Here is a 144,179-nt window from a genome sequence, read left to right on the forward strand (position 1 = left end):
GGACAACCTGACCTAGTTGAAGATGTCCCTGCTCATCGCAGGGGGTTGGAACCAGATGACCTTTGAAGGTCCCTTCCAACCCAAACCATTCTGTGATCCTATGGTTTTACATGCATATATACAGGTACATCACACATTCACTCTTGTTGTATGTGGGCCACAGTGAGCAGAGAAGCTTGTACCAAGAGACAGGAGACTATGCGTGCACAACACTTGCACAGGTCCCATCAGACTCAGATGAGTGCTGAATCTCTCCTGTCCATGCAAGGGGTACAGAGCCGCAGTGGTGCAGAGATGGGGAGAGCCACAGCACAGAGCCATGGGCACATGCCGGCTGTGCCAGTGTACGAGTCCTGTGCCTCCTGAGCCTGTGCCCAGTGTGCACACCGGGTGTGAGCTGCCCCGGGCTTGCTGCGGTGTCCATGCTGCCATGTGTGAGACCAGGCTGGCAGCTGCGGGGCTGGGTGACCGCCTGAGTGCTGCGTGTCCTGCCCTGCTGCAGCCCTCCCTTGAGACCAAAGCTGTTGCTTTGGGCCACACAGAGTGTGGAAACCTGTGCTCTCCACTGCGGGCACAACGGCCCCTTGCAAATGCAAAGGCAAGCACTGCCTGCCACGGGCTTATTACAGTCAAAACGTGCCGGCAGGGAGGCTGTGACTGAAGGGATTTACCCCATCTAAGCATTGAGAGGTAGAGGCATAAGCAACTCAGGAGGGGATGTGTGGGGAGCTGTGTCCGGCTGGAGCTGCTCTCCCTAGAGGCCACCCCTACATGGATTCTGCATGTGTGCTCCTCCAGGTGAGGTACAGAGAGCAGGAGAGAGGAAAACATCTGTAGGTGCACAAAGCAGGACAAAAGGGAAAGAGAAAAAAGCATAAACAGCCCAGATGAAAACAAAAAGAACCCCAAACCCAAACAGCCCCCCAGAATTAAGCCAGTCACTCTGCCATTCCCTTCTCAGAGGTGATCCTTTCCCAGCCTGATGTCAGTTGCTTATGCAGCAGTTAGCCAAATGTCCTGGTTTGTTACATCCCCTACCATGCACCAGCATCTGGGAAAATGGAACAGTTCAATGGGCTGTTGAAGAGCCATCAGTGCTGGCACCTTCCAACATTGGGGTCCACATTTACCGAAAGCCACCTGGTCGGTCAGCGCTAGGGGATCTCCCAGCAGGGCTGGCCCAGCACAGTCAAAGCTTTCATGTAGGAGGGGAGAAAGTTCCTGTGGTGCATGTAAAGAGTCTGCTGTGGAAAACAGCCTGGGTTATTCCTGCCTCGGGCAAGGGCAAACCTGCTCGAGGCTGTACCTGGGGGGGAACGCGGGAGGATGGGGAAGTCCTCCCTGTGTACCTCAAGGGGATTTAATTTGGGATGAGAATAGCCAGTGAATTAAACTGAGTCATGTTACTTGCTGTATCACTTCTATGCTGGCTATAATGCTATATCGGTAAAAGACACAGAGATTAATGAAGAGTGAAACTTTGATGAAATTGGACAAGGGCCGTGGCGATAGAACCACAACCAGTCAGGATGATGGAGCTAGGCTTTTTTCAGTGATATCCAGTGATAGGACAAGGGGCAATGGGTGTAAACTGGAGCATAGGAGGTTCCACGTTAACATCAGGAAGAACTTCTTTACTGTGAGAGTGACAGAGCACTGGAACAGGTTGCCCAGGGGGGCTGTGGAGTCTCCTACATTGAAGATATTCAAGGCCCGCCTGGACAAGTTCCTGTGTGATGTACTCTAGGTTACCCTGCTCTTGCAGGGGGGTTGGACTGTTATGACAGATGGAACCCAAAGTCATGGACTAAACGAACTCAATGGATTTTTGTACGGATAGCATAGACTAAGGGAATGATATTTGTTTGCATATGTGTATGTGTGTGTGTGTGTGTGTGTGTGTGTGTTTAAGGACCAGAAGGGTGATGATGGTTAACTGGGATGTATTGGAAAGTGTTGGACCTGGGCATGATGTAAATGGTATGGAATTAGAGGCGGATACTGTCCTACTTTCAGTTCATTTCCTCCCTAGTAGCTGGTGCAGTGCTGTGTTTCAGCTTTAGTCTGAGAACAGTGCTGGTAACACACCCATGTTTTAGTGTTGCTATGTAGCGACATGACCAGGGACTTCTCAGTCTCATGCTCTGCCAGTGAGGATGGGCACAAGAAGCTAGGAGGAAGCAGAGACAGGACACCTGACCCAAACTAGCCCAGGGGGTATTCCACACCACAGCACGTGTATAGACTGGGAGGACTTGGATATGAGGGGCCAGGCACTGCTCAGGGGGAAGCTCTGCACTGGCCAGTGAGTGGTGAGCAATTCTGCTGTGCATCACTTGTGTCTATTGGGTTTTATTCCTGTCTACTTTACATTATTGCTAATATTAACAATATTAACAGGATATTTTGCTTTATTTCAATTATTAAACTGTTCTTACCTCAGACCATGAATTGTACCTCTTTTCCTTTGCCATTCTCCTCCCTATCCCACCAGAAACGAGTGAGCAGCTCAGTGGTACTTAGTTGGGAGCTGAGGTTAAATCGCAACACTAAGCGTTAGCCTCAGAGTTTCCCTGCAGTTTACCTTACTGCTGGGCTTTCCATGATTCCCTGCAGCAGCTGTGCTCCTCCACGGCAAGGAACACAGATCAGCATCTTCTCAGCTTTATTGTAAGTCCTCTGTCTCTGTACCTGGTAACTCTGCTGCAGGTGAGGAACATGAACCTTGCTCCTGCTTTTCAGGAAGAGTTTTGTGGGCAGGCCACACACAGCTGATAGCTCATGGCTCCTGTCTCTGTCTTACAGTCATCTCAGCTGAGAACGCATGGCAAGATTCACTTCTGTCACTTCGTTTTCCTCATTAGTTTCTATTTATTCAACACAACCAACATTTTTTACCCTATAACGTTTCTTAAAGGGAGAAGCAGCACGAAAGTGACTCATTCGCACAGAGCACATTTCAGCTGGAAATATCCATTTATTTGTTGAGAAAAGGATTAAATTAAAACCGAATGAGGAAGAATCAGAATTAAGGAAACCATTCCCTGGAGACTTCCTCCTCCCTCACAACAAGACGAGTGTCTGTCCTAGCAGTTTGCTGCTCGGCTTTAATGATTCCGGCAGCTTTGTGCTAGTGTAAGGGACCTATTAATTAGCCCCAAAGATTTATTTGCCTCTGGAAGAACCCAGTGCCTGGCCTCATGCCAAAAAGGATGTGACAATTCTCTCTCTGGCACTCAGGAGAAGCCTGAGTTCACCCCACCTACTACCAGGCATCGAATACCCAGCTAGGAGGTATAACCTCCTGAGGCTGGGGAGAGAGGGGACACCTCAAGAAGTGCATTCAGCTCTGCGGGACAAAGCCATCCTTCAGAGGGGTCTCTCTCCTCCCAGGGGCTGTTGGAGGAGCCATGGGCAACCCAGACCTTCCTGGCAGAGCCTCCTTGGAACACTTTAGGTGGCAGTGTTGAGTAGGGGTCCAGGGGTCCCAGAAGGGCTCGGAAAGGGCTTGGTTGAAGGGGCGGGCTGGGGAGGATACGGTCCCTTTAAACAAGAGCTTTGTGCAAGGCGGTTATCACCCCAAACCAGTCGGTCGGGAGGCTGGGAGCGCAGGCACCGCGTTGGCTCAGAGCTCCTGTTGCAGGTCTGTGAGCAAACCCTGGCTATTCCAAAAGGCTGCCTGCCAGCTCGGTGTTATAGCCATGACAAATCCTTGTCCATGAGCTGGTCTCGGTTTGTCCTGTCAGCTGGGCTGGTTTCACTCCACAGGCTGCATGGATTAGGCTGTGAGCTGTGCTCCCACTGGCACAACCCACACTGCTGAGCCAGGCTGCATCAGTCTGCACAGACAGCAGTTTGTCATAGAATTATGGAATCACAGGACAGTTTGGGTTGGAAGGGACCTTAAGGATCATCCAATTCCAACCCACTGCCATGGGCAGGGGCACCTTCCAGTAAACCAGGTTGCTTCAAACCCTGTCCAACCTGACCTTGAACACTGCCCTGTCATTACATGCCCTTCTAAAATGTCCCTCTCCAGATTTTCCTTAAGGTACTGAAAGGCTGCAATAAGGTCTCCCCATAGCCTTCTCCAGGTTTCTCTTCCTCAGCATCATAATCATTTCAAGATGTGATCAGAGAGCTGGACCTGGCAGCACTAGTTGGCTCCTGCCCAGATCACACATCTCCATTTCCCGTATGGGCCAGAGGGACTTCACCATCGTGTCACAAGCTCATTTGTACGCCTCCCAGGGAGCACAAGGACAAGGGACCATGTGTGACATCTTTGTTCCATCATCTCTGGAAGGTGATAAATCACCCGAGCACCAGGGCTGCGGACCAGGGCTGCTGGGCAATCACAGCCACTGCCTCCTCTGAACTCTGCCACGCACCGCACTGGCACCTGCCCTTACAGCTACTGCGGGCACAACACAGAGTAGGTGCTGACAAGGGGAACCGATCTGTGACTGTAGGAGCCTGTGCACGTGCATGCCTTAGGTGTCATGCACTGTTCTGACCAGTTCTTTTAAATGTATGTATATATAGCAGAGATAGAAAATATAAAGGTGAGGGGGATGAACATTGAGGTGTAAAAAAAAGCTTTGTATGATAAAGATTAGACTTTTCTGCTTGGAAATGAGAAACAAAGGGGAGGAATTGTCTACAAAATCCTTAGTGCCCCTAGAAGGTACACACAAAAGTGACTTGCCACTTGTGTTCGTGTAAACCAGAGGAAGTAGGTCCTCACTCAACCAGGTACATGGATTCACCCAGGGTACGGCCATTGCAAATAATGTAAAAAGGACAAACCCTGCTTCAGACATGGTCAGAAGTGGCCCAACTGACATCTTCCATTGTAAGGTGGGAGGAGAACAGTGCCTGAAACTACCTGATCAAGACAGGAGGAATAGACAAAAAGCCCAGAATAAGTGAGTAATGATGATGAAAGAGTTTAATTACTACCAAAAATCCAGCTGCTGTGTGCTGGGTTACAGAGATGTGCCGCAGAGACACAGGCGACACCAGTGTCCCCTGATGAACAGGGACTCCAGCAGGAGAAGGGAATGACAAGAGGCATTGATCGTCAACTCGAGAAGTTCAGAGGCTTCAGCATGTGGCAAGCATGTAGACGAATCAGTGTTTCTGCAGCTCTTTCATCAGCAGTACCCCTGGATCTAACCCTCCCCAGGTTACGTCCCTTAATGTGGAGCTTTCCCTTGGCAATTCCCCAATTACCGGAACGCCCGACATCCCCTATGGATCCGTGCCGGCAGGTAAGGAGGCAGAGAGCAGCTCACCAGCGCCTCAGCAGCCAGCACAGCAGGCTTGTCTGTGGCTGACCAGCTCTGAGGGGAGCCTGTCCCGCAAGCAGTGATCCCGGTTTCTCCTGCCGCCCTCCCCAGCTCCCTCCCTGAAGGATGTGGGTTTATCATTTCCCAGCAAAAATGAACAGGCTGGACAGACAGGCTCCCCTCTGCCTGCAGGGATACTGCAGGGCATGGCTGGGGCTTCCCTGCTTGTTCATGCCTCACCAAATCCAGGTGGGACAAAAGAGACACAACTACAGTAAGGAAACCAACTAGAAGCTGCCCTCTTCTTGCCATTAGTGGAGCCCTTCTACCTCTGAAGGAAAGCAGGAGGCAAATGCCAGCTGGGGCTAATGGCTTTTCACCTTTCCACCCTGTCCAGGGCATCAAGCTTGAAAAGCCAGGGCATCCCTGCCTAAATGAGGCTTGAGAGCCTGGGGACCCTGCAGCCCAGCACCGAGATCTATTTTAAAAGAAAACCATGTGAAAATGATCAACTGGTTATAGATACAGGACACTCGAAGGGCTGCTCATGGTGGCAACCTCTCAAACATGATTTTCACGGTGCACCAGGAGCTGCCCTCGCAATTCCAAAGCTTTGGATAATGACAAGAACATGTGGGACCAGTGATCCTTTGCTTCAGGGGCTCTGAGAGGAGGCAAGGAGGGCTCAGGTGGTGTGCTGTGGGGTCAGGCAGGGTGGGATCCAGCAGCAGGCTGGGCAGGGGGAGAGAGAAACATCAGAGGATGGAGAACCAGGTGGGAAGGTGAGGGCAGCAAGGCTTCTGCCATCAGACATCACAAATACAGTTGGAACCCATCATTCCACGTACCGGAGGAGGCTCCTACTGCTAAATTCAAGGCTTAGCCAGAGGAAAGGCTGGAGATTTCAGCAGCAAACCTGTCCTTGTGCTTTTCTAGTGCCAAGGGTTATGCAGCACAGCAGCAAATCAAATACCCATCATAAAACCTGCTTTCTCTTCAGCTCATACAGTGAAACACAGGGGAGAACAACCCCAACCAGAGCCAGCTGTACCACCAGGTACCAGTGGCCAGGCAGCCAGCCCAAATCCTCCTTCAGGCCCAGCTCCTGAAGGCAGCCAAGTCCAGGAGAGGTTTTCATCCTATGCCATGCTCTTTGGAGGGGTAATTGGCAGATTCCAGCACAAGAGACGTAAAGATTTATCCTAATAGTTAAATGCAGGAAGATGGCTTTGGGGTTTTCCAAAGATGCAGCTGCTGCACCAGGTATACCAAGAAAAAAACCATGCATGGAGAAGGGTGCCGGTTTCATTTGTATTGGCATCACAGGAGCCAGCAGATTAAAATGGTACAATAAATGAGTCAGATATATTTTGATACATTTGCAGTCTGGATCTCTATCAGCCATTAGGAATGTGCCCCTTTGTGCAGTGAAGAAAAGGCCAGAGCGAAATATTCCCAGCAATATATGGTTTTATGTGCTTCAGGCTGAGTGACGAAAGGCCGAGTTTGTACCCTGCTGTTCAGCAACAGCTCATTTCTAGGGCTCTGACTCACTCAGAGCACAGCAGCCGTGCACACTCTGAACTGAACTGCAGCAAAAGTGTTTGCAGCCCTTACGGGTATCTGTTATTTTGCAGTAGAGCAGGCAGCAAATGCCTGCTGCGGTTCATTTATACCTCAAACAAAGCGGAGGTACACAGTGAAACGCAAAGGAACTGTTGCAAACCTGCTAAAAGGACTTGGGTTATTTCCATAAGGGAACAGGAATGTCAACCCGCAAACAAATACCCTTCTCCTATTCACAGCCACCAGAGGTGCAGATGGATCAACTTCACCTTTTCCAGAAGCATGACATTAAAAAAGACTGGGTTGAAGTCATGCACGGAGGCAGGTTTAAACAGCGGGTGTGCTCTAAGAAGCTGGCTGGGGAGAACAAAACGAGGCGGCAATTAGGGAAAGGGCCAGTTCTGAGGATATGCAGTATTTTAAGCCGGTGAGTAGGAGTACTTTTGTTGGATAATTCACATTACCTCTGTTGGGAAGGACAGCAATTCCTGCTCATGCTACTGCGTTATGACAACGCAGCAAAATGAAGGCTTGCAGTATGCATCTCGACAGCTGGAGATGTGCCAGTCATTTAGAGGTTGCTTGGTCCAGTAGCTTACCTGATAATTTCAGGACATTTGAAGCTTGCTGCTCCTCTGCTGGTACTGCAGGAGGGCTGTACAGCGAGCAGTGAAGGTGGTTGCAGCATCTGAGTGCTGTGTGACATGGTAGCGTTTGCCTGGTTTGCCATGTACCCTCCATGGACTATGCTCTTCCACCTTCTCTCAGAGCCACTGTCATCACCTCAACAGCCTGGACCCGCTCTAGCAGCTGCCACACAAATCCACCTTTCTCCACACATAACACACAGGATGCAGTCACCTTGCTTAAGAGCACTGCAACTCCTTCCCACCCCTGCCCACGGCATCAAGCTTAAAATGCCAGGGCATCCCTGCCTAAATGAGGCTCGAGGGACTGGGGACCCTGCAACCCAACACTGAGATAACCATGTAAAAATGATCAACTGCTAGTAAGTACTGGAGACTCAAAGGGCTGCTCCTGGTGACAATGTACCAGCTCTCGAAACGGGCTGGCAGGGATGTGAAACACTGATAATCAAACACAAGCCATGAGCTTTGGGAGGATTTCTACAAGGCTTCTCTGAGTAAACAACAGCCTTCTCACAGAACACAGCTTCAACTACAACTTCTGATACTTCGGGACTTTCATTCCTTGTTTTCCAGCCTTTTAAAATTCAGCTTTCAGCTTATTTCTTAGCTCAATATTTTCACCAGTGTTAACTAAGCCCGAGGAGCATTTGCAGGCTTAGCCGGGATTAAGCCTTCATTCCTCATTGTTTTAAATGCATGAAAGTCACCCGAGTTGCTCTATTTTATGTTCTCCATGCCACAGTGAATTCTGTGCTGGTAGGACTGCAAATGGGGCACGTCGCTCATCAATTACTAATCCCTGTCACTCACATTTTTCTGGGGAACACACACTATATTTAGGCTTCATACTTGGAAGAGACAAAGCTGGAGAACTTTTCTCATTAGGAGGCCTTAGAATATTCCCTAAAAAATGGCAAGATAATTCAGTCACCAAGTATAAGTGCAATTCATTAACCATGGAAAGTAGACCCTTGAATCGAGAGGCTGATTAAGATCATTGGATCTAAAGGAAACTCTGCAGCCATTTCTTAAAATCTCATTTATACTTATGTAAATCTGGACCGACTCCACTGTCGTTTTCTGGATTTATACCCAAGTAACTGAAATCACTGTTGAGCTCTTCTCTCAGTATCAACAGAAGGCATTGAAGTAAAACAAGTAACAGATGGGCTGTGTTTGCCTCTATAACTTATAGATGAACTTAATATCACCGTGGCCTTCTTTCCAAAGGAACGTCACCATTCTGATGGATTACTTACTCAATAAAACCAATTTGATGAATTCAGAGGCTGTCATCAAAGTGAAGAGCTGCCAACTTTTACAACATTAGCAAATGAAGACAGATTAAATGTTCCGGTGTCCTCTACTGCCTCTTCCAGGAGAGCCATTCTTTTTAATCTGTGGCTTTCCTATGGAAGGAACCTTCTTCTCTGCTGTTTCTTGTGATCACCAACAGCACAGAGACCACCATGTAGTAAAAGACACCAAGCAAATACTGTACATGAACCAAGTAGAAAGTGGCAAAGTCAGTGGGGAAAGGGGTTGGGGAAACCTGGTCTAGTTGAAGGTGTCCCTGTCCTTGGCAGGGGGCTGGAACTGGATGATCTTTAAGGTCTCTTCCAACCCAAACCATGCTATGATTCTGACACAACTCTACACAGATATGAACTGTAACAATGCACCTGTATGTGCAATTGCCTGCTATGCAGCCATCAGGAATACAAGCTTTTCTTCCAGCTGGATACTAGAGGAAACTTCTTCACAATGAGAACACTCAACCATTGGAATAATCTCCCCAGGGAAGCAGTGAATTCCTCAGCATTGGACACTTCTTAGATCTGGCTGAGCAGGGTGCTGGGACATCTAGTCCAGGTCATATTTTGCCTAGAAAGGTTGGAGCAGATGATCCTTGAGGTCCCTTCCAACCTGGGATTCTGTGATTCTGCGATGCAGTGTCTGGGAAAGGAAGAAGGGCCTCCAGGGAAAGAGAAAAGAAAGAGGATTCCCTTCATCTGGGGTACAAAAAGAGGCAGAAAGGAGTTAGGTTTGTTTGGTATAAATGTGCCTAAACTGCTTTTGCATAAGGAGCATCCAGGATACCTGAAGCAGATGTGGCGTCTGACGTCAACATCTGTTCTTATTACTAATGCTGTTGTTGGGGTTTTTTAATTTCTCTTCTCTGGAAGGTTTTCTGGAGCTGTGTGCAGCAGTCAGAGAGAATCTGCCAGCCTTGGCAAGGGAGGCTGCTGCATCACAGGAGCACTGGTAGGCTCTCCTCTGGAAGATGGCCAGTTCTGGCTCCTGCAGCTCTGGCTGCTCAGCGGGAACTGGGAGTCATTGCCTTGCAGACAGCAGATAGCCTTGGCTGGCTAAACAGGCACGGTGCTCTCAATGAAACCGGAGACAAAGGCAAATAGATCCCCTCAGCCCAATCCACCTATTCCCATTTCACATCACTTACAGTCTGAATTCAGACCTGGGGAGTCATTGCGACCATTCCAGCAGTTCAGCTCAGGATCAGCCCTTCCCAACCGCCCCTTGCCTCACAAACCTGAACCCTTCAAACCTCCATCCTGCGGGAACCCATGTTCTGTGGAGTACCTGAAACTTAAGAAACAAATGAACAAAACTTACAACCTAAGAGAGGTCTCAATTTCACCAAGTGTGAGGAGAGTTCAAGCTCCAGGGCTCTGTATCTGTTCCATTTGTCCTCTGGAATCTGATTTTGATGTATTAGGACAGATCACTGCAAGTGACTCCTTCCAGCAGGCAGTAAGGCAAGCCAGCTTTCTGGCCACGTACAGCCCAGGGCATGAGGCCAGCCTGTTCCCCCTGGGCACAGCACAGCCAAAGAAAACAAAGCCTCCCACATTCCCAGTTCCATCAAGGCTTTAACATTTCATGTCACTTCCACACTGGTGTGGTTGTGGTTCTCAGTCAGTCTCCTTTGCAGCAGCAGTTGGATTTTAACCAAAATCTGTTGCTTGTTTTATGCATCAATATGCATGAACATCTTTTTTTCTTTTCACAGAAATATGGGGTTTCAGTTGCTAATGCACACGATTCAGTTCTCTCTGACTCTCCCATATAACCTTCAGGATAATTAGTCAGCTTTTTAATACAGTCATACTGCTCTGTCCTTTGCCTTGCTGCAAGGATGCTCTGTCAAGGTACCCGTGGAAATTTAAGTTCAAAGTCAGAGCATCCTAACAGCCTGATTACAACTAATATATCTGAGCCTCCGAACAAACATCTACTACCCCACACATTCAGAGTGCAAGAATTGCTATAAGAACAGCATTCTCCTTATCAGGCATTGCACAGCTGTCTCCCAGGCAAATCACTATTTTCTCCCGTGTACATTAGGACTGATGCATCTATGAATGATGAAAAACTAAGGGTTAGGATCCCAGGTAAGCACCTTATTTTGACCGAGAGGTCTGGATTGGACCCGTAAACACAGTGTAAACACAAAGTTTTGAGTCTTCTGAAGAAAAATGTGGTCTGCGATATCTAAGGGGAAAGAAGCAGAATTCCATGGATAAATGACAAACTTGTAGGTGTTGGACTCATTATTTTAATGGCAGCAGTAAGTCTTCTAAAACACAGACTGTTTCACGAAGGTTGTTCAAGTTTAGCAGTCAAAGGAGAATCACAAGACATTTTGACCTGTGCTGGTGATTAACAGAAGCACATCTTGGAAGTAGATGACATGCATAATCCAGTAAGAGCTCTCCATCGCTATGTGTTTCATGCTAATATAATCATCCAGCATTACCTGGAAGTCCACTGCACACATAGCACTCTCCCCTAGCAAACCAAATGACACACTAGATGACAATTTGGCATGTGTTGTTCCCTTAAAAATTAGTCTTGACTTGGATTAAGGAACTAATACACCAATAATATGGCTGCATGGAAAGAAGAGAGACCTTCCTAAGCAGTGGTTTTCCATACACTTTTCCTCCATTGCTTTCAGGAGACAGAGCTGGTGCCAGGCTGCATGACAAGAATCCTAGTTGGTTGGCTGTGGACAAGGTCATATAACGGAACTGTACACCCTTATATCACACACATTGCATGCTGGAGCTCTGGACAGTCATGTAGGCTGAGGAAGTGCAGTTGCATGGCCACAGAGATGGTGCGTAGCGTCCTTGAGACCAGTCTCCCACCGATTAGCTCTCCAAAAGTAATGTCATTCTTTACCTGACTGTAAGTGCCTGGCATCTTTAGATGGTGGGCATGAAGGTTTAGATAAAAAAGCAACAAGGTGCTGAACCTGCTCCTGACAGTGTTTCTGCAGGTGGTGATGGGTTCCAGCAAGGCTCACACTGCAGGCAAACTGCTGTGCCATGCCATCTGCTGTCAGGGTCTTTTTACAAGGCCATGTAGGGATAGGACAAGGGGCAATGGCTTTAAACTGACAGAGGGGAGATTGAGATGAGCTCTTAGGCAGAAGTTCTTCCCTGTGAGAGTGATGAGACACTGGCACAGGGTGCCCAGACAAGCTGTGGCTGCCCCATCCCTGGCAGTGTTCAAGGCCAGGTTGGACAGGGCTTGGAGCAAGCTGCTCCAGTGGAAGGTGTCTCTGCCCTTGGCAGGGGGGTTGGAACTGGATGAGCTTTAAAAGTCCCTTCCAACCCAAGCTGCTCTGTGATTCTGTGATCTTTGGCTTCGCAGAGATTTAAAGCACAGCCTGAAACCTTTATGAATATGAAGCCCAGTACTATCTCATGATGGAAAATTAATCATACAGGCATTATGCGACTTACTACAGGCTTTGCTCTAAATCAGTCCCAGCGATGATAAAACCCCGGGGTCTTAATCTCTGCCTCTTTCTCTAGCTGATGTCTTTACCCCATGCTATTGAACAGCTATTCCTATGACAAACTAACAACTGTCCAACTATAGAGCTATCCTGGGAATTTCTGTTAAACAAAACCATTTGAGGAGAATCCAGTTATTGACTCTAAGATATTAATGGTGTGCTGTTTGTTACTGTGAGAAGTTTGACAAGTCCTCAGCATTTGCCTTCTTTACACTGAATATTTGTGTCTGCTCTTCTCTATTGAATCATTGTGTGACTCTTCAAATAATCTTTGAGCAGGGTGATTAAAACCTATGTGAGTAGATTAGCAGTAAGCGAATAGATAAGCAGTGAGAGAACAGATAGGCAGGAAGTGAACAGATAAGCAGTAAAGCAAGAGAAATTCTGGCATCTACGATTTTAACAAATTGTGACAAGTCTCAGCCTTGAGGAAAAAATACAGATAAATAATGGCCGGTGTCACATGGCACATCAAAACAGTGCAAGGGAGGAGAATGAGGGAGGGAAAACACTTGTCACACTATGGAACCTGAAGAAAGGCACACACACATATTCTTTCCTGCAGATGTGGGTGTTTTTACAAGCGGAATAAATTTATTCCAAGCTCAAAACTGGAGCATTTAGAAAGCTCACGATGACAAGTGTAATATCATGAGGAGCTGTAGAGGCAGCATTTCAAGGCAGTGGCATTTATTCTACCTTCTGATGTGAACACCCACTCATTCTGACAACAGGAGCCCGGAAGGAATAATGAGAAATTTATTTCTCTGCATTTCAGTACAGATTCAGACTTTGGTATAAACCTGAGCACTGCCCAAATTTAAAGGTAAAAGTGTTACAAAGCTGTACAATTTATGAGATACTAAACACAGTTTGCAGATGTTCCTGGTCCAGGCCCCAATCCTAACCCTGGGCATACATTGCTATAGAACTCCAGAAGACAAAAGTCTTCCTAAAAAGGAACCTAAAAAGGTTATACCCAGTGGCTCATAGTAATAGATTTCCAAGACATTCTGAGATGACCCTTGCAGTTAAAATGTTATAGCCAATGTCAGGCAGTTACTGAATCAACACAGAGCTTTTAAAATCATGTATTACTCATATTTACAAAACCATACAGCTGAATATGTTTGGATTAGAGCTTTGGGGTCTGAAGTAGAAACCTGCTGTTTTCAGTGGGAAAGACCTTTTTCATGGTCATGAGTACTAGCTATTAAACAATACTATCAGTAAGAGATGTATTTAAGTATTAAGAGTGTATTTGAGTAAGAGAAGTATTTGAGATGCTGGAAATCTATGATTTTTAGAGTGTTTTTCTTGAAACTTTTCAGTCTTATTGTAAAGTCACAACTATGCAAGAAAATTAATTTTCCCCTGCAATTCAATAAAGGAGGCTAAAAGCACTGAACCTCTGTTATATTTCACTGTGAAAGGTAACCTTAGAGGTGCTACACAGGCTTTCTGTGCTTTGACACCAGTAAATTTAGATTCATTATCTAAGCCCTAGCAGGTGGCAAATTTATCAATGATGATTTATGACTGTAATAGGAGTTCGTACAATTCTTTTGAAAGCACCAAACCCAGCAGCTTCCCATTACGCTCCAGTGTTTTCCATTGCATGACCTGTAACATGAACTTGGGCCGTACTTCCCTGGTACAAGTAACCAGACAAGCTCAAGCCCCAAACGCCTCACCGCTGAGGCTGTGCAGCAAAACGCAGTTATTATTGATGACTCCAGCCTGTATCTTGGAAGTACCTAAGGATCAAAGCACATTCCAGAGGCTCAGGCCAGCAAGACAAGATGTGCTATCTAAGTAAATGCAATCCACACCCAGTGATTTCTGCATCCACCCCTAGAGCTCTGGGAACAGAAATGTGAATCATTATCTCAGGCTGTCACAAGTTTACAGCCCAGACTGCCTTGGGATACGCAGACAAGCTGTCTCCACAGCTCCCAGTGCCTTTCCAGGTCACTATCTCCTACACCAGCACAGGAGAAAACATTTCATGGATTTTATTTCCTTCATTTGGCCACCCTTCCAAGGCAGGAGCAGAACTTAATGTTTTTCCTCTGCATCTCCAGGGAGGGACGTGTGGAAGCTGGGGCTGCTTCTTCCCATTCATGTATCTGAGTCTTTATATTCTTCCTTCTACACAGCAGCCCTTCTGTGTGCTCTATTCACCATTCAGCTTTCATGTTTCTCCCTTGTTTCTTTTTGAACTGGGTCTTCTTATCTCCCGTCTCCTTTATTCTTGTCCCTCCTTCTTGCCACCTACACAGCCATGGAATTATTAATGTATTACACTGTCTCATGAGCACTGCAGTCAAGCAGAGTAGGAGCAATGAAACAGGAGGAGAAAATTCCCTGCTTTCTGCCTGATTACAGATTGGCTCCTCTTTGTAGATCCAAGCTGTGTATCTTCTTCAACACTGAGAATTATGGCCAAGGCAGAAAGCTGTGGAAATAGATGGCAGTCCTAGAACAAAATGGTGCTGATAATACTTGCTAATAACTACTGAAGCTTAAAAAGTGTCCCAGTGAAAGGTGATAAAGATGTCTCATTATAAGGAAGGCAATTTCCAATACTTGCTGTACTCTATGTAGGTGGAAATGCCACAAAACCCCTCCACTTACCTACATCACACCTTGCAAGGCTTACCAAAAGCTGCCCAAATTCATCCATAAACACTACAGTAAGCTGAACTGTATCATATATATGCTTGGCAGAGTAGGACCCCTCTTATGTGTGACTGGGCAGCTTTTTTTTTCAGTACCTAGAGTATCACCAGAGTGAACCTGGTGAGGAGGTGGCCCAGCAGTTCATTATCTTGGAGACCCAAGACAGGAAGCAGAGGATCTGAAGAAAGGTTTCACAAACACGAATTCCTCAATCACAGAATTAAATAAACTGCCTTTCATTTTGTTCTAGGAATTAAAAATCCACTGTCACACTGAAACAACAGATTTCTTCAAGCTATGGGTACTAGAAAAACTTAACAGCAAGGCAACAGATGCCTGCTAGAGTGCAAGGGCAGAGTAACCCCTGGTACTGAGAGGAACTGCAGAAGCAGTCTTGCAGGAGGGCACAGGTCCTCAAGACTGTACTCCCTAAACTGTACATTAGAAAACCCTCATGCCAATAATCATCTCAAATACAGTCAACACTGATAACATTACATTTTTTTGCAGCACTGTGTAAATGTTCTGTACTTTTAAAAGTACTGCATCAGTAATAAAGAACCTCAGAGTATTCTGGGTTTAGGGAACAGATCCTATGGAGTTCATTTCATACATCTTCATACAATCCTCATACATGATACCAGACATGTATCAAATCTAACATTGAAACGTCAACAGACATAACTCATCTGGAGCTGCCTTTTTTTCCACATACTCAGAAGTCCCTGCCATGCGTTCACTCTCTGCATTCACATTTTAAGGTAATATTTAATCAGATGCTTATCCTGGAAAATGAAAGTAGGTCATGATTTTCATCAAAAGGATAAAACCCCATGCTGGGCTGTTTTACTGTGAATCTCAAAATGAAAACAGGTTAGAGATACTGTTCAGTAAAACAATGGTTTAGAATGCAGCCACACAGGAAGCAATGTTTTTGGTATGGCCTTAATCCTGCATGGAAGCAAAGCCTCAGTGTAACAGTTGTTTGATCTGCTGGCAGTTTAATGAGAAATAAACTGCTTAACCTGCAGGAATGGTATTCCTACAGAAAACTAGGCTGTGTTCTTTATGCCAGGCCAGTTTTTAGAGAGTGCACTGCTCTATCACAGGAATAAATACCTCTCTCAAAGTCTAGTCTTCCATTGAATCATATAATAAAGAAGGAGTTACTGCATATTAAATCTACTACATTTTTGCCATCATTATTGTTAGTTTTGAAATGCTAAAATTAAAATTCTTATTTCTGGAAGCAATTTTAGTTTACTGTTCTCAGAGGGTAGTAATTTGTGTAATCCTAGATCCAAACATCTATTTCTAGTCTCATAAACAGAATACAAATGATGCTTTACACAAAATGGTACTGCAAAATTATATGTGTTAATTATGGCCAACACATTTCCAAAGCTACTGTTTATAAATCAAGACATTACTGTCTTGATTTGTTCAGTCTTAATATCAATAATGCAACAAATAGTAAATAAAGCAAGAGTTTATCTTTGGGTTTCCTGGTGACAATAAAAAGGTTTCTTTGATTTCAAAATAATTAAACTAAAGATGTTATTGCAGCTGAACACTGAAATAGTTTCTCTCTTAACACGAGATTTAAAGGAGCTTTGACAAAAAATACACAAGGGGACAGATTAACCTAAACAAACATAGAAATAAAGTTACTAATCTAAAATGGAAGTCTCTACCTCTAACATCAGATGTGTTACATAACAAAAAGCAAACTAAGTGCAGCCTCAGATGAATGCAATTCTAGTGGAGTCCAGGAGATCTATGCAAGTGAAGAGTTCCATCTTCCTTCATCTCCTGTGGTAATTTTAATTACAAACCTGTGGGCTCTGGAAAAAGACAGTTGTAACAACAGAAACAATATAAAATTACCAGACCTGTGCCACTACCCAGTAATGCTCCTAAACAAAGTAGTGCATTCCCCTACTCCCTCTTGCAAATGTGTTTCAGTAGCGTGTGATTTGTGACACTACAGAATAACATTCTTTGTTGTGATTGATTCCTATTAGCAATACTCTCTGTATAGTTGCCAAAACCACTAACAGTAAGTAATCAACTAAACATGGAGGGAAAAGATAAGGCCATATTCAGGTTGCATAACATTAAAGAACTTCAGCAATACCTATTTGGTAAACAGGGAGCTGGTGTTGCTGGAGACCAAAGAGAAGGACCTGGGAAGGTGCTAGGCAATGGGGTGCTGGGGTCAGGAAATGTGGAAAGGCAGCTGGAGGAGTGCTGGCGAATGAAGGCTGGCTCAGTGCTGTCCTGGCACTTTGTAAGTCTGTTGCGACCTGACCCCCACCAAATCAACAAGTAAAAATAGTGCATATTTGTCATGCAAATAGATTATTCCCATTCTCAAGAGCTGTGTGCAGGATGCACTGTCAATCTAGTCTCGCTGTGTATTACCACACATGCATTTTAAAACCTGTTGAGTTGTTTTAATTAAACAAACGACCCCCCCTGCCCCCCAAACTACTTGCCTGCATATGTGAATTTGCTTCCTGACAAATGGGATCACCTTGCTTAAAATACACCTACACTCCTTGGGTCTGAGCGCCTTCAAAATATTCTGATGCATATCATGCATGGGAGAATATAAGTTTGCTCAGGACTGCAGAAAGGAGAGTAAGACATCAGTACCATTTTTTTAAAACCATTCTTTCAATTTTAGGTTATTAACATCAGCATCCCCATACTTTACATCACATTTCAAGTTTGGACCCAAGTCCATACGTACATATGTATGGGTCTACATCTACCCAACATTCACTTTGCACGAAGGCCAATCCATACTTACAACTATAAAAATAATAGAATAATAGCCCAAAATAGAAACTATCTCTGGGAAACAGCGCAAGAAGAAAAACCTGTAGGCTTTTACAACCTTAGTGCATGCCCAAACACACCGCTCCCTGCGGTTTTGACTGAGTAAACATATCCTCCAAAGCTGCCTCAGGTAACCCTTTGTCCCGGCCACTCTGCCAAGAGATCACTCTTAGCATCGTCCCTACCAAAGGGGACTATCTTCACCTATCAAAGGGCAAGCTACTTTTGCAGTTAGCTGTAAGATCTGGGATAGCTGCAAGATGATGCGGAAGAATCGCACACCAATGAGCGGTAACAGCCTGAGTAGGGTTGGCTGGGTGACCACAGCCTCTGCAACGCAGGGGCCGCTGGTGAAGCAGGGCAGAATCACCAGCAAAGGAGAAACAGCAGGGACAGCAGCCCAGAATGCAGACTGTGCCGCTTCTCAGGGCTATAAACAGCCTTTCTCTTAAGGAGTAGATGGGACAGCAGTGAACCCAAAATATTTTCTAAGATTAGGTAATGTTTACACTTCCAGGCTAATTACTGGAGAAGATTCCCAAAGATAAGAAAAAGCTGAATCCAGAAATAAATCTGCTCTTTTCCCCACAGACTCTTAATGACTGTTTTCTCCCCTTAGTTTGTGCACACTTTTGTAATGTGCTTAGACTCCAGGACTGGAAACCAAAGAGCCATGAACAAGCATCTACCCCAGCAGTTCAGCACAAAGAAGGGACATTCCTCTGCAAGGGAAAGGTGTGCCACATTCTCAGTTTACAAAAAACAGGGAACCAGTACTTCAGAAGGGAAACCTGATCATTCACACAATATAAAAGGACAGAGAAGTCAAAGGTGTATAATCCCTGACTCAATGAACCTTCAGACCTGAGAGGTTTCACAAGAAACAGGTCAGGAAAGTTTTACAGAACTGTCATTTTAAAATTCTCTCTTGTATCTCTGGTATACAAAACCAAAGAGATTTGGGTGTAACAAAATTTTTGGACTCTTTTCTCAATGTCACAATTTAAATCAAACAAATAGGCCATTCACAGGAAGTATTTTTGGGTTAGCCTTTTTCAAGAAGCTGCAGTAAATATGAAAGCGTGTAACGTGCAAATGGTATAGAATAATGTGCAGTGATACATTGCTCTTTTTATTGCACCTGTATTTAGACAGCACCTTGCTTCAGCACACAAAAGCATCTTCTGCAGACAACCCCCACTGCTGCCAGGTTTTATGTGTGCCGCAGCCATTAGCCTACCAGAGCAAATCATTAATCTTTGGCCAGCAGTTTGTAGAGTATGCAGAAACTTGTGCAAGGGCAGAACTGTCTCGGCAGCTCATTAGAACATCAAAATACAGAACCCAAGTGCCTGCTAAGTGCCAGGGCTGGTGGAAACTCACCAGACACCAGCCCTTAAAACTCCAGTTCTTCCACAACAGAGATTCCTCTTCAGTTATACTGGAACTGTCACATTAAGCAGCTACCAAAACCATGGGGTAACAGCAAGAATGTGATTTTCTTATACTCTGTGTTTAATTCTTCTCTATCTCTGTATCCACCAAAAATAATTCTAAAAACTAGGAATTTCTGTCCCTAGTCCTTCACTAAAAACATTACTCTAGTGATATTCACTGTTTCATTATGCAGGTGTCTGTAGGAGTGTATTGGTCAGGAAAAACAGACAGTATTTTATATTACTAAGAATAGAACAGAAAATTGTACTCAAAGCATTTCTGCCAGAATGACTGAAAAAAAATTGGCAGATAGCAGATAGGCTCTTCTGAAGAAACCGAAAAAGGGAAAGCAACAGCATAAATAGGGATTAAAAAACTATCTGATCGCTGTAATCATCTCAGGGATATCATAAATATGATTCATGTCTATGATTTTAAATATTATCACTACATTGTATTTAATAGCAGACTAAAAAACACAGTTATTCTAAGCATTACTCAGTATTGGCAATGGCACAGAGAAGCAAGGCAATACCATTACCAGCTGCAGCTGTTCAGTACCTCAAAAGCCTCCCCCATCAAACTTGCAGTTGTTAAGACACAGCAGAAAGAGAGGTGTGTTGACATCCAGATGATACAGAACTGAAAGAAACTCTTATCAGGGTGGAAATCTTGGGGGGAAAAAAGAAGGAGGAAAACAAACCAAAAAAGCCACAATAAAATCCTGAATGGTCCAAGTCTGAACTGAAAAATCACCTCAGGTTTTTCACACAAAACTGCATTATGCAAACTTTCACACAGCCTTTAATAGTAACACCACAACTCATCTCAGCACAGTTGAAATTAATAGTTGTACTAAGTAATGTCACACAAACTAATTTGCCAGAGCAAATGCCAGCCAGTCATGATATGAAATTATTATCTCTAGTGGTCCGACTGAAGGAAGCTCAATGGATACAAATGCTGCATCTTCTGTCAGATGAGAAAATTCTTTACTGGGATATGCTGCAGTGGCCTACCTCTGCCCGTCCTACACTGAACAGACCAACAACAGCTCTATTATCCCCATTACATTTGAAACCACTATATATACAAAAAATAGTTTTATTAAAAGTAACATTCAATCCAGCCTATTACGAAGGCTAAAAAATCCCCCCTCGCTTATAACTTGCAAATGCACAACCCAGTTTTCCACAGATCTCAGCTGGTGAGCCTTTCTCTTCCTTTTCTTCTTAGAAGAAAGAAGCATGTTAGGTCTCTGGGTCTAAAAAGGTATCTTTCATTCTCTAGCACTGCTTTGAGGTGCAACCTTTTGACAAGATGGCACAGGAAAAACACATCATGAAAAACATTTTTTATTAAGAGATTTCATAAGTCATTTTCTGAGTCATAATCCTCAGCTTTTTGCAGTGGCCGCTTAACACCAATTATTAAATCTATGGAGAGCAGCTCTGTAACACAATGAAGAACTGAGATGACTAAGTGGTATTTGCAATACACTGATTCTAAGCCTTTCCCATTCATAGGCAGTGGCTCATTTTTTCTAAGTGCATTTATGGCTCCAAGATAGAATTTGTTAAAGCTGTTTCGTTCTGTTGTCCCGTACAAGGACTTGGGAATACTTAACAGAGCATCAGCAACTATATTAGACACAACAGCTAGCTCTAACTGCTGAAACTGTTTTGCATAGTGCTGAATATAATAATGTAACAGGACTTCAAAGTAACCTCCTACTGGCAAAACTGATCCTGCTTTTATGAGGGAGCCAGAATAATTCTGTGCAGTACTTACACTACTCTCTTCATGTTTTAATGGGACTATATTGCAACTGGTTTCCTCTAGGTCTTCACCAACATCTAGGCTTTCACATGCAGTGCCTGCATTAGCATTACATGCCAATACAGCAGTGTTCTGGTGCTTTTGACTATCCACAAGTGAATCACTTTCATAGTTCTTGTGTATGGCAAGCAAATGCTCACATTCTGCATGCGGTTTCTGTACACTTTGTGACGAGCCATCTCCTTCAGTGGCACCACTGAATTCCTTGATGTGCAAGATGGGACTTGAGGGTATTCGCAAATCTGTTTGCACACATACTGGATTATCACATACCTGTGAATCTGGATCTACAATATGTGTTTCTACTTCATCCTTATGTGCTTTTGACTGACCTTCAGAAACCTGAGTACTGTTACAAGAATTATTTTCTATTGCAAGTTGCATCTGAGTAGCTGAAAAATGCCAACTACAAACACCTGAGGCTTCACTCTGGCTTTCATCTCCTGCTTTGTATTCCTCCCTCTGTTCAACTGTTTTAAATAGCTGCTGCAGCATTATAAATGCCTCTTGCAAAGCTGCAGCGTGTTGCTCATTAACACTATCGACTGGCCCACAAAGAATGAGGCAATGGGGCTGAAAGGTGCACACACTGGTAAAGCCAATGTGCGCGCATCTCTTTGAGCCGAGCAGCAAGGGCTGGCAAAATGCTGCCACTGCGGTTTCCATGATTTCTCCGTACCTGTTATCACCAAAAGGTGCACAAGGCGATACTCCTGTAATTTCACAAATAAGGGCCATTTCTTCCGACGATAAGCACTCTACCACAGATATACCGTATATTTTCGCATAGTAAATAACTACTTCCTCCTGCTTCACGCTCGACAGTAACAGCTTAATGTTGTTGTTCTGCAGGTGTTTCATTAAGGCTTCTGTCCTCCTTGCGATCCACTGCAGGGAAGCCCGATACTGACCCTCGGAGTCGACAACAAACTCAACGCTGGGGGCCGAGAGGGCGGGTCGGAGGGGCTCGGTGACGAGCACGGCCCGCAGCTCCTCTCCTGCCGGGCAGTAGGTCGCGAAATCCCTGCGGAGGACGAGCCCGGGCAGGACCCTGGAGCTCGCCACGGGCAGGCCGGCCACGGCGGCGTGCAGCTCCGCGAACCGGCGGCCGAGGAGGCGCAGGGCCTGCGGTCGGGCGGCGGCGGCCGGCGCGCAGCGGCAGCAGTACTCTGAGCAGAGCCGCGCCAGGAGCCGCCGCTCGCCCGGCCCCAGCCGCCCGGCCAAGTAGGCCTCCAGCAGCGCCTCCAGGTCGGCCTCGTCCTCCGGCCCGGACAGCGCCGACAGGAGGTGCCGCCGCAGGCCCAGCGCCACGGCCCGCTCCAGCACCTGCGCCTCGAAAGCCTGCAGCGCCCGCCGCAGGCCGCCGCCCGCCGCACACAGGCCTCGCAGCACGCCGGCCAGCAATATAACGAACGTCTTAGCGCCGTCCCCCGTCGCGGCGCGGTAGCTGCACGCACACGCCACCATCATCCTGCGGGTACAGCGGCTGTTAACGGGACCGCCCCACCCGGGCCGCCCCAGCCAGCCCAGGCCCGCCCCATACCTGGCCGTCGGCGGCTCCAGGCTGAGCGCCTGCAGCAGGCGCAGCCCGTCCCGGGTGAGCACCGCCTCCCCGGTGCCCCGCACCAGCAGCGCCCGCCCGCCCCGCGGCCCCAGCGCACCGCGCACCGCGCCCGCCAGCGCCGCCGCCTCCTGCGCCAGGCGCCGCCGCTCCATGGCAACCGCCGCGCAGCGCCGCCCCGCCCCTTCCGCCGCGTCACGCACACCGGGGGGCGGGGCCTCGGCCTGGGGCTGTGGGCCTCGGCGGCAGAGCCGTGCATGGAGCCGGGCGGAGCGGAGGTGCCACAAGACTTTATTGAGTGCGGCGGAGACCTGCCTTAACAGTGCAAACGCCTTCGACAAACCGCGAGCCCCGGCCCCGTACAGCGCGGTAACGGCGGCAGGAAACACATGGAGAGGGTGGGCTCCGTGTGGCGGAGACTGACGTTCCCGCTTGGCGGAGGGAAAGGCCGGGGGGCAGTGCAACCGCAGCGGGCACGTTAACAGTAAACAAGCCGAAATTGTCCTCGGGGGGTGTGGTTTGTTCTGGCTGTTTCTGTAATTCCAGCGACTTCACTGTATCAAACGCCCCTCATCCTGTACACCTGCTCACCGAAGAATAATTTAATGTGTTTTAATAGTTCCGTTCTCCCCCCGACTCCGACTAAACAGGAAAGTCAGTTTTCCGACACAAAAGCCCTCACAGAACGTCGGATACTACATATGGCACAAACTTGACATACCTTCTTTACATGTCTCAGAACAGCAAGAAACCCATCCAGAAGGCACTGTTTACAATACTGGAATACCTGCTAAGTTGTCTGTGATTTGAGGATTCCCTTGAAATAACAGCATTTAAAACTTCCAGATAAATAGAATCCTCGTTATGTTATTTACACAAAGTGGTAAAGTGATAGCCTTTAAGAAACAATACAAAACATAGGATGCAAACTGTTTCATACACACCAGTCTGGTAAAATAAAACATAATTTGCCAAAGGCACAGGAGGGCAGTAAATAACAAAGAAAAAAAGGAAGAAGAAATCACCATCGTTACAGTTTATGGGACAACCTTTCAAATGATTTAGCTGGGGGTGTGCCACGGGGGTACACTTCCAGGCTATACCTTCATTTATGTATTGTCAATTTAAAAGGAACCCACATGTGAAGTGCAGAACATCATCTGCTGCTGAAACTGATCCTTGCTGCATTTCACATGGCATATTTGCTTTTTCTTACCTTAGGTAATCTCTACCAAACTACAGAACCTGTACCTAAATGGCAAATTAAAGGCTTAGAGTGCATTTGAAAAAAACCCAACAAACAAACCAAACTGAACAAAAGCACATGGCAACAAGTTCTGAAAGTATTTCCTGTACAAGAAAAACCCCAAACAAGTGTGGAAACAAGGGCTGGTTTAGACTTTAAAAACTAGGAGGAGGTCACAGCCCTCACACATCTGCAAACTGTACAATCCATTTTTATAACTGTGTGCAGAGCTCAGTCTCAAGTACATAATAGTAAAGATTGGCCACACATCGTGGTTAACCAGGAGAATGGTGATGTGCTGAGGAAAAGGCTTCATACATGCCTGTGACAAAGCTGTACAGTAAAAATCAGGCAAGAGATTTCTTTGTTCTATTCACAGGGGGGAACATCATACAAAACCCAGCAAAACAGGAATTCCTACCATTTTTATGCACTTTCCAGAATATTAGTTATCTAATATAGCTGAGCAGAGATCTGCAATATCACTTTTCCAGAAGTTTCATCGTACATCCTTTGCCTTTGTGGATCATCACTAAAACAGCTTTTACAACAGAATAAAAAAATAAGTACAGGTGTTTTCTCTGACTGTTCAAATCCCTTATCTTGAACTGAATATGAACTTCAGATATAGAGTATCTAATTTAGTCTGGCGTTGTCCAGCACCATGCTGCCAGCCAGCTGGCTGAATCAAATCCAGAGTTACTACCATGCAGTCTGTGTAAAAATACATGCAGACTGTCTTATTAACTGGCCTTGAACAGAAGTGATTAAAAAATCGTCATGAAAGGGCAGAAGGATATTTCTATTTACAAGGGAGATAAAAGCTTGTAACTATTAGTCAAGAGTTTCAGCACCACAAATTTAGCAGTGTTATTTTAGGGGACTGAAGTTACTGCCCAAATTCTCACTTGTTTCTTCTTTTATTACTCTCATACAGAGTATGATTAAAGGCTTGTTGTAATGAATCTTAAGACAGGTAAAGCTTTGACATCTGAATATGATAATGAATGGCCAAATTCTAGGCTGAGAACATTAATTCTGTAATATTCTGCTTTCTTTATGCCATTTTATACATGGCTAATGACTTCAGTTTCTCTTTAGAGACTTGGGGACTTTGTACATTCACAAATTTTACCTCATCAGCTGTAGATACAATGGAGATAGAAGTCCAATCAAGTCTGGTCTTACCCACCTATACAAAATCACTCTCATTAAGGTACCACATGCCAGAAAATTACTCAAGACCAAATTATGCTAATATGCAGCTGTTAGAAATAGGTGAAGGTGACTGCTTAAGCAGGAAACTTAGGTTTCTTGCTTAAAACAAAAGGAAAGGTAAAAGAGAGGGAAGGTGTGTGAAGGTATCAGCCACAGCGATGTATGAGCTAGACAAATAAACAACAATTTTTACTAAATACTAGTGAGACTGATGCAGGACAGAGTTAGGGAGGCTACCCAAGAGAAGAGGGGTAACCAGGCCATAGCAAAAAGCCAAATGTGGCCCCTGAACTGTTCCACTGCCTGGGATGGATTTGATTCCTGAGCAGATCCTCTAAAAACAAACTTGGCTGCCCTTTGCATTGTGCCACCTGTCTTCCTGTTGCCTCATCTGGGTTACTGAGAGTACCTCTACAATTATTACAGCCCCTTTTTGACTTGGTATGCTTGACTGGCCTAAGGAATTCACCAGATAAACACTGGCACTAAACTTTTTTGCTTGAATTGTACAAGTTCTATACATGCATATATTTCTTCAAACAAAAATGTTAGAAACCTTGGTTTTAAATTGAAACTTGAGCTTCACATTAATAAGTATAGCTACAGCATAATGAATAGGTGCATCTGTGTGTTCTGCTAGGTAGTATATACTGCAGTAAGAAGGCATTTAACAAAGACTTAGGGTTTCACTCTCATTTGCTTTGATATGTGTGTTGTCAGCCATCCTACATCTTCTGAAGACTTTCCCCTCATAAACATGCACATTTTCATTTGCAAGTGAACTCATGATGGTGCCTGAATTCTGTTCTACGTCATCTGCCTTTTGGAAGGTTCAAGTCAAGCGACACACCAAGCACACCTCTTCACCTTCACATTTTGTTTCAAATAGAAGAAGTCCTGCAATCAGCAGTCTGTCTGCTTATTGTGACAAGGCCATACACAAATGTAAATTCAAAGCTGTAGATCTATCAAGACTTCCAAACATACCATAAATCCTTGACATTTACAACGTGAGAGAGTGGACTAAGACAGTACCTTCCCAGGTGCTGCACTGTTAAAAAGGTGCTCTGTACAGTAAATGCAGGAATGTCTTTATGAAGAATCTGAAATTTTAAAACTATAAAAATAAAACAGCTGGCTTACCAGCCACTGTAGTAATAATTCGGGATAAAAACTCATACTTCCAAAACAAATCAAGGACATTACACCGCAGAATTTCCAAAGACTTCAGCTTTTTGCTAGTTCCTAACATTTGTTATCTTTGTATAAGAATGTATTTGTTTGACCTTACACAAAAGTTTACTTCCAAACACTCAATGCCATTTACAAAAACTGTTGGCTACTTCAAAAGTTCCTTCTTTACAAAAATGGGAAGTTTAAATGTAACAAATTGTTTATCATTCTGCCATAACAAGAATTGCATCCTACCTACAGGGTCTGACCTCTGAATTCTCAACTTCATCTAGTCTGTGGTGAAGATTCATCAGTACAGCATATGACGTAATAGAAAACACAAGGCTGATGTCGTATGTCTGTTAGACAGAGGCACACACCAGGAGCAAGAGTGTACTGGCACACAATTCTTACTTCAGCTGGGTAGATGGGAGTATGATTCTGAACCATGGATGCTGAGGCAAAGTTCTGTAAGCTGTTGCTACAGGGCTCTTTTAGATAATATTGCATCATTTAAAGTCTGACTTAAAATATGGTCCCCAGTAACAGTTTGGTAATTCCAGTTCAGAAAGGCCCTTGTTCACACTTCCTATTTGAACAAGAAGTTAATGGCAAGCTGTAGCAGAACCACGACTGAAATGAAGACGTAGTGCTTAAACTGCAAGAAATGGTAGTCCACAGGTGGTGCATTAGAAGTGACTCTGTTTCGCAGAGCCATAATGTCCCTGTAAAATAGAAAATAATATCCTGTAAATGTCATTCTAGACAATTTGGCATTTTCTAGTGTGTTAGGGCTCCATACAGAAGATGGTTTTTGAGGAAAACTCTGAAACATCAATGAGCAATCAAAATTTGGGAAGGAGGATAGTTTAAAGACATCAAGGTTCTAAAGAAGAAAGATGCATCCCAGCCTCCAAGGAAAAAAAGCTAGAAAAATAGTATATTCTAAGCCATTTTAAAGTGTTTAATTTAGTACTACCTTTTAATTTCTTCTTGTGTTTCCTTTATAGATTCAATGGCACTCTGCAGTTCACCAAGGTCTGCCCCTTTTTTCCTTACTCTTGTGTTATGCTTCAGAAGTTGTGCTAGAAAGATACAAAAGCCAGATGTAATTCAGAGGTGTAAGTCAAAAAAGGAACAAAGTATCAATGACAAACTAAACCAGTTGCAAAAATGAGAATAAACTTTTCCAACTAAGCTTCTACTGAAAACTAAAGCTTTATTTCAGTCACCTATAGCACAGAAGGACAGCAAGTTAAGCACTTGAAGTATCTTAAACCACTGTTTTGAGCACAGTGCATTCCAACTCTCATAAAAATCTACCTTCTAGCAACACAATGATCTACAAATTAAAACGATTCATCTTGTTTCGAGAAAGACACAAGTTTACAGACACATTTGCCCACTCCAGCACACTTACGTGCAGCACTTAAGCCCACCTATGCTACATACTGATGTTGAAAAGGACAGGAAAGCTTGCAGTTAACACCATGAGCTGAGCCCTTCTGCTCCTTCTGTTTTTCCAGAATGTGCTTGGATATAACTATGATCCAAAGTGTACATTATTTCATAACACAAACATCAAGATAAGAAGTGTATGTGTGACTACAGAATTCTGTCAAATACATTAATTACTTTTGTATGCAAATACATCTTTTGTCCTACCTTCACTCCCAGAGGAATCCTGGTTATCAGGCTCTGGAGATGAGAAACCACACTCTCCTTTCTTCTGGCCAGCTGGCTTTCGTTTGATTTTTGGAACACTAACCTACAATTGATAAACTTACGAATTATTTCGGAGAACCAGCACTGCAGCAAAGCAGCACATTCTAATAGTAATAGTTAAAAGCAACTAATACCCAATAAAAGCCCAAGTTATTACAGACCGGGTAAACTACATTTTTGTAGGATCACAACAGCATTTCCCATTGCTCCCAACGCTTTGATGACCTTTGCACACATAATGCGATATATACAAGTCCCTGGATCTTGCTGCACATGCTAATAGACCTGGAACATACCATTGGTGTCCGATGTCGAACTTTTGTTTGGATGGTGCCATCTTTTTCGAATTGGATCATGTCATTCAAAGGGTCCCAGGGTCTGGTACTAGACAAAGCAAATATAATTGATTAATACCACCTACAGCCCAATCCTAACCTAAAGAGCCAAGAAAGTAAAAAAAAATAAGCTTTATATCCAACAACTCTCAGCCAGCTGGTAAGATTATAAACTACTGAATTAACCAACAATATCAGTCTGAATTTATCTGGCTAGTGATATGTATTTGTCAAATGTGGAGAGGTTTTCTGCTTCAAAAAGAAGAAAAAAACTGACAAAATCCTCTGATTAATGTGTAGTTATTATTTTAGAATTAGAGGGAAATTGGGGGATTTAAAAACTTATTGTTATTTTGGCTTGCTTTTCTTTTTTGTTCTTTGGAAGATACCTGGGAAGGAGAGATTAAGGATCAGTCACCTCAAACCTGTTTTCATCCCAAAGTAGCTAATGTTAATCAAGACTGGTTTCAAGAGGTACTATGAGCTACACACGATTTTCTTGTTCTTATTTTCCAAGGGTGCTTTTCCAAGTACAGGTTGACAGAGAATTAAAAATAACAAATACAATTATGTGAACACACACAGCTCACTGGAGAACAAGCAGCTGCCAAAGGCAGACTGACATTCTCACTAATTACAGCCTTTTCAGGATACAAACTGCAAGCCAGCTGCAGGAAGATTGTTCTGATGCATAGCTTTAGTGGGAGTAGATTAAGCATGGATTTCCTTTTATCTCCTCCCGTATGCCTTTTAAAAAGTTTGTAGCTGTTTCCGATGTTGTGACCACAAACCTGCATTTACATCTTTCAATATCATCATAGGTTACTGGGTTCAAAACTAGGCAATGCTCTCCCAAAGGTCTTTTGTATCTGTAACCCAGATACCTTAACAAATGCCACAGCTCACTGAATGCATCTTTCACAGTAAGTGTGAAAGACAGCTCTCTACATGGATGAAGCAGTGAGCAAGCACTATATGTGTAAAAGGAGACAGCAGTTTTGTGTGGAGACTGCTGACAGTATAGACTGCTTTCTGTCACACAGCAAAATTTCCATGGTGCATCCTTCAACCACGAGGCCTCAAGGAGACATGGAATAATGCAGAGTAACAAAACAGACTACCCCCTGAAGCTTTAAGACCTAACAGGTCTAAAGTGCAGTACTTTTCCTGATGGTTAGACACAGGGTTCAACAGTACAGGCAGTCAGTTCAGCTGCATTGTTCACAACTCTTCCAACAAGAATAGGCATCAAGAGCACTAGAAGGTTCAAACCAAGAGAGGGTGTTTCACAGAGCATTTGGTCTACCTGGGGAATTCTCTGAGGCAGAATGTTTTGGGTAGTAAAGGGCTAGGCTCCAAGCTGACTTTTGCAAACACTGGCAAGAACAGAGAATGCACACCAGCAGTCAGGGAGACAGCTATGTCTTAATTTTCTCATCCAGATCATCATGCAAAGAGATCCACAGACACTCATATGTGCAGTCCACATCTGACAGCTGATCTGAACCACCTGGTCCCAGCATTAACATTGCTGTACACATGTTATTCTCAGAGTTCAGCTCAATTAAGCACAGGCTTTTCTGACTTCCAGACACTAGATTTTTCTGACTTCCAGTTGGTACGCCCGTATGTACCATATTTTCGAGTCTGGGAAAATCTGTGTAGCTGTTCTGGTCAGTCTGGGAGAGGGGAAGAAACGAGCACAATACATCATCCCAAAGTGCCATGGCCAAGAAACTCTAGAACATACCATGAATTTGTAGAGGCACATAAAGATAAAAAAAGTTTCATGGTTACATGAAGCATGGTTTGCTGCATTAGCAATCCCTGTGTTTTTAACACTAAAAGGGCCAGTCAAGTTCAGCTAAAAAATTATGTATTGGAATTAAAGCACATAAATATCAGGTAGCAATGCATATTTTACAAGTTTGAGCTGGGCTGAATATCCACGTTCTTTCGCTCCTGAAACCACAGGAAAAGGCTCAGCAACACTAACAAGGAACTAACAAGCAGTTTTTGTAACAAGCACATCAGGACTCACTCCGCATATTTGTAGTGCCATTCGCCTGTGACTGAATCCTGATCAAACAGTTTGCATGTCCACTCTTCACCCTTAAGTTTCCTCTCTTTGGCACTCTTTCTCTGAGCTTCTTCCAGAACATATTTCTCTTGAGTAGCTTCTGTTTGGTCTTTATTATTTATTGCTCTTGTCACTTGTTGCCAAAGCCTGACAAACAAGCAGAGAATTACAATATGCTTGGTAAATAATTGTGAACATTTCCTTAGTTATAGGTTAAATAAATGGAACAACCTCTAAAAATAATATTACCATGTTGTAATATATGTTTTATCTACATTTCCATCAAGACTTCTCATGATTGCAAGGTTTGTAAATGATGATCTTGTATTTAAGAGTGTTGCTTTCTTGTTTTACAGGCCAAAAACAGCAAACACAGGAAAGAAAGAAACAATAATCTGTTCATAATTTGGAGAAGATGATGTATTTTATTTTGTCAAAATAACTATACATGGTCCTAAATTGAACTTACTTCTCTGACTCAAAGTCATCTTGCTCTTCAAACTTCACTGTGTACCTAGGTAATCTACGCTGCTTGATATCAGACGTTGGGTTCCAGAATGTCTCTGAAACATCTGTCTTCTTCTCACTAATAGTAACTTCACTGTCCTGTAAAATATGTAGTTAACTTAATTGTAATAATCTCAGAGTGCCAAAATAACACAAAAGGGAGAAAAAGGCCTATTTTTTTTTAAATGAGAATTTTCTTTCATTTGAATGAATGTAGTTAAGAACAATTAGATATGGGGTAACTTTAAAATTCAGTTCCGACTTGGAGCAGAGTTGCAATGAATCAGCTGCCTGTGTTGCCTCACCAGAACTGAAACAAGTATAAACACTTCGTGCTGGTGCCATAACCATTCTTCTTAGTATATACAACACATATACTTCAAACATTTCACAATCTGAAATGTACTTTCTTAACTACTCAAACTTGCACAACTTTTCCACCTTTTAACAGCTGCAAATAATACTATGTTGATTCTATACTTTCTTGAGAACTAACTATATACTTTCTATAAAAGTGGTACTTAATCAACTCCTTTTTAAAGATTTAAGTCTTCTTTTGTAACTAAATACTATTTCACCCATCCCAACTATCAGCCAGAATATAGTCTCATCAATCACTACTTACCCAGTGACCCTCCAAAATAGCCAGAACTTCTTTGCCAAGCTTAATTTTCCCTGATATTTGGTTAACACTGTCATTGTTACCCAAAAAAGGCTGCAAAACAAAAAGAAATGCTTTCCTGTTTATTTTAATACAGATTTATTTTTGCATTTATGTTTAGTATTAAGGAAAAAAGATGAAGAAATGTAATGCAAACAGCCCTGGTGACTTTTAGTATTATAACTTCTGCCTATTTAATCCCCAAAACAAGTCTAAAACCACAGTAAGTTGTTCTCTCATGCTCTGTTCTTAAAGGATTTACTGAGCAAAAACATTGCCTAAGAAATGTGGAAAGAGAACAGAAAATAATGCAGAAAACAATGACACAATGATATCTTGGAGGGCATAGTCATTTGCTATGCTAATCTCACCACTTTGGGAAGGGCCATTTCTTAGAGATTAAGTAACAACAGAATTGATTGCCTTGGATTTTCTTTGGCCTTTTTGATCACCTGCACATGTATTCTGTGGGCTGATTAGGCAAAGTATCAGCACAGCCTCCTTTTATGTTTCCTGTATTATTTCAGCTGAATACAGCTTCCCCCTCCGTATGCACACTTCTTAACAACTATTCCTTCAGCTTTAAATCAGTGTCTGCCTCAAATATGGCAAATGTATTTATGAGAAATGAAAGCCATCTGTAAGTAGTTTAGAAACCTTCATTTACCTTTTGTGAGTGGAGAGATGTTCCTACAGCACACACAGCTGCCAAAAATAGTCCATACAAACTGTTGCTTAGCACTGGGCATTAGGCTGACATAAATGTTAGTCAAAGCCTTTGCATCCTCTTTATTTGAGGTAAAACAAGCAACTGAAGTTTACCCCAGACAGAAGAGGGGAACCTGGCTCTGAGTTCTCCTCCAACAGCTCTCCAGGAGTTTAAAAGAGACCCTGAACATGTTTCAAGAATTAAAAGTCACCAAGGTATATTAACAACAATACATAAAATATCTGAACCACTGATCAGATCACTGCTCCTACGCTTTCCTAGACACTGTTGCCACTGCTGGAGATAAGACAGACCTTTGCTTTCTCCCCAGCAGCGGTGCTCTTAAGATTCATACCACTAGCAATATACTTGCATCTCGTCACCAGAGATGAAGACAACATTGTAAATTTCAGACAAAACCTCTGGATTCAGAAGAATACACTAAGAAAAGAGAGGACAATATAATTCCTCTTAAATAAATAAATAAATAAATAAATCAATAACTATTTGCTAGATATGCATAGCTGGATATGTAGCAGTTAAAGTGAAAATTCCTCAGTTTCCAAAAAGACAATTCCATTTTAAATCAGACTGTATCTAAGGAGTGACCTAATATCCATATATATATTTTTTCCATTCTCATTATACTCATTCACCTTCTTGTGCCCACTCACAGCATTTACTAACCTTAAGTTTGAATTCAATTGTTGCACTGTAGCCAGTTTTCTCACAAGTGATGTTGACTGTTCCCCCAAGCTCTAAGGTCATTGTGCCATAAAGAATTCCTGCAAGAGAAAAAACCAACTAAAATTAATATTTATAACTGAACAAGATAAAATCCCTAAGTTCTTTGGGCACAATTCATAGAGGAGACATGTCTGTGCTGGAGGAAAAAATCATCTTTTCAGATGACCCTTCCTAATGATAAGCATGATATTTCTGCCACATAAGACAGATACTTTTTGTTTCTGTTTGGGTTAAGTGAATTACATATAAGCAGGAAAATGGTTTGAGACATATATTTGGCTTTGTATGCTTCTGGCTCTAGCAAAGGGGGTATTAGTCTTACTGGAGATGATTGGAGGATGGAAGCTTTGAGGTTAAGGCTGGCAAATAACTGCATGACAAAGAGAGCAAAGAAAAACTTCACTTGAACAGAGGCAGTATGTATAGTCAGACCACAGGTGACGAGAATCATGGACAGCCTATGTAGGACAACACGGATCACCTCCCTAAAGACTTTTGGAAGTACAAAGTTGACAATTTCTTTTCCATGATTGCTGTCTTTTCCCCTGCCATCCAGCATTTAAACCACTGAATATATTTTACATACAGTGAATGCACATGCAAATACATTTTTCTTTTTTACCATGCAATCCTCCTTCCCTCTGTATTCTTCTTTCTCCCTCTCTATTTGCTTTATTAGCCACACTAGTTCCCCTCCTTCCTGTTTAACTTAAAGATATGTATGTTATATGCTTTTTAATTGTTAAGTATTATTTTTGTCACCAAAGCCATAAAAAAAAATCCAGAGTATAAAAAATCCCATGAACAGTAGGAAGAGAAGAGCTTACAAAATTAATGTCAAATTATGTAATTCTGCTAAATGATTTTCATACATCTCAAAAGAAGTAGTTACTATAGTTGCTGACTATAATGCTTCTGAAAGAGAATCCTGGCAGAGAATGTACAGATAGCTAAATCTGAGTAAGTACCAGTTTAACAATCAGCAACTCTGCAATGTATATTGTACTACCACTGACCTTCCAGAAAGCTTTAAGAACTACTGACTGGTTTCCCATCATGAAACTACAAACAAATGGCCATGATTTACACCCAAATCACACAGTGAGGTATAGATACTACATTGTCTTTTGTAAGAGGAAAATACTGGAAAAAATCAAAACTGTTTATTTTAAACAGTACATTTATTTAATGTATATTTAAATTTGAAGTATGTTTAAATTATGAACAGTAATTTACTGCCAGGTAATGATAGATAGATACATATATCCTCTTACTACTTATGGCAAATAAATAAATAAAATTTCTGTGCCAAAAAATACAGCACTGCTTAAATAACAGATGTATTTTTCTCCTGGTAAGTGGAAGCCTAGAGCCACCAATATCACTAATATTCAGGACACTCAGCTGACAAGCTCAAAGTCAGCACATTATACTATGCAGAATAATGTACTATTTAGAATAATAAACTTCTGTTTTCATAATTTTGCCATCTAGAGAATGAAAAAAAGCCCATTACCTTTACAGTGAGCATATGGCATTGTCATTACATAATCTTCTCCCCTGTTTAGGAATGTTAGCCGTCCTTCCCCATCTAGTATGGCAGATAATGAATTCCCTGAAATTGCAAAGACAGCATACCATATTTCTCACCTCGCAAGACAACAGTCAACATTTCATAATAACTGATCAATAAAATTAAGAATAGTGGTATATTTAGCATTGCAATCTATCCTGTCTAGTGAAACCACTATAATACACAGCTTCCCCAGTTAAAAACTTAAAATGCTCCAAAAAACAGAAATGACAACTCCAAAGACCAGTAGCAAAAACTTCTCAATGAATCGATAATACAATGAGCAACCCCCTGACTCTTCTAACAGCCTTCTCTCATCCACAAAACATGTCATTTGCACTGATTTTATACCCCTTAATAAAGGTACATACAAAAAAAAATATCCATTATCTACCATAGAATTTTGATTTGGCCAGAATGCTACCACTAAGGCAAAAACCATCCTTGCGGTTGCTGACATAGAAGGCAGATATCGGAGGATGATGTGACACCTGTTGGGGAAAAAAAATACATATTTGAAGAAAAAAAAAAGGCAAAACAAGAAAAAAGGAACATGCAATATAGCATAAACCTTGAGCTAATAGTAACAGAATGCAAAATTCAAGCTGCACATGATAAGTATACAGTTAATATATGTGAAATGTGACTATAATCTTTAAAGATAAAGATCAAGCAAACACATAGTCAGTTTCAACAGCTAATAAAATTAGCACCTGACTTTTGTTATAGAAAGAGGGAACAGAAACGCTGCAAACATCTTTCTGTCTCTCTAGGAAGACACACTTAAAAGAGACATTTGTAAAAAAAAAATCATAAAAGGAGAGTACTAGAATATAACCCATATGTTTAAATATATTTTCTGAAACCACCACACCATTTGGCTACCACAAAAATGCAACACATTTATTTTTCTTTAAGATATTTCTTCCAGTTATTGCAGCTACCTGTTCTGCAATGTAAAAAGTCTTGCTATTTGTCCTTGGATGAATCCACATGCAGCGGAAGGTCTCACCAAGTATAGGATTGTACGGCTTTTTTAGTCCCTAAACAGAAATAGAACAGCAAGTAACCATACAATGCAGGTCAGAACTCAAACTTTATCTGTCTGTCACTGAAGATAAGAGACAAAAAAAATACAACCACAGCATGCATGCTAAAGTACACTGTACTTGAGTTCATCATCTGAGTATTATGCTGAGTTACCCTGCTCCTCACTCTATGGAAATTGATGTAGATTTGGTCCATCTGCTTAACTATTCCAGGCTACACTTAAGGACAAACAGAATATAAGGTCTTTTTGTATGAAAATTATTACAGAGCCTTGTCTCAAGTTGGGTAGCGAGTACTTTCTTCTTTCACTACTGTTTACCACCAACATAACTATAAAGAGTATTTAGTATAAAGCTAAATAAGTAGTGGAAATATTAATCCTCCAGCTGCAGCATGTTATCACAGAAGAAAGGTAAACTTAGAACTGGCTCCACTTTATCACAAAATAGTTTGTTCGACTTCTACTCCAAGGGAAAAAAACCAATTGAAGACAGTCTGTTCTAAGCATGGCTAGAGACCAAAATGTCAATATGTGTAAATAACAAAGTTAACCATGCTTTTAAAATCTAAAGAGAAAACTTACTCTAGCACATCCCTGAGCCCTCAAACCAGACACAATGACTAAAGTAAAGACAAAATAATATGCGACAGGATACCTTTGGCTTTTTGTAGAATCCTGACAAATACCACTTCACTACTTTTTTCATGCGGTTGTAAGCATTCTCTTCAAGAGCAGCTCTATGAAACAAACAGAACACACATCAAATATCAGCATTGTTTAAGTTATGACACATATATCAAGCATTGTGATGTATCTTGAACCTAAGAGCTGACTTAAAGGGTTTTTGATTGGTGTTACTGTAAAACTTTCAGCCTGAGTGCTTCAAATTCACACTTTTCAAATAACTGTCTGAAAATGGAAACAAAACAAAAATCCAGAAATGGTATTTCAATAATTGAGTCTGTTCTTTGTAACATTAAATCCTGTTCCAGTAACACTGAAGATCTTCCGTTTATAAGATACTGCTTTAGAGAACTGGATTACTCATGTACAGGTCTCAGAGTTGAATAATATTTACTGTCATTTATTTATTACCTAACATTTGAGAAGGAAACTAGAAATTTGAATGAACTTCATACTGTATTAAAAAGATTTACCAGTACTGTTTTACCCATTTTGAATATGCCTCGTAAACAAAGAAAGCAAGCCTAATTTTGCGAAGTCTGCCATCCAGTCTCCAAAAGCTAAATCAGAAATGTCTGTAACACAACTGTTATTAAATTAGCAAAAGGACCAGAATGCAAAAATAACCATGAGTTCTCAGGCAGTTAGTTTTCAGAAAACAAGGACATCTGATGACTGATACACTTTCAGACACTCAGACTCTAAGCAGTCTACAGTGTTTAAGCAGACCAGATCAAATGTTTCAGTATACACTGCTAGCCCATATCAGTTTAAATAATTAAGAGAATGAAAACCAGAGATAGGATTGACTCACTCAGACAAAAAGTCTGCATGGTAGTAGTAATCTGACAGCTTGTCCAGGAAAGAACGAGGTTCCAAGATAAATGTAGGCAGTACAACCTTGGACAAGTCCATTCCTGGCCGGACTTGTTTCAGTAGTGTCCAGATCAGACTTTTGTTTTCTTCTGACACTACTTCTGTCTGAGCAGCCTCCCCTGCCTAGGATGAATAAAAAAAATGCTTACAGAAAGAAGAAATAATCCTCCAGAAGACAAATCAACATATTCTAAAGATTCAAGGAGAATGGAAAAATGAATACTTCCGATGAACTACTCAAAGAAGCTGGAGCAGCTATGGGAGGAAAAAAAAATCATGTTTCTCTAAATATCCTTATAATACATCTTTAATGATGTATGCTGTTACTATTCAGCATTAAAAAGCAAATTTGTTTTCATCAGCCCTAAAAGAGAAATACTGAGGTAGAATGTTATTCATTAGTCCTTAGTCCTTTCCTAGGCGTCAATCAAGTACATTACCCTGTGTTCTCATGTGCAGGACTTCAACAGCAAAGGGCTGTTAATTCTAACAACTTTTCTCCACCACGGAAGTTGCCACATCTATGCTTTTTATTTGACCAGTCAACAACATAAGTGGGTTTTCTTTCCTTAAAGAAAACCACTGCTTAGGGGTAAGTATGCAGAACCAGAAGCCACACTCCATTGTGCTCCTTTCTGTCCAAGAAGAGGGGAGATACTCTTCCTTACAGTTTCTGAAATCAACAGCAAAGGTTGGAGGAAAAACATCCCTCCTTCCAGAACAGTTCTAAAATGCATACTCAAGAATTTGCTGTCAACTTAAACTCAACTTTTCCTAAATTACTGCTTTTCCTAGAAACAATTGTAGAAAGCAATAAAGCACAAAGTACTTATGTCCCATGGGTATGAAAAAGAATTAAAATCTTGTCATTAGCACCTAAGAATAAAGAGAAAATTTGTGAAAAAAATCACCTCAATTTCTGTTACTAAATTTTTTTGTACCTTTCATGTAAGTAAAACATACAAATCCCTGTTGTGTTTGCTTGTGTAGACATGTAAGACAACCTGCATAAGTAGAATGGCAGCTCTGGAGCACCTTATTAGAACGCAAGGGGACATCAGAAACACAGCAAGTTCCACTGAATTCTGCAGACCCCACAGGTGCTTAACTCCTCTCTTGCAGTACAAAAAGAGGTGCCAGTTTGAATTAAAATCTTCAACTTGGAGATTTTTACTTGAAGAAAATAACAGCAGTAAGTGAGAGAAATAACAACAAAAGGACAAATAGATATGGTCAACTTCTGCTGCATGTGGCCCTTTCAAACTGAACACCTTCTGCCTGAGCAACACTACAGATAATCTCATTACCTGCCAAAATATCAGACACAAGCACAAGAGTGGCAAAGTAGAGCACAACACAGGTGAACAGAACTTCCCCCCCCCCCTCCCCATTATTGCTGAAACGATGAAAGCCAATCCTGCAAGTCAGCTTTCAAGTGTAGACTAATGTCAGCTTTCTATATGGAGAAGTTGTTTGCTTGCCACATTAACAGCACTTTTACCTCCCCAAGTTCTTCATGACTCTGTTCTACGTAAGTAGTTTCCTTGATATCTATTGGTTCTGGATCAATGTAAGAATCATCCTGCCGCTCCGATGTGTCGCTATCGCTTTCTTCGCTTTTTCCCAATCCATCATTATCAGATTCCTCATGGTCATGGTCATTTTCCTTATCAGATTTGTCAGAGTACATATCGTGATCTTTAAAGTGATGCCTTTCAATTTCACTGTCATTCAACCTACAAAAAAAAAAAAGCTATTGAATCTTCAACTTCACACAATGATGTCATGTTTCCAAAACAGGATCTTAATAAAATTCATGCTAAAACTGCCCATTTCAAGCTTGATCTGACAGCAATATCAAACTAGCTTTGCTGGAAACATATAGAATATATTCTTCTCAGTGAACTGTCAAACACGCCAAGTTTAGAATAGTTCCATTGGAAAGGACCCACAATGATCATGTAGTCCAACTGCTGACCAATGGTTAAAACATGTTATTAAGGGCATTGTCCAAATGCCTCAAACACTGGCAGGCAGGCGTGAGGCATCAACCACCTTTCCGGGAAAGGTGTTCCAGTGCTTAATCACCCTCTAGGTAAAGAAGCATTTCCTAATTTCAATTTTGAATGTTCTCTGACACAGCTTTGAGCCGTTCCCTAGCACTAGATACCAGGGAGAAGAGCTCAGCACCTCCCTCACCACTTCCCCTCCTCAGGAACCTGGAGAGAGAAATCAAGTCACCCCTCAACCTCCTTTTCTCCAAACTAGACAAACCCAAAGTCCTTAACCACTCATGACAGGACATTCCTTTCAGCTCTTTCACCAGCTTTGTTGGCTTCCTTTGGACACATTCAAGGACCTCCATATTCTTTTTAAATCCTGGGGCCCAGAACTGCAGAGAGGACTCAAGGTAAGGCCTGTCAACCTAAACTCAGTGCCATGGAGCAGAAAACCACATGTGGGAAAACAGGGGGATCAGGCTCCATCAGCATGGGTTCATGAAGACAGGTCCTGCTTGATCAACCTGATCTCCTTCTACAAGGAGATACGCTTAGCAGAAGAGGGAAAGGCTGTGGACGTTGTCTATTTGAACTTCAGTAAAGTATCTGAGACTGTCTCCCACAGAATCCTCCTGGAGAAACTGGCTGCTCATGCCCTGAATAGGACGATTCTTTGCTGGATTAGGTACTCTCTGGATGGCAGAGCCCAAAGAGTGGTGGTAAATGGTGTCACATCTAGCTGGTAACCAGTCACTAGTGATGTCTCTTAGGGCTCGGTGTTAGGGCCAGTGTTGTTTAATATCTCCATTGATGATCTGGATGAAGGGACTGAGTGCATCCCCAGCAAGTTTGCAGGTGACACCAAGTTGGGCTGGAGGATAGGAAGGCTCTGCAGAGGGATGTGGACAGGCTGTGGCCAATGGTATACGGTTCAACAAGGCAAAGTGTCAGGTCCTGCACCTGGGCCACAACAACCCCATGCAATGTTTTCCAATGCCTGGAAAGCTGCTCAGTAGAAAAGGACTTGGGAGTGCTGACTGACAGCTGAACATGAACCAGCTCGCGCCCAGGTAGCCAAGAAGGCCAATGGCATCCTGGCCTGTATCAGCAATAGCGTGACCATGCCCCTGTACAAGGCAGTGGTGAGGCTGCACCTTGAATCTTGTGTTCAGTTCTGGGCCCCTCACTACAGAATCCCGAGGGTTGGAAGGGACCTCGAAAGATCATCTAGTCCAACCCCCCTGCAAGAGCAGGGTAACCTAGAGTACATCACACAGGAACTTGTCCAGGCGGGCCTTGAATATCTCCAACGTAGGAGACTCCACAACCTCCCTGGGCAACCTGTTCCAGTGCTCTGTCACTCTCACAGTAAAGGAGTTCTTCCTGATGTTAACGTGGAACCTCCTATGCTCCAGTTTACACCCATTGCCCCTTGTCCTATCACTGGATATCACTGAAAAAAGCCTAGCTCCATCATCCTGACACCCACCCTTTACATATTTGTAAACACCGATGAGGTCACCCCTCAGTCTCCTCTTCTCCAAGCTAAAGAGACCCAGCTCCCTCAGCCTCTCCTCATAAGGGAGGTGTTCCACTCCCTTCATCATCTTTGTGGCTCTGCGCTGGACTCTTTCAAGCAATTCCCTGTCCTTCTTGAACTGAAGGGCCCAGAACCGGACGCAATATTCCAGATGCGGCCTCACCAAGGCAGAGTAGAGGGGGAGGAGAATCTCTCTTGCCCTACTAACCACATCCTTTCTAATGCACCCTGGGATGCCATTTGCCTTCTTGGCCACAAGGGCACATTGCTGGCTCATGGTCATCCTCCTATCCACCAGGACCCCCAGGTCCCTTTCCCCTTCACTACTTTCCAGCAGGTCAAGCCCCAGCCTGTACTGGTACATGGGGTTGTTCTTCCCCAGATGCAAGACTCTACACTTGCCCTTGTTGAATTTCATCAAGTTTCTCCCTGCCCAACTCTCCAGCCTGTCCAGGTCTCGCTGAATGACAGCACAGCTTTCTGGTGTGTCAGCCACTCCTCCCAGTTTAGTGTCATCAGTGAACTTGCTGAGGGTACACTCAGTTCCCTCATCCAGGTCGTTGATGAACATATTAAACAACACTGGTCCCAGCACTGACCCCTGAGGGACTCCACTTGTCACAGACCTCCAGCTAGATTCTGCCCCATTGACCACAACTCTCTGCCTTCTTCCTTTCAACCAATTCTTGATCCACCTCACTACCTGATCGTCAAGCCCACACTTCCTTAGCTTAAAAGAAAGACATTGAGGTGCTGGAGCAGGTCTAGAGAAGTGCAACAGAGCTGGTGAAGAGTCTGGGGAGCACAAGTGTGATGGGGAGTGGCTGAGGGAAGTGGGGGTGTTTAGTCTGGAGAAGAAGGCCTATGGGGAAACAATGGTCTGTACAACTGCCTGAAAGGAGGATGGAGAGAGGAGGCAGCTGGTCTCTTTTCTGAAGTAACAAGTGACAGGACAAGAGATAACAGCCTCAAGCTGCAGCAGGAGAGGTTTAGGTTGGATATTAGGAAACATTTCTCCACAGAGAGGCTGCCCAGGGAATGGTGGAATCTGTCCCTGGGAGTGCTCACAAGCAGTGCAAATGAGGCCCTCAGTGACACGGGTGAGTGCTGGCCTTGGCATTGCTGGGGTAAGGGTTGCATCTGACGATCTTAAAGGTCTTTTCCAGCCTGGTTGATTCTATGAACACAGTGGATCATCACCTCTTTTGCCTGGCTGGTTATGCTGTGTTTGACACCCCCCAGGTGAGGTTTGCCCTCCCGGCTGCCAGGACACACTGCTGGCTCCTGCTGCAGCTGCAGCCAGCCAGCCCCCCCCAGGCCCCTCTCACGGGGCTGCTGCCCAGCCACTGCTCTCACAGGTTATACTTCTGCCTGGTGTTACTCAGCCCCAGGCACAGGACCTGGCATTTGCACTTGTTGGATTTCCTGCCACTGATGTCTGCCCGAGCTCCAGTCTACATAAAGCCCTCTGCAAGGCTCCTCACCCCTCAGGTGAGTTCACAGCACCTCCCAGTTCAGTATCATCAGCAAACCTGCTAATGATGAATTCAACTCCTGCATCCAGATCGTTGATAAAAATACTGAACAGAACAGGCCCCAGGACTGATCCTTGACTAATACTGCTGGTGACTGGTCACCAACCAGAGATAACCCTATTTACCCCTTTGAGCCCTGCCCTTCAGCCATTTCTTCACTCAGTGCATTGTGCACCTGCTCTTCTCACAGCTGGATAACTTGTCTAGAAGGGTGCTTCAAAGCCTTAATAAAACCCAGATAAGGAACATCCACCACCTTCTCTTCATCCACTAGGCAGCTGACTTGATTATAGAAGGATATCAAATTACTTAAATAGGACTTTCCCTCCGTGAACCCATGCTGACTGTGCCCAGTGATTGCGTTGTTCTCTGTCTTTCACTCAGTATGACTGTCTCCATATTTTTTTTCCAGGTACTGAGATTAGACTAACAGGTCTGTAGTTTCCTGGGTCTTCCCTCACACCCTTCTTGTAAACTGGAATAATGTTGGCTAGCTTCCCGTCAGCAGACACCTTTCCAGACTGCCCACACCTCTGGTAGATGATTGAGAGGGGTCTTGTTTTAACATCCACTAGTTTCTTCAATACTCTGGGATGAATCCCATCAGCCCTCATGGTCTTACGAGCATTGAGCTGATACAACTGGTCTCTAAAAACACTTCAGTGTCCACAAATGGAAGATCACTGTTCCTGCATTCATGGTCATCAAACCCAGAGGACAGAGCAGCCCAAGGTCTACTAGTGTTATTAAAGCCAAAAAAAAACCCAAACATTGAATGTCTCCAGATTTTCTATGCCTATTTTTCAGGTGACCATCTTCAACAAGTATCAGTCCCATGTGTTCTTTGAACCACCTCTTGCTATTAATGTGCCTAAAAAAGCTACCTCTTAAAGTTAAAACTGCTTTCACCTTTCTTCTCCCTCTCCTGCCAAGCCCATTAAAACTAGGCCTGCAGGCTTTGTTGCTTAGATAGTTGAGCATACTCAATAGTCTTAGAATACGCTATATCTAGAGATCTACTTAATTAAACCATTAGTCTTAATTAGATTTAACATCTGTAGTTAATTGCTATGATTGTAATCTGGGCCAGCTGCTGATATTAAGGTACTATTAATGAGTATAGATCTCCAGCTGGATTGTACACAGCAGTTTTATTGATTCCATGAGTTAAAAGAAGGAGCAAAACTATAGCTGAGCCTGCTTGGTCATCCAGATAGGGCCTTGAATATGGGCCAGGGGCAGTACTTTGCCTTTTCAGTGCTGTTCTCAGACTACCTGTGCCAGAAAGAATTGCAGGTCTTCTGTCACAAATACAGCATCATACTCTTAAAAGCAGTACAAAATTCCTGCCCACCCAGAAAAGAGAGATGGACAGTTAAACTTTCATGAATGGGAGGGATTATCTGAAATAAGTTTATGTTCACCTGAAAGTACATTCAACTGGTGGAAGATTACCAAAAGAAACTGCAGAGCACAAGCTTCAGACTCAATTATTTGAAATAAATGACTAAACCTTTTATATTTTCTGATGCACTTTGGTACCACACTTGAAGTGTCTGAAAACACCACTTATTGGTTAATAATATATTTCATTGCCTAATAATATATTTCCACAAAAGCTCCCAAAAATCTGGCTGAAAGCATTTATTGAAAGAAACAGGGAGTTACTCTAGGGCACACAGACATTAGATACCAGGTGATACCAGAAAACGTCAACTTTTGTGCACTTAATTTAATAGTAGGGTGACTGAATCCTTATTCATCCATCTGATGATTCAAAGCTGAGACATGCTGAAACCATTTAACTAATGATAGGATTATTAATTTCTTTAAGCCAAAGAACAACAGCTTATATTCACATCTACCAACTTGTGTCACATGTACTAAACTTCTAGTTTTCAGGTGAAGATAACTTGAAGATACAAAACAATTAAAACTTTAAAAGTCTGAGCACTTAAACTTACTGATGTGATACTCAACCTTGAGTTCTTGGGCTAAACTTTCTTCTGTATCCACTTTGGTTGAAAAAAATAAAAAAAGCTTTCATTTTATCCACGTACAATATAAAACATAGTGCAAATATGTCATATGAAGAGAATTCAGGAACAAAAAGAACTGCAACCTTGGAAAGAGATTCTCTCTGTGAAGAAGTTCTCACTACAAGGTTCTGTCAAAAGGACAATCAGGTTTAGTAATTAATTCACTTACGGTAAGTTTTCTCCACTGTGCAAGTTGTTAGCACGAAGCAGACCATAGAGAGAGACATGAGTACTGTCTGCTGAAGAGTTCAAATCGTGCTCTTTACCTTCTCTAATCATTGTTCGTTTAAGCAGACTTGAACATTTCAGTGCCAGCTCCAAGGCATCCATCCAACACCTGCCTAAAGACAAATTCATTACTAGACTAAAAATTAAGGATTTAACTGAACTATACAACTTCCATGTCCTAATTTCACAATCATTTTGGATCTGCTTAATTGCCTTTGAACATACCTCTGAGTTGTTCCATTTTACATGCACTGAGTTTTATAATCTGGTGGAGACATCAAAAGAACTCAAAACTACTCAGCTCTGGTAGAAGGGATGCTTCAGGGTAGGATAAGCAAGGTAGATAATGATTCTGTTAGAGCAGATCCCAGCATTTCTTCCTTAATGCAGATATGGTTCCATCCAGGCCCTGTCTATTGAATTTCTTCAAAGTTGCTTGCAGCCCTCCCTAGTTCTGAAGACTAAGTAACTGTATCTATTGGCAAAATTTGCTCATGGAATACAATAATAGTGTGGGAAAGGAGCTATAATGATAGCATATATATATATGCCATTTCATTTTTGCAAAAGGTAACTGAACAGATTTATGTGTTTTTTCCACTCCTTATTTCTTCACTTCCATGTATCTAATAGATTTTTCAATACAGAAGCTAGTAGAGTCCTATTTTTAAAGTCTGCAGGGGTACGCTTAATTAACCAGTAGAAGCAGCTACTAGACAGGTTACACAACAGCCCCAAATTTTGTTTCCAAACTGGAACCTTTGAAGATAGCTGCACTGATATCAACCACCACTGTCAGAGTGATGAAGGCTGTCACAAAATTGTATTTTGAAGGAATTACTACCAGAACTGTTTAATTGCTGCACTTAATAATACACAAATGTATTATTAAATTATTAATTCTAATTATTAATGCATTAGAAAGCAAGTATGTTCACATTAGTACTTTAGACAGGTACTAGCTTGAGTATTTAGATGTACAGTAATACAGTTAAATCTGAAATAAGCCCTTTCTCTTCCTCTACCCAGCTAACACAAAGCTATTTTGCAAGGAGTTCAATAACAATTTCTTCAAGTCAAATTTTCCTTTGACAACCATGAAAAACTACTAGTACCAACACAACTGAAGGCACTAAGTTAAGGGAGAACCTTAACAATGATTAAACTGCAATCACAGTGCTGTAACAGACCTGCTAAGCCAACTGAAGCCACCTCTTTCTAATAACTAACTGCTGTCACTGTGGAAAACCACTGAAATATCTATTTACCATCTGATTCTGAAGCAGCTCGGATGATCAAATAACTGCTGGGCAACGGCTGAGTTATAGAACCAACGGCTTCACCTTTGGGACCCTTGAAATAGAAAAACAAGCAACAGCATCAGATGTTTTAATTCAGTTTTACTGTTTATCATTCCATGTAATAACAAGCTGACACACTGCAGGGCTATTTACTGTCACTCAGCAACATCTAATGAAGACATGAATGGAAAGAAGGACAGCCCTCTTTTACTGGATTTGTTCTTCAAAGACTTGATTCTAAGTATATAGCTCCCAATTCAACCCCACTTTAAAAAGAACGGTCTTTGAGATTGAAATAATTTTGATGAGTTCTTTTTTGTAAATCAGACTTGGCATAGTAACTTGGAAATGCTCTGCTGATACTACTTATAGCAGGATGACAAAAGCATCAAAAGCAACACCATAGGGAAGTCACCCTCACTTTCCAGGGATCCCTGCAGATGGGTATAGAGAGCTCACAAGGGACAAGCTATTTCTCATCAGCGCAGTGTTTCAGCTGAAGAGGTAAGATTTAAAGCAAGCGAAACAAGATGTGTTTGCGGGGTGGTTTAAGAAAGTTGATTTACAACAGATGCTGCCAGTAGAAGATGCCACATTTGTACAGTAACTGGCTCTTTTCTCTCCAGTCACATTCGTTCCTGATGAGAGCAAAGGTTCCTCTCAATTCCTACAAGGATGCTATGGATCATAGCACAGAGAGACACGAAGGCAAGCCAAACTGTTGCAGAGAACAGGAGGCCTGCTTCAGTGATCCAGTTTGTGCTTACTTTACACATCAATGTTTGGTGTCTCAGCACCATCCTGTGCTGCAGTACTGCACAATTTCTGCCTGTCTTTAGAAGATAGGCAAGTCAATTGGTATTTACATAAAATGGAAGTAAGTAGCTTCTCTCACCCAAACCCTATGTATTGCTATCGAAACCCCCTCACCCTTTCTCCCTCCTTCCTTCCCCTTCAACCTTACTCCTATACAGTAGTCAATTCCACAGCATATTTAGGTGCCTAACTTTAGGCTTTGCATTTTAATAGGAAAAAAACCAAGATGATGCCCAAGTCCATAGAAGTAATTTAGATGCTTAAGTCTCTCTATAAAGGGTATCAGCAGGACACCATGACATTATGTTCAATGACACATAGAAGATGTCAAATGACAAAGTTTAATTTTCACTGTGAAGTTCTTCACTTACCAAATTAAAAAAATAAATCCCAAAGACCTTTCCATTTCTGTCAAACTTCATTTTGGAATAAAATGTTAACCCCACTGTTTAAAAGCCCCTTCAAAAATAGTTTACATACGGTAACTAAGACAACTGATAGACAAAGAGGGCTGTATTAAACATACTTGAAGCTATTGTTGAAAAGCTGGGTTAAGCCTGCCTAACTGGTGTGTTAACATATTTTGGTCTTAACTGATTTCCCCCAGAGAAGCCTAATGAAAAGCCAGTACAAGGCTTAAAAGAGGGAACTGGAAAGCCAGCAGAAGTTTTGAGCAAAAGCAAATAAAGGCAGATATTTTAGAAGCAAGCAAATGAAACAGCCAGAATGTTTCTGAGGGTGAGAGGTGGGTAACACGGAGTCTTGGTGGCACTTAAATAACAGAACAGGCAAGCTAGTGCTGGTGTAAATGATGTTCAGAAACTTCCAAATAGTCAGTATGGAATAACAGCAACTAGGGTGTTAGGAACAAGATTCCAAATCTCAGTCCCCCTCTGAGCGAGTGGAAAGATGTACCTACAAAAAACCTTTGGAGAAGCTGCAACACAGGATTAGGAGTGAGCAGCTAACAAGAACCAGGAAGGACCACTCCATGCATGAGCACTCCTCACCCTGAGGGCAGGCACAAAGGGAAGAGGTCTCACTCCCTGCAGGTCCCTGTGGAGATGTGAGCACCACAGCGCAGAGCAGTGCCAAGCAGGGGTGGGGAGGTGCTGGGTGCTGCAAGAAAGAGGACCACGACACCGTGGGTGCACCAGTGCTGTGTGAAGGGCTTGGCCATCACCAGTTCTCGGAACTGTCAGGTCACAAGGACACGGACTAAGGGCAGACCTCTGCCTGCAGGACCTGCCCTTTAGGATTATAATGTGGCCATGCAGGGTATACTACTCTAACAGATTACTATAATTTAAGAGAGGAAATGTGGCTTTAGTGTTTGTATTGCTTTAATGCAAGAAAGCTATATTCCCCTGCGTGCTTTGACAATGCCTTGATTAAAACTGAATAATTTGTAGTGAACATCTAAGTAGGTTGACTTATTTTTGAATAACTGTTGGTGGATCTTGAGTTCCTCTACTTGATTGCTGTTCTAAAAGCACTGGACATTTTTTTTGGTATCACCCATTACAGTTCCAAAATCAGTTTTTGCTATGTTAGTGTTCTGTCAAAGAGAGACATTAGTTTCTGTTCGTTAGGTGATTGTATTTGAAGTGTCTCTGTTCCTAACAGAAAGATGGGTACAACTACACCAATACAAGGTAATGGGCATGTTAAAAATCCCACTAGATTAAAAAAAAACAAACAATAAAAAACAACTTTAAGATTTGCTTCCTACAGAATATTCATGCCAATAAAACTCAAATGCCATGAACATTCAGAGAAAGCAATAAAAGCTGATAAGCAATCACACTTGACCAAATTTACTCATTAGAAATTATTTGCAGTAGTTTTTCTACTTATAAATTTTAGAAAACTGAAATGGCATCAGGACCATGCAAGTGAAGAAGACAGAACAAGGTACAGTGCATCAGCTACCTCAGAGTGCAGGTGGAACATCAAAGACCACAGCAACAGGATTAAGAGAGCATGAGAAGAGACTGGCCACGAACTACTGCAGAAGAGAATTTGCAGTCTGCCAGAAGGACACACTATGGGAGGTGTGTTCAAGTAAGAAAATCTCCTGCAGTAGTTAGACCTGTGTGAATGCTTCTTGCAATGTCTTCTTCCTGTACTGACTGCAAATGAGGCTCATTTTGCCTTGGGCTTCAGGCTTGTTCTGGTAATCTACTCTGTAAATCAGTCAATTACTATTAGGCTTATGAAAGTTTGTCTCATGATACTAAATCTGTAACTAGGACATTATAATTGAGTAGGTAAACAAGGCACAAAAAGGTTTCAAACTTCAAGGCCTTTCATCTAATTAAACCCAGTAATTCTCAACTGCAAATAGCCATACCAAAATGAACAAACACCATTCCAGCTCTCAGCACATTTAGAATGGACAAAATCAACTTGTTCAGGTTCAAAATTCGACCTACCTTAAAAAAGTAAAAATCTGGTGGGGCATGTCCTCTAAATTCTAAATATCTAGTTAAAAAAACAAACAAATCCATTTTCTCATTGCCAAGCAATAAAGAAATATAAGACTGATTTGTGATCTTCTGCAGACAGGCCACCACTTTGCAATGCATGTATACTTGATCATAAATAATTAAAGCATATTAACACCAAACCCTATCACTTTGGAAAAGGATATGAATTTTATGTTCTGCAAATGTAAGATCACCACTAATGAGTGAAAAGTCCTCCTAAGCTATGTTAAAATTAAATCATTCAAAAGCAACTACAAAAGATTTGATCTAAGCCTGGTAAATTTAGGTAACACTAATAATGATAACAATTCAGAAAGATCAAAACAAACATCAGGATTTATACTAGCTGACTGACTTCCCAGTCTAAGGAAAGCAAAACCAGTGCAGCACATTCTACAGATGTGACAGTACATCTGTATCAATTTAAGATTCAGAAGATACAATCTCACAATTAATAGCTATCTTAAGATGTACATTGCAGAGGGCATCATTAATTCATTACAAGGGCCCTAATATTGTACAGTTATTTAATCTAAAGCAAGATGGCAATTTCTGAGCATATGTTCACTTGTGCTGCACTTCCACATCCCCTCTCCACATGAAAACAGGAAACACAGACTACAATAGCTTGTTTACTAGAGTATAAACAATGAGCAAGAGCAAACATTAAAAATTCTTCGGAGAAACTGAAATAAACCTTTCCTATGCAGAACACACTGTGGTTTTCAACACTTACAGATAAAATCTGCTCACAGTACTAAGACATGTATGACAAAGCAAACAGACATCAGAACTGAAAACATACATCTGCCTAAAACTGTGATCAAAATGGAACACAACCAGCTAGCAAGCTGCAATATAAACTACTATTGCACAACAAATAATTTGAATTTCTACTTTTATAAGCAAATTGAACTGAAGCTGACATTTTACCACATGAATATATAGCGTTGGAAACCAAAAAATGTTTACAACACATTTCAACTCTCATTTTGGCAAATGACTTCCCTCCTTAATTTCTCAGATTCAAACTGATGTAAAGTACGATGTTATACACTTACTCCTTCTGCTTACGTAGTTACCACTGATGGCATTAACCTCTTCAATGGCATCCTCCTGCACACCACACTTCTGAAGCTATTTAAGTGTACAGAGCAGCATAAATCAAATAATTTGTGATGAAAAGGACTAGATGTTGAAGGCTTATACTCAGAATAAACAAACCATTAAAGTTATAACAGCAAATGCAGTTCAGCTTTTCATTAATATTGTCTTTACTGATTGCTGTCTAATGCTAGTCATCTGATAAAAAACATACATACTACCACTAACCTTTATAGCCCATATGGACTGCTCCAAAGGATGAAAAAGTTTGAAACAAAAGCCATCTTTTTTAGAAGGCCTCTCAATGAGTTCACAAGCGTTCAGGAGCACCGTTCCCACCCACTGGCCATTTTTGGGGGTTTTGTAAACAAGCAACACTCCTGGCTTCAGCACACACCACAGTTTGGTCCAGCTTTTCAAGGTACCACGAATCTAGAAGATAAACAGTTACAGTTATATCTCAGTGAAATCAATATGAAAACAATCCCTCTTCACTAAATGAAAATCTTAACTGAAATTATTTATTAGTTTTTATTTCAAACCAAGTATATCAGGTCTACTAAAAGTTTATCCAGGTCTATCAAACGCAATACAAAAGCACAATTTCAGCCCTTGCTCTTCTTTTTTGATTAATACTTATTCTACAAACGTGTTTACACACATCCATATACAGGAAGAATGACAATTCATCTGAAATCTTCATGAATTATTTTATCTGGAACATAATCTATCACTAGCATAAAGACAGGATAATCTTTGGAAACAGAGTTCCTCTGAAAACAAGGCAGATGTCTGATTAGAAAAGTAAGATGTTCAGAAAATAGCTCAGATATATTTGAATATGTTAGATAAAACATAACAGCTGTTAGTTTCAACCCATACTTGAAATACAAGATCCTTTCAAGTCCCTGAATTTGCATGTCTAATTAGATGGCTTGCATCAATTCTGCCAACTCCGGATTTTAATCAATTCTCTGTCTGGAGGACTGAATGTCAACTTGACCTCTAAGCAATGTGCCTGTTTAAACTGATTTTTGCAAAAACCAGAGAAACTTTTTGCAGAGAAGCAACAGTTTGGAGCTCACTATAAAAACGGATAACAGCTTTTTTTCTTATACATTTTCCAAGGAATAAATTTACAAATTAAAGGAATGATATACCAATATATAAACTTCACTACTGTTGCTGACACTGATTGCTATCTTTGAGAAATTGTTTCTTCACCTTTTGTAGCAGTATTACAGGACAGTTAATTCTTAAGAGAAGAATTACCAGAAATAAACAAGAACTCTGCACTCAAATATGTGACTGAAATATTTTCACTACTGTTACAGAGGTAAACAGAGCTTCAATTTAAAGTGTACAATTAAAGGACAAAGTAAGGACAGTAAAACCAATTCATCTGAAGTTAATGGCTACACACACAGGATGCACGTGACTATTGTGACTTCAGTAAGAGGGAGCTGGGTTCTTTTATTATTCCCTTAGGATTTGAGCACAGAGACCCTGGGATGCAATCAGTGGCTGCTGTACTTGTAGAAAAACATTAACAGCAAGTAAAAGATGAAGCCTTTTCTATTCTGGTCAGAAAGCAGCAAGCAGCTGCTACATCTTCCACTCAAGTTTCACACTTGGATTCTGACCTTCAACCAGTCAGCCATAACAATAACTGATGGGTCTGTGATAGTGCTAAGTAATTCTTTTGTAGCTCTCTTCTTTTCTTCTCTGTAATTTTTCTTTTGAACCTGCAAATAATAAGATAAAGATTTACAATGCCACAGCTGTAAGCCAGTAATCAGAGCACAGAAAGACACTGATCAATACAAGCTGAGAAAAAACCTGCTACATTCAATTGGCAATACAGATAAGTAGCTTTAAAACACAGTATTTGACTTCAAGGTGCGAACAACTATTTCATGCTCTGTTTCAAGACCAACTAAGATGTAACCAATTTCAGATTCTTCTGACATTTGCTTTTAATACTGAGGACTTTGAAAGTCCTGATAGAATCACAGGGGGGAAACTAAACAAGCAAACCAATCCTGTTCCCCTTCCTTTCTTGGTGTAAAGTACAAAACCACATTTGGGCTACATTCAAATTTAGAGGTACATTATCTGATCAGCAGTCGTTACCTGCCCATTACTTTCCTTCCCCAGTAAAAATCTGCAGCACTATACCTCATTCTTTTAGAGACAACTAATTTTATGTTTCCCCTGACTTGGTATTCTCCAAACAATGGTGTTTGGTCTTGGTACAACATGGGGAAGAAGGCAGTAGAAAAAACATAGGTTCTGCATAAAAATTGTAACTTTGATAATTCAATTTGTCATTTCATTGCATGCAGATGTGCATTTGTAGTCCATGAGGAGTTACTTAGAAATTAGTTCACCTTGAGAGATTCCTTTTTTGTAAGTTTGCTTGCAGATAAAGAGATGTCCTTCTCAGAGCCATTGAAAAGCTTGGATTCAGACTGAAATTCACAAAAAGCATAAGAAATAAATAACAGTAACAGATACAAGGTTGTATTACTGTTGCAGATACTTTAGAAAGTATTTGCAGTGCACATTTATGTTTGTAATGTTCCCACTCCCCTTTGCTCCTCTACTGCTTCTCCTACTTAAAAAAACAACAAACCCAAAACCCAACAAGCCACAACTCATAACAGGAGCTGTTCACCACCTATTTATGGAGTCTTTTTGTCATAAGGGTTTTATGAGAAGGAAGTCTGAGATTCCTCCAGAAGAATTCAAACTATATGCAGTAAATATTTAGCACATGTAGCCTGTTACTCATTATGTCACAGTCTTGACTAGTTAAGAATTTCTTTAGCAGAGAGATAAGGTTTTAGGAGAATCCTGGTGTTTAAACACAGGAGTTGCTCCCATGCCATACAAATCTCAATGTCTCCATTCAAAATTTGACAGCTCCTCCAAATGGATTGCTATACAGGAACTTACCCTGTGAGCCATGAAGGAAAATACAGCCTCTTCAATCCAGGATTTGGTGCTCTATAAATCCTCAGAGTACAACTGACCACTAATGGCATTCATTCTGCTCCTTCCTCTCTAATCCCATGTTCCAATTACTTCACAAGCCGCCTTCAAGAAGCTTGCAGTGGTGATAAGCCAGGGGAATGAGACTTGGGTTTGTTCATGAAATCCAAGTCCTCACTACCCTTGTTCACAGCAGGACAATATATGCTGCCTCAGCACCACATGATTTCTCCATCCTGCCTCTACCCACATCTTGTAAGGTTCAAAGTTTGTTCCTTGGCATCTGCTGCCTACTAGTTGAAAGGGAACTAGAGCCACCAAATATTCACCATGGGATACAGAGCTCATAAAAACTAAAAGAAGAGGAGCCTATGACAGAGTTATCGCATCATTCCTGCTTCAAGTCAGAGGACACCAGGTAGGTATCCACTATATATGTACTTTAGCAAAATTAAGAGTTACCTTTCTTTGTGCACTGAAATATAAGCCTGATATACCCAAAGTTCCTGCCTAGTTAAAAATAAAGAAGAAAAAAGAAAACTCAGAGTAACCTTCTAAACTGTGAAAACTCAAGCAGTTTATGAAAACTACTTCTCAAGCTGATCAACATTTCTTACTAGTAGTTTCAAATCTCAGACCACAACGCAAAATCTAGACATCGAATTTCTGTTTTGGGATACTATGAAATGACAGTCAAAAATATGCAAGTTTTGAGAAAACTTACTGCAATAAATATTAACAGTGTACTTGAGCACTCTTCTTAATACACAAGTTGCTCAACCTAGTTACTTAGATAACTAATGTCAGAAAGATGTTCAATAACTGGCAAAAAGTAATTTTATCTCAAAATGATTTCAGTGATAAGGAAATGTTCTCTAACTTCCAAATACATCTTGGAAAAATGAAGGACACCTCTTCATTTTGTATTAAAGACATATTCTTAACACTCAAAGCGTAGCTTTAAGACAAGCATACAGCTTGAAATTTAATTCCTCTCTCTAGAAGTTAAAGGAAAGACAGCACTTTAAATGTAATAACAGAAGAGGGAAAAATGCTTATCACTGTCACATAAGAAGGGGTAATGAACTCGTTATGCAAGCTATAATGGAGCAACTTAAGGAAAACATTCATAAATATTCAAGTTGCTCACTAACAGCTAATGCAATCTAAAAGTCACACATATAAAAGCCCCAAATCAGTAAGTATCAGGGGTTACAGAAGCCATTTCCTCAGTATCTCAGCTTAAAGCTCACTAATGGCACCGAGTAAAGGTCCGTATTTACCTGTCCAAAGGATTAGGAGCAAAATTAGTGATTCATGTATTTTTAAGCTAGTAACTTTCTCAGAGATACACCCACACAAAGAGGGTGGGATCAAAACTTAAAAGAAAAAACATTTTAAAGAACCTACTGCAACTCTCAGCAAGGTACTTTCAGTACCAGATTCTGGGCAAGTCTCATGCTTGTTTTTCCATCCTTACTTAGAAAGAAAGGCTAGTACTTCACCTTCTCAGCTCTGCCGGACAGTTGCCATTTTCTGTTAGCCTGAAGTTTATTTGTGGGTTATAAAAGAATCACCACTCTTATCAAGCCCCATATGCAGCAATTGCAAAAATAACATAAGGAAAAAATACGTATTAGAAGTAGTATGAATATTAGTCTTGTCTTTGATAGCAGAAAGACATGAACAAAAGTAACAGTAAAACACAGAGATCCTGGAAAGACAAGACCCAAGCAAAATAAACACATGAAAGAGAAAAAACAAACTGGATAGTCAAAGATAAATGATTAATAGAGTCTGAAATAAATCCAAGTTAAAAGAAACAGTATTAACTTGAGTTGCAAGTCAAAAATGATTTAGAGGTTTCTGGACCAATGTAAATGTTTTAATTAGAAGACTTAAATCTTTTGAATTAGAAAGCATGACCTAGACTAGATATCCCAGCACCATGTCTAGCTGGATCCTGAAAGTATCCAATGCTGGGGAATCCGTCACTTCCCTGGGGACATGATTCCAACAGCCGATTGTTCTCATTGTGAAAAATTGGAATTCCACTTGGAATTTCCCTAGGAGTAACTTGCCATCACCCTTCCTCTTTCCCATGTGACTCCACATAAAAAAAAGTCTCCATCTTCGTTGTAGCCATCCTTTAAATACTGGAAAAAATACTGCTTCCTTGACCTCCCTGACAAGTGAGGGTCTAAGATGCAGTAAAGCTGAAAATGCAAAGCTCTGTGATTCCAAGTCATGTGTAAGATATCAACAGCTTGAAATGCTTAGCTACATGCTACTAAATTGCAGCATAAGCTGCAGAAACTAACCTGCTCACCCCAGTGCAATTCTGATAACACCATTTAACCAGGGAAACACTACCATAATATTTAAATAGCTTTGATTTCCTTTGGTATCTATGTTTCTCTTTAATGCTCTGACACATAAATATCAGACAACTTTGTGTCAAGACCTTAAAGTGCAATCCCTCTGTCTCCCAGGGCTGCAGCTGCCTGTGCCCAGATCCAGCCCTGACAGACTGCAGTGCTAACCTTGCAGCAGAGCACTATGGAAAGAGCTGTGTGTGAAAGCAGCGAGAAGCAGGCCCCTTCCCCTTGCGTGCTAGCTGTTGTCAAGCTCAGGTCCTTGCCCTGCTGAGCAGTCCCTGCCTCCTGTTTAAGTGTCTGTTACTCCATCTGCCTCTGTGAAAATCAGTGGACATCCTAGCAGAAAATAGCTGGGTAATTTAAAGCCTTGAAACTCTATCTTGCAGTGATGCCTAAATAAGAAAAACAAGTGAACTTAGCTACTCCATTCAGAAATCAAACCACACACAACCTCCCCCTTTGAAAAATGCAATCTTTCCCTCATCTCTTTAATCTTTGATGTCTTAAAGAGACACCTGTTTCATGGGACACCCAACTGAAAACAATGTTTTTTCTAGAATTCCACATTCTAAATATGTAAAAATCACTAGATAAAACTTTAGTGCATTAACATGCCAGGCACTTTTGCCAACCAGAATGTTCAGTCAATAGGACAACAAATAAAGAAGGCTGTATCAGAGTGGCCTGCAAAATGGCCTAAAACTGCCCACTTCTATAACTGTATGTTACAAATTTATAAGGATTTGGGAAAGGAAAAGATAGCTGTGGTAGATTTTTCTCTACGCTATTACAATGACTTGTTACACAATTCTCTCATCATGTGCCTACTTTACTACAAGTAAGAATGCTATTGCAAACTACTCGAGTAAATAATTGTGATGAGAACAAAACACAGCTCTGGAGAGAAAAGACCCAAGACATAAAAAGACACTTCTTGGTTTCTTGGGTAGCTCATGTTTTCTTCCTTTTTAAAGTTTAGTCATCCCAAGATACTATGGTTTTCGTGACTGCGGTGTCCATGTCCCAGCTCCACTTTGTATGTTCTCAGTTTTCACTGCATCTCATTGAGCCTTTTCCAACTTGGGACTACACAATGAGGATTACGAATTTGCTTGACTCCTGCCTTTTCCATTTCTACCATCAAGACTTGTATCTACTTTAATATTCCACTGAGCCAGCTTTCTGTTGCATGCTCATTGCCCTAGTGAAATGGGCCTTTGTAATTAAATTCTGAAGTATAGAAGCCATTGCAACAGACAGGACAACAAATTACACTTAATTATGTTTTACTCTGGCAATTTAAGCCATTAAAAGAAATCTTTTCCAATTACAGTTTCCCTAACATTCCTATGAGAAGATTTCTACAGCTCAGTGAACAGTATCATCACCTACAGCTTAAAAGGATTCTAAATTATGTTGCGTAGCAAGAGTTGGCTTCCATCCACTGTTACATTTGGCAAGACAACATCCCACCTCCCAAGGCAACAGTGAAGACTCCACATTTCATTTTCACTAATTCGAACTGCAGATTTTAATGTGATGTCATCCTGACAACTGTATTAAGAAATTCCCTTTAATCTTTACCTATTGCTGAATCTGAAAAGTAATCTTCAAGATTATCTACAACAAAAGTTTGATAATTTGCATTTCAACTCCTTTATACACTGACGTTTTAAAGCCAGATTACTTTCCTTACCTTGCTTTTTGACATAGAATGTGACGTATCCTCTTTACTTTGTGACACGTCATCCTTCCCTTTGTCAAAACCTGAAAAGACAGTAGTGTTGTAACTTATTTGAAGACATCAATTTGATAACATCAACAAGAGCCAACCTTTGAAATAAATTTTCAAGTTGTGTATAGCATTAAAAAGTGCAAGCAGATTGGATTTTCAAACAAAGTATACGTACCAGGCCCTCACATTAGTTGAAAACGTATCACCTACTGTAATATAAACTAATTGTATACCCACCAAGAGGTAAGAGCAGTCCACTGTATTTGGGTGGCATGGCACACCACCCAATAGCATGATGAACTGGAAATACAGTGTGCAAAGTTTTGTCTTTTTATCTTCTCTTATAGCAGAATACCGAATTGAGCCTTTTTTTGGTTCATGCATTTCTATAGCTAGCAGTAATTGTTAAATACCATCTACATGAAAGCAAATCTAAAACACTGATTAGGATTGCCAGTCAGGTCTTTTGCAAGAAAACGGGGAAAAGGTTAATTGCAATAGCCTTGAATTTATACCTTCAGCTTGACACTGCATAAGTATGTCAAGGCTTTGTATTAAAACAGTTGTTGAAATCCCAATTTTGTTCTGCCAGCGACTTATGGTACAGACCCCACATCTTCCTAGTAGCCAAAAAGCAAGTTAGACAATGGCTGTATCCAGTATATGCTTGACAACAGAAAATGGGGTCACCCTTTCATACATGCCACATAACATATACTGAGAACCTAGCATCCTCTTAAGGTAAAAAAATCTACAGAACATCTCAGTGATCCATTTACTTTGAAGCAGCTGGTGGTAGCATAAAGCTTCTGACAACAGGAATAAACCAAACCGTGCAGCACATTTATCAGGATAAGTAAAAATGACATCACTTCCACACCCTCCAGATGCTAGGCTGATAAACAGGAAGTCACACATTAATTTCAGGAATAATCCATGCAGCTTCAAAGCCTTGCATGGCTCTGGCAGGGGCACCCTAGACCTTTAGCCCACGAGAGGGCACTGCACCAGCAGGCAAATTGCATAAACGGACACTAAAAGCTCTGAGCTTGCCTTGAAGATGCTGCGAACTTTGAAATAGAAATTGGTTACTCAGATCTCTAAAATTATGAAGATTTATCAGAGAAATGGTTCGATTTTACATTTTTTAGGGGACCTTGTCTATGTGTGGGGAAACCACGAGCTTTAAGAGAATGTTTGTTAACTCTGTAGCTGTGTTGAGTAGCTTGTTCAGTTCAGGATTTGCTTTTTACTTTAGCATTTTCACCCTTCCACAACTTACAATACCCAGAAACTTCAACAAAGAACAGATACATCTATCACAAATACATGTGTTGGGAAGTGTCACTGAGTTAAACAGGCATTAAGTTGGTCTTCAGGTTACATGAGAAATCAGATTCCTCTTAGTTTTAGTCTGTTAATCAGCCTTTTGCAGTTGTTTTTTTGTTTGTATTTATTAACCACTTGCAGAGATTCATTTGTAAGACCAGTTTCATTTTGAATTATATTCTGCAGTACAATGATATTTCATTTTATGTTTACACAAAGTAAACCCTACGTGCCTTTAAAGAAGCCTTTACATGTACTTATGGAAGCCCCTCTTTGCACAGATCATTAACCCCTTTCTATCGAAACTCTTACAATGCATCCCTGGTAAGTTTGTTCAGCTAACGAACCTATAATGCAGAAGACTATTTGACCACAGGGAAGAAGTACCTAGAAAGGCATTAGATCTGTAGTACTAGGGAATCCAGAAAAATCCCAAAGGCATATTGTGATCCGGAGACCAGAGGCCACATTTCCTATTTAATACCAAATCCAAAAGCACATTTTCTATAGCCCTGGTCATGAGGTGCTATAACATCGCCAGCCTTAGAGAACAGACCTGCCTTAGTTAATTGAGAAGTTACTAGATTCAATGCCAGCCTTAGGCAGTCAAACACGCACCAAAACCACAGTAATGAGGTTCTGTCCTTACCCCCATACCCAAAAGAAATCCCTCATTAGGAATTAAGTTCCACTGAAAATATAATGCAAATGTTTTTTAACAGCTTTCTCACTTTTACTTACTTATTTATAGACACATACAGAAGACTTAGTGATGGGAATCAATGAGAAATGCTAAGTCAGGATTGTTCTTAAACAAGATAAGCTATAATTCACAGTTTGCTTTCTAAAGCACAACAGTTTTAAGGGCTTTACATATCCTTACTTTAAAACATATGCTTTTATTTTCATAAACAAGCTTTTCATTGGTATCACCAAGCAGAAATGAAAACAGAAAGAACTACTCTGTCCCAGAGAATCAGACACAAAGACCAAAGCTCAGTTGTGTTTCCATGAATTTAACCTCCCTGCTTCCAGTGTCCTGAACCTGACGTGTGCAAGTTCACTGATTCATAAGCATGCTGCCACACTCACTGTTCCCTTCCTTATTCACACACAGGGCAATGGACTGCCTGTGGGGTCTGCTAGAGAACCCAAGGCAGGGTGCTACAGATCCTGGAACATCTTGCACTGCTCTGCCTTGGTCCACGAGGAAACCCAACCAGTCATTCTCACATCCCACACCATCCTGCTTGTAACCCCCCTCTCTATAGAAGTCATGTCACTTAGACCACAGACAGGCTTTTTTCCGTGTGTGCTAACATGTATAAAACATGTGGCTTTTAACTGAAAGAGGGCAGATTTAGATTAGACACTAAGAAGTTCTTTACTGTGAGGGTGGTGAGGCACTGGCACAGGTTGCCCAGAGAAGCTGTGGCTGCCCCACAGTGGGCAGTGTCTGAGGCCAGGTTGGACAGGGCTTGTGGAAAATTCAAGGTATAGGGGAGGTGGAATTATATGATCTTTAAGGTCTTTTCCAACCCAATTAATTATAGGATTTTATGTAAAACACCGTAATTCAGGTGCAGATCCTGACACAGCCTCACTCCCTGTAAGGACACTTTCTCCGGGGAGCCTCTGTTAAGTTGGAGAGACCTCAGTACCACAAGAATTTTTACTTCTAACATGAATAGTTTGATACTAATACCTACAGGGAAATATGTACTGAAACATCACAAAAAGCTATACATGGGCCCAAGCTGAGGATGATACACACTTTCCATGGAAATACTTGGTCAAAGAAACAACAGAACAATTATATCCAGAGAATCAGCAATATGAAATACTGTTTTCTCCCTTCCTGCTACCAGTTATGAAGAGCAAATCACTTAATGGATTTCTGACAAAGGCAACCGCAAAGCCAAGAAAGCTGAGCCTCTAAATGATGCTCTTTGTTATTGCTCTTTTTGTAATTCGGTTCATCCCAGAGTGACTGAAAATTGCACCACAAGAAGTCATTGAATCAGTGTCCGGTGCAGAGACTGCCAGGGTGTAAGAGGCTAGAGGCAAGATCTAATGAAAATGAATGTTTCAAGTTTCTCCAACGTCTTTCAGCAGTGGTTTTGGGCTTAATATTTTAGCCTACTTGCTGTTTCCCATCCTGTAATTCAATCTTTAGCCTCTTTAACAAGATAACCTGAGCTCACATTTCACAATGTAGAAATGCAGGTGTTGAAGACGCAGTCCTTTTCTGTCATGTGTATTGAATCTCTTGAACTCGTGTATCATTTTCTACCTAAAACCCTTAAAGTAATCTTCAAAGTTAGGAGAAGGCAAGCAAGTGATGTCTGAATCAACCTTCAGAGCTGCAGACTGAGCTCCTAGTATTATTTAAGACATCCGCAGATTTGAAAAATAATACTTTCATTTTAAATGCAATCTCCACTTAAATGCTGTAGCCTCTAAAGCAGTTCTGGACATCAGAGCCTGTGTTCAGAGCAACACTATGTCTTAGCAGACTTTCTCTCACTGTGACCTTCCTTGTCTTTAACATCACAGGCCACGGGGCCTCTGAAAGCTGATCCCAACCCCAATGCAGTCAGCCACAGTTCATGGTATGACCTTAGAAGCCAAGGGAAACTGTCCATCAGTACATGTTCCTACTGTGAGCACTCAGCAAGTCCTTCTCAAACTGGCAGGTAGAAATCTACATAAGAATTCATGATGAGCTTTCAGATAGTTGCAAGCTCCTGATAACTGCATGCAACTGGAACAATCAGAACTCTATACACTCAAGATGTCCATGAAACAAAATCAAACAGTGCTTCTTTTAAGAGACTGAGCTGGAATACATATTCAATACCAAAGGAAAAAAATCCTCCAAAATGTCACTTTTGACAAAAAAAAAAAGAGGAGTATATACATTGTAAGATCAATGTTACAGAATCTTTAGGATAAGTCTGTGGTAGGGTACATTTTAAAACAAAACTGTTAAGAGATTTCTATTTTGAAGTGTAACACAGGTATCATACTTTAGTTGCACCTAAAATTTGTCCCTATAACCAATTCTGACCAAAGGGAAAAATCCAAAACCAACCCCATAACACCGCCTACTTCTCAAATGCTGATTCTGTACCTCTCAAATACCATCTCCAATTGGGATAGCTGAGAAAAAAAAATCAGAAAAACATATTACTTTTAATATAAGATCTCTTTTACCTAAAAGGAAAGAATTACTGTCTATTGAAGGCTTTTTTTCCAACAAACAGAAGCAGCAGTAAAAAAGTAATGCAATGCATGAGAAGACCACAAACAGCAAGCCAAGCAACAATAATAGTGACTACCAACGAAGAGCAAGGAACAGCCTGGTTTGATTACTGATGTGCTGCATGAGCAGTTGTAAAGAACTAATAATTGAGCTGGAAAGCTGTATGCTTCTGGAGGAACTATGAGTTATACTTAGTGGGAGAAATCAGTACTGCTGTCATATAATAAACACAACAGGGAGACAACAGGAGACAACAGTTTGTTTAACTGACCATATTTCAAAAGCTTGCTAACTGCCAGTTTTAATAATACAGTCCCATATAAAATAATCCAGATTCCTCCATGGATTTTGAAACTGGAGTAACCAGAAAAGTCCTTTCATATATTTTCTCACAGTATTTTGCAAACACCATTTAAAATAAACAATAATATATGGTTTAGTGTGAGGTGTCCCTGCCCATGGCAGGGGGGTTGGAACTAGATGATCTTAAGGTCCTTTCCAACCCTAACTGTTCTATGATTCTACAACAGCCAAAGCTTGTCCTCCCTTTAAGTATACATGACTATTTTTTAGATGGGCAGTAACTACTCTTTGCTTAAACAAAACTGAAAGAGTGTATCCTCCAGCACATTAAGGTTGTTTAAATTCTTCAGATATATGGAAGATCCCAAAAGATAAAACTTTTTTAGTTATATTTTAAATCTTGGGGGTTTTTTTATTTATTTATTAAGAACTGTTTTCCCTTTGTTCTGCCTTTTAAGAAGTCACTCTTTGTCCACTTACAGAGAGTAATCAGGCATTCTATACAGGAAGGAAGCAAATAGGAAACAGATCCATTTTTGTCTCAGTAATTATCAGACTACATGCATTTACTTTAAAGGTAGGAAAGATCTGTCTAGTTGCCAACACCACGCTTTCAAGCTTTGAGATCTTTATTTCCTGAACAGCTTGAACAAAGCTCAAGTGCTAAGATTCTTGGTAGAAAGCTAATGATTTCCAGCAGCAGAGTGAAAAGAGATATTACAGGGTAAAACATCAAGTTGAGTAGAACATGGTGTCCCAACAACTGCCCTCACCTGCCTGAGCCTGAACATGCTGCTCCGGCGATTCTGCAAGCCAGTGATGCTGAGAGCTCCCTCACTGCCAGCTGGCAAGCTCCCCTATGCACCCTATAACTCTTTCCCATGCCTACAGAGACAGGGCTTACAAATTCAGTGAGCCGCTCTGCAGAAGGCATACAATAAAAAGAACTATTTTATCACAGCCCCCCACCCCTGCCCCCACCAGCAATCTCCCCATGGGACTATGCCACAAAGAGCATCTGTGCGCATGCACAAGACAAGTCATGCACACAGATAATTCTGGTAAGAATGTACTATTGCTACAATGTCCCTTTTTCAGGAAGAGGTGACCTTGTAACATGTTTTCGAGCATCAAATTCTCCAGGAGTAAACTGCTGAAATTCAGTACCTATATCAAAAGTGCACATCATGGACAATGAAACTCCAGAAATTCATTTCAATATTCCAGCACTCATTTTCAGCAAACAACAAATCCGAGAAAAAAGAGATTTAAGCACTTTCTGGTGTTAAATGTCTTAAAAATCTTGTGCTGCAGTGTTTAGCAAGGCTATGCTTTTAGCCCTAAAATAACCCTTGTTATTTTTTTCAAACCACTGACGACAAGCATATAGCTTCTTCAGTACTTACAGCTAAATTAAAACCTTCTGCTGTACCTTACTATTTTAAAGCATGTCCATTGCATGTGGGAGGAGTGTTAAGTACAAGGGAAGAAGGCATTTATAAACCACATCATAGAACTTCAGTCATAAAAGCCCAAACAACCAAAACAAATATTGCAGTCAATACCAAATACACAAATGGCTTTTAAAGAGAGATTTGCTGCGGTGTAAAAGCTGACTTGCTCACTTGCCTATCTGCAAATCTGGCCACTACAAAGTGCTGCTACCTAAACGCATACAAGCAACACTCTGATTTCTATCAACACGTCAGTGCATTACTTTCATTCAAGCTGAAAAATCCAAGGCGGAAATTATATTCTCTTCTGTACATTTTAAGAAATGCAAGACTGAAACAAACCTGGTAAAGCAGGAGAGAGTTCGTTATATCCTCCAAATGAAGCATTCCGGACAAGCTTTCGGCCATCAGCTCTTGCAGAAAACACAGATGAAATCCCAGCACATGAAGAAAACCTACGTCGCACTGGACCCTCTTCCTTCATGAGTTAAGATGTTTGTGTAAGGATTATGTTCTCTGTGAAAGCTGGTTAGCATTAGCTGCTTGGAACAAGAGTGTTGCAGTAACAGCCTTTTACCTCACATTCTGATGAGTAAGATACAAAAGGAAAAAAAAAAGAAACAAACGAAGGGCACATGTGAAAAATGCAGTGAAGAGACAGAGGCTGCCAAATCAGCAGCAAGCCAAGCAACACTATACTCCTCTCATCAAACCCATTAGGACGCTTAAAGCAGAATGGCTTTGCTTCAGCTCCTGTTTCCCACAAACACATCTCAGTTTTGGCCCTCCTCTTACATTCTAAGCACACAAAAATGGTGAATTTTAAGGAGATTTTAAGGATCCCTTAAATTAAGCTTTTCTCCTGTTGGTCATTCAAGTCCCAAATTTATTTTGCACAAAGCAAAACTCATGAGCTATGTGGTTTCCCTGTTTGATATTGTGACACACTACAGTAATCTGAAAAGGGTTCCGATGCTTTGCATCATGCAGTCATATTGAGCTGCTGTTCAGGCTCTTAGCTAGCTAGTTTTCATCAACTGATTGCCATGACTCCTACATCTTCATTTCTTGTTGTTTTTTTTTTTTTTTAAAAGAGAGGAAATAGCTTTTTCTCCTCTTAGCCTATGCCGTATCTACATATATGAGCCAACCTGACTCCTGGAAGAGTTTGTTATTAATCCCCCAAAGATTTTAGGCAATGCATAAACACTTAAATATATTTTAACCATAAAGCAAAATCTCAGTGAATTGTGTTTCAAGACCAGAACTCAGCTGACCCAAACTGTTCTTGCTGACAGCTACCAAAATAAAGTCTAATAAGCTCTCCCTAACCTTCATCCACTGCTCGTTAGTTTGGCTGCCTCTTTTTGCCCTGACAGCTAGTGTGCATGGCCACACTCCTCTATATGTGGAACATCTGTCCCATCTGGTGCTTCTCTGCCAATCTCATTCCCTTCCCCTATCTTATTTCTGACAAAATAGCTTCTGAAACCTACTGTTTGCTGGAAAACAGAAAAACGAGGCACCAAGAATTGGCCTGAAAATAAGAACTCGTGCTCTTCTTTACTCCATACTTGAGATTTCCTCCTCTTACAAAGTGAAACTGCCCCACAATTACATCCATAATAGTGAAAATTTGATTAATCCTCAAATAATGCTGTCTCCAGCTGCTTACATAAAGAAGTGTACTCGCCATTTGCAGCTCAGTAATTTCAGTTGACAGTGGCTCAAGAATATAGTAGACCAAAGTATTTTATAACAACAGGTTTTACTGTGCAGAGTGTATGTGCATTAGTACATGCATGTAGATACATACACTAAGAAATACTGAACACACTGAAAATTCTTTTTTTCTGATCATGAAACATAGTAGCCTCCAGGATCCTATGAACCACTGGAATTTCTTCATGCTTCTTAAACAGACTCATGTCCCAGTACATGCCAAAGAAAAAAGATGTAACAAAAAAATCCCAAAATGAGAGTCATCAATAGAAACCATTATATGTGCTATGTAATTTCCATTTCTTCTGTACAAGTGAAAAACTCTATTCACTTCAGCACAGGGAGGGGGAGAAACTAATAAGCATTCATATATTCAGGCCTGTCTCCATTTATGCATTACTGTGGCTCGTACTTCCCTCAGCTGAAAGGACACCTTTTCCAGATGTCCCAGAAAGAACAGAAAGAGCAGCTGTAAAACTTAAGGAGTGGAATGGTGTGGCTATTGAAGAAGAAATGCAAGAAGGGAGAACTCAGCTTTTTTCTCCTTCCTTTAAAAAAAACCAACAAACCCAAACCACACAGCTCTGTATCATTCCTGCAAATCTGTCTTCATAGCTACAACCTTGGTCCAAGTCTCTTCAAAATACGCATTTTCCTTTTTCTAATTTGAATCAAGAGAAAGCTGCAGTAGAAAAACTCCCCTTACACACAGAAGGAACTGTATCCTCTCATTACAGACATATCTTGCCCAGCTAATGGCTCTGTTATCTTGACTCTGAGTCAGGGCTATGACCCTGCCCAGGACCGCTCTGCTGACACTGGTATCAGGATGTTTCTATGTCTTGCACTGGAATGGCGGGGTCACGTAGACTCAGGGGAAGCTGCACCATCAGCCACCCGCACTGCGCTGTTTGCATCTGCATCCAGTGGCCGTGCCAGCCAGCTCTGGATATACTACAGCCTACCACATTCCTCCACAGCATAGTCTTCTCTGTCACTTTGATCTCACAGAATCATAGGATCAGCTGGGTTGGAAAAGACTTTCAAGCTCATTAAGTCCAACCATTGTATCAGGGCTGCCCAAGACCACCACTAACCCATGCCACTAAGGACTTCGTCTCATGTTACTAAAAAGTGCCTAGATATCCAGGAATTTGAGGAAGCAACATAATCCTGAAAGTTTCCCCTATATCTCTCCATGCCCTCCCAGGTCCCTTGACACTGTTCACATACCTGTAAACAAGAGCAATTAAAACCCTCTCTTTCCTATGTTCTTGTCACCATTTAGAAGTGAAACTGAAGTCTTTGGGTAGATAAAATTCAGAATTTCAATATAGATACTGCTACATTTCACTCATCTGAAGCCATCTCCCAACCAAGGAAGCCATTATCTGGGTATTCTACTTAATTACCTCTGCTTTAACTCAACAGTGAAAGGAGATGCAGACTCTGTGCCTTTTGCCAAAATATGACTCCATTTCACCACCACCACAGAGGGGGAAAAGAACAAAAATATCTAATTTAAGCTTCCTTCTTCATCTCTCTCACCCCTCCCCCCTCAAGATATCTTCACATTTCACTTAGATCTGCAGTGGGAAAAAAATTACATGGTTTGGCTGCAAAAAGTCACTAGTTCTCCATCTTTTCAGCAGCTTATGGTTCATTATGCCTGCTAATACTTGTATACACACACTCATTTGCTTCAACTGCTTCAAAGCACTATACATTGCTGGAGAGAGAACCAACACACAACCAGAAGGCTGCTAGATGGAAAGGAGCTTGCAGCATTTAATAAAAATTAGCATTTTTCTCAATGGTGTAATTCTAATCTAAAGTTTATTGTAACAGTTGAGCATCAGCTGAGATAATACTAAAGGTGTTTCTGCTCTCCACACCCTCAGTGCCCAAAGCTCTTGGAAACCATAATTCCTTGCTGTAAATTTTATTCCTGAAAGGACACACAGGTACTTCTAAGTAGCTGGAAGTGCTTTCATTTGTACGTTCAGTACACTCTAATGGAAAGTGCACTTCAGTAGCCATCCTTTTTCCTCTCCTCCCTTCCCTGTAATTAAACTCAGACAGAAATGGTCAAACTATTGATAAATTTGGAATGAGTATCATCCATAAGGTGATCTTAGACTAATGTCCAGGAAGCCTTCTATCCTTTTGATATCAGTTCCAAGTGCCCTACTAATTGATATATTTAGAAAATGCACTAACATACGCAGCTTGGAACTTTATGCAGTTTCAAAATAGTCACAAACAGAACTACAGCAAAGTCCAACTGCACAAGCAAGGCATGGCCAAAAAGCATGCATAAAGAGGAAAGTATCTGCATTCTAGCCTAAATGCATCAGCTGTGCACCACAGTGCATGAAAAAAAGACACATCTGTACATGAAACAAAGATGCCTCATAACAAAAGTTCACCACTTCATGAAAGCTGGCACTAGACTAAATATGTCAATGTCAGGGAGAAAAAGTCTCATGGTTTCTTTGTATTATGTAATACCCAAATCAGGAGGAAGATGGAAAAATCATGACTGAAATATTTAGTTCATCTATTTTCAGGAGGGGAGAACCCATGCTCAGTCAACCTGTTGAACATCTCTAAGAGGAAGTTTCTTCTCCAAGAGGAAGAAAACTCATCTGTAATACGCATTTTCTAGAGGACAGAATGCATTTCTCCTTTCAGCTACTCAACTGGGGCTTCTTCAGTAGTTAATGCTGGCTGAAAAGCTAATCATAATTCCATGCTTAAGACATTCATCCAGGATACTGCCTGGGTCAAAACTTAAATCTTAGTATGTAAAGGCAAAGAGAAGACACATCCAATTCCAGCAGCGCATGAACACTTTTGACAAAGCCTGTTTTTAGTTACAGAACATTTCTCAGATTGAAAAATATTTACAGCTGAAAAAACCATAGTAATATCAAAAAAGACCTCTCCAAATTGTCCAGGTATGAATTCCAAGCACAACAACTGAAATCAAACCAAATATATTCTGAACTATTCAACTGATGAATTTTAAACCTAATAAAATGATGCAGTAATAGAACTAAAAGGATATCTAATGTTGCCAAGCAAAAAAATACTCCTTTTCTTCTTAGAGGTATATAAGGAAAACCCAAAACCTTAAAAAAAAAATTCTGTGAAAGCTAAAGGGAGATAAAAGTGGAAGGAAAACTGATGGTGTAGCAGAGAAGACAAAGCTTTTTTAGCCTTGCCCTTCAAGTCTGACAATAATTTGCCCTGACATTTTGACAACACTACCTCTTCCAGCAGAATTCTCCCCCCCAGTCCAACAAAAGCAAAGGTCATAAATACTAATCTGCACGCAGCAGAAACACTCTTCACAGCATGCAGAAAATAGATAAAGGAAACTGCTAGATTATCATACCTATAAATGAGTTTTATCCAACAGCTGACTTGTTCGCACATGGACTTTAAGTGCTTTTCTCCTATTTAACGAAATGGGTATTAAAGATATACTTGCCTTCAGACACCAGTATCTGATTCAAAAAAAAGACGTGCAAGTAGTTTACAGTGGCAAGTTTCTTTCATCAAATATTCTGCTGTTCTCTGACACTTCCAAGTCGAATGCAGTTTAGCTGAGGAGTAATTCCAGAGGCATGCCTGAGAGTGGTTATGAATGAACACCGAAGCTCCCAGTACCCTGCTGGCAGCTGTACTTGGCTGAATCTCCTCACTTGTTAACACTCCTGCTCAGCTCCTCCCACCCTAATTAAATAGGCTTGCTCACTGCTCAGGTTTCAAGAGTTTTCATCTCAGCCATTATGAAATTCCCAAGGTCACAGTTCAAGTAGGCCAGCTCTGCAGAGGCTGTCGGGAAGAAAGAACTTGCTTGAGAAGTTTCAAAGTAATCATCCCTGCTGTGCCTTTCAGATTCAGAGCCATGCTTTCATAAAGCCATAACCCACACAGAAAGGAGTACATGCAATTTACTCAAGCCACAAATACTGGGTGGAGTAGCATTTCAGAAATGGCAAGTTTTAATATACACACAATGACTTGCAGAGAGGAATGTGCCAGAGTATGCATTACAGCAAGAAAGCAGAACGTCAAGATAATAGATTCAGGAAACTAACTACACAAAGCAGAATTTAAAATATTTCACAAGAAATTCAGTCTGCTAACACAAGCCAAAACTAGATTATCTAGGGGTCTAATGCATTCATTGATTACTGTGACTAGAATGTCACTCACATCCCATTTGTGACAACCATTACTAAAGCTACTCTAAATAAGTTGCACAGGTTTGCAGAACTTGGGCTTCACATCCATTGAAGTTTGCTCTGTCACAGAACTTCAAAATGACCACCCTTTACACTGGAGTCAGGTCCCTGCAGCAGATATTAATCCAGAACTAGCCAACGAATAGCCAGTCCACATGGCTGTTATACACTGCTGATTACAAAACATTCCCTCAACATCAAAAAACATGGTAAGACAAATGAACATACGTCCCAAGAACACAGAAGACAGAACAATGCTCTCCAAGTGCAAGGGCTTACAAGATCTTAAGACAGAATTCCCATGCAACAGGAGAAAGCAAAAGCGTTAACATTTTTCTAAGGCATTAGATGCACTTACTCTACCAAGAAGGTGCCTAACTTCAGAAGTAATATTTATTGTTAACTCCACACTGAAGTGCTAGCTGAAAGATAAGCAGGAGCTGGTATTTATGCAATGACAGTATTCTACCAGTGGAGTTAGAGCCTCCCCATGCATCTGCTACAACCACAGGCATGCAGGATTTCTCTCTCCAGCTCCAACACGGCACCTCTCTGCTCTGGCTTTAGTGTCATGTACCCACAAGAACAAAGAGGCTCTCATGACCTCCTGGAAGAAACCTGACCAAAGTGCCAGAGCCAAGAGCCCACCTCAGGAAGAGTTGCTATCACTTTGGAAAGGCTTTGAGTGCACTGACCCAGGGCTGTTATCTTTCCTTCTACTGGATCTCTCTTTCCCTGATAGCTGGGAAGAGGAGATGAGAGCTACATCTCCAGAACTTCTTGCACGCTGACCACCAGTGAGTCAGAACAGGGATGACAAGCCAGGACATTTCTTACTACCTGGTCAAACAAAATCTGCTGCTGCTGCTGTCAACTGAGACAAACACCTGAAGCAAACAGTTCTTAAAAGCTACAAGTTGTAGAGGTCTACAACAAACCCCCTTTAACTTGTTAGCTGCCTTGAGTAGACAGCAATGTCCGAGTCTTGCACCGTCTTAGTCATTATGGCTTTAAAGGCACTGCAGCCTTCCCACGGGTCGTGTTTTTTGGAACCTACTGCTTGCATTTTTCACTTTCCACCTTCTCTCACATTCAAAAATAGTTAAATTTGTATTTTCCCCCCAGATGCAGCATCCTATGGATTAAGTAGCATGTCCTTTAGATTTTCCATCTTTATAATCCTAACATGCTTTTTTAGGCTCACATTTTCACCCCATCTGCATCTCATCAATGCTTTGAATAAAGACTGGAAATATACAGAAAAATCATATATTTTCAAACATCCTATTACAAACTTTTAACTATTCTATGATTCACTAGATTTCTCTCCTTACCACAAGTACAGCTTATTATTATTTAAGCATCTATACTGTTCTCATAAAAAGTTTGAAATATGTTTTAACAGCATATTTATAAGTTTAAAACCCCTTTCTGAGGAGACTCTTTTCATAAATCTTAAGTGATCATTATTTCTATATTAATCCAATTTCTCAAACAAATAAAGCAGTATCCTGATGCAAGCCCGAGTTAACAAGATTTACAAGAATCCAATTTACCAGGGATAATTTGTGTAACAACATAAACAGCTTACATCAGCAAGCAGAGTTCTGCTCTACAGCTTTTGAAAATGTAGTCTTCATCACTGTTTTACCACTTCCCACCCCAGTTTCAGAAGCACAGTAATCCATGCGAGTGAACTATTGAGTGTCTAGAAATTGCTTCCTTAAACACATACAGTGGAAAATTAGGGAAATCAGTAAAAGTTGTCAAGATCAACCCAATGCAGAGCTGCTCAAGACCACTTTCACAAGCAGTTTCTGAGTTATAAATGACATACACAGAGAGTTTGTGGCTGGAAAGCTTTCCTTTATGTAGTTGAGCTGAGAGCTCCCAAGACAAGTTAAATTGCTGGCTTTCTAGAAAAGGTGATACCACACAGAATGTAAGCAGTTGCCTAGTTAAACCAACTTTGTACCTTTATTAAAGCCTTTCTTACATGCTGTAGATGCAAAAAGCTATCTTTTATGCTTCTTTGTGTGTCAGTTTTTGTACTCAATAGCAGTCAGAGTTTGGTATTCTCCAACTTAAAGCCACTGACATTTCTAGGGCAAATAAATTTGTTTTATAGAACAAACTGTAGCATTATGTTCAGGACTAGCTTATTCTGACACTCTAGTTAACCACTTGAAACAAATTTACAACTACTAAAAGCCCATCTCAGGACCAAAGCTGTATATGGCTGAGTTAACCTTTCACCACTACAATTCTGAACTTACTGTGTAAACTGGTTGAGATCATACAAGCATAATCCTCACCATCACTTTAAAATACATCTCTGTCAAACAACCTTGCTGAGGTTTTCTATGCATGTTAGTCTGATCTCCACACCTGTAAATGCCGGTCTATAGCCTCAAAGGTCAGCCTTCAGACTCAGAATAAAGGACAATGTATCTTCACAGATACTAAACGTGTTATGTAAAATTAGAAGCTGCAGTTTTTTTATGCAAAGATTATACAGAACAAGGATAGTGTAAATAGACTTTTGCTGAACAATCACTAGACAATGCTTCCGGACCAAACTGTATTCCACATCTGTAGAACAGATCTGCACTTGACTCCAAAAAGAAGACCCCCATCACTGTCTCAGATGACATACTACACTTCATCTTACAAGAGTGACAGGTATGATGAAGGAGGAAGTTATGTGTCTTAAACTAGAATAAAAACAAGCACAGAAAAATGGAAGCTTTGTGAAATCCAGAGCTATGGTCACAGAAATGAAAATCCAACGTTTATACACAGGAGCACTTAAAATCATGAAATATAGACCACTTAAAACTTAACCATGACACATTATATGGTTCTCTGTTCCAATCAGGAAGCCAATGCCCCAAACTGATATTAAATACTTACCTCCACTGCCTCATATTAAGACTTTTAATTGTATTTATACATCATAAAGGCTTTCAATCATATTTATAATTCCTGTCATAAGGATCTTCCTTAAAATGCAAACAAAAGACTCAAATTAAGCTTGTTCCAGTAAGTTTTCCAAGTGATAGGCACCAAGCATGCTTCTCACTGGACTGCTGCTGGCTAGCCTAAGAATCTGGGCACATGTGGTGATCTATCTCCGCTAACACCAAAGTTAGTGCTAGTTGCTCCAGACATTGACTTTGCACAAGCTTTGTTTCATTCCAACTCACTAGGTTTTTAACCACAAGCTCTACACAAAACTGGCTTTGCCACACAGGCTCTTATATTCAAGCAACAGGAAACACTGCTTAGGTAATGCTGGCCAAATAGCATCCAACAACATAAACTGCCCAGCGGCAAAAATTAAGTACCCTTAAGTAACATCATGGCCTCCCTGTATGGACATTTAATCAGTTCTCTATAAACCATACCATACATTTTTCTGTTTTGTCTCTCTTTCACCCTGGGCCTAGTATGCTTTTGAATTGCTTATTTATGTTACCCATCTCCTAAGGATGCATTTGGGTGCCAGTGACTAAAAGCATCTCCAGTTAGTTCACAGTAAACACCTTTCAATACTGTAAATAAACATTTCCTAATTTCACAGAATCACAGAACAGTTAGGGCTGGAAAGGACCTTAAGATCATCAAGTTCCAACCCCCCTGCCATGGACAGGGACACCTCACACTAAACCATATCACCCAAGACTCCATCCAGCCTGGCCTTGAACACTGCCAGGGATGGAGCATTCACAACTTCTTCAGGCAACCCATTCCAGTGCCTCACCACCCTCACAGTAAAAATGTCTAAAAAATATCTAACCTTAACTTCCCCTGCTTAAATTTGAACCCACAGTCTCATCATACAATATTAAAGCATATTGTTAAGACATTTGTTAACTGGATTTTAGTTGAGCAGCCATCCTAAAGTACTTAATCACTTTTAACTCTGTTCTACTTCATATTTTTCAGACTTGCACAGCATCTCTTTTCCCCTACGTATTAAGCTGACATTTCATCAGCACTGTAATTTTCCCATAGGAATAACTACCACAGAGTAATCACCAACTTCTAAATGTGGGTCAACCCCCTCCATAAAAATCAAACCTACACCTCTCAAGTTGCAGATAGGCTAGAAGTTAGTGATTAGGGGTTGCCGAAACCTAGCCCACACTGTAGCTTTTCACTACTGAAACTGACTGCAAGCCAACTTCCTTGTTTCACGAAACTACAGCTTCATTTCTAGCAGCACTCCTGGAACAGTAAGTCAGTGATGACTGATGCTAAAAAAGGCAGATACATTTAACCAGCTTAAAATCACTTATATAAGACCTGAAATAATCAGAGAGAAGACTTAATATCTGCCAGGAGTTTGATGTAACATGATTGAGTCTTAGTGCATTTCAAGACAATTTTAATTATTTTCCTAAGAGTAAACACCCTTAAAAAGCACAACAGTTTGACTTTATTAATTAGTGTGAATAGCAACATTCAAAGGAAGAATGTACTAGAATATTCAAATATACTTATATAACTACATTTCTCTAATAAGGGATACAACACAGCACGTAGAGAGAACAACCAAAAATTCTTCAAACTTCATAAAAATTACAAACAAGTTATATATTTACATATGTGTATATTCTAGAGAAAATATTTTGAGAATAAGCACAATGCAAGCTGGAGAACATAAAGTGCTGTTCCAGTGAGATAACAAAGCTTTTAGAAAATACATGAAAGCTAACTGTGTGCAGCACTGAAAAAACTATCATAATAATTCTTCAAATACACTAAAAGACTACCAGATGCAACATGGTAACAACTATTTTTGGTTTCACAGCTCTTTCCTTTTTGTCTAAATGGTATTAAATGGGAAAATGGGAAAATGATTAAAAGATACCTGTAACACTCTCTCTATTGCTCTGACAGACAAATACCATCACTTTGACAAAGCAAGCTATGGGAATTAGGGAGACTCATACTGAAAATACAATAAATTTCAAAAGCACTACTAGAATTAAAGGAAGCAGAGATGACCAGCATGGCTGCCAAGAGTAAAGGGAGAAAGAATATCAACACAAAGAGCCTGAAGTTTTCACTAAGGAATTCACACACCGTAACAAACACATCTAACGATACCCTAGGCAATAAGACAACACAAGCAGTTTCATATGCAAACAAGCACAAGGAGAACAACTATTGCTTGCTTTTGGTTTTTAAATAGATTATGAACATGTCAGGTCTACTGATGAATTTCACTTTGCATCCAGTCAATTCACAGAGATCTACTGAGAGTGTTTTCAACAGGTTTAGTAAGGCAGAGGGACTGTTTAACTGGTTAACAGCCCACAAAAAGTAATGCTAAGACTTTTTTTCCCCTAAAAGCAAGGATCTTTCAGTAGAAGTAATTGTTAATAGATTTTTACACAAAGGTTCCGGGCACAAGTGGTTTATCACAACACTTCTGTTTAAACACATAAATACCAGAGACATTAAATGTGGCCATTGGCTACAGGATTACACACAGATAATGACTTACCATCACGTGGACTGCTCTCCCACAAATCATAACATGCTTTAATAAAACTAGTGCACAACATAATGCCTTTTTTTTTTCCATTTCAGATTAACATATAAGGATACAACGAATTACATTCAGTATTTCAATATGCTTTCTTCCTTACCTCTTTACTGTAAAAGGCAGCAGTTTTGAACCAACATTTGGAACAGAGAAGTAATATCAGCATTTAAGTTCTTTAAAACCTCTGTAAAAATAGTTTTGCCTTACCATAACCATGGGCAGATCCTGGGCTGAGAGACGGTTGGTGCAACTCTTTGGTTGGAGTAAAATAGACTTCTTTCCCCTGGTGCTGGCTCATTTTTCCTGGAGTTAAATGCTGTGACTCATCACTGTTTGTTACCACTGCTGAAATACAAAATGGATGCTCATTCAATAGTGTTATGTGCTTGGGCATAGATTTCTATTAACAACTTCACTGCTATTTATGAAATGTATTTGAATGTTATGTTGTGAAATTTTTCATTCTAGAAAATTAGGATTCCAAACCACAGATCTGCTTTGGGGATGACATAAAGAAGCCAGCAAGACTGATAGAAGACATGAGGCAGAAGATGAAAACAAAAACTAGGAGGTAGGGAAAGGCAGCTACTGAATATAGATACAGTATTAAGCTGTTACTTAACATCTGAAATCCTGCTTTTCTTTCCCCTTTTGTGATAGTTCTTGTTTTAACTAGCCACAACACAGCCAACCCAGGAAATGACTTGCAGATCAAGCTGTGCCACTATCCCAGAAAATTAAGAACAACATATGTGTATACATTACAAGAACCAAAATTAATCAATAAAGATCATGTACAGACTCTGTCAAGGTACAAGGCCAGACTGGATGGAGCTTTGAGGAATCTTCTCTGGTGGAAGGTGTCTCTGCCCATGGTGGGGGGGTGGAATTATATGATCTTTAAGGTCTCTTCCAACCCAAACCATTGTGTGATTGCATATGAAGACAAAGGCTTAAAGCAGAAGTTTCTCTTTGAACCTTACCAATCTCAAAGAATTGTGTGACATTTTCTAGCTATTTATAACATCACCTGCCCAGCCATCCCATTTATGGTGTCTGTACATTTCCTTAAAGCTGCACACAACAAAACTGCACCCTTTTTCATAGTGGAAGAGCGGCAGCCTCAGTTAAAACCTGTCCTGTGGAGTAGATATACTGACAAAAAATGATCAGAGGAGGAAAAAATAGATGTTTACTAAAGAAGAGCCTGCACTGGACCAACATGCTGTCCTTGATTCTGCAGCTGAAGAATAGCTTACCTTTGAGGCTACAGGCTGGCGTTTACATTTTTGCAAGTTCCCTTCTATCCCAAAACATTCTATGATTGTAATTCTTCTTAGGTTTCACATGCCACCTCTACAACTTGAAAAACAGATTTGGTAGACACACGCTTAATGTGTCTGACAAGACAATAGCATTGCCAACGATTCCTTCCACTCAAAGGCCTGCTGATTTATTTTCAGCCCTTCACTCAGGCTTCACAGAGCACTCATCCAAGAGAAATATCTCTATTTATCCCTTCCTTTACCTGAGTGAGTTTAAACCCATTCCATCTATCTCCCTGAAGATGAGCAGAGAGTTATTTTAAGGAAGAAACGTCAATTAGTAAATACCAGATCCTCCTCACAACTGTTTTGAGGGCACATTTCAGTACCAAGAGAACTATTAGAGCTGATAATAAATACTTTATACAGTTTCCTCATACTGGCCATCAAATTACTGATACATAGTTTGTCAGTACGATTCATGCATCAAAAGAAACACAAATTGGGGTCTTTGCAGCCAATTTATTTCATCGGATAAAGCTACAAGGAATAATAAAATATCTGAAGTGGCATATTCCCAGTTCCTCTGTTTCTATAATGAGCATGTGAAAGTGCCTACACTCTTGAAAATAGCACAAGGACATCAGATACAAGAAAAAGGTTTATCATAATTCAATTCTGAATTATTTTGTAATGTCTATGATAAGCAATACAAGCTAAGACCATGGCTTCTGCATGGATTTCTCACCAAGTAGAAAGAATTGGTGCCTGTACCTTTCTCTTCCCCACAAAAATGAACTCTTAATCCCAGGCAAAATTATTCTGCCAGTCAAATGATCATACTAATGCACATGAACCAGTGAGACTGCTAAGCCTTTAGATGCATGCATTCACCTATATACATAGACTGAAATCTTCCCCATGATCACATCAGACCCAATCCTTACTGAAGTATTACAGAATACACACCTGTTCATTTCTGCAGATGTTAAGTTATTAACATTAAGTGAACCATAGAAACCTATAAACAGACAAGCTCAAAATAAAAACTGGTTCTGAACCATTATTTCCGTGTCTTTACTATCTCTACTACAGTAACATTTGAAGGTTTCATTTCAGAGTGATAGGTATATTGTTTTCTCTTTCAGGTACATAATTTAAAAGATTTATTTGCTTTCTAGCCATGACTGGGTAAGGTGGCGAATAAGCTTTTCCCTAATAATAATAATAATTAAAGGCTAACATAAGGAAACATTTAGATGAGCAGTATGCCAGGTAAAATACTTCCCCAAGAGTAAATTTTCATAGTACTTCAGCTTCACAATTACAATACAGAAGGAAACCTAGTATTTAGCCCCACAGCCTCCATGCAATGATAGAGCCTATTATAAGCATATGTGCAAACATACTGTAGGAGAGGGGAACCACTTACTTGATGGTCCATGAGAGTCTCTGTTATCACCATGATGCTGTGTACACATACAATTGAAGAACGAGGAACAGCAAACATAAAAATCCAGGCCAGGAAGAAGCAAGCGCGCAAAAGCAGCAGCGGGAAAGAAGGACAATGAAAACAGTGTTAGTTCACAACTAAAATACAACATGCACCTCAATACCAAAGGCAGGGCATCAAGAGACTTAGCAGTTCAGAAAAGTTGAAGCAACAAAACTGACAAATACACTTATAGAGCAGCCATTATTAGAAGCCATCATCATATATGGTTAGTAAACAGTAATTGCCCCAACTGCTAATTCGAAGTGGAACCTCTCCATCAGCAATGCAGTGCTCAAATAACTTGATACACAATATATTTTAAGAAATGTTTAGCTGGAACACTTTTAGAAGATGAAAGCTCCGAAGAAAGATGAAATAACAAAACTTGCTTCCAAAACTGCTCCACTCTCAGACAGGTATTTTGGAAAGACAAAATCTTCTAAGCCATCAGTAATGTGCAAGCACCCACTAATGTCATATCCAAGCCTAACTGCTTTTGCACACAAGTGTGAACTTAGAAGCCACAGATTCAGTTCATCTATAAACACAGGGAATATTTTAAATCGCTCAGAATGCAAGACAAGTGTGCAGCTTAAAATTCAAGAGGACACTTTCTATCAAACTATTTCCAAAGAATCAAGTTGTATAACAAATTATTTCTGCCCACTGAATGTATCAAATATAGGCACTACAGGCGAGTAATTATATAGTAACAGCATGACATTTGATCTAGAATCTTTTATAAATCATTGCCACCCAAGGTCACAACTGGGGCTAAGATCCCACCATGTTCATCCATATATAGATGTAAGGCAAGTTCCACCTACATCTTAAAGGACTGCCTACTTTTGAAAACCACAAAGGAGGAGAAAACAAGCATACTGATCAGCATAAACATTTCCTCCTTATAAACATGATGCATCTTCTATACCCCAAATAAAAAACATCTGCTCCATAAAGGAGAGAAACTCTTGCTCTCTTTTAAAGAAGACCCAATCTTGCCCCTCTATTATGAGGACTAAACAGCAGGGAACTTGAAAAATAAAAACCTTAGCAAGCAGGAATCTTGTCTTACAATCCTGATGTCAAAACAGTGACTTTTTATCCCTCATAGCTGACTAGGGGTGTTAAATTGACAGTGCAATGTGCACATGTAAAGTACTGCAGTGAGAACACAGCAACTGAAGTGCACGTCATTGGAAAGGTGAGGAAACCCTTCTTTAATTATTCTGCACTTTCTGGAAAAGGACTTGATTAAACGGGAGAAGCCAAAATAAACTAGAGGTGCACTTGGCAAACAATCTTCCACCCCATCAGCGAATAAATTTAAGTCAGACTGAAACACTGCTAAGAGAACTTATCACAGAGGTTCAGGTATTGGTACATGAAAAGCATTCAAGAATTCAATGGTTTTCAAGACAAAGTGTTTCTTTTCAATGTACAGATAACAGACTGCAACTAGGAAGCAATTTATGTTCAGACTGAAACTGTATTGCCCTACACAGGTTTTAGATTCGGGAGAACAATGACTGACAAGAGACCGAGATAAAGGAGTCTGCAGTAATTGTACAGGGATCCAGCAGCTGACTGAAGGGCTGAGAACACCACTATTCAGCACTGGTCTGCTTTACTGCATGCTAAAAGTTGGAAAGCAATAGAAGAGAACTGGAAAAATACTGTTAACAGACATAGAGGATCAGCAGTTTCTTAGACTCGGACAGCAGGTCCACTCAGTGAATACTTACACGTTGAAGAAACAGAGTGAAAAAGTACTGCAGCAGGTCCTGTCTCACTGCCTGCCTCTCAAGCAGCCTTGACCAAGATACAACATGACACCACAGAGCAGGGCAACTCGTCACCTGAGATGATGCAGGGGCTTTTTATGTAAATATTTTAGCATGACATGGTTAATCCTATGAACTGGTACAAACAGCTCCTATGCCAGAGGCTGAAACACAAGCCTGTCTAACTCTGTCCCTGATCTTCTCCAATAGACATTCTGTTTACACACCAAACTGCCTCCGTTGCTGGTCAACCCCCTCTCCTCATTAGAGCTATTTAGGCCTGCATATTTACCTAAAACCTGCAGCATATGTATTTCTAAATACTGATGCAAGATTTTAAGATACCGAAATGACACTATTTTAGCCAAAAAGTCCTCTTCATTTTCCAATAATCCACTGCATCTCTGTCATCTGCAATTCATAACACTGCAGACTAGGCATTCAAACTCCTAAGGGAAAAGCCATGACAGCTCTACTTCAGTGTTTTCTCCGAAAATAAAAATGTCCTCGGGGCATTCCTGTCCATCACATCCCACAGTTTTTACTCTAAATATACAAAATTAAGAGAAACACACACTTATTTCTAGAGACAGAGTCTACATTTATTTTAACATTTATTTAACTGATAACGCTGCTACAGATTACAGAACAAGTCCTTTGACAAGGGAGGTTTCTAACTCTACGTGACTGATTTAGCTTCTGCTGAGGCACATTTAGTTAAAATTGTTGCTACCAAAATACACAAAACCTACCCCTCTTCCTAGTAAGGTTTTAGATTAAGACTAAGGAATAAACCCAGCAATATAAACCATCACAGGAGACAGCAGCCATAACTCTCTTTTCATAGAAAAGCAGCATTGTGCTTCAGAAAAGCACTGTCTTAGACATTTATTTCTCAGAAATAGAACTTAGAAAAACTGTTACTAAACCTAAAACCGTATCTGCCAACTTGTACTATAAACCAAAGTCCTTTTCCTATCAAAGATTAGGGTAAAAGCAAAAATGTATGTCATAACATCATATCTGAATCTCATGCTACAAAAATAAAGCTTTTTAAAAATACTCACTAGACTTACAATTTAAACCTACACTTAAATTCTTAATGCAGTTTAAATGCATGCTTTAAAGCCAAGTCAGAGTTTTCACCCTGCTGAAGACAGGCTTTTCCTGGAGGCAGTCTCTAACATGTGTCAATCACTAAGATTACATTTAAATTCAGGACCACTAACCCAACCTGCAAAGTCGATCAGTAAAAAGGACTTCTATTCCATGCTCCAAGGAAAAGAGGTACTTTTATGTCTGCTGATGTATTTAGATAGCAAGGACTGACTGTATAGGTTGTATCAAAGGCAATGTGTTTATGAAACACATGTTCTGACAAAAATCAGAACTGACTAGAAAGTTTTCTTTAAAAACTCATTTAGAATAAGAATGGTTTACATCAGACATTCCCATGTTATGTCCTCAGTTCTGGGCCAGTGAGGCTTGTTTAAAGTGAATTATGATTTTATAGAAAAAAAGGCAAAACTTGTTCTCAAGAACTCAAACCAAAGTATCTATCTAATATTTAGCATTGCTTCAATAGTGCCAGACTACAAAAATAGCTTGCTGAGCTGTCACCACATCTGCATTCAGGGACAGTATATATCAACCTAATTATGAGACTGGAAAAGCATTTCATGCAGGATTTTTCTCCACACTGATTCTGGAAAGAAAAGCCCACAGTATTAAGTGCTGTGACCTCCTTTTTTTTCTCCCATGAGCCAACAAATACAGTAGAAAGCTGACATCTCTAAAATGGGCTTTTTCAGGTACCTTCCAGAAACCCCTCAGAGGACTTAAAACTGTGTAGCAGTATGTTGATCAGTGTTCTTCCTGCATGTTTACAATTCAAGTATTTCACAAATTTTAATCAGACTAATGGAACAAAACAAAAGGGTGACGGAGACGGTCTCTTCAATAGGAACTCTAGTGACAGGACAAGGAGTAATGGGTTCAAACTTAAACAAAGGAGATTCAGGTTAGATATAAGAAAGAAGATCTTTACTGTGAGGGTGGTGAGGCATCGGAACAGGCTGCCCAAAAACATGGTAAATGCTCTATCCCTGGCAGTGTCCAAGGCCATGTTGGAGAGACATGGTCTAGCGGAAGGTGTCCCTGCATATGGGGACACCCCAGGGGGGTTGGAACTTGATGATCTTAAGGTTCTTTCCAACCCTAACCATTCTATGATTCTATGATTGCAGCTATGTCTGCAATACTGTAAAATCTCAAACATGACACTTCAAAAAAATTCAGACTCCTGGGAAGTGTCAGGATTTGCAAACATGAAAGGTCTTCAGGATTACTGGATCCAATCTACTCTTAATATATATGCACCTTTTTTAGCTGTATTTCAGTTTTAATTATTTACTGCAGTGTATACCTGAGCAAGTACATTAGACTCCCAGATAAACTTCCAGAAATTATTTTATCAGCTGTAGTGCAATACATAAAACTTCACATTGTAACTGCAATTAAGACAATTACCCTACTAGATGGTTTTTTGGTAAGAAATGCTTAGAGAAGCCAATCACAGTATACCATCAGTTAAAAAAACTTACTCTGAGATGATAACTCGGGTGCTTAAGCACAGGGATGAAAGGCAAATATATCCCTACACTCAATATTCTTCTGAAGCGGACTTAGTAAAGTATGTATAGCCTCATTTCAAGACACTTTCTTAAAAATCATGCTATTGTGAAGGCAGGTCACAAAAAGAAAACTAGCACATTTCAAATTACTTCCAAGTTTTTTGGAAACTGGTACTTCTTTTATTATTATTTTAGAAAATATGGAGCACAGCAACTGAACTGACAGATTTTCTTAAATAAATATCTTATTGCACAGTTGACATATGATATTCACAGTACCTGCGATAAAGATGCATTGGCCCTGCCACAAGCAATGAATTTGTTTATTACAGAAAAAAGCCAAGGATTTTCTTAATGCACTGCAAAATGTCATACCTCTAAACTCATCACTTAAGATAAAGGCAGTAATAAAACACTTGGTCAAATTAATAGCGCCATGCAGTAGTTGAACTATTTACAAATAATGTCTGTGACTATGAGGTTTTATTGAGCTTCACCTCAGTTACAGGAAAAAATATACCCTATTTTGCCTTTGGGAGGCAGTGCTTGTCTCAGAAAACAGCTTTGGAAACTAAAAATCATTTCCTGCTTCAGCTTTTACAGTCCTTTCACATAACACAGCTTGCGGAAAAATTAAACTCTTCAATAATTTCAATGTTATGACGATGATGAAGTGTCACCGTACTCACAAGCCTTTCCTGGTTTTAAATTGTGCTTAGAAAGGAAGAGCTGGTAATTTCAGTACCTCAGAAATTCTTGATAATCAGTGCAGAGTATCAACTCTTTCACCTGCAATGATCCTGTTAATATAATCATTCCTCCTGCCTTCTCTGCTCCTCATTCCATCAAGAAATACATTATGTTTTCTTTTACTCATAGTCACTAACTAGAGAAGTATTAAGTAGGAAGACTGAGAGGAATACCTTTTTCTTTTGGGACTCCAAGGATCAAACCCAAGAATCGTATGTTTTTGGACATCCATCCCTCTTGCCATGAGATAGATTTTTAGATGTAAATTACTAGATGTAAATGACAGATGATACTACATGATATTCCAAATGCATTCACCAGAAAAGTATTGATTCAAACCAAACTAGAACATATTCAAACTGCTTAATCCTCTTCCCTACATCTTCACATTCATCTGATTACATGAAGCCAGATTTAAGCTACTCACTAAATTTCTCTCGAATTCCCCATCAACCGGAACAGTCTCCATGTTGAAAAGGCCCGTTGTCTGTCTCTCAGTCAGAGTTCTTCCATCGTGCTATTCAAGATCCTGGAGAGGGAAAGAAAAATACAAGAATTCAATTCCAGTGTCTAAAAGCCGTTCAAGAGCTTCACTCTCTCTCCCCTATGTTTTAAGGGGGCAAATAGTCTGCTATTATAAACTATGCATATTATGGTTCCTTGCAGAACATACACATCACCCATAAACCCCAACTTTTTAAGAACAGAGAGGGTAGTTTCAAGTAAAATGGGCAAAATGAAAGGTACTCACAGAGGCAAGCATTTACTTTTACAAATAAGAAAGAATTATGCTGGAAGAACACAAGCAACAAACAAACAAAACAAACCCCCCCAAAAAAACAAACAAAAAGAAACCCACAGTTTTTGCCTTGTATTTCCCCTTGCCAGCACACCACTCCTGCTCTGCAGGCATATGCACACAAGCTGTTTGGGTACATAAAAGCTATTCTGGAGCAGAGTTCAGGGCTTCACAGCAGAACTCCAGAAACATCCACATTTTGCTTTATGGAACCAAGACACAGAAATTAAATCATAGTGCAAGCCAGCACCCTCTGGGGCAGAGCAGGCACTCAGCTGGCAGCCACCACACGCAGCCAGAAAACAATGCCTTGTTCTCTATGTTCTCTAGACATTTCCTATTTACTTTTGTTGCTAGAGAAAGAAAGCTACAATAAACCTTAGTATACACACAACATTTGGAACCACTAGTGAGACAAGAAAATAGTCGGGAATCAAGCAAAACTCGGTGGGAAAAACACACCTTAACCATTCATTCATTTTGTGGGTTTCAGGAGGTAAGCAGATCAAAACAGGATGCCTCCAGAGATGTTGGAGCTAAATGATCTTAAGGTTCTTTCCAACCCTAACTATTCTGTGAACTATTCTATGATGTGCATCTACAGCCCATTGCTCTGTTTCTCTCTCCAAAGCCCCCATCAACAAAAGATCCAAGCAGATAAGAAGGCTGCAAGCTGACCTGTTCAAAACAGTAAAGCCAATATCCAACAGAGAGAAAATCCTGTGGTTCCACCCTCCACTCCACAGGTAAGTGGCTGACCACAGAATTAGCCCAGGGACTTTTCTGGGGTTTATTTTCCTTTGTTTTTGTCTTGGGTGGGGTGAGGGGGAAGGAAGCAGCTAAGTTACAGACCATTGTGAAACCAGCACTTGTGCAAGAGCAGGGGTAGCATAGGGATGGGGACTTGTTTTCTAAGCAACCGTGTTAGCATGTTGTGCTTAACATAATACATCAAGCTATGGCTCCCGTGCAAGCTTCAGCAGCAACAGATTAACTGAGGAGAGGGGGATGAGGAGGAATCACAGCCCCTCCTGGGAGCCTGAGGAGCATCCTGGGTACAGGAGGATAGGAGAAGATACAAGATCTTGTGGTTCAAAGCCTGCCTTGGGAAATACATGCCCATAAAAACAAATCTCACTATAAATCTCACAATCAAATCTCACCATTTGTTCAACTGTTTTCAATATTTTTATTATCTTTGTTTTGTTTTGTATTATGTAAAGCACATTCGAATTAAAAACTCCTTAGGAAGGACATAGAGTATTAACAAACTATAGCAAGTTACCATACCACATGCCACTAAAACATGAAAAGATGCATTAATAAAAAGTTTAACAAAAAGACTGTGCTAAAGAAACTGCATATAGTTCCTTATGACTCACTTCAAAGAACTGAAAGGATCTCACTCAAGTACCTGGGTAATTACCGAGGTAGCACACGTACCAGGGAAGCATATGGCTAGATGTTTCCATATACATTAGAAACAGCAGACATCTGAAGGGAGATGCTGCACGTGATTCATTTACATTAATAAAATGAAAGATGGCATTACCATAGAAAGAGGACCTCACCCCAGAAGCTGTGATTCCCAGGGCAGCAGGCACTGCGACTCACACCTTCCTCACAGCAACGCAGGGGTGCACAACTGCGTGATGACTCTTGGAGGCTGCTCTTTGTCATCTCTTCCCCCCACACCCATTTCAGGTTCTATTATTAACAGGCAGTTCAGCAACACTGGGCTGCATACATACTCGATTTACAGAAATACTAAACTCTCTTGAACAGGATGAAAACTGAGTGGTATTGCAAACCAATGTATACTCTGATTATTTAAAGCAGTTAGTCAGATTTTAATTACACAAACTTGCAACCATCCTGAAGTTATCAAATAAACAGGTCTTTCCTGAAATAGGAACATTCACCCTAAAACAAGTTTAAACCCACCTCTATTTTTAACAGACATTTAACTCTTAATTTTTGTTGGCAGAATGATGTATTCTGCTCTTCCATTTGTTTAAACAACCACAGCCACTACATCCTTCCTTATCTCAGTCTCAAGAGTAGTATCATCAGACAAGCACCCTAATCCTTAATTCTCAGTGTTTGTGGTCACTTGTGGTCCCCAGGAAACACACAATCCAGCAGGGTCCCAAGAACTGCAGAGAAGTTACTTAGGAGAGGGAGGCAGTTCTCCCTGCTCATGGCATATTTGAGCAGGAGGCAGAGTAAAGCAGGTGCAGAAACAGTTAAGGACTATCTTCCCCCACACTGTTTAGCTTATGAGTAGACAGCTAGCTTACCTTATTTGTCTTGGCAAAATGAAGGCTGAAAGCAAAAAACATTGCTCCTGCAATGTGCCAAAATAAACACCAATGAAGGAAAAGAGATCTCTCAGCAAAAGAACATTTGCAAAAAGTCAAATAAGTATGAACTTGGAGAACAGATTTATTTTGAACATTACTTAATATTTCCAACCACCTGAATCCCAAAGCTTTGAAACAACTTTCCTATCAGTGTAGGAAAGGGAATTTGTTTGTAAATGCAGCCAGGTTATTATGAACAGATTACTTCAGCCATTGGTAGCTTTTGTAACAATCTGTTTTTCAATTAGCTGCACCTCAAGAATAGGAAAATCCTGCTTGGATCTCCCATATAGGCAATGGAAAGCATGCATCAGTGAAAACTAACACAGTGTGAACATGACCTTTTCTACCTTTACACGTATATAACCAAATGTCTTACGTGACTTCTTACCACTTCCCTACTCCCACCCATCAAACAAAACAAAGAAATACTTTCAAAAGCCATAAAAGTATACCTCAGTAGTACAGTGTTATGTAGTATTCTCCTAGGTATAGCAATGCAGGCTACAGAGCAAAAGCAGCACAAGTCAGGTTCCTTGGTCGTGTCGTAAGTCTCTGGCAGCAAGCATTTGCTCACACCTCAGTGAAGTGGGTTTGGTCTGTCCTGTACTGATTTACAAATTCCACATGTTAACCAGATTGTATAAGTGTTTAACATAGGGATATGTTCATTTAACTGAATAAAGGACTTCCTAGGAAGGACATTTATTTTCCAGCTTAAGAAAAGCCCCTCACCAAATATGTAACTTGCCCCAGGCATGTTAGAGTGTTCTAACAATAAAACATGTCCAGGCTTCATCTGGGATATAGATAATTTCCTACCTAGTAGCTAGTGCAGCGCAGTGCTGTTTCAGCTTTAGTCTGGGAACAATGCTGATAACACACCAATGTTTTAGTTGTTGCTATAAGTAATGCTTACTCCAATCAAGGACTTTGCAGTCTCTCCTGCTCTGCCAGTGAGGATGGGCACAAGAAGCCAGGAGGAAGCAGAGACAGGACACCCTACACAAACCAGCCCAGGGGGTATTCCACACCACAGCATGTTATGCCCAATATATAAACTGGGGGGAGCTGGCCAGGAGCCACCAATTGCTGTTCAGGCTGGGCATGGGGCAGCAGGTATTGTGCATCACTTGTCTATCTTGGGTTTTATTCCTTTCTCTCTCAATTTCCTTTTTATTTTCTTTATTTCCTTCCCACAGTGAGAATAGTCAGCCACTGGAATAATCTTCCCAGGGAAGTGGTGGCTTCCCCAGCACTAGGCACTTTGAAGATCCTGCTGGACAGGGTGCTAGGACATCTAGTCTAGGCCATGCTTTACCTAGAAAGTTTGGACCAGATAATTCATGAGATCCCTTCCAACCTGGTTTTGTATGATTTCACTTTATTTCAATTACTAAACTGTTCTTATCTCAAACCTCAGGCTTTACCTTATTTTTCCAATTCTTATCCCCATCCTAGGTGGGTGTAAACTCTCCACTTTCCTTTAGTGTTCTGGTGATGTTATTTTGACTTTGCTGTGGGGAATTCTTTTTTTGTTGATGCAAGTGAAGTTTGTGAAGATTGTGTGATGAACACTGACTTTTGTGATAATTCTTAAGTATGTGATTTACATAGGCAAGGTGGGGAATGTATTGAGTTTACATAGCAAGGTTGGGGTAGGAGGAAGGCTTCTATGATAGGCTACTAGAGGCTTCCTCCTCATGTCCAACAGAGCCAATGCCTGCTGGCGCCAAGGCCAAGCCCATCAGTGATGGTGGTAGCACCTCAGGGATAACATTTAAGAAGGGGAACAAAATGTCAACTGTAGCCAGAGATCCAGGTCAGTGCAGAAGGAGGCAAGGAGATGCTCCAGGCACCAGAGCAGAGATTCCCCTGCAGCCCATGGTGCAGTCCATGGTGAGGCAGCTGTGCCCCTGCAGGCCATAGGGGTCTACTGGGGAGCAGGGGGATGCCCAAAGGAGGCTGTGACCCTGTGGGAAGCCTGTGCTGGAGCAGGCTCCTGGCAGGACCTGTGGCCCAATGGAGAGAGGAGCCCACACTGGAGCAGGTTTGCTGCAGGACTGGTGACCTCACAGGGGACCCAGGCTGGAGCAGTCTGTGCCTGAAGGGCTGCACCCATGGAAGGGACCGAGGCTGGAGCAATGTGTGAAGAACTGCAGCTGTGGGAAGGACTCACACAGGAGAAGTTCATGGAGGACTGTCTCCTTCTGGAGGGACCCCACACTGGAGCAGGGGAAGAGTGTGAGGAGTCCTGCCCTGAGGAGGAAGGAGCAGCAGAGACAATGTCTGATGAACTGACTGCAACCCTCATTCTCCATCCCCTGTGCTGCTAAGGGGGAGGAGGCAGAGATATCAGAGGTGAAGCTGATCCCAGAATGAAGGGAAAGGAGGTGAAGGTGTTTTCAAGATTTGTGTTTATTTCTCATTACACCACTCTGATTTGATTGGCAATAAATGAAAGCTAATTCCCCCAAGTCAAGTCTGTTCCACCCATGACAGTAACTGGTAAATCATTTCTCCCTGTCTTAATCCCAACCTGTGAGCCTTTTGTCCCTGTCCAGCTGAGGAGGGAAGTGATAAAGTAAGCTTTAGCGGGCATTTGGCATCCAGTCAGGGCCAGCCCACCACAGGACAACCCCTTAATTCAGTTCACAGAAGGATTCTTCTTCCCCTTTTCCAACAGATCATCTTTGGCTCAAACACTTTACTAAATTTGAAGCATTTCATTAAGATACGTTGTCTGATCTCATGGCTGAGATGCTCTTGCTGTGCAACCTCCTGTGTCCCCAGTGCCCCTCACATGACTTCCTGAATTACACCCATGGTGCAGCCAGAGTGAAAGAAGCAGAGATGACCCTGAATCTAGTATGTTTTCTGTTTAATCAATGGACCAAGTTACTTGAATGCCTACATACCATACTATATAGGCAGGTTTTTGCTTTCTTCCTAAGTACTATCACCTATGGTCATTAGATATAGCGTTTGCACTGTGATACTGTTTTGTGATCTGTTATAGTATCAGAGTACTCCCTTACACTCCAGCATCATACCTCAGAGGTAAGGAACCTGTGACCTGGTAATAGGCTGCACCAAGCACACAGGGAACTGGCTACTGCATGCTGTTCTGGCCTTTCCAAAGGGGAAGCATTTTCCAGGGCTCTGACCTCCAAACTGACCTGCAAACCTCTACTGGATGCCTGCCTTTTTTCCTTAAGGCCTACAGTAGTTTAATGCACTTAAATTGCCCAACATGGGTATCAGATGAGTGCATATTGTAAACTTCTTCAAGATAGCACAGGCATAATACACTGACTTCAAAGATCAATGTCACAACAAGCATGGGTGAGGCACATTAGAAGAAATGATACCTAGTTGTTTACATTGGCATCGAGAAAAGATTCCCTTAGGTCCTTGCTGGAAAGCAGTCACAACAGTACCATACAAATGCTATTCCATAGGGAATCATCTTGTCCAACTCCTCTTTTGAAAGAGGTCATTTTGTGAGCTTTTGATTAAGGATGAAGACTCCGCAACCTCCCTGGGCAACCTGTGCCAGCATTCAGTCACCCTCACAGTAAATACAGTCTTTCCCAATATTCAGAGAGAACCTCCTGAATTTCAGTCTGTACCCACTGCCACTTGTCCCACCACTAGGCACAACTGGAAAGAGCCTCACTCTGTCATCTTTCAGGTATTTATACATATTGATGAGATTCCCCTGAGCACTCTCTTTTCCATGCCAAACAGTCCCAGCTCTCAACCTTTCATCATATAACAGATGATCCATTCCCTAGATCATCTTCATGACCCGTCACTGGACTCTCTCCACTATGTCCATGCCTCTTGCACTGAAACTGGACCCAGTACTCCAGGTGTGGCCTGACCATTGCTGAGCAGAGGGTAAGATCACTACCCTTAATCTGCTGCAATGGTTTGTCTAATGTGTCCAAGGATACCATCCACCTTTTCTGTGGCAAGGGCACGTTGTTGGCTCATGTGCAACTGGCTGCCTGTCAGAATCACCAGGTGACCCTGAGGTAAGCAGTTCTCTGGTGTGGTTATCAGTACATTCAGTTCAATAAGGCCTATAAGGAAGTTTAAGGTAATACTCTTGAGGAAAATACCTAAGTGCTAAAAATAGATCATAACAAGTTTCATAAAAATTAAGAGCTAACAGGGATAGCATCAGTTTTAAGAGATTAAAAGAAATCTACATCCTAAATTTAACTTGAATGACCAAACCAAAGCTCTCAAATGAGCTAAGTGTCACTCCGCAGTCACATTCACTTTGCTCCATGCAGCAGGGGAGCAGCAATAGCACAGAAGATTAAAAAAGTACATATCTTACTTTCAAGGTTCTTTGAATCCAGTGCGCCAGAGGAAGTAAGCACAGCACCCTGGCTGTAGTGCAAGATCATGGATGGTCTCTCGGTGAACAAGTCCACACATGAAGTACGCTTCATCAAGTTACAGCTCTGGCCAGCTTCTTGCACATGACACAATGTCACTGCATGCCAAGGACCCTGTGTTTGTTGAGACCAGTTCCAAGAAAGCAGGAACTGAAGCAGAGTTACTGACAAAAATGGAGTGGGTCCAACAGGGTGAAATGACTCAGCAACAGATCTGGTAAACAAAGAAATCACAAGTTTTCCTCCGACTAAGCATCTTGCACATGCTAACAAGAACTTGAATAAGCTAGGAAGAGGTTTTGTTCTGCAATTCTAGATGATAAATTTGAGAGCTGAGTAAATTTCTAGTTTCAATTCCATGTACTGTGAAGTCAGGCCAAAAAGTAGAGTGATAAAAACAATGATAATACTGGGGAAATTACAGATGATGAAATACATGGTTACACTAACTCCAAATTGCAATGTTTGAATGCTCAAAAATTTGCTACAACCACACCAGCAAGCATACTGTGATCACTTACTGCTATCAGCCACCAAATTCACCCCTTTGAAACACTTCCTTCCACCCTGAGTTTCATCACCTGCCTCCCATATCTCCTGAATAAACACTCCCTGTGCAAAGCAAGCCATTTCCTCTATTTCTGGGTAGACAAGACCACCACCAAACTACCCAAAAACCCAGGGAAGGTGAAGTGCTTAAGAACAAGCCTTGAAAACACTTCTCATCTAGAAAAAACTTGGAAAGTAGAAGCATACTTCAGATAGCTGAGGTATCTTGTAGGAGTGACAGATAGCAGTGACTGCCAAGAAAAGTATAGCAAGCTCCTGAACACCCACTACAACTTTAACAATTACAACATTAAACAGGTGTCCCACAGACAAACTTGCCCTGATAAAAAAGAAGGACAACAGAAGAGGTGTAAAGAGTCACTTCCAGGTACTAAAAACCAACATCCTCTCAAAACTAAGTCCTAAGTATTCTGGAGCCCTCTGGCTATTGAAGTGAATTCAAAGCTTCACAACTTGTCCCTCTCCTCATTATATATATTCTGCAAGACTGTTCTCATTATCCAAATGAGTTGTTGGTCTTAATGGTAAAAATGCTAATTTCATCACCTAAGGGTGTCTAGTTACCTGAAGCATTATCCACCTTGCCTCCACAAGCCAGTTTTACCTAGTGCTCAGTCTTATTTTGTAGCATAAGAACAAGAAAGGCAATAAATTGTTACGTTTTTTGCATTTAAGTTTGAACCAGTCAGAACCTGAGTATTTTATGAAGCTTCATAGATGATTTTACTACTTTTGCTTTGTTGTGATCAAGTAAGGAAAGAAGATTTAACCAAATCTTACATCACACAATCTAGTGTTTCATTTTTACACCTCAAGATCTTGCAGTACCAACCAGGAAAATAACCAAGGGGATGACAAACCAACCTTACAGAACAATATACAAGGTTATATTTATCAATGACAGCCTTCATTTGAAGAAAACCACACGCATTCAAACCTGGTGGTTAGACACACTGCAAACTGTTGTCCTCTCTGAACTCCACCCTGAAACTTAAAGGCACATTTGCTAAGTGGGCCTTACATTTTTCCTGCCCAAAGATGACAGGCTAAAAAAGGTTTAAGAAAGCAACATGACAAATTTAATAATTTAAAATCATAGAATCCTGGCCTTTCTTCTAACAGCTTTTGAAGTTTTCTTTTACAACTGTAAAAGTACTACTAATTGCTCCCTCCATCCCCATATATCTGGTCAACCATATAGAGGTTTGCATTAGAAGCCAATATGCTCCTATTAATATCTCAGTGTTCTGCACTGTGATGAGAGGCCAGCCATTACTCCCTGTGGTTTCTAATCTCTCCTTTGGCAGCTGTATGAAGTTGCGGTGTTACACACTCTTCTAAACACAGCTGAAAGGGGTTAAGAGATTACTAGTCCTCCACACCTCATCCTTCCCTCCTCTTCCCCCATGGCAGCTGCTGCCCTTCTGACCTGCCCACAAGCCTCTTGTGTGAGACAGACCTCCATTTCTGCAAAGTATTTTAAACATCCACTCTCAAAACACAGTCATTTATACTGAACTACACCATAGGACTTCACATCTGCCTCTCTGCTTGTGGGTCTGGCACAGCACTGGTAAAGAACAGCTGAGCTCCGCCTCCTAAACCACCTTCATTCCAACCACAACAGCCTGCGGGCTATGAGCCACAGCCTCACCAGCACTGTCTAGAAACCACTGCAGGAAGTGAAGAGTGTCAAGCCAAGGCAAAAGGAAAAGCAATGTTGTTGTTAAAGGGGTTCATTTAACGAAAAAGGAAGATCAGACAGCAGAGATGCTTCCAAACAAGATGGATAGGCAGCTGGACAAGTCCTTCTGTTTCTAAAGCCCAAGTGGAACAAGTTGCCACCCTGAGATACGAGACAGATCTGGATTTCCTCTATGCGGAACTTACCAAAACAAAAACCTCACTTTTCCTAAAAGGAACGCTTTAACTTTTTTCCTGTTTTGCCCTTGACAAACATTACTGTCAAATATATCAAGGTATTCAAAAGGGGGGAAAAAAAGGCACTAAGCATATAAGAACTAATTAATTATGCAGGAAAAACCTCAAGAAGCAGATGCTGAAAGTCTAACACTCTAAATGATGCAGAATACTGCCTTCACGATGAAGCCCCCCTAAATGTCTTGGCTATAATGCAATCACAGATGCAAAAATATTTTAAGTCTCTTGTGCTGGTCAATAGTACAAATCAACTTCATAAAGAATAGAGGTTCAGAAAACTGTTCTAAGATTACATACAAATTATTGCAGTTAACAATACTATTGCAGATGAGTGAATTGCCAACTGCCAAATGAACTGTATGCAACTAGATAAGCATTCTTTATTGAAGCAAAATAAGTTAGCTTGAACTACTGTAAAGTTTCTGTATTTCAGAAGCTGCAGTGACTTTGCTTGGACAGATACATGCTATCATGCAGATAGTTCATTGCCACATCAGAAGCTATTGCAGCCAGTTTCCTACATAGCTTCTCTCTGAGCTGACTTAAGCCAGCATAAGCACGGCTCCATACTGTCACAATTTCAGAATACATACATGGCCAAACTGTCCTTTTAAAGCATTTTGCTTACTAAGAGTTTACAAAAAAATTGCAGCTTTAATCTGAACACCAAACAACTGCCTCAGGCATTAGAGCATGTATTACTTATGTCACACTACCATTTATGCTTAAAAAGTCTCTATTGCTGAGGGATGGACAAGAACATTTTTCCAAGGCTGTATCAAAAGACTACGCAATCCTCTGCTTAAGGAGGGCCACCACCTCCTTTCCTTACCTACAGTACCACTCATCTTTGCAGGAGTTATGGGCACCTGGAGGAACAGGATGCCCACCCTCCTGAAAGTGATCAAATCTTTCTCAGTACTTTCACTGACAATGGACACAGATCCAAAACAATTAAAGCAAATTTAAATTAATACCATGTTCATGGCTTTCTATACCCTCTGAATTACCCAGCTGCAAAGGTCAGAATATGCAGGACAGGCCACACTCAAAAATCAGCCTTCAAAAAAACCCAAAACCTACACATTCAAATGAGCAGAAAATTGTAAACAGGTGACCACAAGTGACCTGCAGTATCAGATACTTGGTATCATGTGAGCTCTAACACAGCTTTCCCAGAAATTACGGTAACTAACCAGATCACATACTCGTCTCCTTACTTTTCTCATTATATTTTTTAACTAGTAGCCATCAGTGTTTACCTGTATGCTCCCTTGAGTACATATCCTTTTGTTCTGTATCTATATGCTACCAGGTTCAACTTGATCCAAATATGACAAGGGTTCTCAAGTTCAAAGCAATATAAGCAGTGTCCTGGTTTGAGCAGTAGCAGTCATTTTTCTCCTTCTTGGTAGCTGGTGCAGTGCTGTGTTTTGACTTTCAGGCTGAGAACGGTTGCTGGTACCAAGTATGTTTTGAGTTACTGCTCAAATGTTTGGTTTGTCCAAGGCCTTTTCTGAGCTCATGCTCTGCCAGGGAGGAGGGGAAGCCAGGGAGGAAGGAGAGACAGGACACCTGACCCAGGCTAGCCAAAGAGGTATTCCATACCATAGCACGTCATACCCAGGATGTAACTGGGAGAAACCCGGAAGGGCTGGAGCTCTGGGGGGATGGAGGAGATATCAGTCGGTGCTCGGTCGGGCAGGGTGGGGTGAGTTATGGGTCGGTGGCTGGTGGGGTGTTGTATTCTCTTCGCTTGTTATTGGCTTTATCATTATTATTTGTAGTAGTAGTAGCAGGAGTGATTTGTGTTACACCTTAGTTATTAAACCGTTCTTATCTCAACCCGTGGGGGCTACTTTCTTTGGATTCTCCTTCCTAACTCTCTGGGAGTTGGGGGAGCAAGGGGGGGAGTGAGTTGATGAGCTGTGCAGTTTGGTTTTAAACCACGACAAGCAGTTAATGTTGAATAAACAGAGTGTTGAAGGAAGAGTAATCTTAATACACATCTACAGCAAAACCAAGAAAACTAGATTCAGAAAGTGAATAACGTACCTCCAAAATTGAGTCAGTGCAAAGGACCCATTTTCCAAGTGGCAAATCTACCAGGATTTTAATCTTCCCTTTCCACTGTGTATGTTGCTGTTCCTAAGAACTGAAAAGAATGGCCAACTCATTTTAAAAAGAGCTGAAATACACCTTAAGAGCTCTTTTCAATTTTCATACCTGTTGAAAGGATACTCTGGGGGTTCAGCAGTTGGTTCTGTGCACTGGAAAAAAGCAATCTCAAAATGTGATTTGGGTTACTCACTCACTAAGACCTGCCCAAGAACAATACTATGATTCAAATTCCAAGTATGATGCCATTCAACCGCATTCATTCAGAAATATCACTAGACTACAGGCTTCCAAAGGTCTAACAGTGGAAATAGTTTCTTCGTTAGCAAGCACTGCTGAGGAATTGCATTCATGTGAACTAAGACAGACCATCTTTCCTCCCCTGGAGCTCCCAAAGACCTACCAGCACAGAATCACTTGTCTATACCACAGTACTTTAATTTCACCAAACTGAGATTACCTCTCTGGGACTTACCAGTGAGAACCAGGAACACGCTTCACAGGGGCTCAGCCAAGAACATAACCACAATCCTAATTTCTGCTCTAACCCAAGAGACATAAAACAGGGGAAAAAATTAAAAATCAGTGCATACTCTAAAATTAAAAGTATAGAAGACTACTTAACAACGACAGCCAAGTCTCAGTTGAGCTGCGATTAGCTGCAATAGTTATATTGCGTATAAGAGACTTTTATGAAATGAACTTGGAAGGATTCAAAGTGGATATTTCAAACAGGAACTTAATATTTATTCTCATGTACAATTTCTTAGTTTGGCAGCAATGTCTCTTCTTGATATTAAAAAAGAGTTGATGACCTAAGAGATGCCCTTCATCTGGATTTCTTTTGGTTGGTGCTGAAAGGTGGTTTCCACAATTTCAAGATACCGGATATCTGCATGAGAATTTAAGAACAAAAGGTCAGAGGAGCTTACCACAATAGGAAAAACCCTAGAAATTCTAACTTAGATCAGCACAGGTTCAAACAGGCAGCAATAGGATCTGGCTTACACATCATGGTTTATTAAAAAGACTTAGAAAGTCTAATTTAGAATTCCATTGTTTATGCCAAGTTTCGGGGGGGGGGGGGGTGTTACACTTTACTGCTTGCCTAAGTAAAATAAGCTGATGAACTTCTGGATTTTTAGGTTTCATTACTATTCTATACGTTTGCAATTCATGATCTTTCATAGGGTTTTTTGGGTGGGTTTATTTTTGTTTGGTTTGCCTTTTTTTGGGGGTTGCTTTTTGGTTTTTTGCTTTGTTACTTTGGTTTGGGAGGTTTTGGGGGGTTATTAAGAGAAAGTATTGTTTTGTGGGTATTTTTTCATTGTTTTTTGGTAGGGGGATTTAAGTCACAAACAAGTATTTCAAATACCCTTGCACAGGCTTAACAAGGACTAGTGCTTTTAGCACCAAACACCCAAGCTTGCCTTCTGAAGCTACTGAGCAGCTGCTGATCAACTTTGATTTAGAACTGCTGCTAGACTCTCACATAGCTTTTAGTTTAACAGGATGAACAATATAACCTGATTCACAGGAACTGTAAATTACTGTCATATTGCAGATCTGGCAAGTGACCTAGGACTAAACCTCTTGCTTCCCCACCCATTTCTAATCAACAAATTACACACTGCCCCATGACATTTCTTTGGGTGAGGAGAAGCACCTAACCTGCCACAACAAGCAGCTGCGGAAAAGCCAGAAGCGTCATGAAGTGACAACTTCCCTGCTATTCACAGCCTTCAGAAATCAGTTCAGTGCTAGATAACTGCTCACACTATTTGCAACAACAAATTTTTGCTTCAGGGACCAATATAGAAGATACTAAATCTATTCAAGCCTAAAAGTAAGTATGTGTCATGGTTAGGATGGGTTCTGTTCCTTGACAACCAGGGAGTGGTTGTCACTTCATACAGCACAGGCAGGAAAACAAAGTCTTGACACTTCCTCAGAAGTCTTTTAAATGCTTCAGAGAGGAAAAAAAAAAAACCACACCCTAGTGTCCTCGACAAAGAATTATTCGATTCAGGGCCAAATATGTATTTAATGGAGACAGTATCTCCTCCTGCCCTTCCACCAGCCTACTCAAGTACTGGGAATTCTCTTTCCCATCAAATGGTTTGAAGGGGCTATCAGATAGCTTAAGTGTGTGATTTAAGATCAATGCTATCCTCTCAGCTCTGCAATCTCAAAGGACTGTACGATTTTAAGTTCTGAATCTCACTTCTCCACCACCCTCTATCCATCCCCTCAATACTCAGCTAGTTAAATCAAAGCACATGGTGCAGGTTGGGAGGGACATCACACAGTTTGGGAGCTCAGGAACAAGAGAAGACAGACACAAATGCCTGAAAGGAAGGATGCAATGCTTGTGAGCTCCAACAAATTCAGCTGGTGTTTTTACAATAAAAAAGGGAAAGAATATTTAAAAGAAATAATGCATTTATTTTTTGAAAGAGAAAAACTACATCCTTCCTTTCACAGCATCACCTCATTCCACTATTGTCACCAAAACTGACAAGTCATCAGTTCAATAGCATTTTATAGCTTACTTTCATATTTTAAAATCACACACGATACCAATGTAACACTAGTTTACCTACGAAGATAATATTAGCATAAAGCAATTCAATATCCTTGTATCTCTGCCACAGCAGTTAACTAGACCTTTAAGTATTATGTTACACATTTTATTCCCTTGAAGGCAGCTTAAGCATGTATTTCAAAGTCTAGCATTTAGGAAAAGAGTGTAACACCAATTTCTGTGTTTCACAATGTAAATGGAGCTGGGCAGCAACAGCTCAGGTCTCTGAGCTGTAACTGAACAGAAATCTATGTCCTAACTTACTCATAGCTATGAGCCCGCTTCCTGGAGCACACTTCAACTCCAACACTCATTTTCACATACCACTCTGAGGTGTCAGGCGAAGGAAAACTGAATGTACCAGTTTAGATCTCCTGCAGGAGTAGCTGTAAGAAAAACTGGCACTACATGTTTCCAACCATGTGCTATGCTAAAAGGGGCAACTGGAGAAGTCTCCTGTCCTGTGTATTCAATCCATTATTAACCAAGTGTCCAGAATGAATATCCAAAACCAGTGGTCACAGATACAAACCAGTGAACTTCAGGTACACTATACTTATCACTAGAGGCTTTAACTTATAAATACTCCCATTTCTTCAAGAAAGACTGCACATGTAATACTGATTTCAATGAAAGCAACAAGTGGGCAGAGGCCCTTAAATCTCAAAAACACTAAGGCATGCATATTCTTTCCTGTAAGGGATTTTGTTCCCTGTTTTGCAGACCTCGACAGAATTCAGAGAAGGATGAGCTGTTCTCGCCTCCTAATGATTAGAACTTAAGAAAAAAAATATAGGCCAGTAGTACTTAATGCAATGACACATTTTACATGCCCAAGATAGCTTTTAGAAAGTCCTTGACATCCATTAACTTAGGCCTTTGTACATCCAGACTGTCCGCAGCTCCCACAGAATATGAAATTAAGACCTAGTAACTCCAGCAGTGCTATTAACTTCATAAAATATCAGATTTTAAGCAAATAGCCACTTCAATATTACAATGTCATTTATAAGCACCAAGCTGTAAAATAACCGAGAAGCTTATCCATCAAAACCACATAACCAAGATAAGCACACCAGCCTTCCAGTTATATCATGAAGCAGTAAGAATTTCCTCCCAGGCAAGTTGATAAGTTATAATTAACCTTCATAACCCGGTCTTTGGCTTCGAACATTAAAGCTGAATTCAGCTTGGAAATCCATTAAAATGCTAAGCAGTCTATCCACTTGGGAACTGGAGAATGGCATATTGCATTCAGCTAAAAAAAAAAAGCAAAGCAAAGCACAATGGTCTCCTTAGACAACTTCAGGGATCTGTTAGTAAAAATCATAAGTCATAAATAAATCACTTTTTTACAAGAATTCACGAATTCTTAAGTTCTCCATGAAGACCCTGAAACATTTAAGGTTGATGAAGGGAACTCTGATACCGGCATGACTGAAGGTTTAACATAAAACAATAGGCATAGAAACAAAGGATAAAGATGAGCTAGGTGGGCTATGAAGTTTGATTTTACCTTTTCATGCTTATCTGTAACAACAGATATTATTTGCATCAATATGGGCCAAAACTTATTCTCAGCCTGCACAGCACAGTTCACATTCAGAGCTAAATTTCGTTCTCCCCCATTAAGGTACATTGACTCATTCTGCCTTTTGGATAGACTGTTGACAAGGAAAGCTACTTAAAACATGTTTCTAAACCTGCTTTTTCTATGGTTGCCACTTCTAAATTAGTATAAAAATTAGGCAGGCAGACAGAGAAATGAAAATTTCAGGGCTAACTGCTTCTTTCCTAGACATGAAAAGCGTGGAAAATCCTGGGCTACAATACTTAATTGGAAGGTAAGGCTTCAGACTGACCTCACAGCCAACAAAAAGCCTACAAATTGAAAGCTTCATTAAATATCATAAAAAGCACATTTTAAAGTTATAAAGTGCCCTTGGAGATCACCTCTGTAAATCCAACTGGCTTTAAAATAATAGGAAACACCACAAAACTACAAGCAACTGCATTTTTAGTAACTTGACAATGGGCATTACACTACTGTATCTGACCTGATTATCACCACTCCACTCAGTTTTAACACCAGAATTCTGATTCCAGTGATCTGCATATTGTATCTTACAATAATTTCATTCATTCACTTCTGAGTTCAGTGATATTAATTTTATGTATTTTTTTACATTTCTTTACAAATATAGACAGTATATCTGCTCAACAAGCATCTATTGAGGTATTTAGACGTGCCTGAATTAGCTATGCATTTCTGAAAATGCCCCTTTATGAAGTGGCTGAAAGTCAGTATCATCTTCGTGTCAAGTTAAGAGGTATTTCAAGCATTTAACTCCCGTAAGGAGCTACATTGATTGCCATCAAGTTAACCTTGACAGCTTTGCAAGCAGTCGTGCTGTAGATGGCAGTGTTCCACACAGCTCACTTCCCTACCTTAACGTGGGGCTCAGGAGTACAATGCACAGAATATACTGCAATGTTCCTGCAGGAATCTCCAGCGCAAGTACTTGCAGAGCATACCGTGTGTAGTGAGAAAGCATACAAGATGGATTAATTTGAAAAACAAAATCTTGGTCCGTTCTCAGCTGACTAAAGACATGTACCATAATGACAATTAAAATCTTAAGTTCTGCAGACGAGGTAACATCCTTAAAACAGAGACCCATAATACACTGTTCCTGTGTATGGGATTTGAGCACACTCAGACATTTTACTTCAGCTAACCAAAATCAAAGTAAGTTTTATGTAATAATCTTAGATTCCTGACTAGAAAGTGCGTTTCTCATGTAGGAGGGTACATCTGGATCCTCTGGGCTTCCAATTTACCTAGAATCAGGGCACAGGCATTCTAGAAAATACTGGCCTGCAGAGCAAAAATCTGAGTTTCACACTAATCTCCCCAACTCCTTTCCTCAAGATGGCTCTAGTCTGTTAGCAACACACTTTCCATGTAGAACCTCCCAAAGGCAGTCACGTTTGTCTGAAAGGTGACTGTCCACTTCATGACACACACGGCATGAGCTTCACAGAAATAAACCACTGCTCATTCCTGGAAAACCAAAGTGGCAGGCATTCAGGTATATACCTATTAAATATCAGGAAGAAAGGGAATTAACTAGTTCTTTGAGAAAATCAAAATACGCGGCATCCCTGCTCCTACAGATCTGCTGCACATGCCAGAAACTGAATGAAGAGCACAATTATGCAAACCCCATGTCACCATCATGGTGGGTTCAAAATTATTTCGTAATGGGCAGAAAAGTGGCTCAATCACTAGCAAGTCAATAGTTTCAGAAACCACCTTGGCAGCAATTTCAATGACCCCCAGCTAATAACTCTCATAGCTGTCTGCCTCATTATGCACCTCAAAGTACATAAATACTAGCTCAAACAGGTTCTCCCAGGACAGAGAGCACACAAGTTTGTCTTCATGATGTTCAAGACTAATATTTCCATTTCCTATGAGGAAGTACAGCCTTGATTCTCTTCAGGTTGAAATTGTTGCTTTTGCTACTCAGCAAAACATCTGCTGGGAACTACAAGAGGTATGAGACATCAGAAACGATGATGGAGGATAAGTCAAGACACAATAACATGGCATCTTAAGTCTATGAAGATAAAGTCCAAGGCTGCAATGGAGAACAGACTGATACCACCACATTCCACGAAAGTATCAGCAGCAGGTGCTGGTGCTAGCAAATAGATTTATGTTGGTAACAACCTCCCTGGACACAGTACTGGGAGGAGTGAACATTACTCTTTTTGCTTGTACAGCTTATGCTTGCAGGAATTTGCTTGGGGAGAGAGGAGACACTTGCTGACATACCCTGTTCTGCAGCTTCTGCCACACTGTTACCATAGCACAAGCTCTGCAAGTTAAGCAGCAAAGACTGCCCTGCACAGGATTCAAGCAGGGACATGGAAAACCACTCAACAGCAATATACGTGTGTATGTTGGCAAGATCAAATCAGTGTACACATGTATTTTTCTCATGAAAAAGAAAAGCAGAACAGAGAAGAATGTGACTGCATTTCTGAGCTGCTAAAACACACAGGACAGCAGCCAAGAAAAAAAATAAATATGCTATTATATGCTAAAGTGAAAGAAGGAAAGAGAGGTGCGCAGGACTTGAGATAAAGCTATTATGGACATGGAAGAAGATGATAAATAAGGCAAGGTGTGTGATGTTAAACTATACAGTTATCCAAGCAGAAACCTGAGATTATAGCTGAGATGGAGGAAAGGCATTTACATGTGTCAGACAATTCTAACAGTAACAGCTAATGACACAAAGCAAAGATTTATCAGATGGCTACATCAGGGCAAACATGGAACTTTTTTAATCTATCTTTCTAAACACACAGAACAAACTTCAAGCAAACATTAAGGTCCTTCCCAACCCTAATTGTTCTTTGATTCTCTGATCCTGTAACAGGACAGAGAATAAGCCTACCGCTCAGAGCTAGATAGGCTATCACTCAATAGAGATGGCAACAGCAACTTTATTACACAAAAGGGCAGACCCTAAGTGAAGTTTGAAAACTTTCTCTACTATACCCATAAGTGGTAACAGAAAAGCCCCATCATCTCCTCCTCCAAGATTCGATTTTCGGGACTCTTGGCACTATAGAAGGGGCTGAAGATTCAGTGGGGGTTTTCAGGCTGCAAATTAAAACTCAGATACCATACACAGACACACACACACACCTTCCTTCATTCAGGTCTTTTCCCAGCTTTTCACCAACATGAAACTCATTTAGCAATTGCTTTTTCTACTCCAGATTTTCCACTATCTGGGCTCTCCTGCTACAGAATACACATTGCAGGCTGTATAAGGTCAGCTATAGCCAGCTACAAGTCATGAGAACATCAGCTGCTCTCTGACGAAATAAAAACCACAAACAAAACCCAACCAAAATCCACCTTTCTTCCCTTCATCCAAGAGTTCACAGCTAGAGGCTCAAATTCAAACACCATCTTTATCAAGGCACTATATTCAGAAAGTCATACTACAAGTCAAGAGCTTGCTTCTCCCACACTTCCCCTGACACCTTAAAGCCATATGAATCACAACATATGCTACTTATTTTGCAAGAAAGACAACTTAAGCTTCTTAGGTATGCATTTTTAAGACAGAAATACCCACTAACCAAGCAGTTCAGCTTTTAATCACCTACAAGAACCTAACAGTCAAAACAACCCCAAACCAAACAACCACTAAACTGATGAAATGAAATTGATGGTTAAGTCTGAAAAAGTAAGCTTTTTTTTTTTTAACCCACAAAAATGCCTATAAAGTGCCTACAATGAATAATAATCCAGACTTAACTGCAGTCTCTCAGGCATCTTTCAGCTATCACTTCTGCACATTATACAATCACAGCAGGGTCAGGTCTCTGCCACTCTACTTTCCCTTGCCTCTACCACACCTGCCAGCACAATGCTCTTGTACGTATGAAATTCACAAAAGGTCAACTGCCAGGCAGCATCCCATATTCAGAATCTTTTAAACAAATTAATAACTCATTATGTTTAGTCCATAGTTCTCATGAACAACACCCAACCAAGCTACCCTTTACACTACTTAAAATGCAAGGAGCCTTAGCTTCCTGAAGTTTAACATTAAAAACAAAAACCAAAAGAGCTAGAAATTTGAAAGGCCTGAGCCTTGTGTTGCTACTCAGCAACACCAAGTGACCATGGTGCTACACAAGTTACTGGTCTTTTGTTCCCCAGAAGCAGACTAAGCCATGCAGTAGTGTCATTTTTCTTCTGAATCTTCAATAACCTGATGCATCAGGTATTGTTCTGCTGAAGAACAACAAATATATTGGACAAAAAGATGATTCTTAACTGTTCACAGCACAAGAGTTGTCATGCTGGTAAGAGGCATAACGCAGAGGCATCTGCGGAGGCATAATGAATTCTTGTACCTGTAATAAGAGGAAGAACTCCTCCACAATTTTTTTATGCAGAATAATTAAGGAACAGAGCTCAGAAATAAACCCACATTAAGGGAACAAAGAACTACAGTGCAGGAAGATAAGCAGAGCAACATTTGCAATATATTTTTATGAGCTTCCTATTGGCAAATATTTAATCTATATAGAATGTAAAGACATACAATTTCTTCTCTTTTTGAATTAAGACTACAGGTGACATTTGGAAGCATCCACAGAATAGAGCAACTGAAACAGTGCAGCTGAATGTTGACTTTTGCCTCATTCTATTCGTGCCCCAGTTCCATCTATGCTGCTTATATTACAATTAATAAACAGATTATTTCAGTATATTTACACTACAAGATAACAGAAGTCCTGTTCATAAAGTGGGTTGTATTTACAAAAGTAATCTGTCAGTGACAGGGAAAGTGGATTAAGATAAGCAAAAAGTCCACCAGTTTTCTTCATTTAACAAAGAAGGAACAAATATAATTTGATAATTAATAAAATACCATCACAAATTATGCATAAAAATGCTGGTTTGGTCACTTTTTATTAACAAAAGAAATACAGGTACTCAATAAAATACTACAGCATACATTTATTGATTTATTATCCTTGGAAATAAAGACCACCTACCAGATCTCTAATCTTCTTTTTGATATAAACCAAACTGTTTGGGAAGAAAGTAGAAATCAACAATAAAATAGGCAAGGCCATCTTTTTTTAAATTCAGGGAAGACAAATATTGTTTATATGCCAAAAACAGAGGGGAGGGAAGTACTAAAGCTTGCTTTAATCCAACAAGAGCATGTTGAAAACCACAGCAACACAATTTGTAACCTGCAAACTGACAGTGAACCAGAACAGAGGTTGCCTACGAATCTAAATACAAAACAAAGCAGAACTACCAAACCCCAAACCCTCTCACACCACAGACCTCACTTCCTTATGCCCGTTCTTAGTTTACAAAGAAAAGAAAGATGTTTTCCTGTTCCAAGCTGAGAACCAAATGAAGCTGATGACACTGAAAGGAGCTGATTATTAAGTTCAAAAGAAAATACTCTCGTTAAAGCATAGACAGGAATATCAAGCACCGTTCTTTAAAGCAGTGACAGTGTGTATAGTTAATATTTAATTCAAGCAGCTGACATGGCACAGTCCCATCTGTACACTCTCAGGTTTATTTTTCATCATTTTTTCCCTCATTTTATAAGGCAGCTCCTTGCTCTCCATTCTGTTATCTACCTTGATTAGCATGTACAAGCTTTCTACTCGATGCTTCTTTCCCTCAGCAGGCTTTCTTTTTTAATGGAGAATTTCTATCACCAAGGGAGAACATTCATTCTTGTTGATCATTTCCAAAATCAGTCTTAAAACCTCTCCTCACACTCAGCAATTTTGTGCATTATTCAAATTGATAGAATCAGCATTTGTGCAGAGGAGGTTTCTTTTTGCTTGCAAATATCACAGGCCTTAAGCTGTCTTTTCCCCAAATGATTTGCTATCACTACTATCCTAATGTAGTTGTGTGCATTAAGGTCTATCCAGTCCTTTCTCAAAGCAGCACAGGCTATTGACAGTGAAGTATAACTACAGTCCTATTTGCCAGCTAGAATCCAGATACTGTTTGTTAAAAATCAGCAAGCAAATCTTTATAGGTAGATTAGCGCGGGGCCTGTAATTCTGCACACAAAACAAGATTCAAATGTTAGCTTATTAGCTCCTCTCTGCAATCACAAAGATTACATTTTAATTACTGATGAGATTTTCCTTTGATCACAGAAGGGACATTACAAACTGTAATTTCAGTACAGGAAATACTGTTCTGCAAACCTTTCAGCCTCAACACCTCACAATGGACAGCCTAGTAAAACATTCAGTGTCAGTTCTGAAGCTAGAAATACTGGCTTAGAATTGCCACTTCTCATGCATTGTGCAGACTCACTTTTTTTTTTTTAAAGACACTAATCAAAGCAATGAGGTATCTTCAAAGTCTACAATTTGCATCATGCAGATTAATCAAGGTTGCTTTGCTTTTGCACATGAAATGATCCTTTTTCTAAAGGAGATTGCAAATAACATGAAAGACTTCAGGTCACAGCTGCCCCTTTTGTTGAGTTACCTTGAAGACCTATCTGAGAGCCCTACACTGAGGATTGCGAGCTAGCAGTTTATAGGAGGTTATCTGATTCTAATGCATTATTAGTACACTTCTGTTATATGCACAAATACATGCATGCACACACATAGTATTTTCTACATGGTAAGCAAGTCTTTGAAGTAAAGCAGATACTAGGCAGTGTGTATCACATAGAGGCAGCACATACCACTGTCTATGTAACACAGGCAAGGATATATTTATAAAAAATAAAAAAAAAACAAACTGAAACACCCCAATCTTCTCACCCAGCTGGTAGTTCTCTGCAGTGTCTGAGCTATCTGGAGGAAATACAAGGTTATGATCGTGCTCTCTTCTAAAGCTATCATCTTCTGAAAACAGCTAAAGCCATTATTAGTCATATGGTACCTAGAGTTTCAAGAAATGAGACAGAAAATTCCCTGCAGCAATTTAACTGTGGTCTGTGTAGGAGACCAAAGCAAGAGAAAGACAGTAAGTAACCGAGGAGACTGGTACAGGTAGTGTAGCTGAAATAGCAGGAGAAAGTTGAGAGGTCACAGTATCATAGAATGGTTAGGGTTGGAAGGGACCTTAGAGATCATCCAGTCATCTCTCAAAAGAAGAAAATCAACAGTAATCCCAGTTGTCTTTAGCTCAACAAAACTAACAAGCAGAAGGCCCTCCCCATCCCATTTACACAGCAGAACAGATGGAAGAGAAACAGAAGGGCCACTTCAGCATTGGCAGAATAGATGCCATTAGGTCAGGAAAGCAATGCAAGTCATATTCACTCACAAAAGATACTCCTCCATTACTGATATATACATTACATCCACCTCAAGTATGTTAGACATCAGCTACAAAAACCATGGCCGAATGTGAAGTCACACTAAATTAACCCTACCTGCTGCTTCAGGGAAGAATTTAACAGCTTTTCTCAATCCTCCTTCTGACCCCTCTCTCCTCCACATTACCAAAATCTTCATAATGTTCCCTGAATTGGAAAAGAGGATGACCGGGGTGGGGGAGAATATAATATCACAGAGAAGCACAGGGCATTGTAAGTTCATTATAAATTCTCCCCATAAGAAATGCAATTCCCAGAAGAGCACATATCTTACTCAAAGAGATACTAAAGGTCAGACATCTGGAAAGCTGGAAATCACTTACTGATCCTGAAATTTCATCTTGTAGACCTTGGATCTTGGCTCCCAATGCAAGATGCAAATGACCTCTCCTTCTCATAAAGACCTGTCTCTTCCCCTCCCAAAGAGGGAAAGGAGCATTAAAAAGAATGAGCATTAACGGAAGAGAGCATTTCTGCGTTAACTTCCGCTGCAGCATGACCATGGATCTCGAAACATCCAGTACCCGAGTGTCCAACAGTCCTTCCAAGAGCAGTGCAGCAGCTTCCAAGACTCATGGAAAACAAGGTAACACTGGCATTACTCATATCAGAGCATGGAACTCCTTCCAAAAAAAAAAACCAAACCCAAAACTATACATCCACCTACTCAGGGGAAAAGAGGTCACTTCCTGAAGTGCTTGGTTGTCTTCACAGGCTCTCTTCAAATGAAATGACCAAAGACTGAAACAATGCCTTCCCAGGCATCCATTCCACCTCCAACCAAACAGCACCACTCCTGGAAACTACATTTAGTTTAGCTGCTAGTTGCAATTCCATGGAGCCAGGCACACACAGGAATGCAGCTTCACATTCAGCAGCCAGGGTGCAGGTGGCTATACAGGCAAGGAGTTGGCACTACTGCCGTATTCCTATACAAGAAGCACAAAGATTATTCATGCCAGTCTACAAACTGGGAGATACACCAGAGATAAACTGCCTAAGAAAGAACACATATATGAATGAATCAATCCATCAAGCAAGCAGCCTCATTTTTCATACTGCACATGAGGGAGGGGATGAGGGAGAGGAAAAAATTAAAACGTTCAAACTCAGTCATGCCCAAATAACATAAACTACACTATATGCATGAAGTCATAATTAATTTTCCATGCATTGCACAGTCGATTGCACTACTCTAAATGGATATTTAAGCTGTCTCGGTTCAACTTGGAGACACAAATAAACTTATGATTGCTTTCCACTGGAAAAAATACTGAAAGAAACATGATGAGTGCTCTCAATTATGGCAAAGAAACTGCTTGCATCAAAACCCTTATAATGGAGCTCTTATCAGACAAGGGTAAAGTCACACAAGGAAGGAGACTGGTGCCTTCTTCTAGAGCCACAATAAATATTTGCTTTCAGGATGCAGTCCTTCTCTTAGACCAGTTCTCCAGTGATGAACAATGGTAAACCCACTCTCCTAGTACAGTACAGCACTGCAGGATTCAACTCCCACAGTTGCAAAGCAACAAACTGCAGTTTATGCAGGCTCACTGGTTTAATGTCTCAACAATATCATAGTTATCCCTTCAGTGCCAAGAACAGTATTAGCTTTATGCAGCGTCAAGGTTCGCAAGTAACACTAGAACCTCCACTGCAAACAAACTCCTCTCAGTGGCATCCCACCAAATGCAGAACAAGACTCCTACCCTGCTCCTTTCCACCACGCATCCCCACACATGGCAGAGGATGCTGCAGTAGGTCCCACAGGCAACCAACTCAGATGCATCTGGAAGGAACAGCTTGCACAGGGGGTGACAAACTCATGGAGATTTATTTCAAAGGCTTCACATGGCTGGAAGCAGTATTTCCCTAACTCTAGGCAGTATTTATATCACCTGCAGAAGCATCATTCCAAACACTTGTGCTAAAGCGTGCTCCAACAGAAAAAGAGTGCCCCATAAGCAGGTATTTACATCAGAATCAACATGCAAGAATAATATTATTCTATTTAGTACCAAAAATGATTTATATCCATCACCACATATCCTCACACCAAGTGGTGTTTCCCATTATACTGCAACTAGACAAGGGAAGCTAAGCTTTCAGGTAAACATGTTTCTTACCGAGTATCAGTTTAGGAGTATCTAAACACAGATTTACTGCATCATTATGCCTTTTCTAAAACTTGCAAAGACTTCAAGACCATAAAATCTCAATGTATTAACTAAAAAATTAGATCAATGAAATATTTAAGCAAATGTTGCCCGTGTTTTGCTTTAAAAAAAAGTACTCATTTTGCCTGTAAAAGCATACTTTTTACTACATGTCTTCACAGTAATTAGGAAAAATAAAATCATCATAAAATTTCAAGCAATGGGCCTTGCTGTGTACCTGGCAGTAAGTGTTTTATAAATCTTACAATACCACATTTTGCCTTTAGATACAACCAGGAATCTTTTATAATTCATTAATTAGACACCAACTAAACCTTTAATTTACCACATAAATCTCCTGTCAACAATATAACCTTCTTTTTAAGTAGCATCATCTAGTTATAATTAATAAGCTGTTTGCCTTAACTCTCCACATCACCTGTAAGAAATACAATATCTAAAGAGCATCTTTTTGAAGGAAAAGATAACCACTGAGATGAGGCCCTCAATAGGTATCAGAAAAAGACGTACTGTACAGGAGAGAAAGCCAAGTTTGGAATGATGCTTCTGCCATTTGAAGAGTCAAGCAAGTCATTTACATGTGTTGTTCGTTACTTGGGAGGGGAAAGGAGAGGTAAAAAGTATCCTTTAGTTTATTAACGCCATTCCTAAGATAGAGCAAATCCAAGCCACAGCTCAGTTTATGAGACCACCTACTTCCTATCAGCTTTAAAAACATGAATATTAAAATCAACCTATTTTCTTCTGATGGACAATTCCTTAAATAGCTAAAACTGTCAATCAAAGTCACCTACAACTTGTATGCTTTCCAAAGCTGGCCAAGAACACTAAATTCAATAAAAATACTTTATTGCATGTTTGAATGACCAGCAATACAGCTGCACTTTCATGTCTAACCCTTTTAAAAAGCAACCCACTGGTCTTTTAAAATAACCTTCAAAATACTATGGATTCTATTTGCAGGCAAGCAAAAGATAACTGTGGAAGAAACAGTTTTCCCTTATCTCAACTGAATTAACATTAACAGCTTCTGCAGCACTACAACACAAACACTGGGAGACAGGATTATTGCACTGGAAAATATGTTAACATACAGATAGCATATGAATGCACCCAAGCTTGGATGCAAGGAGAATGAATGGCTGAGTGAATAAAAGGACAATCAGATACACACACTCCCATATTGTGTCACTGGAACCTTAAGAACTTCCAAAGAGACAGATGCAACGCTCTTAGTGGATGAAGGATCAGTGCTGCACCCTGTGCTGAGGGAATAAGGTGCGATAAAACCTCACATCCACAATTGAGAGTGTAAAGAAAATGAGGTTTATTTATTCCTCCCAAACAGCCAAAGTCCAAGCTACTTCCTCAGAATGAAAACTGCACTTCCCAAATGCCTCTTACCATCTGTCAAACAGTTTTAGCTGCTCTCAAGAGGCTTCTTATGCTACTATATATGTTACATCTGCAACAGATTTTCTTGTTGTAGAGTACAGATGGAATAAAACATTGTTTTATAACAAACATAGCAAAATACTGCACCGGATTTCAATTGTGTACAATCCAGGACCAGTTAAATGAATAAATCACGTCTGACTAACGTATCTGCTGCTAGTCAGTGCCCTATTATGAGCACTGTTCCCTAAACATTATTTGCTCAGTTTATGGGGTTCAGTACTTACATACACCTTCCTTTTAAAAGCCAGTGTCAGTCCTCAAGTCATCAAGCTCCATCAAGTCTCTCTACCATGGTATGAAATTACAAACACGAATTGAGACAAATTACCAGAAAAAGCTGGCAAAGCCTTTAAGATAAAGCTACACAGAGCTGCTTCTACTGTGTCTAAACTGACAGAGCTTCTCAGGCAGAGAAACCATCTCCTGGACCAGAAGTTAGTTTATAAAAACATTCCCAAAAGTGATGCAGACTCTTCAAGGCCAGAGACAAAACAAGTCCACAAAGCAGCAACAATATACCTCCTCTAACTCCCACTATCATGAAAGCGAGTGTCAGTTTTACAAAGTCACTATTTTTTCTACCTTCTGGTTACAATTAGACCTCGCAACACCTAGACAATTTGTGAAAGCCACATTAGTCTCAATATTTGCTCACAGGCTTTCAACAGAAGCAAAAGCCTTACAAACCTCTTTACATTGCTCCAGCTGTAAACTCCTAGCATGACTTTGCACTCTATATTAGTGGAAGAGCTGTACGCAGAGGGAAGGAAGGAAACTATTGACAGGCTGTTAAACCGTGAGGTTGTCAACTTCACACAAAACACAAGACAACAACAAAAGAAATCACTCAAGCAAAATCCAAAAACAATCCTCTAAAACTAATCAAAGCCTTTGGGATAAAAGTTTTGTTATTGTGTGGGGCTTTTCGTTTGGTTGGGTTTTTTTGGGTAAAACAAAACACCAAACCCACCACCCAGACTGTGCCCACTGCATCCTGTATCTTAAGAGATACATTCCTGAACTGTATTACCATCAACTATCTGTTATAATAAAAGTTAATTGTAAAGGCTGTGTAAGAGAAAAACCGTATCAATTCAGCACCATTATGACTGCATCAGAAGGAGGGGTGGAGTTCACTCAGTATTTGACATTTAGAAGTAGTGTTTTTTATTTCCTCACCAATGCACTGAAACAGCCTCGGTGAAGAACTATGATGGTTCATTTCCTATAAAAACAGTGACTATATAAAAACCCACCTCAAAAAGCTTTCTGCTACTGCTCCCCTCCTCCCCAACAGTACATCTGTCATAGAAGCAGGATCTTCATTAATAGCATACTGTATACTGAAACACAATTCACCTGAACAAGATTTCCATATTACAGTTTGAGAAATGGGATCACCAGCTTCTGTGTTTGTACTGTTTCTAGCACATTGCACGTACTGAAGAAAACCAACACTTTCGGGTAGTAAGGCTGTCCTGTTTCCCAGAAAACAGCTGTCACTATTTCCTCACTGAAGGTCTATTTCTGTCTTCCATCACAACTCTTTGGTTTGTTAAACACTAAAACTTGCTCTCCTGTGTTTAATCATACATTTGAGTAACCTTTTTGAGCAGGTTAATTAAAACAAAACAAAAAACCCACACTGCTTAGCCCATTAGGAAGTTTTAACTGTATGACAGCATGTAATTTCTGCAGCAAATTTATTTCCTGTTCTGAAACAGAAGGTCAAGAGACTAATAGATAAGTTATTTGACAGCCTAAAGTGACAGAAATTTCACAGTATGGGGAGGGAGAAAGGAGAAAACTCCACAGAATGCTCCAGCAAATAGAAGTTATGAGAAGCACAGGGGGGAGCAGATGGCAAAATAGAAGTCAATGAAGTGATGAAAGCCTAATAAATTACTTGATGCAGCTTATTAAAACTTGGCTGAGTGATCTATGCAAAGATTTAATGGACAGAGAGGGCGGTGGAACACAACTTCACAGAATACTAAACATGTACAGGTAATTATAAAGGTAACTGCACAAACATGTCTTTGAAAGCATAAGAGCAGGCATAAGAAAAAGGGTAGGTACCACATCACCCGAGACCCTTCTTGATCTCTTCAACAGCATTAAAAGATAAAAAAAAGTGTAAAAAAAAGCAATTGTCAATAAACTTCCCCCAAAATTACTTTCTATTAATTTTAATAGTGGTAGAATTATGAGCTGGAAGGCCCTTTACTAAAAAATCAGTTTTTAACTGATTTCACAGAGCAGTATGTTTAAGAGAAGCTCTTCCCCTAACCCACAATTAAAGTAGGAAAATGATCTACAAAGTGCCAAGTCTAAGCTACATCCATTTCAACAAATTCTGCTTACTTACAGCATGATCTTAAGGGTCTTTTCCAACTTAAATGATTCTATGATCTTTGCAACAATGGAAAAGAGAAGCCAAAGAGCCCACAAGCGACCACAATCACACATCTCTCTTCTCAACTAGTTTCAGTTTTGCAGCAAACTGCATTAAAAATGCATCTGAAAGGAGGGCTCTACAGCTGAAAAAGGCATGCATTCACAAAACAAATTACTTCAATGCTCAGGAGTTTTGATGAAAAACTAGTACATGACTAAAGCAACAAACATTCTCACAGGTTTGCAGGGAACTCTAAAATGAAACAGCACTCAGAGTTTCACCAGTCCTTCCTATAGCTACTTGATAGCTCACAAGGGAAATCATGTTCTACACCTTTTCCCTCCATCATTGGAGGCCAGTACTACATCAACTCTAAACTAACTGGAGAACCTACCTGACAAAAACAAGTAGGGGGCAACACTCCACACACACTCCTCCTACTGCCCACAATGTTTGCTGTGGATAAACAACTGACTGTTAACAGTCTCTTAAGAACTTCAAAAATTAGGTTGATATTAAACAAGCATCAGCTGGGCCTCAACTGTGCTAACACTTCATCATCATCATTATAGAACCATATAGGGTTAGAAGGGACCTTAAAAATCACCAAGTTCCACCTCCCCCCACCACAGGCAGGGACACTTCCCACTAGACCAGGCTGCTCAAAGCCCTGTCCAACCCTGCCAGGGATGGGGCAGCCACAGCTTCTCTGGGCAACCTGTGCCAGTGCCTCACCACCCTCACAGTGAAGAACTTCTTCCTAGTATCTAATGCAAGTCTATCCTCTTTATGGTTAAAACCATTCCTCCTTTTCACATGCCCTTGTAAAAAACCCCTCTTAACATTTCTTGTAGGGCCCCCATGGATCAAACAGAACTATATTTGTTGTGAAGAAGCTGAAATGATCACAAGAAAACTTCCAGATGAAAATCAGCAGTTTTTAAAGATTTCCTGTCCTCAGTCCCAAGAACTCTTTTGTTTGTATAGTAGCTCACATGCAGCAACATCACATGTTGGAAACGTCTCCAGTGACATGCAGGAACGCTGATGGCTTTCCTCCTTTCAGAAAAGGAATTCTATAACACACAGTTTACAAAGACACTGACTTCAAGCTAACGTCTGCATTATCATCGAGTATGTTAAGTAAAAAGACTTTAGACAAGACACGAATGCACTCTTTCAGAAGCAAGCCATTTATAAGGCCTCCTAATAAAGATACATTAGAGCAGCTGGCAGCAATAAGAGACTAGCGATAACAGTAGGGATTTAGGTTTCGCTCCCCAGGGCACTGCTAAATCAGCAGTCTCTTCCCAGTAAGGAGGCTCCTCATAAGCAAAGGAGCTAAATTTTAGCTGCACTCGGTACTTAACCCGGCGGTTTCCAAACCGCAGCTTGTGGATCCTCACGGGCCTAAGGTGTGAGCAGGGCAATCAATAAAAGCAAATCGACCGCGAAGCGGCTTCCAAGTGCCAAGCAGAGGCACCCAGCTACACGGAGGCGCTTTGGTCTGTGCCCACTCAAGGCTCTCCAATGCCCACTCCGGGCCCCGCAGCCCACCCTTCCAGCGCCCAGTCCCACACCCCCGGCTGGGCGGAGACCGAGCCACTACCGGAGACCCCAGAGAGCCCTCGGCTCCACCCGCCCCAGCCAGAAGCTCGCCGCAGCACCGCCTGACCGGCAACACGACCCAGCCACGTCCCCCGCCGCGACGGCTGCGGTGCTGCCCCACACCCCGGAGCGCCGCTGCGGCACGGAGGAGGGCTCCGGGCCAGGGCCTGGCGGGGTGGAGAACCCCTGCCCTCCCGCGGGCTCTCTCTCACCTCTCCCCGCAGCCAGGTGCGGTGCCTGGGACCGCTCCTCTTCTCCCCTCTCCGCGGTGCGGGCTCCGCCTGCTGTGCACAGCACCGACCGCTCCTTCCCCCCGCACAGCGCCCGGTCGCCGCTTGATCCGCTCATCCGCCGCGGCAGCCGCGCACGCAGGCGCGCCCTGCCCCGTCAGGCGGTGGCCATCGGCGGTACCGCCCCCTGAGGCGGCCCGCAGCATGGGGGACAAGGGCTGAAGGAGGAGAGCTGAGGTGGTGGAGGCTGCGGGAAGCTGAGCGGGTCTGGGTCTGTGAAACGGTTGCGGGGGGTGAGGGTCCAGAGGTCCTTCCACAAGGAACAGACGGGAAGATGTAATCCTGGGGGAAGAGTCTGAACTTACGAGAAACGTTGAGGGAGGTCTAGCTGTGAGGGGGCTGCTAGAGCTCACGGTGTTGGAGCTGTGCTAATTGATACAGGGGTAACCAATGTACAGGGGGGTAATACAGAGAAATTGTGCAAGGGGGTTAAAGGAATTCCTTTGCTTAAACAAAAGTATTGTCTGTCCTAAGTACCTGCCATTGCCATCTTGCCAAGGCATTGATTACTGCTGGAGAGGGAGAAGCAGACGCTAGTTCTACTGACAAGGGACAAAAGCAGATGATTGGTTCCACTGATAAGCCGGGGAGAGGCAGACTGTGCGCCGACCAAATCTGAAGGCCATGACAAAAGCACAGGTGGTTGGTCCTACTGAGAAGCAGGGGAGAAGCAGACTGGGCGCCGACCAGACCCTAAGGCCGTGTCTGGAGGTTAAAAGGTGTAAAGTTTAAGAAGAGGAAGACTCATTTACTTCATCCTGAGACCCCTGTCCATGACCAGAAGGGGCACTGCGCAGGCGCAAAGGACCTTCTGGCTCATTATAGTACGAAGAGGGGATAGATACTAAATATGTATAGGCGGATTGAGCAACCTCACGTCTGTGTATACCTTAAGAGAATAAATGTAAAGGGAGAACAACCCTGAGGTGTGCATGCTTTGGAGGAGCTATCCCCATGCACCTCAGCGCTGAATAAAAGCATACCTACTTTACAACTTTAACGAGTTGTTGAGTCTGTCCACGCATCAAATGAAACCCTTTTCTTGCGAGCAGTGCTGTTCCTTCAAGTGGAGAATGAAGGGTGCACAGTGCTGGAAAAAGTACAGTCATAAATACCACAGCAGCATTGCATTAATCATCGAGTGTGCATTTAAGTAATAAATTAGGCAGCCAGAAAGTAGTAAGAATGGAAATGAAACGTGCTCTGAAGAATGCCTGTAAACCAGCAAAGACACCTGGTCACCAATTAACATGCCAACAGGAACCCCGCTCTGGGTATTTTGTGTTTCCATCACAAAATGTGTCCTCACAGTTTTAAACATTGTTTTAACCATGTCAGACATTTAAACATGTTGTTTAAACCTTACCTATGTTACCGTGTTAAAAATGAGATCCATGTGAACCTCACTTTTTCACAACCTCCCTGCTGACATATCTGAGAATAGTTGCTAAATGCTGAGTAACTTCTCAAAATGCTGAGCATCATTTTATCCCTTGTCCCAAGGGAAAGTATTTTCGGTACCTCCAGCACTGACCGCTAACCAGTGACGCAGGGAAGCTGTCACAGGATTAATGTTTCCATCTGGAAATAAGCCTTCTGGCTCCATCTATTTTTCATAGAATTATCTGCTGTATCTCAGTTATGTGGCAGTGTCGCTAGGAGTCCATTATCTTGGGCTAATGTTCCACTCACAATCTTTTCATTCTGTTCCTTAAATAATCTGAGTTAATTAAAAGGCTGAGTATTCTTTCCTCAGTACTTTTTAATACTTCCATAGAAAGATCCATATATATTCCTGACTGCAGAAGATTGCTTTTCCCTCTCAGCAATGAGGTATGAAATGTTGAAAAACAGAGACCAACTTTGCTTTCTTCATTAGATATGCAGTTTCTCTGTACAAGGCTTTTTATAATTAAACAATATTTCTCCCCAAAAAGAGGGCCTTGGAATGAGATCATGCACTCCAACAAGAGTTACACTTGCAGGTTTTCTTGCTGTAGATCTTGAATTCACAAGGCTGGTCATGGTCTGTCAAATGGACTGAGGCTCACATTGGAAAGCAGTCCTGCTCATGTGTGCAACTCATGACTCATTCATGAATGTCTTGCCTTGTGAAAGAGCAATTCTTTCAAAGTTATTTTCAAGGACACTAGATTTCACACTTTCACACTTAGAGAGATTTCATTAAAAAACCCATGGAGTTCTTCAAGTCATGCTAAACACCCATGGACAGGTCACAGTTCCAGATGTACAAAGTGTGTGATACCAGGCAGTTGTGTGCAGCTGGGAACTGGCTCACTTCGTGGGTACCCCTGCTGAATCCATGCTATGCATTTTGCTTCTCCTGTGGCTCACCGGTAAAACCCTGTTACTCATTCCTTAGAGTGTTTCCTGGGTTTATATAGTTCTTGTACTCCTGTCTGTGACTGAAGCGGGAGGCTGGCAGCATACTGAAACAGCAATAGTTTACAGAGAAGCTCAGGCATCTGCTCTGACGTTTTCATGGGTTGTACTACGCTGGATTATGTCCAGAAATTTTGCATTTTAAAGGACCTCTTATAGTAAAAATGGGGACAAGTGACCACAAAGTATCATGTTTTCAGATTTGAGGACACAAAGCACTGACAAGTAATATGAGTTTGTGCCTCCCTTCTTGGGACTGTCAGGTAGAAGCAATACTTAACTATCACCATGTCGTGGTTTAAGTCCAGTCAGTAACTCAAAACCACACAGTCTCTCTCTCACTCCTCCCCCTTCCCCTCCCCCACTCCTGGAGGGATGGGCAGGAGAATCGGAAGAACGTAAACCCCATTGGTTGCGATAACAACAGTCCAGTAACTAAGGTATAACACAAACCATTGCTGCTACCACCAATAATAATAATGATAAGGGAAATAACAAGGGAAGAGAATACAACCGCTCATCACCCACCAACTGGTACCCAGCCTGACCCTAGCAGTGATCTAGCCCTTCTGGGTAACTGCCCCCAGTTTATATAGTGGGCATGATATGCTGTGGTATGGAATACCTCTTGGTTAGTTTGGGTCAGGTGCCCTATCTCTGCTTCTTCTCTTCTTCCCCTCCTCTCAGACAGGGCATGAGACTCAGAAAGTCCTTGGTCGGAGTAAACATTACTGAGCAGCAACTAAAAACATCGGTGTTGTCAGCGCTGTTCCCAGGCTGCAAGTCAAAACCACAGCACTGCACCAGCTACTGAGAAGGAGAAAAATGACTGCTACTGCTGAACACAGGACACACCACAAATACATGCAGTAAGGAAAGCATTTGCCTGCATTGTATGCATCTGTGACTGGGTATAAAACAAGTTGAGGTCCACAAATAACAAGGAAAGAATTCTCTGTATTTCCTGTAGGAATACTATAGCTACCAACCATTATCAATGGCGTGGGAAGGCAGGAAAAGGACATAAAAACTGCTGTGTAAGAGGGGAGAAGCTCTGTTCCATTTCTGAAATAGGCTTTTAATAAGGGTTTCCCCTTTAAAACTGCAGGGATTCAGGTGACTTAAGGGTGGACCTGATGTTTGAGGTTGTCAAGGAGCAGCACAAACAGGACTGTTCCTTAAGGGGAACATGAGCTGGGAACCAAAATGGATAACTTAGCTGTCAGGGCAAGGACTTCACCATCCAGGGCCCACTCCCACAGCACCTGAACAGGACAACCTAAACACAAAGGTCACATTCAGCCAAAAGGCGAGATCATAAGGCAGTATCAGGATGAAGGGAAAAATCTAAGGTGAGGCCAGGAACAAAATACTGCTATTGTGGTTAGGATCAAGTCCAGCATAGCAGTACAAACAAGCTGAAGTCAAGACACAGGTTGAAGCCTAAATCAAGCACTGCTATGGCACAGATACAAATGAACTGAGAAGCAGTATTCTGCTAACAGAGTTCAAGTGATGAGTGGAAGCCTGCAGCTAAACTTAAATAGAGCTCCTAGCCCATAGGTGTGAATAGAAGCTGTAGGGGAGGCTGCTCAGGGTCATTAGGGCTTATTAATGCACTCATGACCCATACAGTTCATCTAGTCCTTTTATTCTTTACAGGGTAGAATTTACAAAAATATACTGAAGTGAACTTTTCTCCTCTGTTACATACAGCTGCCCTTTCTGGTTCAGCTTGCAAAACGAAGGGTGTGTGGGAGCTTATGACAGTGCTGCTGTCTCACAGCTCCTTCCCAAGCTCACGTGTTCCCTACTGTGTGTTCAGAAGACAAGATAAAGTACTTTAGAGCTGAAGGTGAACAAGAAGGCAGAGTGTTGTGGTTTGTGGTTGTACATATCTTTGACGCTATGATTAGGGCTGGTAGATGCTGTAGGAATAAAAACAAGCTCTGTTCAGAATAAGAAGATAAGAAAATTTGCATTATTCTCAGGTAACGTACTTGCAGAGTCACTAGAGGATTATTCATTGTAATCCTGATAGGTGTTATCTTATTATCTAGTGGTAACACACACCACATAGGGCTTTACTGGTAAAGGCAAACAGAGAAAGACTAAAAGCAACAGCAGAGTCTGAAGTGAAGTGAGAATTCTGCAGCCCTGGCAAGGGAAAATTCTGCACACACACCCTCTTTTGTTTTGGCTTCTCTGTTGAAACGTAGGTTCCTGCTACATCTGTAAGTGCAGACAGCTCTGAAAATTAGAAAGAAAAACCAAACCCAAAACCAACAAACAAAACAAGCCCAGAAATAAGAAAGAAATATTGCATTAAAAGCATCAATATCAAAAATACACCAGTTTGATATATTTTTGGGCCTTTTCTTGGTCTTCTTGGAAGTTTCAGCTTCCAGCATCTCTCAAAGAGAACTGAGTCTTTCATTCTCAGCTTGAAAAAAGCCCACTTTTAAAATAAAACTTAAAATTGGGCTTTTAGCTATAATTAACAAAACTTGGTTGTAATTAAAAGCAGCTGGGACTGGTCAGAACAGCAAAAGACATTTTAGCTAAATGTTCTCCTAAAATGATTTTAGCCTCTTATGGAAAGAAAAGCAGTTTGAGAAGTCCTCCATTGCCCTCTGTGGGAGAACCTTAGCCGTGCTCAAAGAGCAATGGTCATAGAGCACTCTGTGGCCTCTCAGCTTCCTGCTTCACTGTACTCTTCTCTAGTTTGGAAAAATTATCTGCACTGTGATATTACCAAAACTAATACTTTAATTAGAATTAAAAAGGATTATTATATATTTGGCTGTAAGTACATTGTTCATGATAGAAGACAATGCTTAGTAGTAGCCTTTTTATCATGGCATTTGGTCATTCATGGCTATTTTAGACATGTTTTGAAGCTTTAAAGCTACTGACATTACTAATACTGGTTTGTTTCTGATTTGAAGCCAGTATGGTTGTACTGATTAAAATTTAAAATAAGATGACAATATTTCAACTTCTATTCCAAAAGCAATGTGGCAGGTATCTGAAGTATTTCTAATTTACACTACAGTTATTTTCATTGTCTCCAGTGTGTTCACAGTTACAAATGCTATCCTGATGAAATTACTTTTGTCCATGGTAATCCATAATTGTCCATTAATTCATGGGACTAACATAAAAAAATATCAAACTTATTTTTCCACTATCAGATCACATATTTGTGTGATCAACAATATTAGATCACACTTTTGTTTTATATGATGTTACTCATTCTGCCAAAGGCATCAGCACTTCAGAATGCCATTACGTATGCTCCTCCTTCCTTTAGTTGTAAGCTTGTCTCTATGAAATATGTCACTCCTGCTCGTCTGCATCATATTTTGTTATTTAGAACATGATGTTGTAGGATTTTTAATCCAACTAGGGCATTTTTCAAGTACCAGCGTATTTTTATTCTCTTGCATCCCCAGTGTTCAAGTATTCTCAGCCCTGACTGAGTTTGTCATTTTAACAGTTTTCAATATGTTCTTGTCTGACAAGTCCTTTTTAAATATCTGCTGTATCATCTCCTCTGCTGTCTTGGAAAAGCTCCTTCTCCCCATATGTCTCTTTTTAGCCTCCAGCTTTCATGTAGAGAACCTCACAGTTCTCATGTACAGTGAACTGAGCTTGATAAGATTATATTTAGCTGTATCAGTAGGATTTTAATCCAATAATCCTGCTGAGAGGAAGTTCTTGGCAGCAAGGAGACCTAATGCACCTGTTTCACTTGCACTTAGCTTACATACCTTTGCAGTCATTTGTCTCAGAACTCTTTCTATTGGTATTTGGCATTGTGAGGAAATAGAAAACAAAAATGTATCCACTGTTGCTCAAAAGCATAAATGTACCTAAAGGATGTGAAATATTCACATCATGTAGATTGTCAGTTCTCTCTGGGTTTGAAATGACCCTTGCCAATAATGCATTTCATAACTCTTCAATGTAAGGCTCTGCCAATGCCAGATGAATCAGGCTTAAGTGGCACCATCAGTATGGCTCTTCCCCAGGCTTGAAACATTTTATTTTTGTTTTGGGGAGTTCAGCTTGGCCAGGGTCTTGAAAGGGAGGAGGGGAGCAAAGAGGGAGAAGGTGCGCTTGTTAGCATAGAATTATATCTGATTGTCAACAATAGTGACCAAAACCTCTTCAGGACAAGAGTATAGAGTTGTTAATTAATTCAGACTTGAACTTTACAGTTGAAAAGTATAGGGCTGGTTCTGCACCATTATGTATATTTGGCAGTTGCTCCTAGGTGGAAACACAGATAATTCTTCCCTGCCTAAAACCAATTGAATGATTCATATCCCCCCATTTAAAAAAGTAAAAATATGAGATGCTCACTGCAGAGGTGGAGGCTACTAGTCCTTGCAATGGTATCACAGAAAACCAAAGTGAGTTGCTGGCATGATTCACACCCTTGATGCATGTAGTTTTTATGTCTTCATACTGTATGTCCTTAATACATAATCTTCAAAGTATATTCTATTTCCAGGCCTCATCTTAACCTTAAGCAAGGCTGGCATGTCTCAGTTCCTTCATTTTCCTGGTAGATAGCTAGGTTCACTTGCTCTGTAGCACATTGTTACTGTAAACAAGACTTATATGTTCACTGTTCAGGGTGGTTATGCAGTCAGTGCTTGGGGGATTTTGTCAGAAAAGGCTTGTCACATTTAACTTTCACAGACAGCATTCATTAATTCAGAGCAAAGCACAGGCATCTCTGAGTCTTGTAAAGGTTTTTATTTAGCAGTAGGGCAATTGAATCAAGACTCCATCCACCTCTGCAGGTGTGTGTTGTGATTATGTGGTCTGCAGCCTTATGAAGCTTTCATAAGCCTGAAGCTTATGAGACATTTTCAAATCAGGGAAAGGCAACTCTGGCAATTTTCTCTATTTTAACTATTGTATCACACAGCTCCCGTGTTATCTGTCCCTTTATTTCTGTCCTAAGAATGCATAGAAAACTGTAAAAGCCACTTCCCATGTGCTTTCAAGTCTTTTCCATGTTGTGCAATGCTAGTTTTTGTCCTTTGTCGTGTTTTTGTTACCTTCTTAATATGTCAAAGGCCAGTATCTTGCACTTGGACCTACAGGCTTATCTTGATAAGCTGAGAGCCATGCCCTTTGTTTTGGCATATGTTTAGTAGCTATAAACATCATAAATGAAATATGATGTGTACACTCACCATTGCCCCAGCTGCAAGAAACTTCTTGTTGTTCCTCCCCGCTGTGACCTTGCTGTCTACAAATCCAGTTGAGAGTTGTCTCCCTGCCTCTGCATTTCTGTCTCATGAAATATCTCAATGGTCTTCATGTGTGTGAGTACATTTGTCATGAAACTTGTCCATGAGCCACAGCTCAGGAGTCCTGAACCCTTTATTTATCTGCAGAAGAGAATATACATCATCAAGGATGAGGGAAATTCTAGAGGCTTTTCTAGAGAAACCAAGCTCACTCTCCTTTCCTAGAAATAGATAAGGTTTATTATCTATGTGTACGCACTAAAAGATAACAAGGTAATGAGCAAGATAAAGAGCTGGTGCACTGGCACTATTGAATCAGAGCACATCACATCAAATTACTCTCATTTTCTCTATCTGAGGAATTTCTGGTTAGGAAGAGGTCAATGTGATAAGTCTTAAATTTAGTAAACATGTCTTAGTAAATACAAAAATGCAATGTAAATAAAATATCTCTAAGCTAGGGATATAACCTACCATTATTCTCTGGTTTGAAAAACAGATAAAGGTAACATGATAGTAGCCTTACTTCCATGTTCACTATTGAATTAAATGTGAAAGTTCTCTGTAGTGATAGTGATTGCTAGCTTTAGTTTTCCTCTGTTGTTAAATTTGAAGCATGGAAAGCAGAGACCCAAACTGAAAAGTCCTGTACAAGTAGCACACTGGACAGGTGCTACTGTAAAAAACACAGACTTTTTAATAAATCAGAGTGCAGGAGTAGGCCATAAATTTGAATTATTTTTTAGCTTGAACAGAGTCTTTCCAAAAATGTGTAATACAGTGGGATTCACAGTTGAAACATCTAACTAGAAGATTAAAACAAAAACCTTTTTTCAAGTTTCCAGTAGTATACAAAAATCTAGTGAAGCTGGTACATGTTCTTGCTGCTGAGGTGGTCCATGAAGTTTATTGACAGGATCAAAAATGCTGCTCCCTCCTAAAATGAACTCCCACTTTATGAATGGTATTTCAGTCTCCATGTGGGTCAAAATGCCATCTGGAAATCAGGCATTCAGGAAGGTGATAGTGTTTAATCCCTCAGTGATGTTTTCGAACTGACCTTTCTTAGCTGAGTTGTCATTATTGCGAATTATAGTAGTAGGTCTAACAGGTCATAGGTGTGCTGTGTTAATCAGCAGTATTGGTATCCGTATAGTTTTGGTATTTTTTCTTTTGGGAAAATAGGAAAGCTAGAATCTAGTAATATTTTTTTCCTACTGCTTTTGAATATGCTTAACATTAAAGCTGTTATTCTACTCAGAGAGATTGTCAGTGACTAATTAGACCAACTGCTTTCAGAACTGTGTCCAGCAATTACTTTACAAGTCACCACTAGTCAATGTCCAGTTGGTTAGGCAATGATTTAAAGAAGAAATCATTGCATAGTTTTGCTCCCTTTCAAGTTCTGTGCATATAATACTCTCTGTCACTAGTAACATTTACAGCAGTTCATTTTTAGGTAAAGCATCCTTTGTTTGGCAGTGGATAGGACTGGCCTTAGGGGATCTAAAAATGGCATTCATTGTCTAGCTCACTGGAGTTTTTTTATTCTAGTTGGAATGAAATAATTTTGTTCTAAATATTTTTTCTCAACATAAGCTGTGTATCATGTGGTGCAGTGACCTAGTAAATGCTTAATTTAAAGCAGAGAGAATTACAACAAAGTCCAATGGAAACAGAAAGACACACAGGAACCCACCAATCTCTTCATTTAGCCCTGTGTAACCAAAATGAAAGAAGGCTAGAATCTGCTTAAATATTTGTTGAATTAAGGTATTTTACTAATGTAACTGAAGCAAATTTCTAGTAATAAAACCTTTCCCAGAGAGGAAGGAATGGAAAAAATACAAAGACTGGGAATATCTGCTTGGCAGGTGGATCTGCAAAATCCCATGCAGAAAGTCAGCACAGCATTCCTTGTTTTGAACAAATACAACTGTATTCAATAAAAATGTTTTAAACCATTCAGTAATCATGCCTTGCTTGTGTAAAGGCAACTTCATGAGGTCCAGCCTGTGTTTATTTTCTGAAGGAAAGCTCTTGTCCAGTTTCGGTTGTTTTCAATAGCAGTGAACATGTATGATTGAAAAACCCACTGCAGTTGGACACTTCATTATGCTGTTCTCCTATGTTATATCTAACCTGATTCTGCTCTATGGTATTTATACACTCAGAAATAAACCCAATCCTTCTAGTTGAGTTGCACCAGTGGGAGTGGGTGCATATTCAAGCTTATTGCATCCAGAAAGCTGAAAAACAGAATTTCAAGGTCTGTTTTATTAAATAGAAATTTTAACGTATCAAATAGCTCCATTAAATAGTGCTTCTCATTTCTAAAATGGCTGAATTTGAACCTAGATGATTACTCTGAATAAACTGTAGTGATTCTGAATATGAACCTGCCTTCACAAGCAGGATTCTGTTATGTCAGTGGAAAGATCATTGTGGTATGAGTAGGACTAAAATTGCCGGCCCCTTCCCCAGCACTCCCTATGCTCCTAGGAAAAACATTGCCTGTTAGAAGAATGTGTTTTGTACTGCTGTTCATGCAGTCCTTCATACAAATGATACAGCTGCGAAGCCTAGGATAAAAAACAACAGCAGAGGGAGGCATACGAATAGGCACAGGAGGAAAAATGTGGAGGTGAGACCTGAAAGAAAATGAAAGGAAAAGAGAGAGCCTGCATAACAGCAAGACAATGAAGAGCATGACTGCCTAAGTGAGAGGGGGAGAGAATAACTGCAGGTAGGTACCCAGTCTGTGAGTCCCAGCCAAACCACCCTGTTGCTAGGGTTAGTACAAAAAAGGGGAGGTGGGAAGAGTTTTGAGCTACCAGGAACTGCAAAGATGGGAGATGGCTGGGTTTGAAAGTTTTTCTCTTCATCCTGTTACAGGCAAAATACTCTCAACTTAGGAAATTTTGACTTAATCTACTGCCATTTAGCACCAGCTTCTCATCACTGATTCAGGTATTGGGGGGGTGGAGCAGAACAGATGGAGAGAAAACATAATTAAACACTTTAAGAAAACACCTTTCCTTCTCCAGGCTTCACATCAGCCAGTCTCTCCTGCTCCCATCCCAGACCCCTGTTTTCCTGTGGGTCACTCAGTCATCCCAAGGTGAGGCAGTGATTGATGCATGATGGCTGCTTTCTACCACTCTTCCCTTCTCACACTTTCCCCTCAGGCCTCCCTGGGGCTGCCTGTCCCCAGCAGCATCTTCCAGGACATCCCCATCTGTAACAGGGTTTACACTTTTCCCTTACAGTAAATCCATGGTTTCATAGAGTACTGCAAAAACGGCTAGGCAGGCTGTTAGTAGAATGGTTAATATCACTGTTCATATACATGCAAAGAATTGTAAAAAGAAAATGTTGCTTCTAAAAAATTTTAGAGTGAAAAATTCTGAAATGCTACTACTTACAACCAAATCGAATCCAAGAGTATTGTGTGTTTCTGCCTCTAGATACTCTTCTTTCTCCTCCATCAGGTACAACTTTTGTGTCTGCTAAAAGCCCCATCAGCCTGTTGATGACAAGGTAGAGACTGCCTCTTACTTGCCTCTCTGCAACATATGGCTCCATGTGATGTAAACCAAAACCAGTGCAAAATACTTCCAAGTGCTCTGCCCCTGCTGAGGCACTCGCTTGTAAAAACCAATGTAACCAAGTGGGAGCTAAGTTTATTTTTATTCTGAGAAGTTTTTTCTTGAAAGGAGGAGAAAGTCCTTGTTGCATGACCTACTTTCTGCTATCTCTGCAAATTGTGTGCATAAAAAATTAGTTGTGATACCGCTCTGTGAGGGTGGTGACTGGTTGTGAAAATGCCTTGCCTTCTTAAGCGAATTTAGTCTGAAGCTCCAGAGGCACAAAGCTTTTCTTTCTGCTGCTTTACTTGCAGAGGCCTCAAATGAAGGACAGTCTCAGAAATCATTTTGCCTTTAGTACTTAACATATATGCATGTGGGTGATTGTTTTCTTGCTAAGCTGGCATCTTAATGCCATGATGTCCAGGTTTCCTCATTTCTTCAATGACTGTCTCAGCTTGCTCAGGATTTTTCAGGATGTCACTGAAGATTTGTCTACATCAGCGAAGAGGTGCTTTAGCTCTGGGCCTCCCTTTGTGTATTGAATTAGGGGGTAAAATGTCTCTCTGATGAGTTTCCATATTCATTTCAATGCTTTCCATCCTGCAGTTTTTGAAAGCCATAGGGATGCACCAGAACAGTCCCAGATCCAGGGGCTAAGGGATGACAAAAGGACATTTCAGAACTTCCCATCCCAAAGTGCTAAAATGGGGGTCACATCTAACTTCTGGTTGAATTCAATGGGGCCAGGATTTTACCCTTACTTGGATACCATAGGATTTCTCCCTTAGGGTCTTTTTATCCTTTCTACTTTTCCCATGTAAAAAGGCAGTTACTAAATCTGTGGAGGAATGTCATGATAAATTTTGCAGTGTGGATGACAAAAGAACCTTAGAACACTTGTGAGCACTCAGAAGACCTCATTTGATTATCATTTTCCACTTCGAATAGGTCAGCACACTATTATATTAAAACTAACATTTATATCTTTTTCTAACTTCACTTTTTACTGAGTATTTTCTGAAGCATGAACAGTGTCTATTCATAGGAGGCAGACCTGGCCCTGTACTCCAATACTGGACACCAAGTTGCATAGTGTTTTGGTACAGCTGGCAGCCTTATCTGAATTGCTACAATTTGGAGCCTAAGAAAGTTTTGAAACACATGCTTCGCATGCCCTGACAGGTGAGCTGGTGGCCTTTGAAAGTAATGTGCACTGTATTCCACTGCAGAGTGCGTTTTCATAGTAAAAGCAATATAACATACAAAAATGTCCTCACAATATCCCTATGAGCTGAATAAAGTATCCTCTTTTTCACAGATGGAAATATTGCAGTAGAAAGTCAAAGGCTTTGGCCCAGGCTGCAGAAGACAAGCACACCAAGATTTGTGACTTGGTTTCTCAAACATAGGAAAGCTTTACCCTGGAAGGTCTAGTAGGTCTGTGAGTGCTGCAATGGGGTATCTTCAGCAGGAGCTTCCTTCTTCAGCGAAAGACTGAGGTAAGCTACTCTTTCCAGGGACCTCAAAACCCTCATTGCAACTGATCTCATTATACTTCCACTATAGTTCACTGATGCTTGTGTACTGAAAGATCTTCTTGCTGGTGTCAAGCCCAAATATAATTAATGGACTGTAGGATCAGTGTATAAAGCTGCAGATGGCTCCTATAAACACTCTCACTTATCCTCTGTTTCCAATGATGCATAAATCACTAGCTCCATCTGCCTGCTATTTTCTTCAGCATCTTGGGATTCCAGGGTTTTATTTATGTATCTTTCCTGGATCTCACTGCAATACAGTAGTGTCTCATAACAAGATATATGCAACTTAAATTATTTATAATGTTACTTTCCGACACTCCCTGAGGAAACCTATGATGTTCATACCTTTTGCACACTGAGGGACTGATTTTGGTGCAAACAATAGTTTTCTAACTTTTTTTTTCCAACTCTGTATGTTGTGTTAGAACAGATGTCTGTATACGACTTTAGATCTGAAGAACTTAGTCCCATTAGAACATAAAGGATCAAGCAATTCAAGCATTACATTCATTTTTAGCTGTATGATGAAATGAAATTATATTGTACAGCAGTGGGAACAAGCTCATTATAAGAAAAATATCCTGCAGAATGCATCTTTTTCTCTTGTTTTTCCTAAGCTGTCCAGGAAAAAACAAGCTGTAGGCTGGATGGATTTTCACCTTTTCATGGAAAGGATTTTGAACTGTTAGATGAGGGTCCTTTTACGTGATTTTGTATGATTATTCTAGGTGTAAGATGTACAGAATGCAAAGCCAAACCTGCTGGTTTATTTTATGTACTTGAAGACATAACTAACATATGAGATCAAAGATACTCTTGCTGCCTTCCTGGATTTTTTATGTGCTCCTTTTTGTTTCACTGTTTCATAATGCAGACAGGTATGTTGTGGGCCATAAATTATTCTGTTTCTTTTGATGGTGTTACAACAGATACCCAAAGCAAGATAACAGTGTTTAAAATATGGGTCACTGCTTTTGCTTTTCTTGCTTTATGCATACTAGAAAGAGGAAAATAACACTTTTTAAACCTGTGACTTGCAGGGTTACGGAAAGGTTTGACTCTTAGATAGTGTGTCATTATGAATAGTGTTTAAAAGCCAGGAGTCTAAATAGATACATGTTGGACTTTGGGGTAACATTTGGGGCCTTAAATAGTGAAACTGGGGGAAACTGGGGGAAAGGTCTTGACTTCCTGCTGGTTTTTGTTATGCTGCATCATGGGGGAAAAATCTAGGGTTAGCCAGGAGAGAAAATACCAACACTAGTTACATGGGCAAAAGGGTAGATACAGTTGCAACAAATGTCTGTGATACTGGCAAGCTCCCAGTGACTGCAGCAGTCACATCCAAGAGTGCATTCCTGGTGTCTTTGCTCTTGGGTTTGCTTCAGGAGTCAGGATGGTGCTCCTGGCAAAGTCTAAGAGTGCCATAACTCTGGCTCCTTGCCAATCGATCCATTAAATCCCTGGCAGTTGGAGTCAGGATACGCAAACAAGCCTGTAGGCATGTATGGGTGATCGCATGGAAGAGCTGGTGTCCTGTGTTTAAGACCATGTGCTAGGGATGGCAAATACGCTGACCTTTTGTTTTCTTTAATAAAGCTTTAGAAATCAATGCATTAATGTAGACAGGGAGGTCACTGTAGTATGCTCTTTCTTCAGGTAACCTGAAATATGTTGAAACAGACCCCAGGCTGGCAGGACTGACAAAGAGAAACTGTTACCATGCTTCGAATAGGTAATGGACACATGCACTGTACTGGGTTAGGGTCTTGAAGAAAGCTGGCTGTGAAAAGGGACCCAAGGAGATTCCGAGTGAGGTATCTTTTTCCCCAAAGCAGTCAGACCACATTAGTCTTCAACAGCATTACTTTTGCTTCAACAGACAGGTGGTGCACTGGTCAGTGCTGCATTTACTGTGTGCTTTAAGAAGAAATGGTGGACAAACCTTGCAGCAGGTACAGGAGACCAGGGGCTTCTCTTTGTTTTCATGCTTAGATGGCCTCTAAGCTATGCAAAGTATCTGCTGTGATGAATGCATTGCTCAGGCATCTCAGTCCACCTGCTCTACTGACCAGAATTTGAAGAGCTGACTCAAGCTGCTTCTGTTCCTGGACAAAGGCACAGGTAGGATTATTGGTCTTGCTTCCTAGGAATAACATTGTTGGAGATTGCAAAAGAGCTGTACTGGACTGGAGTGCTATTACTGGGCTAATTTTCCTCTACTCTGCTCTAGTCAGCATGTAAAGCCTGCTTTGCAGAAACATGCTTGATCAAGTCACCTTATGCCTCAAGAAGTAATAAAAATATACTGAAGTTAGCTTTTTCCCTCCACACGAAGCTTCTAATTCCGATGAATGAAGTGACGTTATGTTTGCCTGATTGTGAAACAGCAGCAGCCATTAAAGAATAGAGTATCTGACTAATTAAGCCATCTTAAACTTAAAACAACAACAACCACAACAAAATGCTGAAACAAAAATGAGACAAAAGCACATGAGGTGCAGGAAGATGAACGGTTACAGCTGCAGGAGCCAGAGCAGATTTTCTTCTCTCCAGCAGATGGTAGGATTTTCTCAACTACAGACAGGCAACAGCAAGAAGAATCAGCCAAAACCTTATCTCTAAGGAAGCAATCTCCAGTAGTTATAGTAGTTGAACACCTTAAAATAAATAAATAAAAATTAAAATAACCATCAATTATTTAAACAATGTGAGGAAATAAAATGTTGCTACAGGTGTTATTCAAGTCTTTATTCACCACTATGCTGTAAAGGAGCTGGTAGATAAGGCAGCAAGTTTTAAAATCCAGGCACCGATACAGATATTCTCTGTGTGTCTTTTGGCAAGGCACTCATCAGTTACTTTTCCAGCTTTCTACCTGCAAACTGGGTACAAGGCCCTCAAGAGATAAGGTGGTATTTTCTGGGTGACTTTGTGTTTATTAGGTGCTCAGGTACAATACAGGAGAGTTAGAATGATAACTAGGAATATGAACTGTAAGCAGGAACTCTTAGCTAAACTTTCAGCTGCTGTAACTGTACTGGTACAAAGTTTCAAAATAGACTTAGGTCTGCTATCCTCAGGCCTACTATCCTCCTCATAAAAAACTATGTACAGGAGTAACCTGTAGAAGTAGGATAGATCTTTATTTTTTTCTAACATATACATACAGCATTAGGTGGATGGATGTGCTTGAATTCTGATTTTATTCTGACTTAACTACTAAACCCAGTACATTCATTTCCCAAGTGGAGTTTTTTCACCTCCACTTAGAAATGCAGGAATGATAGAACCACAGAACACATCTGGGTTTGGAGAGGTGAAGCTCTGCAAAGTAAGAACAGTTCTCCTTCACAATAAAAGGCTTTTACATGTAATTTCCATTTTGTTGTTTATATTGTTGCTTGAGGGTTTGGAAATCTCGTGGAACTGTAGAATAACCCAGTCCAGAAGGGTTTCCTGAGCCACTGGGAACAGCAACTAGTTATCAGGTACTCATGCAACTCAAGTTGTCTTTTTCTGTGTTGCTTCATTTTTTATGATAAATTAATAAAATGTTTTTCAGCTACAGAAAATATTCAATCGACACTTCGGGGTTTTTTTCAGGGTCCAGTTCTTGTACCTTTCTTACACGATCTGCTATTCTGCAAGTTAACCTATTAGAACTTACGGAATAACTCAGCAAGTAGAATGCTGTCTCCTGCTCTCCTACCAGCTTCTGTCTTCCTCAAACTGTAACCCAGCTATGAAACCCTGCAACAAAAGGTAATGCTTCTGTCTGTGTTCTCTTAGTACAAGCATAATTTTAAATAGGTCAGGATTCAAAGGCTTTTCCCCACCTAGTGAAGGCACCAGGAGAATGTTGAATGCAGTGTGGCTCTGCAGGAAATCATGCGTTCTTTTCAAAATCAGGGTCAGTGGAACAGAGAGAAAGTAACTTAAAACATCAGCTCTCATGTTTTTCTTGTTCTTCTAATGAGCCAGATTAGACAAAGGTAAGGAAGTACTACTTTACTGATGCTCTTTGTTTTCTGAGTGGACCTTATAACTGTGTATCTCCTGTTTAGACTTTGTGGATTAGCAGAATTGGGGGTTTGCCATAATACTTTCTTGCATTAGCAACTTCTGAATAGATAGATATTCAACCATCTGTCACAGGCATTGTTTACGAGGTGGCCAAGTTGCTCCTTTGCCTCTAGTAAGGTAAGAGGCCTTGAATAATTTTACTGCTGCTTTTACTGTGCTTGTTCCAGGCCATCTGCATTCCCTGGAGCATCATGGATGTCCCCAGAGCTTCTAAGCCTATTTTCCATCTGTTGCCTCTCACCTACAGCAGCACTGATACACCCCAGAAGATATTGTTGTTTTCACTGACAGCAAGAGCAACATTTGGAACCTTCTGCTGTGTGCTGGTGCTGTTGGGAGCTGGCAGGCAGGCAGGCATCAGCAGTTAATGGCTTCAGAGCCCTGCAGAGTATGGTTAGACTCAGAGCTGGACTATGGTCAAAGCCAAATACTTGTTTTAGGACATGAGAAGTTCACATACATCCTTAAGGATGCTACTGAGACCTGACATCCAAATGTTCACAGCTTCCTGTCACCATGTGTAGCTGGGCAGGGAGCAAAGCATTGATTCCAGTTTGATCTACTTGCTGGTCAGAGAGCTTACACAGCAAATAAAAAGCAATTTAATGCTGCACAACCTGGGAACAGGGAGAAGGAGGAAGGGTGAAAATGGATTTGTTGTGTCTTCTGGGCTTAGCTATCTGCAAGATGGCCAACTGTCCTCTCTGTTGCTCAGAACTGAAGCTGAGAGAGGAGTCAAGCTCTCTGCAAGGTGGAGGGGGGGGGTGGAGAATTGAGGGGAGTAGTTTCTTGTGCTAGGGGAGGGTGGAATAAGATTGGAGACAGGAAGAAGCTTTCAGAGCTAGCAAAGGGAGTGATTTTTTGGGGATTGACCTCAACAATAATATCTATAATAATAATATCAATGTCTATTGATTTAGTGATCTTTCCTCAGGCCTGAGACACAGGCTTAGAATTTATTAACCTTTCAGCCATGGGTCTGTTTTGGTAGCTTATGGTTTTCACACAGGCACTCACTTCCTCAGTGTTTCACCTTGCAAGCTCTGTACCAGCCATATGGTGGTACACTGGAGGATGCTGCCATACTGCCTTTTCACACCTGCTTCTCTGTCACAGCTGGAGTCACATATCCAGGGTTCACAGAGAAATTGTTGGTGACACACAGAAAGCAGCATTGGAGTGCTCATTCTTATTTCTCCCCAGGTGCTAATGTGTATCAATAAACAGCCAAACAGTTGTTTTGTAATGTTACTTTTGTCTGTAAATGACTGCAGGAGTTGGGATATCATGCGATTGATTTGAAGTGATGGAATGGCATCAGGAACCATGTCTTTGTGAAGGAGACAGATGGCTTTATGAGCAAGTCTGGTAGGCTGCTAAAGTCTAATGATGGGAGGGAAAGAGAGACAAATGGAGACAGAGACACCGCTCTCCAGAAGCCAAAAAGGTGAAAAAGCGAGAGCAGAGTAGAGCAGGGCAAAACCCTTGACAGAGCAGAGTTGAAGGTGGTGTGGTGCGGGTGTATCATGTGCTGTAGTTACATAGCAGTGAATGTTGCCAACCAATCTGAATAGGACTTTGGTTACCCAAAGTAATCTGGCCCTCAAGAGTGAGTTAAAGAGCCTCCTTTGGCTAATGTAAACATCCAGGTTAGCACATCCTTCACTGAAGGGATCCTTCCATTCAGCTGCATTTAGAAAGAGCAGCTACTAGCGCTGGAGAGGTATGGACACTCTTCTCCTGCCACCTTGCTGGCTACACAGAAATTCCCCATCCTGGCAGCCTCACTTGACTCTGCAGCATGAGTGAGTGCTGCTCCATGTCTGGTCTGTCTCTACCTCTGCTGGTGAATGTGGCAATGCTTCCTACAGTGATCTGAGAGACAGTCTGAGAGTGAAGATGGTAGGGAGATGATCCAGTCTAGAAAAGCTTCCCAGTCTTCCTGCAAAAAAAAATTGTTCTCTCTGTCTGCATGACTCAGCTGGAGACAGTATAGAGCTGCAGTATATACCAGCTTACATTAGGTGGGCTGGCACAGCTGTGAGAAGCTAGTTTATGTCAGCCAGGGACCAGCAATGCAGAAAGAACATTTGGTGTGACCAGCTTGGGGCACAGGAACCAGTTTTACACTGCCTGAAGAGCTGGGGAGGTTGCTATATTCTTTTGTTGTCGAAGCAGCACAAAAATCTAAACAATTCTAACAGTACTTAAAAACTCCAGAAGATAAATTTCTAAGAACTGAGAAATGAAAAATACAGGTTTGGTCCATATTAAAAATCATTCTTTACTGCCTTCCTGCTTTAGAGATAGAAGCTGATACTTGGCAAGGAAATGCCCTCATGTCAGAAAATTGCTATTTTCTTGTCTCCAGACCATTTTTGAAAAGGTTATAAATCACTGCAGTAGCTCAGTTAACGTGCACTCCATAAACACTTGTCAGAGTTTGATACCCATTTTCCCCAGAAATCAGATCTGCAGTAAGCACATATGTTGCCCAAGCTGAGATGTAGGGACTAAGAGCCCTGAAGCAGATGCTGCTGGCTGATGTAGACTTTGTGGTCTGCTGAGATAGCTGAGAGCAATGACCCTGTCTCTCACAGATTTTCAGTGCTCCTTCTATTGCACTAATCCTGGCAGCAACAGGACAAGAGCTGGAGTACAGCAGGAAGTGATGGGGAGGTGGTGGAGAGTGGTGACAAAGGACAAGGTGCCTAGAAAGAGGACAGGAGTAGGGAGTTATTGGAGGAAGACAAACACTGGGACCTATATAATAATGGATAAGGATAAGGGATTTCACCATTTCAGGTATTTTGAGAAAAGAGTCTGAAATGTAGGAAAAATTAGGCTCTCCTGAGGAAAAGAAACCACATCGTGACACTATGAAAGGCCAAAAATCACTTTCCAAATAGAATGGAAACAACACTCACATGATTAGCTAATAATGGAAATTAGAAAGTAGAGAAGAAAGAGGAGCTAACAAGAAACTAGAGCTGAAAAGATGTTGCTGAAAACATCTGGATACTGAGAAGGCAGAGGAAAGAGAATAGGAAAGTAATTTAAAATATGAGACAAATGATGGATAAACAAAATTAACACAAAGATAACAAGAGCTCTCATGAAACTTTACAGATCACCTGTAAAACCAGAAACAGCAACTTCCTACACACCTACAAGACTATACCACACATCTTCTCTTAAATAGCTGTTCTTTCTAGAAGAATTTTCCCTCCAACTTCCTACACTAATTGTAGTTGCAGGACAGGTATGATTTCTATTATAAGTGTTGGCAACGTAGAGGAACTGGAATGTTCAGTCATTAATACAGTCACCAAAATTGTTCCTTCAATTCAGAGTGCTCCAGGCACAACATATAAAGGAAGGGAGTTGAATTAACAGGATGTTTCATTAATCTTTATCTGTAGAGCTCTTGCAGAAGCACTGAGCACAATCAACTGCAGAAATGAAAGAGGTAAATGAAAGGGGAAGAACCAAGAGAGACACTGAAATGGACTGTTTAGCAAATAACTATCTGATTGGGGAGTCTCTTGTACTGTGAGTGAGATCAAAAGAAAATTCATCCTTGCTGCCTGTCCATTAACTTCACCGGAGACAGGTTAGTGCTGAATAAAGCCTTGGCATTCTCAAATAGAGGTTTGTTTTGTAGTGAACATCTAAGTTAATTGTGCCAATGCAGAAAGAAAGTGGGAGAGAAATGGGATTCTGTTTCTAGTTTTGCTACTGACTTTCCAAAATGATATTGTTTATATGGTTAACTTGATGGAGGAATGCTTTTCTCACTCCTGCTGCCCAGAAGCTGGCACAGACTTTGTTCTTTGTGCCAGGCCCAACTCTTTGGCCAAAGATGTGTGCTTCAGGACTCAAGGAGCACAAGATTGCTGAGGCACTGAGAAGAACAGAGATAAACAGAGCTCTCCATACAGCCCAAGGGGAACAGTGAGGTTTCATGAGTAGTGGTGTTCCTGTTGCGAAAAGGTATCAGGGTACAGCACCTTCTTCTATAGCCAGTATTTTGTTTGCTGATAAAAGGCCTCTGTGAGATACAGCAAATGGACCCACAGCCCCACCACATCTTTCAATGCAAGGAGCAACTCAGAGGAGTAATTTCCACTGCTTCTTCGGTGCTTCATCTTTACAGAGGTTGTTTTGGAGGAATACCATATGGTCTCATCTATTAATGACTCTGAAGCTCTTTTATCTGTGGAGGAAAGGCTTTATAATGACAACTATAATGCTGCAATCCTGTATTAATCTCTGGATGTCCGGTACAGATGGGACTAGAATTTGTGTGCGTTATCCAGTTTAATAAAGAGCAATGCAGTGTTCTCAGCAGATCCCTGGGTGTCCTTTCTGACTTTGACAAATGATCTATCCAGGTTTGCTATATTTAAGCAGCAACATCTTCTACTCATATTTTCTTCTTGACTGGAAACCAAAGTTACTCAAGCAGAGGAAGTTGTATCTGTTTAATATGCCTAATCATAGAATCATGGAATAGTTAGGATTGGAAAGGACCTCAAGATCATCTAGTTCCACCCCCCCTGCCCTGCCCATGGCCCTGCCTAGCCCCCAGTCCTCTAATCAAAATCTCATTTCAGCTTGTAGAAATATCTGAAAATGCTTTCCTTTTTTTTTTTAAGTGTTTATTTGTTTGTGTTTTATTAGTATTCCATATTCTCATTTGGCACTAAACATTTTACACCAATTATCGTATCTATCATGGACCCAACACCACCAAAACCAGTATTAAATCATCATAATGCACTGGATGATGTTTCTTATGCTACTTTCTAAATAGAGAGGGTTATTTTGGTCTCTTTTAAAATCTACATCTGTAAATCCATTTATACAATCACATAGGTTTCCAAGGAGCAGGAAAAAGGTAATACCTTGGAAAAGTAAGTGCATGCAAAAAAAAAAGAACAATCCTTCCTAAATTAGCAACAGCTTTCTGCAAGGAATAGTCAGTAAAGAAAGGCCACATCTCTCAAAAGAACACCTCCATAGGGTACAGGTCTGAGTGGATGACAGTAAGATAAATAAACAAATGTGACAATGACAAATAGCTGCTACCCTGCTGACACACCATGTAAAGAGGAATATCATCTATGTTCATTCACTTACAGATATGCAACTAAATTTAAAATGTACTAGAGCATAGTATAAGTATAGAAAAATCAAAGAAAGACTTAATTATGGTCTACTAATAGGTGTGTGTCAGTACCATTTAACCATTTCTGAATTTTTGGTGCTTCCATAGACAGACCAAGGATTTAAAGATAGAAAGTCAAATGAGAAAACACTTCAGACCATAGTCTGACAAAAGGACCTGCATTTTTCATGCTTTTTTATTGCCTTACATTTGTGATTCTTAGTCTGGGGGGAGAGGTTATCACCTCTTATTTGTTTACTGTGATGCTGAGTTAATTTTTTGAGCCCTGCAGCCAGCAAATGCATCTGAACTGTGCCATAAGAAGCTTCAGTTCCCTAAACCAGAGCAAGGGAAGCAAGACCCCCAATTTGCTCTCTCTCCTCTGTGTGATGGTGAAAGAAACTGACTACCTTACACACAGAAGGAAGCCAGAGAATGATCAAGGGGATGTAATGAAGATGTTTAAATCCTCTTAAAGAGGAGGGCACAGCTGGGTCAGAACTGCTGGAGAGGGAAATACTCACAGAAACTCTGTTAGGCAGTGGGACACTGACTCTTCAAGGAAAAGCAAATGAGGAGAACATCTGTAATTGGCACTAGTTAAGTAGCAGTGCTTGAAAGTATGAATAGTCAGACCAGCTACTGGAGCAAGTTCACACTAATAATCTGACCCTTTCAGCTCATTAAGAAGCAAAACATAAGGTAGAGAACAGCCAAAATGTTGAATAAGAGTGCTCATTACTCCAGTCAGTTCAAGTGGGGTGAGGAGCTGGAATGTATTCCAGAAGAACGACAAAGAGAAATGAATGAGCGCAAGAGCAGATGTGCTAGGCTCTCGCCTCCCTCATAAGTGCAATATATATATATATATATTAACACAAATAAAAAGAAATGTGGGAAATAGAACAGACTAGGATGGTCCGAGATGTTCTTCAGGTGGGCGAAAGTTGCTGTCAGTAATTGCTATAAGTTAAGACTGCCTTGATGCAGTACTACATATTGCAGATGACCTAAGTGGAAGTGAATGAAAATTGCTCCTGATACCTCAATACCCAAGCAGTGCATTAACTTTGATGAACTTCATACTGACTGGATCAACAAAACTCTATTGGTGGAGCCAAATCCTCAAATCCATACCCAGAAGTTAAACCTTTTCTCTGTGTCGTGGTCAGAAATGGGAAGAAAACTATCCTGTGCACTGATAAGATGGGTTGAGGAAAACACAGCTGCAAGGAAAGCATACTGCAGGGTGTGTTCCTGAACCCCAGCTCCCTCCTAATGCCAGCATGGATTCCCTTTTCTTCTTAGGCATCTAGCCTGACTTTTTGGTACCCTCCTTCCCCACTCCGCCTTCCAGAGGGGTACAGCATAGAAATTTAACGTTTTGGGAGACAAGGAAGAGCTTGCACATGGCCTTGTGAGGAGAAAGGCAGGATGGGAAATGGTTCCCACCTGTGTTCCAAATCAAATCAAGTCCTCTTTTCACTGGGCTGCAGGTTCACCTTGCCTCTTGTTCTCTGGTTTCCCTGCCATGGAAATCTTCATCTGTTCTGCATGCTGGTCCAGCTTTAACAGGCAGACTGAAATATCCCCTTTTTTTTCCCTCTCATTTTCTTTGCTGTCACTGTCATACCTGCAGACAGGTATACAAACACTTCTAGAGACAAAGGGCTGTTTATTCTGGACATGTCCAAACCAGAAACTTCAGTCAAGCTGCACACATCCCACTCTGCTTCCTCAGCAGCTGAATTGCAGAAACCACTTCTCTGCATGTGTCCTAAACATCTGAGAAGCTGACCTCACTAGCAAAACTCCTGCTGGCTTTAGGGCACCACCTCATACAAATGTACAGCTCACATTTAAGGTGGTTTTCTTTGAAGAGCAGGCCTTTGGAATTCTAACACAGAAGAGGGTTTTTATTTTTCCTTTAAACCTTGTAGCTGCCACAGTTGAAATACCCCTGCAAAATAAAGAAATAATAATATTAATAAAATTGTAAAGACACTTATCAAAATGTCACCTAATATATTGATGCACATTGTTGTTTTAGTAACTAGCTCATAACATATGCTCCACTCTGCTTGGGAGGAAACACTTCCCTGTACAATTATTCATTCATTTTTTTTCTAGCAGGACCTTTAGCTGTAGAAGCAGCTGGGCAGTGTTTCATGGAGGAGTAACTGCTTTGATAAGCAGTGTTTTTTGTCCTGGTTATAGAAACTGAATTTGTGAGGTAATGGCTTAGAAAATGACAGGGGAGAATGAGAGGCATGCAGTATGCAGAGAGGACATGTGAAGGGGCCAATACGTTTTTACTTTGAGTCACATCTGTCAAGTTATAAGGTTTCCAAATTTTCCTTTGTCCTGACTCCATATAACATTTCCCAGCATGGCAAACAGTGGCAGACCTGTGCTTTTAATAACATGCACATTGAACCACAAGAGAGCTTGGGAAAATGTTCTCAAATCCCAACCACTGGGCTAGAGCAGCAGAAACTTCTGGTAGAACCACACAGCCCTTTGGGACATGCAAGAATAGTGTCATTATGTGTAAAGAGTAGCCACTGTATATCATGGATGGCAAATGAATCCCTTTCCCACAGCTGCCATCTATAATAGTGTCACTTTGGAAGAATTACATTTGTTTCCTGTCGCTTTTAACCAATGTCGTTTATGTTCGTTAACCGAAGAGGCTGTACAATGCACATGGGCATGTGGAGCCTAAAGAAAAAGGGTTCTTGAAGGTCCTTGGGTTTCATCTCTTTCAGATGCCCTCAGCAGGCCTAACTGATAGCTTTCTTTCAATTTCTCCATGCAAGAAAGTGCAGAGGCTTGGCCTTGTATTGCAGAGCTCACAGGTAGTGCCTGCTGCAAGCAGTGTGCTGCCAATGTGCTGGGATACCATCATCTTCAAGCTTTGGTTGGGGTGCCTAGGAAGCCTTCGGACTAAAAGGCCAGATCAGCAAGGAATAAGTGACAGGGAACTTCAGAGAAGTTCACAGAGCTCAGTCTCACACACAAAAGAGAAATTAACTGGCTTTTGAGAAAAATCTGCCTCTTGCATCAGGGCAGCCACTTCTCCCCTCAAGCAGGCATACTTGTGACCTCTTCCACTACTCCTCCCTGACAGGAATTTCCTCTCTTATCAGGGTCACCCTTAATAAAACTGACTATCAGCATCACTTCTTGCAGAGCAAGGAGATTGTTGAGGTCCTCAGAGCAGAAGAGTTTGTTTTCTGCAACAGTGGTATAGTCTATTACTTGTGCTACAATTTACATCTGTACCAGCACTGCTTTTCTACACCCCTTTCTGCCACCTGAAGGTACAAAATACCAAGAGAAAGTTATTGCCAAGCTTTCACAATACTGTAAACCATTGTCCTTCATTATGTGCAATTTAAAAACATTGGCCAATCCTCCAGTCTATTTTAAATGGAGAGTACTCCTTCCCTGCTGATCAAAGAAATATCCAGTTTAGTTTTTCCTTTATGGCTCATGTAACCAACTCTTCCTTCCTAATAGGCGAAAAGCAATTCTGGTCCCATGAAATAGTGTATCAGCATTTTTATGACCAGAAATACCTTGTGAAAGCAACATAGAGGAAAGAGGTTTTCAGGAAGGATCATTTTAACACAGAAAGGAGAAATTATTTTGTGTGAGTAGCAGGCAAGGTTTTGCATCACCAGCCCATCACCGTGCTGTAAATGAATTGGCAGCTTTCCTACACAAGGGTGGCAAAATTGATGTAACAATACCTAGTAGGATTAATTAAAACAAACTGTTTTTTTTAAAACATACAAAAGGAAGAGAAAAATCCCTTGAGAGGGGCCTTACTGTCACCCTTGCTTTTACACAAATCTGTAACAGCAAATAGTCATAAAATATTTCTAGTGGAAGATGCACTTACGTACTTTTTAGGCCAGTCATTAGGCATCTGATGCTCTAACTGTGCTAAGGTACAATTCCCATTCTAAAGTGGGAACTTCCCCATACACAGCTTGTCTTTTTTACTGCCTTTTACCATTCCAGCAGCTCCTGCATGTTCATCTTCTTGAAAAATCAGAAATTAACAAATTAACAGTTCCATAGTTGATAAAAACCTCCCCCTCCTACACATTTTATTTCAAAGCAGAACCCTTTCCAGTCACATTGGCCCATCAGGTCACTTACCTAAGACTCATTCCACAGGGCATCTGCTACTAAAGGAAGAGACAGTCTTGAAATAACAGGCAAACACCATGCAGAATACTCAGGAATATCTAGACATGTTTGACACTGACAGCCACTAACAACACAGTCGAGTGCCTGTCAAATTTCATGTGTTTTTGTTGTGAGGTTTGGGGATACTTGCCACCGCTGCCAACAGATTGTTTAAAAATAACCCCAGGAACTCATCCTTTCTAGGTCAAAACCAACTGTGAAGCTGAGTGCACTGTAATTATAGTGCACTAAATGAGTTACAGCTTGAGCTAATCACACCCCACTGAACTAAAAAGCTGTAATTACACAGGGAGATAATGTGGGCTTGGCAGGATCTCCTATAGCAGCCTATGGCTTTGAGGGGAGTTTCAGGATCAGTTTGCTGGTCATTTTAAGGTGGGGCTCAGCTGGGCCAATTTGCAATTCAACAAGTAAAATCAAAAGTTTGTGCCCAACAAAGAGTAGAACTTCATGGTGTGTACGTGACAAAGATGAGATAAAGAACAGCTCAACTGCAAATGAAGGTTATCTATCAAACCAACCTGTGTGATACTGGTTTCATGACAGTATGATGCTGTTTGAAGGGAGCCAGTATAATCTATCAATGTAACTATGTAAAGAATTGGGGCGTCTGTGTTTTTCTAGTATAACATATGCTCCTCTTATGTTGAAGATGGAAGTCTGGATGTATTATCAGATTTAGGGCTGTCATGTATTTAATTTTTTAGTTATTAATAAATGGATGATTTTGGCTTATTTGTGATGCATCTTGGCTTGTGTTACAAGTAGAGCACTTGGCAGACAGGATATCCTCAGCACCATAGCTCACAAAAATAACTATATTAAACTTAGACAAAGTGCCAGATCATCATATTTGTTAAGAACCTCATGGTGACCCCATTGTCCTAAGGGAGAAAAGCTATGATAAAGGTAGATAAGAGTGGAAAAATTGAATTAATATTAGACAAATTGAAAGAGAAGACTGAGAGACTGAAGAAAGAAAGGTCATTGATGAAATATTAGATGGCTAAGCTGGCAAAGAAGTCACACTGTATGTATGAGGTGACTCCTAAGCCTGTTGCTGGAAAACATGTAAAGATAGGCTAGGTGACAGTGGGCTTTATAGTGATGGCTTTTAGTCTTGATCCACTCTTTTAACTGGCGGACAACTGAGTTTTGGCTTTATATTCATACACACAGTATCACATGCAAATTGTTCTGCTACAACAGTATCTGCTCAAAAACCTCCTGTCTACCACAAATATCACTGTTGCTGTTAAACGCAAGCTGATAACTCAGTCAACTGAAATACAGTTCTAAATGTAGTGCCTGTAGGCACTTCTTTTCACCAAGGCATGGGCCTGTGTCACATTTCAGCTGATCCCTCCAGCCCCTTGGCCTCCAGATCTGTGCAGGGAAGGTTGCTCTAATTTTCTGGAAAGCATCACTTACAGAAAAGGACCAGATGTTCACTTGTGCCAAAGAACAGAGGATAATACAAGAACATTATCCTGCAGGAACAGTGGGATAGAAACGGCTCATTGTGCTTGTAAGAGGAGGTCTGTGTAACCTGCTCCTTCCCAGGGGCCACATGGGCCTCCAGCAGCAGTAAATAGAAGGTGCCAAAGGAAGTGGCTGTAGTGGGAGATCCCAGGAAAAAAGCCCCCCAGGCAGAAAAGGAGCTACAAGGAGTGTGCAGGAGAGGGGTCTGCCTGATGCCAAGTATGGATGCAGGGGAAGAGCGTGAGGAGCTCTCTCAGAGTGGGTTTGTGCCAGGACAGAATGGGTGAGGTGACCCTGCTTTGTGGCTGTTTCAGCCTCTCTTATTCTTTTCACTTCTTTTCTGCAAAGGGGTGAAACAGACACTGCAGACAAGGTGGGAAGCCCTGTGCGTGCCTGGCAGGTGGTCACCAGAAGATGGAAAATTTTAACAGAGAAGGTGATGCTTTCTTTATCTCAGTATTGGAAAGAAATGTGGGAATGAGAGCAAGGGATTGTGGACTTTTACAGCTTTCCCCCAAGAAATGAAATGAGTGACCAGCGACAGAGTGGCTTGCTGAATATGTTTATATCTGACCCTATGAGAAATGCACAGAAGGTGGGATGAACTGTGGAGCTTAGCTTTGCCAATAAGCTGCAGAATGTCACTGCTTCTTCCAGAGCTGATATAGCATTGGCTGGAGAACTTTCCTAGGTGGATAAAAGCCAAGGAATACTCACTGTGGCTGAGAATACCAGCAGGCTGGGAGAGCCCTCTGCAGCTAGCTGCTGAGTTCTGTGTGTGACTGCAAGAGAGATAATAAAGGAAATGGAAGGAAAGACAAGAGTCAGCAAAGGTATCCCTGTAAGTGATAGAGGTGGGAAAGCTGGGAGAAGTGAAATAGCTCTCATGAGTCACAAACACTGTTTTCCTTTCTTAAAATGTTAACTGTATATTTTAAAGACACTTCAGTATTTTGTCCTCCTTCTGCTCCCGAGTCTCATTAGGTTCTTTGCTGTGCTCCCTCCTGCCATCTATCCTGACTCAGCAGGCAGGAAAGCAGCACTTGCAGAGTGACTGACACAGGCTGTTTTGTGATGCTGGTGTAGCACAGCAGGAAAGCAGCCATTTGGAAAGGTCTCACAGGGCAGAGGGATGCAAGAACAACACAGTGCAGGGTAATAGAAAGAAAGGAAGAATCAAGGCTTTTGGACTCTTGTCTGGAGTGTTTTTGATACCCACACTACTGAGCAAGCCTTCGTTCCTGAGCCAGATGATGTGGACTGGCTTGTGCCCATACACTGCAAGGCTGGGGTCTGGGGTCTGGATGGGACAGGCTGCTCATTCCTGCTAGGCACAATTCCACCACTACTGCAGTGCAATAGTTTGCTGTAGCCCTTTGATCTTTCTTGCCCTTGGCCTCTTCAGCAGATGCTGCACTTGTTTCTTGCCTGACTCATGCACACCATGCAATCAGACCAGTGCACACAGTATGGGGAACAAGCCAAATGTATTCAGTGACTGTTCAACCCTTAC

General features: G+C 41.1%; 2 protein-coding genes across 5 annotated transcripts; both read right to left on the minus strand.

Moving 5' to 3' along the window:
* Positions 1–20,637: 20,637 nt before the first annotated feature.
* On the minus strand, positions 20,638–22,798 carry BBS10 (Bardet-Biedl syndrome 10). Its single transcript, XM_034063023.1, has 2 exons — positions 22,681–22,798; positions 20,638–22,608 (listed from the first exon to the last, which is right to left on the minus strand). The coding sequence occupies exon 2, from the start codon at positions 22,605–22,607 to the stop codon at positions 20,667–20,669; it is 1,941 nt and encodes a 646-aa protein (XP_033918914.1). The 5' UTR covers position 22,608; positions 22,681–22,798; the 3' UTR covers positions 20,638–20,666.
* Positions 22,799–22,972: 174 nt separating this feature from the next.
* On the minus strand, positions 22,973–114,943 carry OSBPL8 (oxysterol binding protein like 8). Of its 4 annotated transcripts, XM_005147902.3 has the most exons (24): positions 114,826–114,943; positions 83,683–83,784; positions 78,026–78,062; positions 75,536–75,673; positions 57,404–57,474; positions 52,726–52,806; positions 51,979–52,080; positions 50,564–50,767; positions 45,894–45,978; positions 44,567–44,738; positions 38,785–39,019; positions 37,222–37,406; positions 36,379–36,460; positions 35,617–35,715; positions 35,067–35,163; positions 34,616–34,714; positions 33,040–33,137; positions 31,608–31,697; positions 30,945–31,081; positions 30,437–30,622; positions 28,357–28,444; positions 28,001–28,103; positions 27,315–27,420; positions 22,973–27,060 (listed from the first exon to the last, which is right to left on the minus strand). In XM_005147902.3, exons 2-24 carry the CDS (start codon positions 83,722–83,724, stop codon positions 26,925–26,927), a joined length of 2,673 nt encoding a protein of 890 aa, XP_005147959.1. In that variant the 5' UTR covers positions 83,725–83,784; positions 114,826–114,943; the 3' UTR covers positions 22,973–26,924. The 4 variants fall into 4 exon arrangements, with proteins under 4 accessions (XP_005147959.1, XP_030903804.1, XP_030903802.1 ...); XM_031047944.2 differs by lacking the exon at positions 78,026–78,062; XM_031047942.2 differs by lacking the exons at positions 78,026–78,062; positions 83,683–83,784; positions 114,826–114,943 and adding an exon at positions 64,136–64,378 and having other exon boundaries at positions 75,536–75,556.
* Between the last annotated feature and the right edge of the window lie 29,236 nt (positions 114,944–144,179).

This window comes from Melopsittacus undulatus, chromosome 5, assembly GCF_012275295.1.
Source record: "Melopsittacus undulatus isolate bMelUnd1 chromosome 5, bMelUnd1.mat.Z, whole genome shotgun sequence".
In the NCBI taxonomy this organism is placed as follows: domain Eukaryota; kingdom Metazoa; phylum Chordata; class Aves; order Psittaciformes; family Psittaculidae; genus Melopsittacus; species Melopsittacus undulatus.

Excerpts from the sequence above, each read along its gene's own strand:
- OSBPL8 (XM_005147902.3), bottom strand. The coding sequence starts at position 83,724 with ATGGAGACTGTTCCGGTTGATGGGGAATTCGAGAGAAATTTA. Across the intron at positions 52,807-57,403 it reads ATTCTATGTCAAAAAGCAAG|TCTGAATCCAAGCTTTTCAA; the intron begins GTAAGGAAAGTA and ends TGTGAATTTCAG. Across the intron at positions 36,461-37,221 it reads CATGCAGACTTTTTGTCTGA|AGCTGCTCTTGAAGAGAATG; the intron begins GTGAGTCAATCC and ends TTTGTTTCATAG.
- BBS10 (XM_034063023.1), bottom strand. The coding sequence starts at position 22,607 with ATGATGGTGGCGTGTGCGTGCAGCTACCGCGCCGCGACGGGGGACGGC.